The sequence below is a fragment of the Python bivittatus genome, unplaced genomic scaffold, assembly GCF_059951505.1.
Source record: "Python bivittatus isolate LINGU-HERP-01145 unplaced genomic scaffold, Pbiv_v1 ctg000980_np1212, whole genome shotgun sequence".
NCBI lineage: Eukaryota > Metazoa > Chordata > Lepidosauria > Squamata > Pythonidae > Python > Python bivittatus.
In genome coordinates, this window is record NW_028277125.1 from 58,083,691 (window position 1) to 58,205,456 (window position 121,766).

Below are 121,766 nucleotides of genomic sequence, written 5' to 3' on the forward strand. Positions count from 1 at the left end.
ACCTCCATACCTAAATTACAGCGCTGGTGTTTCTTGAAGGTCTCTAATCAAAGAACTCACTAGATCTGATCATAGTTAGCTCTATGGGATCAGCCAACAGTTGTAGCAAAATTACTCTCTCCTCCATCTTTCAAAAATTATACAGGACCCAGAGGAAAAATAGGGACACTTTCTGCTACATTAAAGATTCTGGTACAATGAAATTGTAGAAATAATCACTGAGATAAATTGTCAGTATTTGGAAAGCCATAGAAATAGATCCTTTAGCTCTCTTACCTCAAAAGATGCTAAGCATAGGTGCACATCTATAAGTACTAGAAAAATATTGGTCATACATTTAATGATGACAAAATATTTGCCCAAATAAAATAATAAGAAATTGACATGCTATTAAAGGACCTTTAACCACAAAGTCTAATAGAAAAAAAAAATCACCTTTGTGAGAATTATCTAGGGAAAATACTTAATTGAGTAGGAATGCTGAACTAAGACACATATTTATGCTTTGGAAATGCTGTATTTTAATGGAATAGAAAATGTTTAAAATTATAAATTTGTTAAAAGCTACAAATTTTCTTTCAATACAACTTCAAATAGCATGGGTATTTTTGCTGATGTCTAAATCATGGGAGATTAATGCATGTACTTTATGTATCCTGAGTAGCAGAATTTGGAGGTTGCATTTTGTATGTTTGATATGTAATTAAGATTTAATATGGTTTACCATTTATACCATTTTGAGTACTGGAAAGGTGAGAGAAGAGAAGAGATTTAGAAAGACAATGAAGCAAAATAGAACAGATTATCCTGCATTGTCATAGTCCAAATGTGGAAATAATTTAAACCAAAAATTTGTAATGTCATTAGCATTAAATGGGCTACTAATAATTCAACATGATAAAATCTAAAACGGGCCTATATACATATGCCTTGCATATGCCATAATTTTCTTTTGCATATTATTCATTTAATTAGGGCTTGCGAAAAATAAATTCTTGAAATTCTATACCTAATGTGCCTCATAGCTGTTTCACATCAGTGCCCATAGAGAGGACACACAGTTATGAATATCTAAGATTTTTCAAGTATATTACAATGGTCCAAGAATGAAAATATATGTGCTGATGCTATTTTTATATGAATATTATATTTAGTTTACTATATTATATTTTTTAACTGGACTTTGCCTCCTAAGGTAATATTTCTAGGCAAGAATATTGCATATTAATTCATGGAAAAAATGGCTTTAAGTACTTTAAATCATCACAACAAAATTACTATTTTTAAGGGTGAAAATTTAAATTATATGTAGTTTCATATTTCTTTCCATTTTTTCCAAGTTCAGCTGAGTTATTAGCTTTAGCCTAGAAGCATCATTCTGCTTAAAGTAACAGCTCCTTACAAGCAGGTTTTACCCCCAAAGAAAGAAGTATGTACTTGTGAATATCATTCCCCCATAGGGCTTTCATGAGATAAGAAAAAGCATTTTTACCAGAATTACTGTACAAATGGAAGCCATTCTTTTCTTTAAATTGAAGCTTTACTTTTTGTTTCATATAAACACCCTAGTTTGGGATGGTTATTTAATTATTAAAGTTATGATATTATCAAATGCTTAATAATTTACACTAGAATGTAAAATCCAAATTAAAAGAGATATTAAAAACAATTTAAAACAATTATTTAAGGGGACTTCCAGGGGAGTAATGGCAGATTGAAGATGGCTCCACTTTCACAGAGCTGACAACTGTGGTGGTTAAGAGAAGCTGGCAAAAAGTCCAGCTCTTTGCAACCATCTCTGCACAAAGGAGATGACCAGATCACCCACAAGTACTCCTTACAGAGGCTCCCTGTGAAGAGATTGCAGTTTGATCTGCAATTGGTTGAGAGCTCTGGGAGTCACGAGAAGCTGTGATTTGGAGCCCAAACTGTGGTTTGGAGCCTCCAAAGAGACACTAGATTTCCTTTTATTTCCTCTTTTAATTCACATCAGAAATTACTTATTAGCAATTTACTTGGAAATTAAAAACCTTTTGAAAGACAATTTGCTATACACCAGGATAATTTCCTTCTATCCTGGGAGAAAGAAGATTTAAGTAAGTTTAAAGATTAAAAAGAAAAATTTTAACTTTGGGAAAACAGCGAAAGGGAGTTAAGAATGTTGGCTGTGGACAGTTATGGTATCAACTCCACAGGAAGGCTGAAATTACTTTTACTGATATTGGCTATAATAACAGAATATTGCAAGTCAGATTGTGCTGTACCTCCACCCCTCCTTCTTATACTCCAGTGAATCAGGGAGATATTTGCCTGAGCCACTTCTGAATATTATCTCATTTCTCAGGACTTAAAAATGTTTTAGCCCCTTTTGCCTAGGTAATGGTTCTTGCATATTTCCATCAAGGTGATCTTCCTTACTCTCTACACAGATTGGCATCCATGCAATGGCTTTAATACAGATGTTTTTCTAGACTTTTTTAAGGGCGATTTGGCTGCTGTAATTTCTGTACCAACAGAAATTTCCACAATAGAGACAAGGCAGGCCCCTGTGTAACAAGTTTCAGCAGCCAACCCAAACTTACTACACTGGGTTCTTGTGAAGATGAAGTAGGCCAAATTAATCACTATGAGCTCCATGGAAGAAGAATGGCATCATCATCCTCATTATCATAGCCATGAACTCAGATACTGCATGCTAACAGGGTTAACAGGACTAAAGCAAAATTTGCCAACTGCTACAAAAGAAACACCCCCAAAGTATGCATGATTACAATTTAAAAAAGAAGAAGAAGTTGGTAACCCAAATGAGGAATGAACATATTTAATGGACTCCAGGAGCTTTAGATATTTGACCTTTAGAATGTAAGAAAAACAAATGAAAGGAGAAGAACAGAATCAAACCTGGCAATCAGTGGGTTGACAGATGCCACAGCCAGTTTGCATTCACATTTCAGGAGGGTAGAATGAAATAATTAATTGAATAATATGCTTCTCTCTCCTTAACTCACTGGCAACCCTGCAGGGAGGAAAGCAGAGTCTGTAAATTGCAAGAGAACTGGAAAAGACCACATATCCAGTCTTTTCTTCCTTTCAGTCTATTGATTGTGGTTTGTGTCAGCTGAAAAGTCCATGATGACACAAACTGATTTGCAGTGATGTTCCTTAGAAACAATTTTCAAAGATGGATGAGGAAGATGGGATATTTAAAAATGCTGACTTCTTTCAGAGGATACATTTCTAGATGTTTATGACACTTATGATAGTTTTTAGGCAGACTTCAGTATTATTTTTTGCTGAACTAGTACATGAATTTATTCTTCAGGAAAAGCTCAAAATGTGCTCTTTGGAAAAAATTATGACTCCTTTTCCTTGGCAATATTTTAGAGGAAACTTTTAGACACTGAGATGTCAATTAGAGATTAAGTTATGAGGTCATAACAATTGCTCTTCTGAAGTTTTTAAAAATAGAATGATGGGTAGAGTACTACGCAGCATAGTAGTTCCGTTTGGTAGTAATTGGCAACTGTTGTTTCCTGGCCACTAATTAAAGTTTAACTGTCTATTACGCTTATAAGACATTCGTCTATAGCAAATGTGGTTTTAGTCTGCTGCAGGAATGAAGTCTATAGATGTACATTGCATATTCTATCTCATGTCTGTAATATCTCTACTTTCAAAAAGATAAATTACATGAAATTTGATTACCATCATTTTGAGCACATAAATTGTACTTAAAGTATCATATTTTAAAGAAAGAACATCTATTTCCTTTTTTCATCCCATGATATAGATTTCCATGATATAGATTTCCAAAGAGTAGGATAAAATGTAACCCATTCAACAACATATTGTGGATTCTCTCACATGGCCAAACTGTGTTTTAAAAATGCACAAATTCTTGCCATTTTCCCATAGCCATGAAAAATAAAATTTGGCTGGGGATGTGTTTTGCATATAGTTTTTACATACAGTCTGTTTTTCATCTTCTCTCCAAATCCCATTACTTTAAATCTGGAATGCCACAACAGCTATTCACTTCAATAGGACTTGACACAGCCAAGTTATGTGATGAACACACTTCTTACACACAGAAAATGTGGTCCTAGGAACTGTATGAATGATTAAATTGGTAAAAGGAAAAATATTCTGCTTATTAACAACTATAAATATAGAATGCCATATACTCTGAACCATAAATGCTAGCCCTAGGCCCTTTCTGATTTCTTTATACTCTATCCAGCAAGCTATCAAAAACTAATACACAAACAAACAAACATGTTTTATTTATGCCTTTCCATGAGTAGTAATACGGTAATAATACAGACAACCCTATACTAACAAATATAAGTTATTCTATTTTTGCAGTTTTATTAGGAATATATAATATACTATCATGTTTTCCGGGAATTAAAAATAAGGACTGCATGTTAATTGATTTTTAAAACAACTATAATGTGGTTAAGTCCATTAGGAAGTAAATAAAGTCTCCTTTTTCAGAACATGAAGATTTTAGAAAGATTTTTAAAATAATTTTAATTATCACTACAAAGGCTGTAAGCACATTACTGTTGTAAATACTGCTAATTCTCCAAATCTTTCAAATTTCTGAATTCAGGATCCCTATAGTAAGGGCAATGACTATAAAGCAAGATGTTTCCTCTGGGCAGAGATATTAACCTACTGATAGCATAACTTATATTTATTCTTGGAGTCTTAACCTCAAACCTTTCTGTAAATTTCCTGGTGCGATGGTGAGAGGTAAGGACATGCCTGGATGTTACTAATGTATTTTTCAAGTCCAGACTCTACTGAATGGATGAAATGACTTCATGAGTTAGAAGAGGCTGGGATTTTGATGGATCATTCCACTCTCCTTCTTCAATAGAACAGTGAAGAGTTGTATCAGTGAGAGGTACAGGACTGGAGCCAGGAAAGCTTTGAGGCGCTTCCACTGACAACTCAGCCTCTAAATGGCTTGGTTCAGCAACCCATGTCATCATTCTCCCTCACTCTCTTCATGATAGGCAGGTTCAAAAATCTGCAGTCTAAGAAAAGCATGAAATGCTGAGGTACATGCAGGATTATTCCACAGATGCTGTTTAAACAAACAGTGTGTAAAAGCCAAACCAAGCCAGGAGGGAGATAGTCGGCAAACTAGGGGATGGGATGAAATGGGATGAAATCAGCAAAACTTGGAGTAATTAAAGAGAGAGTGGGAAAAAGAAGATGTGACAACTTTCCTCCAGTGAGTTGGCCTCAAGTAGAAACTTGTTTCTCTGGGGGTTGTGTGCAAGCAGGCATGAAAATCTCCTTGCTGCTTTGTCAGTTGTCAAGAAGATCACTTAATGAGGCCTTAGTATCCCTCCCAGGTTTTGTTTTCTTTTCTTCTTGCTCACCCACCTACTCTGTTAAGTAGAAGACTAGTGCTGCAGAGGAAAAACCAGTAGGCAGAGTCTTATATTTATAGCTTGTGTGTTCTCACAACACATACATGGGGCTCACCAAAGGCCATCTTCTCTTACTTTTTTTTTTTCCTACTTCATTCTTTTGCCAGTGGAAGCACTGATAGAGGAGCAAGAGAGACAAACATGGCCCACAAATGTTTTCCCACAAACTTTACCCTCTTGAGGATGCTAATTCTATTGTGAATATTAATGCCAGCAAAACAATGAAGGGGGAATCTCAAACACAACCTTATAGAGCCAAGTAATCATGTTGGCTACTCCCTGGGATCACACAAGGACTTTCAACAAACCTGCTGCCTGTTGCCCTGGTGACATCTTTATCACAGGGCAGTTCTGGGCACCACTCTTAAACTACTTGGGATGCGCTACATGTTTAACCAAAGATAGACCAAGAGTTTCATTTGATCACTTTGGTATCCTGCTTAAACTAGATCAATTCCTGGGTTTCAGTCAAATGCTCCAGCACAGGGTGGAGCCTTCTGCTGGTTTAGTGTGATGCACACACCTTTGCTGTACATATTACCAAATATATTTGATAGGTAGCAACAGAGAATATTTGCAGGGCAATTATATGAAAAGCAAGAATTCTTATGAGCAGCACTCATAAGCTTTTTTTCAAAAAGAAAAACATCTTTAAAAAACCTGCTGCCGTTTTTTTATACCAAAAAAGAAAATTTCAGGGTTCTGGCACTTAACCTTAGTCACAAAGGAGTCAAGGGGATCTGCAGTCTCCCTAACCCAAAACATTTCAATTTCATCCCAAGGACAGATTTAACAAATGAATCCCTCCTGCAGAGTTTTTTTTAGATCAGTGGAATTAAAAATATTCCAATAATTACTCATGTTCTACTTAGCAGTGACAGTAGCACTACCATGGAAGATGGTCTCCCTCTCCTTCTCTTGGGATTTAACTAAAACAAGGATAGCCAGGGAGCCACAGACCACAGCACATGACTGCACATTCACACAGACATTTTTATCTAAGTTAGTGCAGACATCCCACGTGCCACCCATAAGAATTTCTCTGAAATTCATCACTGTTTTGAAATAATTTCTAAAATAATTTCTCTTTCAAAAAATTGGACATTAATTATGTTTCCTGAATGCAGGATGCAAGCTATTCTGGCTAGAAAACCTGGAGAATATAACCATAAACCAAGCCAAAGCAAGTCATGCTCTTTTTCTGGTAAGTTATGAGTGGTTATAGCCAGTGTCCTATATTCAGACAATGTGGTTACTGCTAAACAAACCAGCATCACTCAGATAGTAGCTACTGATTGCAGGTAGACACATTCAAAGCTAACCCAGCCTTAAGATGTAAAATAATGTGTAAAATGGTTTATGGGACATAAGGAAAGCATTACTGTAGGTTTAGAAAATTATGCTCTAGCTTTGGAACTGGCGTCTTTTCCTTATTTATAGATTTTACCTTTGCATTTCCCAAACTTTCAAGAGAACAGATGTCAGGGACAAGATTTTTAGTGCAAGAAACCTGGGACTGTTGAAGGAAGAAATGGGATGGGGGCGGGGGTAGAGAGAGAGCATTGTAGGGAGAATAAAAAATAATGGACGTGATTTTAAGAAAAGTCTGCTGGGCCAGAATGAAGATGAGAGAGAAAAAATAAGTTAATCCTATAATTTTTGGCTTTGAAACCTAAGGTGTAAAATCATTGCAATGTATTCTCCTATTCTCCCCCTTCCCTTAATTTATAGTTCCAACCTGAAACCACAATAAATATTGATACAAAGCCATCAGTGGATCCCATGTTTTCTTAACAGGCTTAGGAATTTATTGGATTGACTTCTTTTTGGACAGTGCTTTGAATTGGGCTTGGTTATTTTGGCACGAGGGACATGCTGCAAACATTTCACATTGTGCTTTCACTTACTCTTTGGCTTGGCAGAAACAGGTACGCTCTCTGCCCTGGGGCCTAATCTTTCATTAGTATGTAATCCAAGGTGCTTTGGAGTTCTTCTCTATCATAGTCAAAACTGGAGTTAGAAAGAAGTTAGACGATAGAGGATCGAGCTCTATCAACGGACAGCCTGCAGAGCTCTGCAGATGAAAGTAAAGTTGCACTTGGCCCAATGAGATAGCAGGGTGAGCTCTCTAAAGATAAGTAGGGTGCATGCCAAACAACGTATGTGCAGATACATAGAGGAAAAGTTCTCAGCATACATAAACAGAGGGTTAGATGCTATTGTGCAAAACTATACAGAGCACTATAATACATTGCATAACAAACTTAGCCTTGGTTAGGCATTAAGCTTATAATATATATTTAATTCCATATATGAATTGGAAGCAAGGAACTCTTCATATCAAGTAGCCTTTCCTACTTGATAGGCAGACATCATGTAATACCCTACCCTCACCATGTGTAAGTTGCATTAATATCTGTTGAAAGGGGGCTGCTTACATTCAATGCAGATATGAAGGCCCCCTCCCTTCAGGCATTTGTGTTGCACCTATAGACACCAAAGGGATACCCAGGCTACTTGACACACCTGACTTCAGAAGACAATTTACTCCACAGAGCTCTTCTTTCTAGCTTGCATGTTCAATTAAGAAGTAAATGTAGTATTTAATCAGATACCTTGTGCCACTCCCTGGTGCCTTAGGTTTTGTAAAGCTGTTAGCCACGGTTTGGATCCAGGCTAGGGCACATTCAGAGACAATTTTATATCCATTTTCTATAGTCCATGATGCAGCACCAAAGTATGCTGCATAATTTGCTCTGTCCCAGCAGCCTATTTCTATTCTACTTCAGTAATGAGGCCAACAACTGGTGCTGTCCTGCCAGTTTTAATGACAAATTAAGAAAAGGGACTGGTTGATTCCCTGCCATCAGGAAAAAACATCCACCAATCAATCTCCTAATGTGGACGGTGGGGCTAAGGCTGGGGGTGGGGGGAGATGAGTTTTGACTCAGGGTTTTAGCTGTCTGTCAAAATGTGATAGGAGAGGTGGATAGGGATCTTCTTATTTTCTTAGCAGACCCCTACCAACCTCAGAGATCAGGCCCAGTAGCTTCCAAAGACCCCACATATGTTCATTCTGTTTTTGGTCTATGATGTATATTTTAAGAAATGTGAAACCTTTACCACACAAACAGACTGTCAAGGCATTTACCTACACATGTAGATAAGGATCCCATGTAATGTTTGGCACTTCACATTAGGTACCCAGTGCCTGATCACTCCTACTGACCTAGCCAAAATGGCCATGGAAGGAAGTCAGCAACAATTAGAGAAGAGGTGGCATGTTCCGAGTAGCCAGAAGTAGCAATAGGTGCTGGGGCCTGACCCTGCCAAATCATCAAGAGCCAATCCAACATGTTTAAACAGATAATTTGTCACCAGTATCATTTTATTTATATATCATCATAAGATGTAGTTTTAATACATTTGTATACTAGTTAAGGAATATATTCTCTTCTTAATGTACAAAGGTAAGGCTACTAGACCTGGCCCACACAAGATGCTAGCAATGACATACGGAAACCTAACTCTTAGCTGTCATCTACTGGACCCTTTTCAGCCTGGGTTCAGGACATGGTACAATACTGAGACAGCACTGGTCACACTTGCAGATGAGCTTTGGAGGGATTGGGATTGGGGTGGTGCAACTGTTTTGGCCCTCCTGGATCTCTCAGTGGCTTTCAATACCATTGAACATGGTATCCTTCTGAATCGGCTTTGGACTGGGAGTGGGAGACATTGTTTTGTGATGGTTCTCCTCCTTTCTCCAGGGCCAGTTTCAGTCAGTGTTGGTGGAGGGAGAGAGGCCAAGAGATACCTCGGGGCTCGGGGCTCTATCCTTCCTCTTTAGCATTTACATGAAACTGCTGGGTGAGGTCATTCACCAGCATGGGGTGCAGTATCAATCAGTATGTTGATGATACCCAGTTATACTTCTCCACCCCGGCTGGGCAGGTGATGCTGTCACAGTGCTGACTGAGTGCCTGGAGGCTGTGAGAGTCTGGATGGAGAGGAACCAACTTCAACTCAACCATGGCAAGACAGAGTGGTTTTCGGGTTTTGGCCCCCCAGGACCTGGTGATATGCCATCTTTGACTCTGGATGGAGCTACACCTCCTGAACAGAGCTGGTGTGCAATTTGGGGGTCCTCCTGGACTCAAAGCTACTGCTCAATGAGCATGCAGCAGCTGTGGCTGGAGTTGGGAGCTTTGCACAGATCTGTTTTGTATGCCAATTGTGCCCTTTTCTGCACCTGCCTTATGGAACAACCTTTCCCCCGAGATCCGACAGACCCCTACCCTTTTATCCTTCTGGAGAACACTGGTCTCTTCCCACAGGCACTAGGATAGGATGAGGTCAGGATGAGATGAGAATGTGGGTTGCATCAGGAAAGTACAGCTGTGGCACCAGCTTTTTTCTGTTTTTTCTGTTTTTTAGTTTTATTGTTTTTTGTTTTATGATTGTATTTTTTGTTTTATTGATTATAAGCCATCCAGAGTTGGTTATAAGATGGGCAGCTTGTACAGGTTTCTGTACCTGTGTTAAAGGTTCATTAAGGCTGGTCCTCCAAAGCTGCCATTAGAAAGAAAGGGCTGTGCAAAAAGAAATTGCTCTCTCCTCCAAATAAGAGGGAACATTTTGATAACAGCCAAATGCACATTACATGTGTTCTTTGTTTACAAAAGTAAACACACCAGTGGAATCATTTGGCTTTAATTTAATGACTAGCCTAGAGAACTTCTCCAAGGGGGGATATGGAAAGCAGCCCATAAATATCAACAAACTCTTCATGGTTTTAGCTGTATCTCTCTGTATGAAGTACTGCTCAGCTATAATTTCAACTGTGTGTCCTATAAAAAGATAACATAAACTTTGGCAGCTTTGTGCACTATTTCAGTAAAAAGACTCAAAAGGTAGACCTACTGGATTTGGTCTGCTTATATTTAGATCTATAGATTGTCTAATATGCTCATCTGTTTTCAGAAAAAGGAGTCACATCTTACATAGGTAGCAAGAGGTTTACAGGACTTAATTCTGACGATACTTCATAAATTCTAACAAATACTCTTATCTGGATGGAACATAGTCTTTGTATGAACTTTACCAGAAAAAACATTACTACTGAAAACTTACAAAGAAAGTCTTGGAACAAAGTGGAAAATGTCAGAATAAGACATGTTCACATCCCATATAGAAAAGGAATTTTCTCTAAAGTGTTTTAGTTGTGAGCAATTCAAGGTTCTGCTGGTAAAGACCACTTTGCCGTTGTGATAGTAACTAAAAATTAGGATTCATTGCCTGTCATACCTCATGGAATCCATAATATCTTACACAATTAATTACATAGACAGTGTTATTTTATCTCTGCTGCAAATGACTGCTAAAAATTACACGGTTTCTTCTTTCCAGGCAAGTAGGTCTGAGCATTGGTATAATAACTGCCAACATAATGAAGCACAGATAGCTCCTTGAAATAGCAGAAAACTGGTGTTAGCCATAGTTTCTAAAACGGAACTATTGATCTCATAAAACTCATCTATAAGATTACTAGATATCATAAATAAGGAGAAGGGAAAGATGAATGATCCCAACAAGAATTGTATCTGCCCATCCAGAAATCACACTTTTAAAAAAATCTTAAGCAAAGTATAGGCACTGCACTTCCCAATCTGACTTCCAGATTCAAGCAAAGACTTCTCTATTGCCAAATCGTAGATGTGGGAACAGTGTGCTATCTTATTAAATCCAAACATTAAAATATGACAATTTGATTGTGTTTATGTTTGGCTCCCTCTCCCTACACCAGAGAAATTGATACACCTTATTTATAGAGATACATGAGAGGTTTCTGTGTCTTGATGAAGTATCTATTATATTTACCTTTAATCTTTAGTTGTACAATAGGAAGTTTAGGTGCTATGTAAGGTGTTCTACCAAGTTTTTACCGATAGCTATGGCTTGCAGAAATCAATTGGTACCCTCTTCATTACTGTTTTGGGTTTGGTTTTTCTGTATTTTAAAATTTTATAACTGTGATTTATGGTCTGGGACTATAAATAGAGAAAAAGAAGGCTATCTGTTTTGCAGATAAGACCAGCTAGGCAGGAAATACTAAGAAATACCATTGCATGAATAATTTGGTCCTGTAGATGGAAAGATTTAGGTTCCAATAGCTTATTTTTAAGTAACAAAATTTACTTTTACTGAATCTCCAGAGACAGTCTCTCCATTTCAGATATTTGCTTCATATGGAAAATAAGCAACAAGAATGGGGATCGAAGGGTGGATGGAAAATGCTTGTTCTTATCCTGGAATGTCCTTTTCCCCCAATAATTACCTTTTACCTTTTGAATGCCTGAAAAAGTCTTCCACCCCTGATGACACAGAATTGCAGAATGCAAGATATCCAAGACAGCAGAATGGAGGGTGGTTATTCTTTTTTCATTATATTACAGGGATCATTCATCTTTCTTAGTATGAATTCTGATCAGGAAAAGATTCTTAATTATAAGATATGACAGATCAGTTGACTCTAAAGCATAAGCATTAAAAAACAACAGCACCAGATGCCTCATTTTTCAACTGGCACAAATGAGACAATCTCCTCTTGTTCTTAAATAATCGACACAGTGTCCTTTCACTTCTAACAAATTCCCTACAAGCTTCAGTATCTACTGCAACATACATTTGTTCATACTCACTTCTCTGCTTTTTCTTCCATCTATTATCTCATCCAGTGATGAGACTTATATTGCAATAATTTCAAAACAGGAATCAGTTTTGCTGCCTACATTACTCTGTCAAATGTCATAAAACTTAATAATGTTCACACTATTGTTTTAATATACCTGGCCCCAGATATTCCAATCTTCCATCATGTGAAACTGTACATTATTTATTCCTGAGCATCAGAGTAATCCACAGAAGGGTCCTCTTATTTTAGGAAGTTTAGGATTCATAATATCACATAGCAAAGTACCCCCATTTCTTAAACTTTTTGATTCAGTATCACAGAAGGTTCTTATATTGAGAATTCTTTCCGAATTTTCCTGCAAGAGCATCACTTCTTAATTTTTTATTTTAAAGGTGCTTGATTTTTGTAATCATGACACATGCAAATGGTGCTTTCAGGAACTATTGCAGCATTATTTCTTGCAGGCCTATCATAATTGTTAGCATTTGCTCAATTCTCACTGAGCTGTTTGAGGTTTTTCTTTTTGATTTCTTGTTTTGCTCTATTAATATGTAAAGCACGTTGTATTATTGAATAATCCTTGCTTTACACTCACAGTTCTTCGAACAAATAGGAAGTTTCAGGAAAAATATGAAGAAAAAAATGTAAAGCAGATGTATGTATTTGGTTTCAAAAATTGGGGATATGATGTACTCTACTTTCTTTTCAGTCACAGTTATGAGAAAAGTCCTACCCTGCACAAGGCATAAGAAAACCATGTGATAGGACCGGGCAAAGCATTCAAAGGTGCTCTGTGCATTGAAGGGAGGGAAGCACCCCTCTTTAAAATATTGAGGCATCCAAATCACTAGGGAATTCTGGGAGTTGAAGTCCCCCTATCTTAAAGTTGCCAAGGTTGAGAAACATTACACTAGATCATTACAGATGTATGAGAATAATCTGCAGCATATATTTGCGAATACTGTGGGATGGAGGGAGAACCAAAGCATCCTTTGTTGAAACATTTCCTTTTGATATGCATTTTTCACAAAAATTCTGTTTAAAATCCATTATATGTTAAATTATTTCTGATTAGTAAATTATTTGACAAATGCTTTACATCGGGTGTGAGTACTGACTATATATTTTGAGTTTTATATTTGAGATATGAGATTTGGTGATTAGAAACATTATGTTATCCAAGGTTATATTGGCTGGTTGATGTGTGCAATTTTGACTAGAATTAGTGGACAGCTTTTGGCATTCAACATCTGCCCACATTAAAATGTTTATGTCAAATCTCAAATTCTGATGGCCTTTTAATATTTGGAATTTCACCAAAATACTCAGTATACTGGAAAGTTTTCTGGTTAAGGCAAGAGTGGACAAAGGTCACATGGCAAATTGAGCAACAGCTTTGATGAATGGGTAATGTGTAACCTAGCTTGTTTCAAAAACATTAATGGAAATGACAAAACACAAATGATATTTCCACTTCTCCACCTTTCAGAGTCTTTTTGGAAAGTAAAATTTATTGGTGGCCTTACATATTAAATTACTACTTATCTGACATTTCTCATCTTTCTGTTCAAGTGAAGTAAAATTAAATAATAACTTCTATTTAAGTGTCTTGACAGGTCCGGTATCTTTTCCTAAAGTTTGATAAAAATGGATTTTCTGTCTAAGCTAGCCCTCAACGCACACACCCATTCTCTCCACATACACACACACACGCTCACACACTTTAAATAATACCATAAACTTAAACCAAAATAAAACTTTCATTAAAGCAGGGAACAATAATAAAGTACATCCCCAACTAAGAAAAATCTGACTTTGGGGGAGGGGGCAAAGCTACACGTGTACAACATGTTGGAAAAGGAAGTCTGGCCTTTTTCTTGGGAGTTTCATAGTAGCAGAATCATAATCTTGTGTTATATACATTACAAACAGGCTCGTACAGGAATTAGCCGCCTTTCAGATATCCTGGCCCCAAGCCAACATACTCCTGTTTATTAAGTAGTTCTGTATTTCATTTTAGTTTCCAAATAGTACAAGATGGAAATGTATGTGCTGTCAGCAGCTTAGTAGTGGAAATAATCCCTCAGGTGTATTTATTTGGGGATTGGAACAGAACAATTTTGCTCTATATTATGGCTTTGTAACCAGCCTCCATCACTCCCAGCTGGCATGAACCCTTCATATTAGTAAGTGGCAGCTTTTTAAATCATCACCCCTGTTTACAGAAGCAATCCCTGTTTGCCAACGATGACTTGAAATACTACATTAAAGTGTAAACTCAGTTGATAAAGATACGAGAATTTGATCATTTTACTGTTTTATTGTTTTACGGTTGTTTTATAGTTATTGGTTTTACTGTTGTTGCAAGCCACCCAGAGTTGTTTAAGATGGGCGACCATATCAATAAGTATGTAAGTACATTCTCTTATTCCGTTTAAGTATTACTGCTCTAATAGCAGAAGAGAAAAGTCACAACTGAATGAGCAGTTTTCCTTTTTATCAATGGGAACCACTGCAGCACAAAATTCAAATACTTGGATAGGCATGCATTTTCTTTTGATCGTAAGAAACAGTGAACAAGCACGTGCACAGGAGAACGGGAGTACTATATTCAATTAATCCTGGATACATTGACATGATTCATTCAGTGTTCTTTTGGTGACTCAAATTCTTTGTTTTGTTTTAAACAAAATAATATTTAGCTTTTATATCAATTGCTTAATTTTTTACACTACTGACTTCCCACCGTTTTATGACTGCTCATGTTGACTCCAGTAATGAATGGTAGGTATGGCATCTCTATCAGGATTTCCAAAATTTTAAAAAAAGTGGAGGGAAACCAGATGTAGCATAATAAAGAATATTCAAACAGCCAACGGTTCATTACTGGTTTTCAAGTTGTAATGTGCCCCCTAGTGGTAATCAAATAGGTGGTTAATTATTTTTATCTAATAGAGCAGCACAATTTATTAAAAAATACCAGCCAGTAACATACCAGATAATTTCATCTTATTACCCTTTAGAGATTTTGTATTTTGTTTCTCTATTTTCAGCCTGGCAATTGCTTTTCCCATCCAAGTGCCATCCAGGTGGGTTAGACTCTACCTTCAATAATTCCCCTGCTGGCCTGATTTTGCTGAGAGAACATCTCAGGGAAACGTGGGAAGACCTGCTTCCTCAGCCAAGCATTTCTCTGTGAAATCTGAAACTTTATCTACTGCATTCCCTGAACTAGATGGTACTTTGATTTCTGAATAAGGCATGGGTTCTTCAGTTGTGCCGGGGGAAATCAAGCCGCAAAATCAATCCAGAAATTCTGAATATGAAATCCATGCAAGATTAACCCAGGCGAGGTTGCAAGTTACTACAAGGGCTCAATAGTACATATTTTGCTGCCTGAATTTTTCATTTAGGTACGTTATTTAAACTCTATATGCTAGGTCAGATATTAGCAGATTGTATTCTGTGATCTGTAAATAAAACTGCAGTGGGACTAACTTTGCACTGATTTCAGTGAATTTACTCTACATATAGTCTGACCCAACTTCAAAATGTTATTTTAGCCACAGCTGACAAGCTTTCACATACAGTAATTACAAGAAACACTGCTTAGAAATATCATTCTGAGACCGTAAGGAATTCCTTCTAGGTAAAATCTGCATGTGTAAAAAGAACTGCGTAGGAAAAAAAAAGTTGCTTCCAATGGCAAGAACTGATTGTATGGGGCATCTATACTTCCAGGGATCACCCTGTTACTGGTTGGTACTATGTTCAATGGTCATGCCAAACATGTTTGGGAGCAGGAATAAAATTAGGAAAACATATTATTCCCTCCGCCCCATTACAAAGGCTGATAATGTCAAAAATATAACACTGACAGCATATCAGCATATGTAACTAAGCATGTATGCATTTCAATGAACATACAGTATGCACTACTGCACGCATGCAGGAATCTCTGGATCAAGGCTATGTTTCCATGCACACTATTATTTCACCCCAAACTACAGGCAAATTCTAGGTGCATAACTGGATTATTATGTCCTGAAGTCCTGCTGAATCAGATAAAGAGACAAAGACTGTCTATGAAAAAATCAGCTGACCACAGAATTATGTTGCATTTCATAGCCTTTTATTTTACAGCTTAAAATACAGAATTGGTGAAATCTTACAGAGTAAAATTCTGACACCTAATGGATAACATCAACAGTTCTGAATATTCATTTAAAACAAAAGTACTCAGTAACAAATGAAGGATTTTTTAATGGCGTGTTGCCATTGATTTTCTGAATATTGCAATCAATATAAACATTAAGAATAAAAAAACAAAAGAGAAAATGGGATGTACCTCAATATACAGTTTCAATCTACCTTATTTAAATTAATTTCTTTGGTAATTTGATAAACAAAACTATCTTTCAATTCCAATATTTCCCAAAGTATCAATTTAATTACAAAAAACCTAAATCACTAAACCTCCTGGTTATTTCAATACAATTATATAAATGTTATTTAAAGCAAACATTTAAATGACTGCAGTGAATAATTTGAAAGATACAGTGCATAGATATACATTAGATGGCTTTATATTATATCATATAATAGCAATCTTATACACCAATTTTACTAGTCAGAGGTTGGGTTCTGTCAGTGAAGCATAGTGCAAAACATTGGCTTACTTCCAAGTACTTGACTTTAACTGAATTCTGAAATAATATTAGAACAAAATACTTATTTGATTATTTCATAGTAGTCAAAGAAAATATAAAATTTCTGAAATATTTATACATTTCACAACAGCTTGATCACCCAGATGTTTTTAAATATTCTTAGTAAATACCTACAAATTGCTACTCCCCCCACTCCACAAAATCTTCCACTCACTTTTATACTCACTCCATGCACGTACTTCAGAATCTAAGAAGGCATTAATATAATGAAGTCAGTCATTGCAATATTCTGCCAAACCCTTAATATAAAGACTCAAAAACCATGTTTTATATTAAAGTTTGTCAACATGTTCATTTCTATGTGGAAAAAGCTACAGAGTATGCATGTCTGTTTTCAATAGGCATAACAACAGAAAACTGTAGATATACGTAATCTTGCAGTGGTATGATAAAACATCATTCTGGAACATCTACAGAATGAATATTCAGCTTCTAAAAAGCAACATCCTCTCCGAACATGCCTGTCCCACTAGAGTTGCATACTGCTGTACAGTTTCTTCATCGCTTGGTCCCTTCCGATTTCTCTTATACACCCTGTAAGGCATAACTGTTCTCTTATGGAGAATCTGAACTTGATCAAGTTCCTTCACCATCCCTTCATCAGCTGAAAAAGGAAACAGAAATATTATCTTTTTTGAGGTGACATCAAACTGCATAGGGCAGCAGTATTATGTTTAGAAAGTGCAGCCTATGGAAGAAATTTAAAAGACTGGACTGTGTGTGGATTTACCATGGTTTTCAGCTTCAAGCCTGATTTTCATAAGCAGGATTATCATAGCCTTATGGCAGGGTTCCTCAACCTTGGCGACTTGAAGATGTGTGGACTTCAACTCCCAGAATTCTGGAAGTTGAAGTCCATACATCTTCAAGTCACCAAGGTTGAGGAACCCTGCCTTATGGACTTCTCTGACTTAGTTCTATCTACGTTTCAGGTACAGGAAACCATACTTATGTAACAGAGAATCTATTTGTTCCCTACTATTATTATCAAGTGTGCAGGCTATGTTTAACATAAATATCAGGAAACAAACCAGTTTTCTAAGGAAGCGGCTTAAAATAATTATTTAATGTTTAACATGTTTAATTTTGCTTGGGGCAGTTGAAAGAGTAAAAAGTGCTATATACTTTTTGAGAACTTTATTATTATAAGCTTAGAGTAGGCATGGAAAAAAATCTGAGTTACGAAAATATGTACGAAATACACTAAAAATGCTTGACTAAAATGCTCACTTGGAGTGAGGATTACATCCCATTACCCTGTTACATAAAACCTTCCCATTTGAAGTTAATCTTATTTTAACTTTCCTATAAGACCATAGTAAGTTTGCAAGTTTTTATGGCTGTATTTTTATGTATGTGCAAGTCATTCTCTATTATTACTGAATAAAGTAATTCAAGTATTGCACTAGTGCCATTCTTCAAATACCCTGTTATTTGTAGTTTTGGTCAAAATGGAGAACAAATTTAAATAGTTGGATAAGAGACTATATACAAGAAACAAACAATAACTGAAACCATTATGTTTTCCATTGTTAAATTTAACAGTAAACATCTGTTACTGAGATATATTTATATATCCAATTAAGAAAAAAAAACAGATTTTTTTTTTAAAAAAATTGTAACTAGGATTTTAAGACCTTTAAAACTCATTTCACAATTTATCTGAATATGGACACATTTTTATAAAATATGCTGAATGTATGCAAAAATATAAAGCATGAATGGAAAGGCCTCCTGCTTTTAAGCCACGTTTTTGTAGAAGCATACAAATCAACAGAAAGTGGAATGAGCCAAACAGTTGATAATTCCAAGTTACTATATAAGTTTGCCAGCAATGGGACTCTGGCAGCATATATCAGTAGGAAGAGTTTTGTCTCAAAACAATGCCAACTTTCTCTAGTCTCTTGATGATTAGAGTAGAATATTACAAAGACTTGAAAATCCTTTCTCCTTGAGAATGTTTCCAAATATCATGTAGATATGGATATCTGTGTGCTAAGCACACAGCATCCCTGAATCACTGCTTACTCATTTTGTTTCAAACACTTTATGAAACCTAAGGCCCCCTGTTTTGTGTTGTGCAGCAAGCTCAAATTTACTTTTCCTTTAACAAGGACAGGCACTTGCAATCACCAACACTGACTCAACTTGTTAGCGGCTTTTTGAAACCATTAGCCATTTGAGGTGTAGACAATATTTTTCTGACAGTCTATCAGGTTTACGTATTTCTACCCACTTGATTGGCCATTTCCATTTTTTGGGACATTTTGCAAAGAATACTATTATCAAGTTCAATTCCAGGATAGGAGATCATCATAAAATGAGTTTAACTTCTTAAAAAGAAACAGAAGAGTTATATTAGCTTTAGGTAAAATATGAGCTGCAACCTGAATATTTGTGGCACCAAGTCATATCTTTAAACAAACACCCACAAAGAGACCCTATTTCAGGACTCTCACTACTTAGGATTTCTTTTACTAAACACTGAAATTTGAGACTGGAGAAGCATTCTTTCTGACTTGTACAGCTCCTAGATCCAGATTTTATTGACTTTACTGGAGGCTGCTGTACTGTAGAACTACTTTTTAAATTTCCCTATGTTCTTCATACTTTCATGTCACTTACTGAACATGAAACGTACACGTCCCCCTTTCATCAGAAGCAAAAGAAATCATACGTGTGCTGCAATAAAATCTGGTTTAACAATGGTCTGTACGTCATACAATTTTCATATGGGTAACCAAGCCATGGAATTGTCATTAGTTGAATTCTGGGTACCTCTCTGAATAATAAGTAGAAATCTTTTACATAGGTATTAGCAAGTAAATTAAAAAAACAAACAAAAACCACTGAAATGAACAAAGATGATATAAACTGATGCTGAATGCTGAAACCACATCTAGCCACTTGCAGAAAGTGCCACAGAGGCTCAAAAATCTCTGCCCCACTTCCACCTGCCTATTGTTTTACTGTTTTAGTTGCCACCATTTTCTAGTGTAAATGCATAAACTCAGTTGAGATCAATATGAACTGACTTGACAAGCAAAGGTGTTTCTACATTTTTCTGTATTTCAGACCATACTTTCCCCAATCCCTAAGAATTTTTTTTTTTGGATGCAGATGTGTGCATGTGTTACAATCTCTAAGGAACAGACTGATTATAGTTTATAGTTTATAGATTATAGTTTCAATTCAGGTGTCTTAGTTATTTATGAATCACGATACAAGGCAACTACAAATACACAGTCATCGCATGAAGGAAACATACTTATTTAAATTTGTCCATGCAAGACTTTGCCAGGAAATGCTTTTCTGAATGTAATTAAGTGTAGCCTCAATACTGCGTCACCAGGATTTATATGGCAAACAGACAAAGAGAAAAATAGGAGTATAAACACCAGCTAGTAGGCTTATATCAGGTGAGCAATACAGCTGTAGAGAAGAGCAAGGAACTCAAAGCTGGATCAATCTCTCTCTACTTACCCACCCACCCACCCACCCACCTGTCCTCTGGATGTATCTACTTTAGTTTTTTGCACTTACCTAGTGCTTATGGATTTATATGTGCAATACTGTAATATATATTTTTGTATGGCAAAATTTTCCCCCCAAAAAGTGGCTCCTATGAATCCAATTTTTTCAAATTCACAAAGAATTTCAGAAAATGTGATTACTGTAGTTTCATCATAACAATATTCAATACATGTGTGAATTTAAAACCTGTTTAGAATAAAAGTAATCAAATTGTAGACCTTTACATATACTAAAAGATAAAGAAAGCTGAACATTCAGGAAAATGATATAGATGCTTTTTAAAAAAATCTAAGCTGTAATCTAAAATCCAAACATTTCAAACATTGAAATGTTTGATTTGGTTTTTAAAACTTTTGGCCATGAAGTCCAAATCTAAATCTATCTAGCTGTATGGCTGTTTCCTTGACCAGATGGTCCCACATTAGCCATACTTAAACAACTACCTAATCATCAGTGATAAAACAGGTTTGCTACTGAATAAGAAATTACCAGAGAAGTGGGGCAGAATATCCACCACCCAGAGGGTTGCATGAGACTTTGCACAGCATGTCAAGAGTCATACTCTAAAAGTTTATTCATTTTTGAGTCTCTATAGTTTCTCCAGTGATGCCATCTTAATCTTAGAGTCAGATCAAGCTAGATCAACGTTAAGGCAAAGGATGTTAGATATAAAATCCCAAACATAAACTGCTACATTTGCTTATCATATATTTGCTAATAACCAAATCTTAGTGCCTAAACCAGCTTTGTATTTATATATTACAGTCCCCAAATTCAGGAGAACCTTATCTCTAGCCTGATTTAATGTCCTCCCCACAGCTGACTTGGAAGGGAAATATAGGAAAAACCCGTATGAAACCCGATATTCCCCCTGTGACATGGGAACATAGAAACCACAGCCCATGTTCTTTTGTATTGTCAGTTCTACAGGGACATTTGTCACCAGTTGATTACCCCCCTTTTATTGAAATTTCCAGGGCACTCTGATAATTTTTATTTGCATTATCTGTTAAACAACCAAGATAAATTTATTTCTCTAAAAGTAGCAAAATTCTGCTACATTATGTGTAAGCTTTGCCCACAAATAGTTGCCAACATTTATTGATGTTAGGGGATAATTTTGCTTTGTTTGTTTCATAGAAAGATCATTTTTATTGGTCAGTGACTGAAATAAAGTCTCTGTCATTTCTGTGTGCTTTTCACAAGTAAAATACCCATTAACATCCAATCCAAAAATACAGGAACACACATTCTGCACGGGGGAGCTCTAGTAATCACACAATGGGTACTGGCAGGCTATGTATGCCCACAGGATACACTTTTTGAACTCAGAACTGGAATGCAGTGTCCATTCAAGCTGAGACTGGCTGACTACACAAGGAGTCAGTATTATAACACAGACCAGGCTTCTACATGATGTAATTTATTAGGGTTTGGTGTATATACTGGATTAGCTCCCCATTACATGTACACTACTAACATTAGTAGTTTGTTCCAGCAACCACAGTTTAAAGGATTATGTCAGCATTATTGGTAAATGCAGCCACTTTCTGAGTACAATACCATTGCTTATTGAGGATCATATAGATAGTAGGTAAGACCACAAATGGTTCAGACTAGAATTTCCTCAGGGATAGCTTCTCACCTCATTTTATGCTACCCTCACAAACAAGTTTTCTAAAGATAACTGACAATAAATTAAAGCCACAATAATAATAGTTGAATAATAGTTCAAATACTAAAATAAATATATTAACTAAAAATAGAGATGTACAAAACATTCTATGTTGGAACTATTTAGTGCCAGGTCATTCTGTTCTTCTCTAAGTGTTCCAGCAGTGATTTGTGTATTTCTAAAAGTGGTTTGTGGGGTTCTGCACTCAACACACCTAGTCCAACATTAATTTTATTTATTTACTTCATTTATATAGCTTATAGCTTCATTTATATATTTATATAGCTGCCCATCTCACTTTTACGTGACTCTAGTCTAGGTGGCTTACAATAAAACAAATAAAAACACAAAATACATAATCTAAAACAAAAATAAAAACACATATAAAGCAAAAATAAAAGCAAAAATAAAAACAGCTGGGTATGATCTAACCTATCATCCATACAACCAGGAAACTGATAGTTTGCTTCTCCCTAGTTAAAAGGTAACTTAAAGGCTATAGGATGTTCCAAGTCACTTAATGACAGATCCAGACTTTTTTTCTCTATTTGCTAGATCATGTGCATCACAGGTTGATTTTCCTGAGATTCAGGTTTATGCTAAACAAAGTACTATAGAAAACTAAAAGAAACATGATCATGTCATCCAAGGTACCAATGGTCACTTTGAATTTCCATCCTTTGATCTACTCCTGCTCCTTAGAAAATCTCCTATTGAGAATATTTATTTCATCTTCATATAGCTGATGAAAAATAATGAAGTCCCAGGGAATTGCCCTATCACTATCTTCACAAGTTAAGGTTTCTGGTAAGTTTGGATAACTCATAAGTTTAGTTATATCTTGTTGTAATTTAAACAACACCTGACTATTTCTCATTTCTCTTTTGATACTTTAAAACATGTATCAGATTGGAACTAGAGTTGAATATACTTACATTTAACTTATTTTTCAAACTTATTGGACTATATTGCATTTGTATACAAAAGAATAAGACAGTGTTTAATATTTTCAGAGGTCCATTTTCTTACATGAAAATTGACAGATGAAGAATGGAAATACATTCTCAGTACCTCTCTTATTGTTCAGAGACTTTGTCCTTCAACTTTGGAAAGGTAATGCATGGTCCCAATTACTCAAATGATTAAAGAGGTGATATTATTTGTGACTTAAGACTGAGATGTTTATAATGGAATGTGTGGGAAGCCCTTGTATATATTATTTTTGCTGCTTTGGTTTCTTTTTCTTTTATTCTATTGTTTTATTTCCTTTTTTTTTCCTGTTATGTTTAAAGACACCCCAACCCTGCACCACTCAAGACTGAATTTCACGGGAGCACAAAACACATATAGAAAACTCTTAGAGTAGCACAGGAATCTTGGCTTATTCTATATTCAGAGAATAACATATCAAAGATAAATATATGTAATTGTTTCTAATGCTGAAAATTATATTTGAAAAATAAACAGTTCAGGTTTATGCAGGCAAATGCCCTACCCTACTTTGCCACATTCTTTATTTTTAGTGAGAGTTTCTAGAACTAGTTTTGTACAGACAAGATTCAGCACACCCAGATTCTTAAGTCTCAGCTCTCTGAGGCTTCATTTGAAATTTGCTTATTGGATCTTGAAATTCCAGTAAAAGAACCAAGTAGATCCATAACAGCAAAAAAATGAGAGAAATAAAAGTTGTATTGATAAAGGGTTTAGAAGCAAGTTAATAGACATACATACATACACAAAGTCATACACAAAAGTAGTAATTATAGTCCAGTACTTTAACCAATTATTCACTTTTTAAAAGATTGCTACCTAGCTCCAGTCCTTACAAAACTGTAAATTTCAGAATAAAATGTGATCAAAAGATACCAACTCCCCCAAAGTTAAATTAATGCTACCAATCCTCCCCACACTCTTTTAATGTAGCTTTATGTATACACGAAAGTAATCTCAAAGAAGCAAGTAAGGGTCCTTGTCATAGCAACAGTACTAGTTATTTAGTCAGTTTGAATTCAGCTATTGTTCTAATGCCAAAAACCAGTCAGAAGAGAAAACTTCACTTTGTTCATTGTAACCCTTAAACAGAATGGCTTTAACTAAATATAACGAAACCTAAAAACCAAACGGGCTCTACAGCTGCTAAAGAATGGCACATAAAAATGATATAATTCTTGACTACGATATAAATGGAGTCCGCAGTTCCAGTCTACTGATCTGCCAGTATCAATTTTACAAGTATATGCAGAAGAACACATATATGGCATACCATGTTACTTTAATTCAGATGAATTTATCACACAAGTATCAAGGCATGGATGAATCTCTGTCCAAGAAAGAAGGGTGAGAGCAGGGAAAGAGTAAGGAATCTGAAGATTCAGTGGCACGAGGGCCTAACACTGAGATATCAGTAGAATCATCTTCCACTGTCCTCATCTCTCCAGTCCTGGACTCCATTGATGTCCAAGGTTACAGACTTGGGGCAGTAAAGGACAGTTTCCCAAATTTGGGGGAACCTTGACACTAGTGTATGAACAGCCAAAGGGCAGAAACAAAGGAGTGCTTAACTGCTCGGAAGAGCACCTTTGGTTTCAAGATAGGACATAACTTCTGAATAGTCCAATATTTGTTGTTAGCTCTGATCACCAGAAGTTGAGGTATTTAAGTTCTGTCTGGGGGCAGTCAAATCCTGAAACAATCTTATTCCTTGATTCCAAACCTTAAGTTTTTTGGAAACTCTGAGCCTTAACTGGGCCTGACCAGTTTGTATTGCTGACACTGCACCTTGCTGACTGAACTCTGGACTATGCTGTTGTCTGCTTTTAACTATTCTCTGCTGATTTTTAACCTGGGTTGTTTGTTCATCCCTGTTGCCACACTGTGTGAATTCAGGATAGGATACTGTGTTTCAGAGCCAGCATTATTGTCATAATGCAAGAGACCTGCTGGCTGCTAAGTGACTTAAAAGATTTGTGACTATTTTGAAAGGAGATTGGATGGAGAAGAGTATGCTTGCTGTTGTTAAGTTCTGTCTAGTTATAATCAACTTCTGGTGACTCTATGGATAAAATCTCTCCAAATTGTCCTGTCTCTCACTGCATTGCACAATTCTTGCAGGTACATTCCAGTTGTTTCCAGTCCTCTGTTCCACTTCAAGCACTATCAGCTTCTTTTCCTCCTTCTGTCCACCTTGCCCAGCATATTTTCCACAGATGCATCAGTCCACATGTCCAAACTATGATAGTGCTTGCTTCATGATCCTTGCTTCCAATGAGCATTCAGTCTTGATTTCCTCTAATACTGAACAGTTGGTCCTCTTGACTGTCCAAAGAATGTGAAGCAGCTTTCTATAGCATCATATTTAAAGGAGTCAAACTTTTATCGTTCTCATCCATACATGCACAAGGAAAAATCTGTGCATGTGAGGGAACCACTCTAACTTTTGTCTTAATTGTCACAATCTTTCATGAAATTATACAGCTTCCCTCACAATGCCTTTTTGCCTGTAGTTACTCGTCTCTGAAAATCTTTTGAACACCCACTATCTTTATCAATTCTGAAGCCTAAAAAAAATCAAAACTGTTAACCACTTATATCATCTCACTGACTCCTTTTCTGATGATAATCCATTCAGCCTTACCAAATTCCATGGCTTCCCAGTTATTGTAGAGATTGCTTAACAGAAGAATCAGATGCTTCAGTATACCAATTGCTTTGAGAGACTTGAAAATCTTGAATGGTCAACCCAATCAAAAACCTTGGAGTCTCTGATACTGAAACAGAGCTCCTTTTGGTATTTTCTTGCTGTTACTATATGCACCTAATGCTAGCTATATGGGCTTGTGTTCCCCTGTTGCTTCTGAAGCCTACCTTTTGAATTATTACTTTTTTCTCCATATAATATTCTAATCTCTTCTGAAAGGTTTTCAACTGTATCAGTATGCTGGCATGTGGTATTAGGGCTATTGTCCCCTGTAGTTAGAATATTGTTTTCAATCTCCCTTTTTAGAGATTGGGACATAGATAGACCTTTTCCAATCATTTCCATATTTGTTGGCAGAGTATGCTGCATGTATACAATTTTGAAGACATAACCTGCTTTCCTCTGCAGATGGAAAAACAGCAATTACTGGCCTCAATAATTGTAGTGCTTTTCTTTATCACCTACAAAACATAAGAAAAAGGGCTATTCTCCAAAATATTTTCTTTAAATGAAAGGGTTTACGATCTCTGTATGAATTGTGGATCATGAATTACATTTATGCTTCTACAACTGCTCACACAAACACTGAGTCTCTAAAATTATTATCTTCTTGCAAATTTATTTGAATCATAAGGTTCTTCCAACCTGTTCTGAGTGCCACCCAAGGCAACCTAGCAAGGTTGAGGTGCTCTTGCCTAGTCCTACCTTTCCCCTCTTCCAAGGGTGACTCTTGCTGGGCTTATTTTCCTGGACATCACAGTGGGTCCTGGCACTAAGCCTGCACAATTATTTTAGAATGAGCACTGGGCCTCTTCTGCTTCTTGCAAATGGATGCGGCCTCATACTTCCACTCCAGCTGCATGGAGCAGGCAGAAATACAAATTCATGTTATGGATTTCGCATGACTGTGTATTATCATTCCCCTAGTCAGAGAAAGGTTAATTAAAAAAGGAGGTTTAGTCTGGGAAATTATAGGACAAGTGTTTAAAAAACGGATTCTTAGAAAGAAGAATCATATAAGAATGTACAACTCTTTCTAATTCAGAGCCAGACAGAATGTGAAAGTAAAACAGAATGTTAGTTCTAAAAGGCTTTGATATTTTCATAATTTCTCTTTCACATTTATTCTGGCTGTCAACCATACCAGCCAAATGCCAGTTTTTTAAGTGTGATGGCTACAGAATTTTACAGATTAAAAAACAGCAAGTAGAAAATGTGACTGCATTTGTAGCAACTGCATAATCCTTTCTAGTTAAATATGGCTGGAGGTAAAGGGAAACTGATAAATGTAGACATATAACATGTATTGCGTTGTTGGACATAGCCTCCTGATAGCAGATTACCAGGTTCATGACAAGTCAGCACTGAGTAAAATATAGAATACTGCTGGGAAACCCATCCTGCAGGATCATAAGTATATGAAAAACACAATACAGGTATTTCCAATGTCACTTCTGTGTAAGAGTGACTTTAAACAATCCCTTTTCAGGCATACACATTAGAAGCATTAGGCTGAAATCAGTCATCTATCATCCCCATGGAACGTACAGCTCTGTAATGTTAAAGTGATCTTTAGACCTTTCCACATATTTTGTTTCCTGAGAAATGGTTTTAGACTGATTCCTATGAAAGCGTGCACAGTAAATGTTACTCTAATACTAATTCCATTTTTTTTTTCTTCTAGGAGAGACCCTGGAAAAGAAGCTGACATGAAACTAAAATCTTACAAAGTTATAATCATCTTATAAACATGCTTCCATTTATTTGGAGAACAATTATTTTTAGCCAACATTAACATATTTCTGCTTAAATAACAAACATTCGTCGTTCAGATAACAATGTACTCTTAATCTCATAGCATAGCTAGAATTATTTAACAAGGTCAGTCATTCAAAATTTCATCTATTTATTAGGGTTTCCTTGCATATACTAAAATGCAGTTGACAAACTTGGATACAGCTCATTAGCACTATCTCTACTGTTTAAACATATTTTATGATCAAGGATCATGTTGGATTGTGAACTTCGATTGCCTTCAAGTGTTTATAAAGTTAATTAAGAACAGATGCAAGATCTAAAATGTAAGAAGCTAAAGCAGTTCCAGGGAATAAATCAGTGCATTTTCCCTTTTCTGTAACCCATGGAACAATAACCTTCTAAGTTCTGCTAAGAACTGTGAGAAAATAAAACAGTTTCACAACTTTCAAAATGTTGCTTTTTAAACCTACCCATCACAAAGATAGTATCAATATACATTAAAATTATTCATCTATCCAACCATCCCTTTTGTATATCAAAAATAAATTTACTGCTGCCCTTAGTTCCAATATATTCATAAATAATTTGGGATATGAGCTTCCTTCATTAGAAGGCATGTAAAATTTTGCTGGTTATTTCAATTCATATGGGCATATGTGTTTTATTATTTGGCAATAATTACAACAATAACAATAATAATATGATAATGCAGCAATAATAATAATGCAGCATATATAGGCTTTTCAATGGACAAATGTAATTTGCTTCTTTATAAAAGGGAAGCAGGTAAGACAATGCTAGAATACAAATCTTTTACCAGCATACAGAACAGTTTGTTCACTAGATCATATCTGCATCACAGTCGCATAAGCTTCAATAGGTTAAGTACCACTATATGATCATTCTCTTCATCTTGAAAGTCTGAGGAACGTTGCATGGCTGTTCAGTGATAGCTGAGACTACAGTTATTTTACTTTATTTGGCTTCTATGCCGCTCCATTTGGGAAGATTCTGGAAATCCAGAGTATAATTTTCTTATATAAAATTAATAGTTCAATAAAATTGGAAGACTAGAATGCTGCTGCATCAGAACAATGCTCCATTCAGTTCAGCATATTAACAGTCACAGTGACTAGCCAGGGGTTCCCAAATAACTTCAAAGAAACCGAGCTTTAAGGCAATAGCTCCCTCCTACTCATTTTCTCCAGTAAATGCTATTTGGTCATAAATTGTCTCTATACTTAGGGATCACCTAGCACTCTTTATGAGTCAGCATTTTGTAGCCAATGAATTTGTACTGAAGAGGAAGAAATTATCTTCTGAGACATTTCTTCCTCTTCAGTCTTTCCTCTAAAGCAGTGTTGTCCAAACTTGGCCACTTTAAGATGAGTGGACTTCAACTCCCAGAATTCCCTAGCCAGCCAGAATTCCTTTTTTTTATTGAAACTGTGCTGGTGTTTGTGAATCTCAATGGCTTCCTGGTAAAAAAAAAAGAAAAGAGGAGAGTCTAAAAATCAACAAAACCTGGCTACCAATCCTGAAAAATACAGCCTGCAAAAGGTCAACGGACTCAGCTCAACCACCAGGACATGTGAACAGTTCACACAATGAACTTGCTAATCACCCCCAGCAGCCCCCTTGTTAACAATTCAATAGAAGAAAAACCCCTGCCTAATCCCCAGGAAGATACACACAGATGCTGACACCAAAAGAAGCAGCCACTCAGTAACCCAACCCCCCCACACACACCCAATCCCCCTTCCCCCCCGATCTCTATAAATACCCAAAAAAAGGGTCACAACACCCTGGGCACAGAGAGAACTACTCCTGTCTGTGCTCCTGCACTCTGAAGATGCCGGTCACAGGTGCTGGTGAAACGTTAGGAAACAAAACTTCAAGAACATGGCCACACAGCCCAGAAGACCCACACCAGCCATCGTATGCCAGCCGTGAAAGCCTTCGACACTCCTGGTAGTCATTATAGTTATAGGTGTTCATCACTTATCACTATAGTGATACACACCCATTAAGCCAAGATTTGGCATGAGAAACTATGGTGTAGCTTGAAGAAATGACCAAAATAAATGAATGTCACTAAAGAATTTTTCCAAAGATAGCTAACAAGTATCACTGTTAGAATAAATAGTATTTTTATCTCACTAGGTTCAGTGAAAGATATATTATTTTTGAAACAAAGTAAGCTGGAGACTTCTGGTAGTCATTGACAGCTATTAATAATGGGAAAATACAAACTCTCCCCTCTTGTTGCTCAACTCTGGCAACTATTTTATGAACTGGGAGGTCTATCAAACTCTGTTATGAACTCAACAGCATAACAACATGCATTGTTATAGCAAACTACTGCATGTGAAACAGAGCGTACCACTGTCTGTCTAACCTGATACTCATATTCACTGAATTGTAACTAAGAGCCCCATTTTAACTGACAACTGTAAAAGGAGGTGTTCTGCAGGAGACAAGCTCTGGAATGGCGAACTGCTTCCTTCATGCCAGTAGTTGCACAAACCTCAAATGACTCTCATTCACAGCAGGCATTATGTTTTAATTTCCTTAAGCCACAGGACCCAAGCTTGAATTCAGATTGTGTCTGGACTTACGCGTTCAGTATGGATAAAGAGGCAGACTTTTATATTTATTATTTCAAAGTGGAATTGATACAAACCTTCATATTTTTTATGCTAAGATCACTGTTGTCATTCGGCATTAGTTCCTTCATCTTAGCAGTCTTTTCTAGACCACTTATTCAAAGCAGCATTTTGTCTGTCTCATAAGCAGATTGTTTAGTTTGAATTCAATTTATAATGCAATGTAATCTTCTTGTAACATGCAATGTATGTTCTGGCATTGTTTTAATTTCAGAATCAATTCAGGCTTTATAGGTCAGCCAAAGTCAGAAAGCTCCTCATTACATCATGATGAACAACTCTGACCAACTGTAAATTGATCTATTTTCTTCTGGACAAAGTATTCAGAAACAAGCAAGCACTTTCATCTTTATATGAAGAACCGTTTGCTTTTGTAACAAAATAATCTAGAAAACAATAGGTTTTACCTAAAGGTCAATGCCAGGAAAAGTCTCAAATTTTAAAGAAGCATCCAAAAATATTGTATAGGATACAAACAGCCTATTCTTGTTCAGATCTATAATACTGTATTATGTGAGACTGTGCCATAACTCATACATTTCTCAGGAATAGATAATGAAATAGTGCAATGCTGGAAAGTATAAGTTCTTCCCATCTACTCATAGTACCTCCTACAAGTATTTACCTTTTCACAAGGCAATTTGCAGGATACAAATATTTCAAAAGGCATTTCTATGGACGGGTTTGCTCAATGAAGGCTATGTGTACATGTATGTGTGTTTCTATTACTCCATCACCATCATATTATTTTAGCACTTGACTCTGGTGAATGTATGAAATGGAGCACAGGATACCTTCTTAGCTAACATAATAGCTTGTGAAACATACTTTCTAATGAAATGGAGTCACCTTATACATTATAAACTAATAACAGACATTGTAAAGGTGATCTATCTAATTAAAAACACTTTTAAAAATGCAAAGGGACCAATAAACTAAAGTTATGTACCTACCTACTTTTAAGTCTTGATTGAGGCGAGAATATTTTGAACGATCAAGAGAAGGCAGACACTGCTCAAGGGGTATCCAAGTATATGTCTCTGGACATAGTAAATCAGAAGGTCTATACTGTCCCTGAAAAAAATAAGGAAAATAACAGCATGCCATTTATTAATCAAATCCAAACAATTCCAAATATCTCTATCTCCAAAATGTCTCCTGCAGTAACATAGATATGAAAACTTAATAAAACAATCCTGCCATAGCACGTGTAGACAAATATAAATTTCTCTACATATATAACTTTTCTGTTGGGATGTCCAACCTTGGCCAGTCTTAAAAAAGCTCAGAAAGACAATACCTGGTCTGTACTTGAATGTGAAAGCACCAGGAACCTCCCCCCCCCCCAGGAAATTAGACTGGGAAGTTGAGAAGACAACTTAGAAGAAGGCAATGGCAATCCAGATGTGCACTGGAAAGGAAACAAAATGGGCCTATCTACATGAACACTGGAGGGTCTCTTTACCTTTTACTGCATCCCCTTATTTTGGGGATTGCACTGGTAACATTAATTACAAATTATTTGGCTGACTGCTATAAACAAAGACACACTGCGCATTAGGAACAATTTGTTCAACAGCTTATTGTTTTGAGAAGGTACTTCATAATCTTTAAAACAGAATTAACTTAATATTAAGTAAAATATACATTGAGCTGCCACTTTGAAGCTACAAGTCCCAGAATTTCCACCAGTTCCACCATATTTGCTGGGAATCCTAGGAACTGCAACACCAATACAACTGGAGGGTACCAAGTTGGGGAAAGCTGATCTGGAGAATGAACCATCAAGTCTGTTCCTTCACTTCACCTGGCTTAACCAAATGGGAACTAATTCTAGCTGAAAGGCTTTGAAAAGAAACCAAAAAAGATATCAAGGTATTTACATACAGTAAAAACATCTATCACTTATATCAGCGTGTACTTCAACTGTTTAGCCGATGTACAGAATTAGTAACGATAATGAAGCTAATAAGACTGGGCACTGGTTTGGATTCAAAGGCAAAAGGTGTTTCAGAGTGCACATAGGTGCACGCTTAGCACCCGTCAGCAAGTTCTTAAACCCACTGCATCTTTTCTGAGGATCATGGTGCCAGAGTGGAGGACAACCATGTGATCCCAGGAAGAGATGCAGCTGCTTTAAGGAGCTGCTGAGAGGTGCTACATCTGGACCACTACTTGTTGCAAAACCACTTTGTCCCTTCAAAACCGAAGCCCTGAATTTCTCTAGAAACCAGCATCCTCACTGATATATAAGCTGTTCATGAAAGTAAATGTTAAAGCAAATATTAAAGTAAATCTTCTTTAAAATTAAATCTTTTCTGACATGTCTATTTCATCACAGATATTCCTACTTCAATCAAAAGGAGGCTGGAAGCACCTTTTCTGATTAATACATTTTATTAAAAGGCATTAGTCATTCTATGTATTTTTTGCTACCATAGACTAGCATGGCTCTCTTTCTACAATGCCACCTCAATGTTAACCATTTGGAGTATTTTCATTTGTATAGAGTAAAATCTGAAATAGCCCTTTTTTCAGTAATCAGGTTAGTCATCCAAATCTGCAGGAGGAAATTTCTGAGCCAAATAAATATCTGCAGGATAATCATTTATACAGAATGTATGAAAAAAAATGCATTTTGAAAGAAAAGCAAACTACCCATAACAATGCCAAATTTTAGGTAATATATATCCTTCCAGCACAGAAAAGTCCAACTTTACACCGACAAGTCTGACCAATATTGAGATAAGGCAAATCAAGGCAAGCAAACTTAACTGCAACAAGAAGAACTAAATATTGAATAAATGTCAAGCTCATTATTGTGTAGTGAATTAAAGACAACTCTTATTTGTTTTCTAGTAGTTTTCATTTACGTTTGGCCATGGAGAACTGGATACTTTTACACACAGATGCAATCAGATATCAACCAATAAAATAAAATAAAAGTATTATTTTAATCCCATATCCACATACCCAATGGGGGAGAAAGGGAACAACAAAAAGAATTAATGGAAATTATCACCTGCCAATTATCGCATTTTCATATTAAAGATCATTTTCATATTAAGATACACCAGATCTTATACATGAAATATTTTAAGACCCATTAAACTGTTAAATTATTTCCTCCAAAAAAAATCAGCAACATTTTTAGCATTTTTAATCCAATCAATGAAAACTTCACTTTCTACATTTTAGGAAATTTCTTTCAGGTGGTTTCACACTGGGTGACACATGCTGGCTAACATTTAAACAATGTTTACCATTAAAAGAACAAGCTATATTCATCCCCTCCACAAGACCGTAATGAGTGTGGAAATTTTCATTTATGCTTTCGATTAACCACAGGTCTTTGTTACATCCGACTATGATGTAACAAAGTATAGTTAGTATAAAATGCAGTTTATAAAAGTGGATTACTTCAACAAACTGGTTAGTACAAAACTGTCTAGGTCGTTCATCAGTAATGAGCTGTGATTATTGGAAACAAAGGTATATAAGTATTCAACCCCCTCCTCTGAACCAAGTTGGAGGAAGAGGCTGGAGTAGAAGCCTAGCTGACCACAGCTCAGCCACATAATGCTATTCTTTTCCCTCATGACAGAAAATAAAGCAGTGTATCATTCAGGGCCCACTGACATGGTTTCAGTATGTGAGGACAGTCATAAAACTCCTCTTTATGTGCCACTCAGTCCATATGTATTCACTTAGAGAAAATCATAGTGGTGCACCAAATCACAACTCTGTTCTTGGCAGAAGGCACAGCTTATCATGTGGCCAAACAGCAGAATGGAAACAGAACACCATGTCTCCATAATTATCTGGCATAATGTGTGCATCTTACTGTTTATGAGATATACTCTAGCTATAAAGTTGTCTCTTTCTAAATGGCCCTTTTGATGTATGCAGAGTATTTGCACAATTATTTCTTGTTTCATCCCACTCATTCACGATGAGGGGACAAAGACAACAAAATATTCCTGATGAAGAGGAAGAATATCTCATCTTCCTGTTGGAAACTGAACTGATTTGCAGTTTGGACTATATCCAACATGAGCCTGACAGAGGCTACAAACACTAGTCACGACACTAGTCCATCACAGATTTATTCTAGACACAAATTTCAACTATAGTAATTATTTTGTCTCTCCTTTGTTTCTCTTTCTTAGTCTCCTGCCAAAAGACATTCAACCAACCTCTCTTGTCACTAGTTTCCCCTTGTAAAAGATACACTGAAAGAAAAGAAAATCTTACATATGACATTCATTCAAGCATGGCTGGATATTTAATTGGAAACTTCTGGAGGCAAGCTTGGCAATTCTGCCTTAAGGAGTCTTTAATTGAAGTATTCTCACTTTGCCTGCCTTTGTATTCTAGTTTCTGTGCTAAAAGCATCTTGGAACTTCTGTTCCAAACAAGGCCAAAGATTTTAATGAAACTTAAATCTGAAGATTTACTCTTAAAATATTTTGGAAAATCTAAGGGATTTGGTGAGTATTTGAGATGAGGGTATGTTAGAGGGGTTTGTTTTTACAGACTAACCCAAATATGAAAAGTAAAAGCTCCAAAGAAAGATAATAGTTACAAAAAAACAAAGAGGGCCAAGTACCAGTAGCACAGAACAAACAGAAAAGGTTAAACACACATTTAATTCTTTTATCAGGTACAGTGTACATCTGTGTTCTATTTTTCCACAATAAACCCATTGATCTTTTATTAAAAGTGAATTAAGGCCTTCATCTCAGTTTCCAGCCAGCTGCTTTAAAGAGGAATCTTAACATTACATAAACAAAATAGCCTCAAATTATCAACAGCAATGCATTAAGGCAAAGGCATGAGAAAAAGTGAGCCAATCCAAAGGTTTATTAAATTCAGCCTTTTCCTTGAAAGAGGACACCAGCAGAATCCCATCAGCACAATACTACAGCAGACCCTTGCTCCCTGATTTAATTACATAAACAGAGATACGCATTATCCACCCCAAGAGAGTGCTTTGCATCCAAGTGCAGCTACTCTGTTTTCACAAACCCTGTTTAGATGGCATCACCCAGAGTAAGGCACTGTTGAACTAGGAAGAAAAAAATCCAACTATTTTATTCATATCTTGGGCTGCTGTATGATTAAGGTTCCAGAATGCAGGGAGAGTCTGCATGCACTGGACCCTCTTTGTGGATGTCCATACATAGTGCAGAGATACTAGGAGTCAGTGGAAACAGGGCTAGGCAGTCTTAGGGTCAAGGCTCAGTATGACTGTAGCCTCATTTTACATAAAATTTATTTTCACATAATGGATATGTCAAAGGGCAAAAGAGCTATAGCATCTGGCCTCACATTCAACATTCCAGAACTTACATTTTTGGAAAGCCCAGGCATGCTTAAACTTGGGCCTGGAATAGAAAAACAAAACTGTCTAATATTTCTATTTTGATGGTTTAGGATATTTTTATTGCCTCAAAATATCAGGAACAAGAACATTTTTGCTGATCATTCATGATTTGGGAAGCTAGCACTACATTCATTCTAGTGAAGTATTTCAGTATAGACTTCTATACAAATACATATGCATATATGTATAAAAACCAAGGCATATACTGGCAATGGTTTTGGCTTGCTTACTAACTTCACAAAAGATTTATCTGAGCACCATGCAGGAACGCTAAGATTATTGTGGCACTGGGCACCATTTTGTCAATCTCTGTTAGAAGAAAGAGTATGTGTAAACATTGTCTTTATTTTGAAACATGTAATGCTCATAGGACCAACTAGTTCCATCTGTTGCAATTCTTCAAAACAATTAGATGTGACATAACAAGCTTTCATGCTCCCTATTATGAGATCTTACTGATACACATTTGTTAAAAACGGTAGGTGAAATCTACAGGAAGCCTTTTTCCTCCTCCCTCATGTGCTTGTGTTCCTTCTCAGTCCCATCTTTGGTTAACATTAATGTCTGAATTCATGTAATCAGCTAGAGAAGAAAAGGAGAAACTGTGCAGGGGAGGAGAAGAAAGTCCTTGATATAGTTCCAAATAGCCAACTTGGACCATATTCCTACTTCATCAACATACAAATCAGATTTCTGGTGCATTCTGGTATTTTCCAAGCTCCTGTTTCAAGAACCTCAAATATTTTAAGTGGCACTTTCTTTTTAAAGCCTGAATAATTCAAGTTGTCAGATGGCTCCTAGTTCAGAGTTTACACTAGCGAGGGGAAGCTTGAAACTGGCAGAGAAAAACATTCAGCACATTCTCTTCTAGCCTATCTCCTTGCTTAAGTTTTCTTTCACACTTCTAGTATGCCATGCAGTGAATACAAGGGCTCAGAATGTGGTTCTGGTAAATTATCAGCTGTGATCTGTTGGAAATCCATGTAGCTGTACAATGATCTGACTATTGTTAAAAGTGATTTCACATATAATATATAGTTTAATGTGAAATTTATCACAATTAATATGGGCTTTTTTTTCAGTATTACATTACAATCTTACCTTACTCAGATCATTCTGAGAAGCATTTTCCTCAATTAATCAGTGTCATGTTATTGATTTATCCACAGAAAAGCATTAAAAAAAAAAACTATTTCCCTGTCCTTCCATCCCTTGTATTTCTTTAATGTTATCTTGAATTATATTCCAAAATTGTGAAATCTGAGAGTTTTTGAGGAATATTGAGAAAAGGATTATAGCATATAACCCTGGATATCAAAGTCTAGATTCAAGAAATGCGTACATTTATCAATTTTTGAAAGGGCATTTTTTAAACTGATCAAAAAATGACACATACCTTTCCCTTTGGCATAGATTTCTTAATATTTTACAAGAGACATTTCTATATGTAATTAGATACAATATTATTAAATTATTATATGAATATGTGATATATTTAGATGATTTATGTTAATTTAGAAACCTAATTTTTTAGGATTTTTTTCTGTTTGTCTATGTTTTATTTTCTTTCTTTTGGTATTTTAACTTCATTGCTAATTACTTTGTTGGATGAATGCATATTACTTTTTAATACTTTTTAAAAATGTTTAACATCTTGTGTTTTCTATATCATTAAGATGTTTTACTGCCTCTTCCCTTCTATCCCTGGTTCCTCTTTTCTACTTTCTACTTCCCATTGAGACTGAATACCTTTTCCCTGTTCCTTTTCCCACTGAATATACTGTAGTTATAATGTTTAAGACTGAATTATTCAGAGTCTCAAATGGCCTAAGCAGGTGGTAAAAAAACATAGTGATTTGACCAGTTTTGGTGAATCCAGACAAGATCTGTAAAACTAAAGTTTATGGCTTGCTTTGTTGTGTAGACTAGCCAAATTGGGCTTATGCAATAACCCATCATTAAGCAAACCATTTCTTAGTGCAAAATGCTAACCCAGCTTATATTTTAATACAGCTAAGAAGATGAGAATGCAGACATAAGAGTGCATGGTGAAATTCTAAAAAATATACCCTTCAATTCCTTTAACTTTTGATGTGCTGTTCAATTCATATATACTAAGATGCCACGAATGTTTCTTTTAAAAATTCAATTTAACAGTGAAATCATTCAAGGATAGAAAACTGGAACTTTCCCAGACAACTCTAAACAGTCAACCACAGGTAAGACTGGTTAAAACCACTTTGGTGCTTGAGGTAAATAACAAAACCAGCAAGCCAAAGTAATTCAAAAGTCCTGAATGCCCACTTCTCACTCTTACATATAAATGGCAAAAGTCTGTACTGAAAAGTTCTACCTGTGAAGCTCATCTCTGTGCCCCTCAAGTAGAAGCAGATTGTCACCATTTTCAAGAATGTTTCAAAATAATTCTAATCTAGGCACAGTTTAGTCAGTAATTAGGATCAAAAATACATTATAATGTTCATAATTTTAAAAATCCATTCTACCTGCTATGCCACAAATGGGTCAAAAATATTTTAACAACTTTGTGACAGCAGCATTTTATTGATAAAAGATCTTTCTTTACAGATGCTGGAAGGGAGGTAGGGTAGACTGAAGAGAAGATATAATTACATTTTTTTTTAAAAAAAAGAAACAAAAATAGTATACTAAATACAATAGTTTAAATGTATTATGTTAGTGGAGATGCTATCTTTTGGGAACCAGAGAAAGCATTTTGCATCCTTGAATTCCTTTAACCTGCTTAAGGATGTGAATATACATTTTTTAAAAGGTACACCCACCCACCCCAGGACTGATTATCCATTATTTTGAAGAAGATGCTATTAATTCTGATTCTGTCAAACTGACCACTTCTTGACAAAAATGTGGTAATGATGAAACTCTCATTCTCTTTTCCCTATGGCACAGTATATACCACTGAGCTATTCAATTTTCACTAGGTCTTCAGAGAACCCTAACAAACCTGTGCCCAAGAAAAAGAAGGAAAACAGTTACGGCACATATTGACTTGAAGAGTCTGAACTACTCTCTAGAGATTAAAAAAAAAAAGGTTTTTAAAAGGTGTTTTAATGTGTACTACATACGTTGAATATTATATTAGCAATCTTGATTGTTAGCAAGATACATTGTTCTTTGACAAGCTTACAAGAAGTATCAGTGGCTGCCAAATGAACTTTTCATAAAAATAGTTTTAACAGAAACATAAAACAAGAGCTGGAAAAGACCAGTTAGGAAGGTCACTTTGTCCTGCTGGAGTAGGAAGTTAACAGAAAAAGACTCAGTTCTGTGACTGATCTACAGCTGTAAACAGCTCAAAAGAAACTTCTCCCAACAACTTCTATTCTTAGAAAGCATAGGAGTTTTTCTCTTTACCTTTCCAGTTCCAATCTACTAAACACAGCTTTATACTTTATATTATCCTGGTTTTTTAAAAGATTTTTTTTCATCCTGCCTTTATTATTTTTTATAAATAACTCAAGGCAGCGAATATACCTAAAACTCCTTCCTCCTCCTATTTTCCCCACAACAACTACCCTGTGAGGTGGGTTGGGCTGAGAGAGAGAGACTGGCCCAAAGTCACCCAGCCGGCTTTCATCCCTAATGCGGGACTAGAACTCTCAGTCTCCTGCTTTCTAGCCTGGAGCCTTCACCACTAGACCAAACTGGCTCTCCTGATTTTTAATAAATTGGCTTATAACACAAACTGTTTTTTCAATAAATTCCAAATAATTTACATGTTTTCATATCTTGGAGAGCTTATCGTTCTTATAATTTAGTTTTAGAATAAAGTGGTTCTTAAAGTATAATTAAACTAAACCTACCAGTGAGAAATTCTCTTCAAGTATGATACAGAAACCCTTAACCACATGGATTCCAGAGGAAAGCAGAGCTAAACTACTGTTTTGTGACCTATTACCTCTGAAAACAAAAACCAGTTCTAAAGGCAAATACTGTGTTTGCATACAAAAATATGCAAAATACAACATTCATTCAGATTTTTCAAAATTGGATTCTTAAATACTATAGTATTTAAGAGTCTTTACAATACTATCAAAATGCCAGAGCAAAATATGAGACAGAAATAAACCTTGGACAGAATAGTATTTTAATAACGTATTAAACTTGTATGCCGCCTGACTCCCAACAACTTTATCTGCTTACATCACCATGTATCTGCTTACATTACCATGTCTTTTTAAATTTATTTCATTTATTATTAAATTTATATGCCGCCCATCTCCCCCAGTGTCAACTGCAATACCTTCCAGGGTCAGTTTCAGGGCTAAGACAGATCATCTAATATACTCACTATATTGTAGGACTTCTATTAGAGAATCTTAGCAAATATAGTTTAGATTTCCAGAGAAGTACATTATAACTATAACAAAGTATTAATTAAAATTAGGTAAAAAAGATATTATACATGCAGACAATTAATGGCCAACATTATATCACTTTTTAAAGACCCTGATATGTCTTTTATACGTTTTCTTTAAGGAGCTAAAACGTTTTTTCTACTTCATTTTTTTTTTCAGTTGAGTTCCTTACTCAAAATCCTGAGGAAGCAGATTAAAACATGACAGATTAAAACATGATTTTTTATTGTCCATTCAATGACACTTGCACTGATTTGTACACTACTCATTTAACAATTTGTAAAAATCCTTGTTTTTAATTGAACAGTACAAGAATTACCACACTTAAATGGTGATTTTGTTGTTCCAAATGTCCTCTAATTTTGCACCATTTAAAACATCTTCTCCTCAGGCAAACTAAGAGACACTAGAAAATCAGCTACAAAAAAAAGGAGACACACAAAATCGGCTGCAGATTATTATATTATGTATAAAAATGAGTAATTCATTTGTAGCAGATGCATATTTAACAGCAGGAGTGCATTAATTAAATATAACTCTTCAAGATGGCGGCAGGGAGTGGACACCTAGTGCGTAGCTCCCAGCCATAACCATCATAAACCAGCTTTTTACCATAGCCAGTATGGGGCTGAGGAGAGTTGGAGGCGTGGGACCCACGTGTGAATGTGGGGTGAATGAAGAGAACCCCCAGCATTACCTCTGTCTGAGGCGGCCATCACGGCGGAGAGGAAAGTTGTGGTGGCAGCAGCTGGGATGAGGACACCAAGGACGGAGAGAAGAGGATGTGGGCAATGGGAGCGAGTGTGGCAGCAGGCAGTGCTTGGACCCAGGGGGTCGACGGAGGCTATAACAGCTGCGTCAGTGGCGGAGGGAGAGTGCTGGTGGTGGCTGCCGTGGCTGCACCGTTGAAGCTGAGAACGACACCCAGGCTTGAGGGGAGTGATGCTGGAGCCAAGAGTTGGTCCAGCTGGGCCGGGAATAACACTGCTGGTTTCGGCAGTAGTAGCACCAGCGATGATGGTGGGACAGCGGTGACGAGGGCGAGGCTGAGGAAGATCCAACGGTAACGGTGGAGCAGTGGCCAGAGCCTAAGGGCCCACAGTACTTGAAGCCCACAGAGACATTGGGACCTTGGGGGTTGTGGGTTCTAGCCCCTATGTGACAAGGGGCTTCCCCTACCCCTAGAGAAGAGGCTGGGGGGACTCAAGTGGTTGTGGGGTGTGTGGGTGGATTGTGTGTGCTTGTGAGATGAATGTGCTACTCTCTGCCCTGGTGGGAAATGGGGAGAGGGTAGGAGTGAATGTGGCCAGTGAGAGAAGTCTCCGGCCAGTGAGAGAAGTCGTGGAGAGTGAGTATTTGAGAAGGGGGAATTGGGGTGATTGAGCCCCTGTTGGCACTGAGAGCAGTTAGCTGAAGTGCCAGAGAGGCTGGTTTCCCCACCCCCCTTTTTCCCCCTCTTCCCTGTATGGTGCATGGTATGGCGGGCCCCTTAAATCTGAGGCCAGGAGGGCGGGGGGAGGAAAATCTTGGGTGGTTCAGGGTGGGTATTTAGGTGGTGATGGGCATGGGGCGGTATGACGGGAGCCAGAGGGCAGGCCATTTCAGGGGAAGACAACCCCGATGCGTTGTACCGGTGGCGTGTTCTGGCCCTCGGGGCTGAAGCCCAGACCCTGGTCAGCAGGCCTACAGAGGCCCAGGCTTTCGGCTGCTGAATGCCAGGTTGGTCAATAACAAGCCCCCCCCCCCTTATTTACAATCTTATTGGGGAGAAGCAGGCTGACCTGACATGCATTACTGAGACCTGGCTGGCACCAGAATGGGGGGTAGCCCTTTTGGAATTGTGTCCAGCCAGGTTTAGGGTTTGGCACCAGCTGAGACCCCAGGGCAGGGGAGGGGGTGTGGCAGTTGTCATCAGGAAATCTCTGCTGGCCTTCAGGGGCTCTGCTCCACAAATTATTGGATGTGAGATCCTGTTCCTGAGGTTGGGCACACGGGATCAATTGGGAGTGTTGCTACTGTACCAGTCTCCCTGCTGCATAGCATCCTCCCTGACTGAACTGCTGGAGGCCATCTCGGGGTTGGCAGTGGAGTTCCCCAGACTTATGGTCTTGAGGGACTTTAATCTTCTGTCCCTGGGGTTGGCCTCAGAGGAGGCCCGGGAGTTCATGGCTACCATGGTAGCCATGGGCCTATCCCAGGTCATCTGTGGCCTGACTCAGGACAGTGGTCACACTCCAGACATGGTTTTCTTGTTGGAGCAGTAGCAGCGTGATCTGGTGGGGGATTTTAAATTATCCCCTCTGTCATGGTCAGACCACTCCCTGGTGGCTGTGAGATTCTCCTATGCTGCCCCCCTCTGCAGGGAGGCAGGACCTATTTGAACCGTCCGGCCCCGGCAATTGATGGACCTGCATGGGTTCCAAAGGGAGCTGGGGGTTGTTCCTGAGGCCTTGCTGCACAGTCCAGCAGAGGCCCGGGCTGTACCCTGGAATAAGGAGGTAGCTGGAGCCTTGGACAGGATCGCGCCTCTGCAGCCTCCCTTGGCCCATCGCCCCCGGTACTCCCCATGGTTTATGGTGGAGAAGGGAGCTGAAAAGGGCTAAGAGACGTCTAGAGCGCCACTGGCGGAAAACTAAAGAGGAGGCCGACCGAACATGGGTTAGAGCCGCTATTAAGGCCTACCTAGTAGTGGTAAGGGCAGTGAAACACCAGTATTTCTCCACTCTTATTGCATCCTCAGAGTGTCACCCAGCAGCCCTGTTTAGGGTCACTCGGTCCTCCTTGGTAGGGAGGGCTCGGAGGACTATTTACAGGGCTGTGCAGAGGAATTTGCTGAACATCTGACAGATAAAATCACTCAGATCCGTTCTCAGTTGGAGGCCAAGTGTGGGGTGGGTCCAGTAGAGTTGCCCAGGGAACGTTCTTACCCAGTTATCTGGGAATGGTTTGATCCTGTTGGCCCTGAGGAAGTGGACAGGGTCCTCAGAGCTGTTAGTGCAGCTACCTGTATTTTAGATCCTTGTCCCTCCTGGTTGGTTAAAGCCATCAAGGAGCTGACCTTAGGGTGGATACTGGCAGTGGTTAATTCATCCTTGCAGGACGGGGTGTTCCGAAAGCCTTTCAAGGAGGCTTTGGTCTGCCCCCTCAAGAAACCATCTCTAGATCCCACCCTTCTGGACAATTTTCGTCCAGTCTCCCACCTTCCTTTTCTAGGAAAGGTGGCGGAAAAGGTGGTTGTGCAGCAGCTTCAGAGGATCCTGGAGGAAACGGATTATCTGGACCCCTATCAGTCAGGGTTCAGGCCCAGTTGTGGGACAGAAACAGCACTGGTCGCACTTTTTGATGATCTCTGATGAGAGCAGGATGGGGGTAGTGCATCCATCCTTGCTCTTCTTGACCTCTCGGAGGCTTTCAATACCATCGACCATGGTATCTTTTTGGGTCGCTGCAGGAATTGGGGCTGGGTAGCACAGTGTTGTGCTGGTTTAGCTCCTTTCTCCAAGGCTGAACCCAATCGATGTTGATAGGGAACAAGAGGTCCAACCCACGGCCCCTACTCTGTGGGCTGCCTCAGGGTTCGGTGCTTTCGCCACTCCTATTTAACATCTACATGAAACCGTTGGGTGAGATCATCTGGCACCATGGGATGATGGTGGGTAGGCTGATGATACCCAATTATACTTCTCCATCCCGGGTGATCTAAGTGATGCTGTGACTACCCTCTTGTGGTGCCTGGAGGCTGTAGGGGCCTGGATAAGGGACAACAGGCTTCAACTGAACCCTGGTAAGACGGAGTGGCTGTGGGTACGGGGAGCCTCAAGATCTAGGAGTTTATCATCTTTGGTTCTTGATTGGGTCACACTACCCCAGACAGACTCAGTGCATAATCTGGGGGTCCTCCTGGACTCATGACTCTTGTTCATAGAGCAGGTGGCTGTCGCGGCTAGGAGGGCCTTTGCACAACTTTGTGTTGTGAGGCAGTTACGCCCCTTCCTCGATCAGGAGGCCCTCTGCATGGTCACTCATGCCCTGGTCACCTCCTGGTTAGATTACTGTAACATGCTCTACATGGGGCTGCCCTTGAAGAGTATACAGAAGTTACAGCTGGTGCAGAATATGGCGATGTGGACAGTTCTGAATGCCCCTAGGAGGGCACATATAACACTGCTGTTATGCGAGCTGCATTGGTTGCCAGTTTGCTTCTGGGTCCAATTCAAGGTATTGGTCATCACCTTTAAAGCCCTTTATGGCACAGGACCAGGTTATCTGAGGAGCTGTCTCGCCCTGGTTACTTCAGCACTCCCCACTTGGTCCAGCAAAAGGGGCATGTTGCAGACCCCACCAGTCAAGGAATTTCTACTGGTGGGATCTAGGCAGAGATCTGCCCTCTGGAACAATCTGCCTCCCGAGCTGCTCAGAGTCACCTGCTGGGGGGAGATGGGCAGCATACAAATGTAATAATAAATAAATAAACTCCCATAAATTCTTGATAAGAATAAAACAAAGAACAAAATCCATAGCCAGGCAGTGCAGTTATTACAACCACAATTCATATGAACATTTTAGTTCTTTAATCCAAGTTCTGACCATTATCCTATACAGGCTGATTGGAAATAATTGACTAGAGTTACTTATGGTTCTCCTTTACTAACTGGGAACAAAAACTGAATGGGAAAGTCTAGGAGTTATAGGTTCATTCAATTCAGAACACACCTTTCAGCTACAAATCTGCTGTGGTATGACATGGAAAGGAATCCTGAACTATTGCTACATGAGCTTGTTTTCAGCTATCAAGACAATTCTCACTTTTTAGACAAGAATTTTCATTAATACTCCAAAGTTTTCTAATGTGAGAATTTATCAACATTGTTCAGGAACTTCACTGGGGAAGAATAATAAACAACACATCATATGATCATAAAGCATTACTGAATGAATTACAAGGCCCTGAAAAGGGTCAGAGCTCTCAGAAGACTCTAACATTTCATCCTATGCTAAAACAATGTAATAAAAAGATTATGTAATTAGCCTTTCACGACCAATAAATACTATTTAGTCTACAGCAGCTTTTGTACCTTGGCTCCAGACTGCTGATGACAGAAATACAATGTTTTATGGATTCTCTACTGAGGTAAGATCTCTGAATGTTTATTTAAAGCTGAAATAATAATATCACTGATTTCATGTATAGACACAATTCTAAAAAGCCAAATAGCAGAAATATGCATAATGAAATTTTTTAAAAAAATTAATCAACATTTTTCTAAAAATTTTGCATGTTTATTGCCTTTAACTGCTTTCGTTTGTCTATGGTTATCATCACTGCAAAACTGATCTAGTGACTCTGAAAGTGGAACTTTTAAAAACATTGGAGTACAATACATTTTATAGCAAAAAAAAATAAGCCACTCCTCCAAAAAAGTCTATGCATTTACAAAAATATTTACATGAAAGATAATATAAAATAATATAAAATACTATATTGATAATATAACATAGATAATTTAAAATACATATATACACACACATAATATGTTATTCGGGAAAGAGAAAAAAATCATAATTTTTTCTCAATTTAAAAAAATCAAAGATATATATTTTTCATAAAGATGTATAATTCAGTGTCAGCTTCAATTTCACTGTATGTTATCAGACCCAGAAAATATTTTTAAAAGTTTTATTTAAGAAACTTATATAAAGAAGCTTTCATTCATCTTTCTTGCCCAACTGCAAGTAGAAGCAGACATAAATACGCAAACTAGTACCAAGAATGAATCATGAATTTGGATTTAGGTTTTTAACCTTAGAGTCTTATTGGTAATGTGAAAGACTGAAACAAAAAGTGCCATAAATTTACAAAGAATGAATTGCATCATTGAGCCCTTCTGACGATAAATAATTGCATGTGAAGTAATAATAAGCCACTTGAAAGTTACAAATAACCCCTTTTTCAGAATTTCTCCTTACATTTATAAATTCTGTATGCTACACAATTTTCATATTATTTAAGATAATAAAATTAAAGTGTATTATATAACACTGACTTTTTTAAATATGAGTGATGAGAACCAAATTGTTGTTTTGAAAACTATAAAAGGGAAATGTGAATACAACAAGCTTTTTAGAATTTATAACACTACTCAAACTGTTAAGAACAAATTCTCTGTTTTACTTTGCCAGAATCGATATTCTTGGCTTACTATACATTCTCATTCCTTAACTACAGCTTTCCTCAAGATAAACTTCATACTTTTATCTTAAATTAAGATTACATTTTAGTAAATCAAAATGACAGTATCTTTTTCTTATTAAACACTTCGGCATATGGCCCAATTTAAATTGCCAAAACCAATTAAGTACAAAATACAGCAAAACAGCTGCCATTATCCTATTCTCCTATGTTGCTATGATTTCACTGAAATTCTCAGAGAAACAATAGGAAAACTGCTTATATTTATGACAAATTATTTTAATTTAAAAATTCAAATGTTGTAATGTTTGAAATTTAATATGTGAGGACTAGAAAGTATCAGAATTATCTTTCTTCCCATTTTCTATGTTATTTCAAAAAATTGTAATTTTTTTCATCTAATCTAAATGTTTAAACCCATGAACTGTTAGAATGTATTCTAAAGGATAATGCCTTCCTTTATATTTGGTATAGTCTGGCCAATATTAATGATGCATCAACGATAAGCAAATAACAAAACAGATCTCAGCTATCTGACTAGTGAGCTGCAAGGTTGGAGAACATGCTGAGACTGTATTCTACTTTAGGATGTCCCACAAATTCAAAACTAAATCTACAGGCTTCCTGTTAGTAAAACTCCACTTTTGCAAAAAAAAAAAAAAAAAAAAATCTAACACCATTTTCTCTGCAAAGAAAGGGCTGTGGGTTTTAGGTAGGACCAACTGTATTTTCATTATGGAACATTTTCCATCATGCACAATGATACAATAAGCACTCAATGCCAGGAAATTACTGATCCCAGTATTACTTCATAAAAGTAGGAGAAATATTTAGTTGAATAGATTTATAATGAAGTGCATTGCAGCTTTAATAAAAGCTTACTGTATACTAACTCCAAGATCATGGAACTAGAGAAATATTTATAGATATCTGAGAGCATGAAGAATTCATTCAGTTCTCAGCAAAAAACAGGACTGTATTTTTTGTTTTTTTGCATTTTCTTGTAAAATAGATTCTGAGATATAATGGGAGATGGATTCACACAGAATTGGTGTTCCAAAAAAGCTAAATCATATTACACAGTCTATATGACAAGTTTCCAGAAATCATCTCTCTTCATGTTTTAGTAATGTATATCATACCAATCATAAGCCATTATAGTAGGTCTTCAGTATTTTGACCAATTCGCAACTAATTTCTTTGTATTTTGCTATGATTAGCAAATGCATAGCTTAGTAAGGCATGAATTAGTCATGATAAAAGTCTCCCTAGTGTCTCATTCTAGAACAGTTTGTTTCTATCTTGTTATGTGAATCTGGAATTAATCTTTCTGGCAGCTCTATCTGACAGCAGTAGTCAAATTCCCCATAACAAGTCAGAGGCTGTTAACCTCCTTTGCTTTTCTCTCAATTGACCTGAAATTCAAACTTTTAAATAAACATTAAAAAAAAAATAAAAGGACAATTTATTATTTCTATGGTTTATGTTCTCTTATTAAGAAAATATTACACATTTGAAATAAGAGGTGTTTGTTAAATTATTTTAATGACAAAACTTGTATAAGAATGTGTCCAAACTGACCTAAACATATATTATCTGCAAAAAAATAGAAGCAGCATTTACATTCCTGAAGTTAATCAGAAGTGCACATTGACATGTTTCTATGGAAGACAAATACTTCTGTCTTCTTTATAGCCATCCCAAGATTGTGCAGATTCTACTCATAAATGTTAGAAAACTGAAGTTTTCATCCCATACTCCCAGGTCAACTAAACAAACCATCTTAAACCATCGTGACCTAATACTTTGTCTTATATTACGCAAAGCTGCCAAGAATTTGGTTCAGACATCCACAGACGAGAAATATTCATCATACAAGCACTCCCAATTAACTTTATCTTTCAGCTTAAGTGATACAGTGGTACCTCGGTTCACGAACTTAATTCGTTCTGCGACTGTGGTCGCGACCCAAATTGGTCGCAACCCAAATCAAATTTTCCCATAAGGTTCAATGTAAATACGGTTAATCCGTTCTGACCCCTCCGAATTTGGTCGCCAGCCGATTTTGGTTGCAACCCGAATCAAATTTTCCCATAAAGTTCAGTGTAATTACGGTTAATCCGTTCTGAACCATATGTTTGTTTGTTTTTAAACCACAAAAATACAGTACAAAGAGAGAGAACGCTAACCTTGCTTGAGGCGACTTCTGGCATGGAAGACAGGAAGGCGGGTGTGGAGGCGGTTATTGCTTGGAGGGAGAGTCCCCCTCCCTACAGGAAGCCACGACCACGTGTCACGGCAGGGAAAATGGCCACGGATCCTGTTCGTCACCCGATCCGGCGTTCGCGAACGGAAGCAAAATTTTGCGAACGGAGCTGTTCGTGACCCGAATTGGTCGTGAACAGAAGCGTTCGTGACCCAAGGTACCATTGTATTTCCTTCAGGATATGCACATATAAAACATGTATAATAGTATGCCCACAGATTTTTCATGCAAGCAAGATCAGATTTCATGATCTTTGCTCCTGCAGATATACATATTGCATGTGTATATCCCAGGGGCATTATACCAGAAACAATTGTGAGAGATAGGTTGGTCTAAAAGATAATGAAAGATCCAAAGTGACCCACTGGGGTTCCATGACCAAAAGTGGACATGAATCCAGGTCTCTCTAGTCCTAGCCCAATACCCTATCTATTATATTCTGTCCCCTCAACCCCATACACACTTACAAATACGATTATGGAAACTTATGTGGAGCACATAGAGAGCTCACTACAACAACCCAGAGGATATCTCATGTTTCAGGACAGGTGTAGTCAACCTAACCTCTTTTGAAGTTTTAGAATGCAAATCTCATAATCTATGACTACTGGCACACTTCTGAATTTTCTGGGAATTGTATGCCACAGTATCTGTAGAGCACAAGGTTTCCTGCCCTCATTTTTTAAATCTGCATGCTACTTTTCAAAATCAAGCTTTCACAGGACAGCTTACAATAGATCAAAATCAAAGGTATTTTTTTTAAAAAATTCAAATACACACACATACACACAAAACAATTAAGATAAGCAGCTGAATAAGTTAATGTAATCTATACAGCACATGCATTTAAATATGTATTTACTTGTTTATTTACGGCCTAAAAGGATACAGCAATCTTGCCTCATACTGAAAAGACAATGTCTTTTACATTCCTCCCAGCATACCTCACTAGGAGGGCATTCCAGAATCTGGAGGCTAACAGTGCAAAGGTCCACTCTTGGGATCCCACGTACACCTATAATGGAATAGTGCATACAGAAAACCCTCTGAAGCTTTTCTTAGGGCATTGGTTGGTCTGGTTAGGAGTCTACCAGGCTGTAAGGTAGATTGGGAAGCCAAAAAAAGATTCCAGAAGGCAGCAACCACTTCTAAGTGTTGCCAAGAAAACAATATGAATGTGTCCATGAAGTCACCAGGAGTCAACCTCAACTTGTAGAAGACTTTATCTTAGGGGAAGGAACATATAGGAAGAGACTACTGTGTTAGGATATCAGGTATTATATATTATATATACCTGAATCAAACAAGTCTTGCATGACCTTAATGGTAACATTTGATTTGTTTAACAAAGCAAACATTTTATTTTTTCAGATTAATAAACCCAGAAATTGTGCTAACTGTTCCACTTTATTATATTACATACAGTACTGCAATTTGTAACCCTTGCTCATTATCCATCAGTTATATTTTTATGTGGATAAAGAAAATAGTTGTATGATGTTCTCTTATGAGAACTTCTGTAGGAACTAATTTAAATACACTCAACTGGTTGGTGATGTTTCTACATCTGGATCTAATGGTCCTCATGAAGGTAGACCATAGCTTTGTTACATTCATCTTCTAGCTGAATAACCCATTTTCACATCTTGTAAGATGCTTGATTGCTCAGACTTTGTCATTCAGAACATTTTCTGGGTTGTTCATTCTGTGTGATTATAGTGGCTAAGCTTCTATTATGCACTGAGTAGATTTTGTTTAGCCATTGTGTTATGAGAGATGTTTGGGGGTTTAATTAAAAATATTTCCATATTATAGCACGAAATTTTATTAGGCATGGTTACAAAACAGTGGATTTTTCTAGATGTGATGTCCAGTTGCTATCTCTTATGGCCATATGGTAAAGGATACCATTATTATCCTCAAGGATTCAACAACAACGAGGCTTACATAAAATGTAATGTTTCCAATGTTGTAATTCTCCAATACAGGGCAGTACTATCATGCTAGAAGCTCTGTCACATACAGATAGTCCTCAGTTAATAACAGTAATTGGGACCAGAATTTCTGTTGCTAAGTGATGCAAGCATTAAGTGTGACATCATGTAACCACATCACTTAGCGACAGCAATCCCAGCAGTCCCTGTTGCCATTGTTAACTGAATCCCACCAGGTATTAGGCGAGGATCCACTCTGATCCAAGCCATTCCCAGCTTGGTCCCTCCCAGCCCTAAGCCTCGGTAAGGTAAGGGACTGCCTACTCTGCCTCCTTTTGAACTCCCCCCACCCGCCTATCTCCCCATCTCCGTACTTTTGGGCACCCTGCATAGTGGCACTCCTTGGTGGCGGTGGCAGTGGGGTTGAAGTAGAGGCCTGGGGTTTTCAGCAGTCTCAGCCAGCTGCTACTGCCCGAGCCTCTACTTCAGTCCCAGCACCACTGGTGCTGCCACTGCTGCCAAGGAGTACTGCCTCAAGCTCTGCGCCATGGCCACCCACTCCAGCACCACAGAGCAAACCCCAACTGCTCCCACCACCCTGCGCTCTGCCAACCCTGCTGTGTCCAGCTGACCTTTGCCATCTTCTTCCTCCCGCTGTTGACAAGGTGTGCCCAGCCTGGCCCTATGTGAAGCAGCTGCTGGCTGTGCCAGGCCTTCTTCCCGAGGCTGCACATGCTTCTCTCCAAATTGCATGCAACCTTCTCACAATGCTTTGGAAGGCTTCTGAGGCCTTCTGAAACCTCACGAGAAGGTCAAGCCCACCTTTCTCCAAATTGTGCGTGGCTTTCAGGTGCTGCCTCAGAAGCCTTCCAAAGCATTGTGAGAAGGCCATGCGTGATTTGGAGAATGGCATGTGTGGCCTCATTAAGGGTCAGGCAAAATTTTTACTGCACTGGATAAGGCAGGGACATGACTGAATATGTAAAATCCTATGATGTTTGCCAGACATTGGGGAACAGTAAGGGCAAGGTGAAGGGTCCTTTACAGTTGCTATAGTCAGATAAATCATAATTGTTAAACTAAAAATCCATGCCACAAATATTACAAAATATAGACTTTACTGTATGACCCAAACTATTTCCTGTTCGTAGCAATGACTTTTGGCAGACCACAGGGCCACACTCACTTTTCCCATGCCCAAATTTTCAGTTAGTGGAACACTGGGACATTGCTCCTTTGCTGTAATTAACGTTATATGACAGATAATTCTTAACTCTATAAGGTTTGTGTGGCATGACACAATAGTTGTATATGTGAGTGTTCTTGCCCACCCAATTGTGTGATTCCAGAAGGATTCCAAAACAATTATTGTAGCCTTTCATTAAAAAAAATGCTTGTCCAGTCCAGTTACAGGTCATCACTGCCACAGGACTCTGGCTCTGCTAATAAGTTTCAATGCATGAGCCAAACAGTTGATTTTCATCTTAAATCAGCTAAAATATAAAATACAATTACGCTGACCCAATAATCCATCAGGAACATACAAAGTGAAAGCTGCATTGTGTGAGGGCTTGCAAGAGATTTGCAATCTTTTCAATGTTACAATGGCAGGCTCACAAGAGATTGTAGTAAACAACATCCTGTAGGGATTCTGTTCTGCTGTGGTTTTCCATTTCTGCTTAGGCAGCAAAGCCAATTTACTGAAAAAGGTTAACTAAATTCCACACTCATGGAACTGTGAAAAAGCCAGAGCTCAAGAGATTAAAACTGCTAAAATTACTACAGTATGTACAATCTTTCAAGCTGCTGAATCTCCCAAAACCCAGTCACAGAAATTGGTTCTCAAACACAATAAAAAAATACACTCTGCTTATGACAACAGCCCATCTGAAGCATTTAACGTAATAATTAATCACAGATGAACTGGCCTTTTATTTCTTCTTTAACCTTTTGGAATCCATTCTCTCCATCTGATATCAAGCTATACCATGAGAATAATCTGGGTTTACCTGTTAAACTAATTACATTTCCTATGGTCTTTATGCAACTCTAAATTAAGCTCCCATTAAAACACCCTATTTTAAGTAAGATCTTTTTTTCTTGAGAATGCTGAAATACATTTTCAGCAACTATTAATTCTACTGTGTTCACATAAGCTATATAATTTGTTCTAAAAATGCAAACCTGCTGGAAAACTTTTCAAGAAGCCAAACAACTGGCTAAACAAAAGCAATGCTGGGGCTGAAACTGAAATGTATTTGTATGAAAATGTACATGCCAATAAATCCTGGGAAATACTATGACTGTAAAAATCCATAATCTGGTAGGTGCTATGCTAGATTATCATTATCTACAGACCTAATTTTAAGTGCTTAAAGTGGCTTTTAAAACTGTAAAAGAATTGGATCCAGGTTATAGATATGCACCCATGCTGATAACACAGGAAACCATTTATAAAAATCCTATTTGTAAAAACAAATAACACACATTGTAGTAGCCCCCTGCATGTGTAAGTGCAGTTATATCTGTGGCTGCCCCATCATTACACCTTCAAGTAATCTCTAAAGATTCACCAATTTACCTTGGCCTATAATTGAAATTAGAACTATAGTAGGGCTTTGGTATACATGTTCCTATTTGATTTATTTATCAATCTTCCACTTATACATTGCTTTATTTTTATTTTATTTTATTGCTTGTGTGGCTGTTTTGTTGAATGCCACTATAAGAGGTTTTTTTAATCTCCAAAAGACACTTTATAACTACTCTAAATAAATAAACAAAAATATAAGTTACTGTGGGCTGTTATCTGCCTGCTTCTCTATTACAGTGCTTTGGATTATTTCTATTCATACGAAATATTTATATTCCCAAAATTTGTTCCTAGGAAAGCCAAGGAAGTATTCATGTTTCATAAAATACTTTCAACAAATTAGATTATATTAAGAAAATAAAACTCAGAGGAAAAAAAAAGGACTAAAGAAAAGTCCCTATTCCTGAATTAGGTTGAGAACTGGCATGGTATGTCATAAATATGTTTAAAAAAACTTGAGGAAAAGTATTTATGAACATGTGAATTAAGGAACAGAGTAGGCAATGTGGGGCTAGATACACAAATAGTTTAATCTACTAAAAGTATCTTCTTACAGAGTAGGGAATCCAACAGAAATCCTTTGGACTTAACTAATGAGCTACATATTTCAATTCCTTACCAACATTTTATTGGTTTAAATACTTTCTGTAGACCCATGGAAATCAAAACTAGGAAGATTGCATTCCAACTAACAATATTTGCCAAAAACTGGATCAGCAGATCTTCACAACAATTACAGAAAAATATATTGTAGATGGAAAGTACAGGTAACCACTAAAAATGCATTTTGTCAGGGCAATATTCTGTCTTGCTCAGCAGATGGTAGCACATTTTTAAACAGCACTGCATTTTAGCAATTGAAGAAAAGCTCAGTTAAGACTGAAAGGATTTTTTTTTTTGAGCCAAACCAAAGAGCTCTCAAAGGACATTAACACTGGGATTTGCGAAAGGAAATAGAGTCTACATTAATACAAGAGTGGAACCATCATCCTTACTTCATTCAATATTCAAATGTTACTTAAAAAAACATGGCCATGTTAAATTAGGCTGAAGACCTATCAAATCCAGGATCCAAATAATTACTTTAGATATGCTCAAGTTGTAGATATATCTAGTAGTGTTCCTGATTTCTTTTTCTTTTTCCTTTGAACAGGATATCTTTACCTATTACCACAATCTGCTTTGAAAGTCTCCTCATTTTCAAAAAGAATCTGATAGGTGGCATGGGACAACTATTTGGGAAAGATAAGCCCTTATTCTTCAGTTACTGAATACCAGTCAACTTATAGACAACAGAGTAGAGAGCGGTTCTCCCTTTTTGATCAAGCAAGGCAGGAAAGTCTGAGAATATACACATATGTCATAATCGTATTGAAAAATCAAATATCAAACTGAATTCTAATAATGTTTTATCTTACCTTATATCGCATTTTAGGGCATGAATGAATATAAAACCCCATGTAATAATAGCTTAGATCAGAGGCCTTTTCATGAAGTTGCCTGGTAAAAGCAATTTCCCTGTAAAACAAAAATAAACCAAAATGGATAAAAATGTAATACCAGATAAATTGTGTTCACAGATACAAATAGATCAATAATGAGCATACATATAATAAAGTAAAATGACCTAAAATTTAGTTTATGTTAAGAACTTATTACATTTAAGTGAGGAATGAGAATAATAAATGCAGAGACAGTTCTACATAAAAGCCCCAAATCTTTTACTTAAAAAAACCAATTCTGCATTTTGTCCTGGCAAGATGCTGATCTGAAACTCAAATGTTAAATGAATGGGAAACTTTTACAAGCTTAAAAAATAATAAAATAATAATAAGAGTTACTTTTATTCATACAACTGTGGGTGTCTAATCCAGTCCTTGTATTCAGGGAGATTTAAATAGTGTATGCAGACTTGAGTTGATTTTAAAGGGAGAACTTTATAGTGAATTATAGCAATTTATCCAAATATCTACATATAAGCAGCAAATACTATTCTATTAACTGAGCGTTCATCCCATTTATTTGAAGGAAAAATGCAGTATTTCCTTTTTCTTATTCAGCCTTTGAGGCAATGAGAGCTGCCATTCTATAATTTTGCCAATTACATAGTCATTTGCAGAGGTGCTTTTATACCGCTTAGAAGGAAGAAAGATGCACAATTGCCAAATTCTGTTCTCTTTGTACTAGAATGCCCATTTAGCTTTCCAGCCCAACCTTTACCTAAATTGTTCAAACCAATCATAAGGACTGTTAAGAATCTGCAAATCCTCATACAGGCATTATAAAGAAATAGACAACTAAAGAGACTATGAAAGTAAGTTGATATTAGTGGAATCTCCTAAGGGAAAAAAGAATCAGCTGGCAAGATGTTAAACTTTTTACAGGGGTGTTATAAATATCACTGAATGTCAGATTGCAGGTTCACCCACATCCCCAGGAGTAAAATACAGCTCTTTATCACATACAGGCTTAGATTACCCAGCCTCACCTCCTGCTGGAGAGAGAAAAGGTTTGGTCTTTCTAAAACAAAAGGTAAAAAGCCTGGAACCTTCAAGAAGCTGGAGAAGTCCACAAACCCTGAAGGAAAAGGTCATTTGTTTCAGAAAGTCTAACATGCATAGCCAGGAATTTGTGCTAGGTTTTTTATTTCTGTTTTCAACATTATGCCAAGTCTTATTTAATTCTCTATATACTGTACATTAAGGAGTTGAGTATATCATTTCAGCTTCATCCACATTACAGGCAATGTGAAAGAAGATACAACTTTTTCTTAGAATCTTGTGTTCTGTAACATTATGAACTCTCTTCTATAATATTCTGGGTATACAGCTATACATTTGTAGCAGATCAGCCCTCTATCTTCTGTTCTTCTCTTGTCTCCACTATAATTTCTGAACTGCTATATACTGTGATCTGTTAAGCTCTGTAATTTATTTTCATTTCCACTGAATATTTGCATGTTTATAATCAAAGTTCTAAGGGGTGGGGGTAATTAAGTTTTTTTTAATAAGTTTGATGCTATATAGTCAGAAGGTAGCACATTAAAAAGCCAAAATAAAATGTTGAAATAATTTCAATCTCCTAAAAGGCAGCAGCAGGTGTGAGAACCTTTTTTTTTTTTTTTACACATTAGGATTAGGGGTGGACATCAGGTGAGGCCTCCTGAAAGATAAATGGTAGCAGCAGGAACTACCAGACTACAATCCCAAGGCAGAAGGCAGGATCAGTATGTAAGGTCCCAGAGGGCTGCTTGGAAAGGAGAGTGGGACCTCCTCCAACCTTTCATCCTGAGGGCCTTAGCAGTTCTTCACAGGGTTTTCAGACAAAAGTTTAGAAAGCTGCAGAGAACTAAAAAGGCAAAAGGAATAGCATTTCCCTTTCACAGATATGTCTTATTGGACAAAAAGAATGGGAAAAAGTGGAATTTCTCATATTGATTCCAAGTGACCACTTAAAACAGAAGACAGCTCTTTAATGCTTTCTGTTGTAGATTATTGTTCTTCACGTTTAAAAGTAAGGGAAATTTAAATACAGGTTTGGATAAATTCAGTCCAAGTCTCAAACTGAAATTCACAGCAAGGAATGAGTATGTGGACATATATTCTGAACAATCCATTAGGTACCAATACTGAATGTTACATACCAAAGTCACATAATAGCTTTTAACCATGCAGTCTCAGTTATTCTACTATTTATTGCTGATTATTCAAATGTAAGAAATCAATAGCTCCACTGATTGTATCATATCAGCACAACCATTCACTATAGATGATAATTATTTTTTATTGCTAGCAACACTCAGAAATGGGAACGAACCCAAAAAATAAGGCACTGTCATTCTAATTCCCCTTAGAAATATTCAAACACTGTGAAAAGTAAAGCAGTTGGGTCATTTCCTTGATAAAAAAAAATCTGACTGATGAATTCTAAACAATGTCACAGTTCTTTTGGCGAGTCAATCAAACGGTTGTGTAAAATAACATTAATTACTGATTCCCAAAGACAAATTATTTCTAATTCATTTCTCACTGGCCACAAAATAATGAACAAAGAGTAGTGTGCATTTTAGAGTGTCACAGAGCTAGTTAATCAGAGCAGTTTGCTATTTCTTTTGCCTTGTTTGCCTGAATTGAAAAAGAACCCTTAAATCCAAACTACTATTATAAATCAGACTATGTTTTCAAGCTAATTAGTACCAAGGGCAGGAGAAGCAAGCCACATGAAGTCACAGTAAACAGTAATGGCCTGGAGTGGAACATAATGAAAGTCAGCTTGATCAAACAAAAGGTCTATTAAATACAACATCCTGCAAAGGCATGGAGATAATAGCTTTTTCCTAGTGTTACCATATACAGATTGGGTTAGAAGAGTTTTACTCCTAATTACAAGACTTCAAACTCTGTTATAACATTTTGAAGAGGTTCTGTTGTTCTTCACTGGTGAAACATCCTTGATGTAGTCACTGAGCACAGCAATACAAGGAAGACTACTAATTGCATGTCCAACATTGCATGTAGATGTGGGAATAGGTTGAGAAGTTTTGGTAGACCTAACCATACTCTCTGAGTTTGATAGTTACATCAAAGGAAAAAACAGTAACAATGAAAATCTGTGAAGTGGTTGTGCAGTAGGTAAAATAACTACCCTTGAATCGAATACGTTCAGATATAAGCTTTCATGTATTCCTGCAAATGGAAATTATGTCATTTTGGTTTCCAAAAACACTGATCAGAAAATAAATGGTTAATTTAGCCCATATCATCTTCTATACACTGTCTATAGAAAAGGAAACTACACAAAGGCCATTCTCAGAGGCACATGAGGCTTTAAATCTAAGTATATAATTTAATATTTAATAAAGATTTGATTTAATTGAATTTAGTTTAATAAAGGAAGTAAGATCTGAATTGATTGTTCACCTGATTACTGTTCAAATTAGTCAAGAATCTGCTTATCAATCTTTGACAGACCCTATTAACTTTTAAAAGTTTAGTGACATTTTCATATAGTACTTTAAATGCTCAGCAAACAAAAATAATGCCACCATGTAGAATTAAGGCTCCTTCAAACCTCATGGACTAAAGCTGGTAACAGCTTGTATGTATCCAATTCCTTCACTGCTTCCTAAGAGTTTGCTAGTCCTAGCAACTTTAATTAGTTTGTGCATCTGTAGCAATTCTACATCAGAATTACTAATCTTCAAGTGAATTCACATTTATATCTTATGCATTAACAAGCTGATTTCTTAAATAAGTTACTCATAAAAACATACTGAGCTTACCTAAACTTTATAGTTTATTATATTAAACACAGAGAAAGAGAGAGATCAGATACTTCAAAACACTGCTTATCAACAAATAATACATTGTAATACAGTATTGTGCTTAACATTTATTTTATTTGTTGGATTCCTAAGTCCACCTAAGCATTACCTGACATGTCACAATTTGTTGTACTAATGATTAACCTGTGGTGTTATCTGTATGGATGAACAAGAAAGTCTGATTTCTTTTTAAATGAGAAACTTAGAGAATCAGAAGAGCATTTCTCGAGATAGAATCTGCAACCCTGCAGAACACTGCAGGAACATCTGTGGAAGGGGGCTGGTAAAAAAAGTTAAGATGATGGCCACAACTATGCAAATCAAAGTCCTAGTTCTTTTGTATATGTGTCGACATCACACACCTACAGAAAAGGGATTGTGCAGTCATGAACACCAACTTAACTTTTTCAAACCATTCCACCACCCCGCTTCCACACAGATATACTTGGAATTGTGTTAGTCTCTGCAGTGTAGCCAGTAGTAAAGGGCTGTGGGATTTGTAGCTCAAAATATCTGAAGGGCAACAAACTGCTTGCAACTTCAATAAAGCCTTGGAGTTGTCCCTCCTCCCTCACTGAAGGAACATCTTATTATCTCATATAGTCAGTCTCATATTTATCTGAACCTAATACTACTCTGAACCTATTCTTTGTGGAAATCGATCAGGGACTTAAATAAATGCTGCATTCAAATACATAATGTCTCACCTGGAAGCAGAAGCAGTGAGACATGCATGCAAAATGTTTGCTAGATTCTTCATATTACGCCATTTTTGAATAATTATGAAAGTGCACAAGAAACCTAGAATGCATTATTATAACAGCCCAGCGATTCCATTTTTCACTAGGCTATATTGTCTCAAATGTATACAAATACAAATACAATACAAAATACTTTAATGACCAAGTATAAAATATATACAAGGAATTTGTCTTTGGTGACGAACAGCAAGATCAACAGTGCATTTGGATAGCAACAGAAAAATAATAACAACACTACACAGTAAAATAACTTTTTCAAAGGGAGAAGCCACTGTCCAGCACATATTGAGTTGTGTAGTGTTTAACAGAGCAATGGCACAAGGGAAAAAACTATTCCGATGTCTAGATGTTTTAACAAATGGAGCTCTATAGCGCCGTCCCGAAGGAAGAAGTTGGAACAGGTTATATCCAGGATGAGAAGAGTCTGCAGATATCCTCTCTGCCCTCCTTTTGACCCTCACAGTATACAGTTCTTCTATAGAAGGCAGGCGGGTTGCAATTATCCTTTCTGCAGACTTAACTATCTGTTGGAGTCTGAGTCTGTCCTGTTTGGTTGCAGAATCAAACCAGACAGTTATAGAGGAACAGATAACAGACTCAATGATTCCCCTGTAAAACTGTACCAAGAGCTCCTGGGATAATTTAAACTTCCTAAGTTGCCGCAGGAAGAACATCTTTTGCTGTGCCTTTTTAATGATGGCTGTAACGTTAAGTGTCCATTTCAGGTCTTGGGAAAGTATAGAACCCAGGAACTTGAAGGACTCTACCACTGATACTGGGCTGTCGAGTATGGTAAGGGGAGGAGTATTAGAAGGATTCTTCCTAAAGTCCACAATCATCTCCATGGTTTTAAGTGTATTCAATTCCAAGTTGTTATGACCGCACCACAAGACCAGTTGTTGAACCTCCTGTCTATATGCTGACTCATTTCCATTTCGAATTAGACCAATGACAGTTGTATCATCTGCATATTTCAAGATTTTAACAGAAGAGTCTTTTGAAATGCACTCATTGGTATAAAGGGAGAAAAGCAGCGGGGAAAGCACACATCCCTGAGGGGCACCAGTACTGATTAACCGGGTACTGGATGTAGTTTTGCCTAACCTCACGTGTTGTTTCCTACCTGTTAGAAAACTGATTATCCACCTACAGGTACGGTCAGGCACAGTAAGCTGGATCAGTTTGTTGTAAAGAATTTCTGATATAATAGTATGAAATGCTGAGCTGAAGTCCACAAAAAGAACTTGTGCGTAAGACTCCGGAGATTCAAGGTGTTGCAGAATATAGTTCAAGGCCATATTAACAGCATCATCCACTGACCTGTTTCCACGATAAGCAAACTGCAGTGGGTCTAACAGGGGATCCATGATGGCTTTCAAGTGAGCCAACACTAACCTCTCAAAGGTCTTCATGACCACAGATGTCAGTGCAACAGGTCTGTAGCCATTCAGCTCACTAATGGAGGATTTCTTAGGAACTGGGATGATTGTAGAGCTCTTAAAACAAGAAGGGACATAACCCGTCTCCAGCGATTTATTAAAAATATACGTGAAAACGGGGGCCAGTTGTTCCACACAAGCTTTTAGACATGAGGTGGTCACACCGTCTGGACCTGGAGCTTTTCCAATCTTTTGCTTTTGAAACAGACCTTGCACTTCTTTTTCTAGGATCACCAGAGGTAAGGGACCCGGGGGATTGGGGACAGGTGTAGAGAAGTTTAATGCTGATGATGTATCTGAGATACATTTGGCAGCAGCAGATAACAATTGTTCATTCTCAAACCTGCAATAAAACCTGTTGAGATATATGTATGTTTTTGGTGGGCACACATATGCCCTCACAAAAGCTAATGTATGATGTCACAGCATCAGTGTACTCATCCAGATCTGCAGAGGCAGCTTCAAAAACATTCCAGTCTGTGCACTCTAAGCAGGCCTGTAGATATAATATATCTTATAATAGGAGAATGGCACTTTGATATATCCTCTTCTTTAGGAAAAACTACTGACTCAAACACAGCTTGAATATACCAAACTCATGTTGTGAAGAAAGTCTTTGCTTTTGCTTTGCATTTTTGCTTTGGCATGGAGCAATCTTCCAACATATAGGTAGTCCTCGACCTACGATCATTTGTTCAGTGACTGTTCAAAGTTACAATGGTGCTAAACGAAAGATGGTTATGACCGGTCCTCAGAGTTCTGGCCGTCCCAGCACCCATGCAGTCACATGATTGTGATCTGGGTGCTTGGTCATACTTACAACCAGTTCCAGCGCCCTGCGATCATGAGATTGCTATTTGCAACTTTCCCTGCGGGCTTCCCCAGAAACTCAATGGGGAAGTCAGCAGGGAAAATTGTAAGTCACTGGGGTTAAGTCCCACCTGTGTCCCCTCCCCCAAACCCTCTGCACTTGTGCCATGCCAGCCACTCACGCACCCCTCACACCCTCCCCAACCAACACTACATCCTTGCATCCTTTCCCTGACCCTACCTTGCACCCTCACGCCCACTCCCCAACCCACATCTCTTGCGCACCCCCTCACATCCTCCTTGTCCCATGCCATACCTCTCGCGACCTCCTCACACCCTCCCCGATCTGTGCCTCTCATGTACCCTCTCATACACTCTCCCCAAACAGTGCTGCACCTCTCGCACACCCCCATACATCCTCCCCAACCCTCCCCCAACTCTTGTGCATCCCCTTGCTCCCTCCCCCACCCAGCATCAGCCACTTACCTGGGACTTGCAACTTCCTGTTGGCTTCCCCACTGACTTTGGTTGTGGGAAACCAGCAGGAAGTTGCCTTGTCTAACGATTGTGAGATTCAGTTAGTGACGGCAACTGGATTTGCCGTTGCTAAGTGATGCAGCTGCACTTTACGACTGCTTCGCTTAGCAACAGAAATTCCAGTCCAAATTGCCATCATAAGCTGAGGACTACCTGTATTGCTTCTCAAATGTTATAACAACATACTTATTCTGTTTGTTTTGTATATAAATGGTGTCATATTTCAAAATAAACATTTAATTTATCAACGTTTATTAAAAACAACACTTCAGTTTCAATTTAGAACATATTTAATAAATGCTTTAATATAGGTAGACATCGTTTAGCAACTGCCTTGGCAGTGACCATGCACAGCTATGACAGTGATGAAAAAGTAACTTTGCAACCAATGCCTGCATTTACAACCTTCACAGCATCTCTCTTCTCAGTGACATTTTTGCCATTACAGTCAGTTAGTGTGCACTGTCCTGTGCCTGACCCATTTTTTTCTCCCTCCTCCCTCGCGGAAAGATTGCCTAAACAAGTGATCTCTTCCTGAGCTGCTTTTCTCCACAGCACAGCACATCTCTAAAATGAGCCAACTGCAAGTTAACAAGCTCAGCTCTGTGACCTTAATTAGCCAGGTGGCAGCTGCTACCTGTAACTAACAAGATTTTAATCAGTTTCACACCTTTGGCTTTTGTTTGCCCCCTAAGCTGCTCAGGGCTCAGAGCCGGGAGCCCGCTAGGCAAACAGCCAGTGCCAGTGCATTCCTTTTGATATGTATTCCCCACTGTGTGCCTGCTTACTCTCTTATAATCCCTTCCTCTCCAATGAATGTAAATGCAAACATTAATTCTCTTCTTGCTAATTATCCCAGCACTGAGTTGAGCATTCCAAAGGCCAGGGGAGTGGGGAAAAAGGACTATAAGATTTGCCCTTTTACCCAGTTTCCTTGTGAGTCAGGTTCCAGAAACCTTCCCTGCTGTTTGGACTCACCCAACTGTTTGTATTCTTCTGACACCGTAAAGCAAATGAAAGCTGAAGTAAAATTGTAAACATAGTCATAGTCACATGATTTTCCACTTAGTGACTGCATCACTTAGAGACCAAGTTGTTGGTCCCAATTGTGGTCACTAAACAAGGACTACCTGTATTAGAAATGTCTTTAATATAAGGATTAGACCTGAATACTTTTAAGTACAAAAATATGGCAAGGCTCTTGTACATTTAAAAATATCTCCTTACCTTAATGCAGAGTAGACACCCAAAGACAGAGAAGAAAAATCAGGATCATAGTAGAGATACACAGACGATACACACTTTGGAAGGATGTCAATTACACCCACAGCAATTATCTTGCCCTCTAACCAATATTGCTGGTGGAAAGAACCGTAGCCACAGTCTGGACCATTCGGTAAATGTTCTGCCTAGGAAGTAAAGATCAGGATAGAAGAATCATTTTTATTCAGTTTGACTTTTTAAATTAGTGTTAGCAAGAAGGAGAAAAAAAGATTTATCACACAACAAAACAATGATACTAAAAAGGCAAATACTTTGGAAAATACAACATTATTGAGAAAAAGGCTCCTAATCAATGAACAATAAACATAGTGAGTTCTTACAAATTAAGCAAAATGATAGAAATATGAAATAGTGAGATGGAGGCAGTATCCAACGTTACGCAAGTGGATTTACATTCACATGACAGGATTTTCTCAAGCTGTCCTAGCTCTCCTTTTCCGTACATCTGCTCTGGAGGGCTTTCAACTGTCCAGAAAAGATTTGAAGGGGAAATGGGGCCTGTGAAAGGAGAATGTGTTCTACCAGAGGTGACTATTCTCATGGCAAGTAACAACTGGATGCAACATTAAGTATTTTTAAGCAATTCCTATGGAAATAATTATACAGAAGATCACAATATATTCAGTAAGTTCATCAGCATGAACTCATTAATAACATTTTACTTTCTGTCCTGTCAATTTCTTCATAGCCAAGGGGTTAGCATCTTTTATGTATAGTGCTGAGGGATTCATATTTTGAAGTCCCATTTCTACACTAAATGGTGCATGGATTTTTTTTCCTTCTTCCCTTTGCATTCTGATTTCCTTATATGTCTTGTGTTTTAAATTTGCAGGGTTAGAGGAAGGATTATTCTTTATTTGCTGATACTGCATAAACCATCCTAGGAACCTTCTCTGACGACAATGAAAAGTGGAGTAGAAATGTTTAAATAAATGCTATTAAGTTGTTATGAGGATTATATGGGAATTGATTACCCATATATTTTTTGGGAACAAATAAGTAAAAAATGAGTACTCTTCACAAATTAATATGTTTGTTTAAAATATGGGAAACTAACTACAGCAGGGTTCCTCAACCTCAGCAACTTTAAGATGGGTGGACTTCAACTCCCAGAATTCCCCAGCCAGCATGGGGAGTCCACCCAAGTCCACCCATCTTAAAGTTGCTGAGGTTGAGGAACCCTGAACTACAGGATGCATGACAAAACTATGGTATCATAAGACCATGTGGACTCTCTTACTGTCTTGGGGAGTACAGCCCATAAATGAAACAAGATATGCAAGCAGCATAAGTATAAATATAAAATAAATAGAAATAGAAATAGAAACTACCCAAGAATTAAAGTCTCTTAAAAGCGAGTGCATTGTATAGTGGCTCCCCATTGTAATCTGGGGGGAAAAAACCCTTTCTCTTCACTAATCAAGTAACTTTTTCTTCATCAAATCAACATTTAGCACTTAGCAAAAATGTCCGAAAGGATGAAAAAAAATTATTCATTTTATGGTTGCACAAAGCAAAAACATTTGTACTCCAAATTTATTAAACAATGTCACATTCCTGCTATTGGTAAATTCAATATATACAGGACCTTTGAGGCTCCATAAGCAAGCTAACATTTAGATTAGAACTGTTTGTACGCTACCATCAAGTTGCATGGGGCAAGTAAAAAAGCAAGTCACTTCTCCAAGGATATTGTAATCTAAATTAAACAAAAAACCAAAGGATAACCTTGTCAATTGAAACGCTACCTTGCTTTCATCTTAACAAGGTATGGTATATTTCTTGAGAAATATAATGAAGCAACTGATACTTAATTCACTGCTTTATAATTATCAGAAAAGCCCCGTTCATGTTTTTTTTTTAAATGACAAGAATTCTGAACAATATAAACATTTTTTCTTCTAAATAGAATTTATCTTAAACTTGAATTGTCTTCAGATCAATTGTTCCAATATAACTTATGTGTACCATATTTTAAGCTGCTTCTCACTCACTAAATCTGAGAATGTTTTCAACTAGCTACAATAGAATTATTAAAAGTAGATTTAATCAAATATTTTGATATAGTAACTACTCCAAAAAATTAGTTTGAACTTGTTAACATATGTCAAAAAGTTAATGACATGGCCAAATGTCCTTTTCATTTATATTGTTCAGGACACAATTGTTTTTTAACTAATTAAACCATTGTTAAAAGGTATTACCATTAATCATAATTTCCCCAGGTTCCAATTAAAAGTTAAAAATAGGTGGAACTGATGTGAAACTAAACCAGTCCATTCTTCAACACAAATCAAACCTTGGAATACTATACCTCTGTGAATATTTATGTGACTATCCCATACAAATCTTGCTTATTGATACTGAGCCCACACAATAAACATGGCAAAACTGAGCAAGCTGCAACAAGGCTTAGTGCAATACGTGAATCAATTTCTGTCTTTTACTTTGCTACTTCTCCTGTTTAGTTTAAAACTTTTAACATTCGAGGCAATCACCTGCAGTTAGCAATGTGCATCTCTCAAATGTACTGAGGTTGGATCTGATGGCTTAAATGGACTTGATGATTCTAACACTATGAGTCCAATTTACATAACAATTATGCTTATGTAAACTGTTTTGAGTGTACAGTGATTGGGCCAATGTTGCAAAGTCAATAAGCTCATTTGATTTAATTAACCCAGACAAGTATGCTCAAGCAATTTGAATTTTGCTAGCTTCAAGCTGTCACCAAATAGTGATTAGCAGCTATTCAGGAACAGTACCTCAGGGGATATATGGGTTCACTTGTTGTACCTACTGGTTCTTCCTTAAAGAAGCATCCCAGGAAAATATGTGTTTTTGCTAAGGAGGCAGATGCAATCCCAGGAAAATGTGTTTACACAATAATATTTCAGTTTATTTAGCCAATTGAACCAGTTGAAGTAAAGAGATGCCTACACTAAACCATCAGACCACTCCTGGGAACTCACCCTCACCCCTCTCATGTTACACAGTTCTGGAGTATCTGGATGTGGCTCTTCTCCAGGTAAAATGTTTCACCTAGAGAGATAGTTATGAGAACCACCTGTTCTCATATAAGGAGATGCCCCTTTACCTGGAATCTGGATGTGGCACAACAGGACAATCTCCTTCCATACGAGCATACTTTTAAATAGTGTTCAGTCTTCCTCTTTTAACCAGGGTTACCAGGTCTAAGGGGAATTGGAATATATGGTGCTAACTACTGCACCCAATACTAGAGTAGTCAAGAAAAATGCTGCTTTTTTAAGAGGCAACACAGTAAGGATTGGAGAGTACAATTTAGCTGTAACAAGTTCCATGAGGTTGAGATCTGCACCAAAGGTAGCCCTCAGAAATCTGTAAGCAGTTTGAGGAAACAGAGATAAGAGTTGCAGAATTGGAACAGATAAAAAACACCCACCACTGAGCCAGCAGCACATAAAATAAATAAATGATCCCTCGCATGACTAAATGGAGCCTGACAACTTTACTAGTTCCTTAGGGAGTTTTAGGCACAGACACATGAGATCCTTTTCTCCTAGTTCTTGCTTCTTGCAGACACAACCAAGACACAATGAGAATAAAGAAAGTCAAGTTCCTTTCCCTTTGAATTCCATTCCTCTATCACTCATTGCAGATAGTCACTGCCTTTAGAGAGCCCTTAAGAATCATCAGCAGGCCAGCAAGCAATTCCAACTTAAAAAACAAAACAAAAACACTTAGGTACTATTCCACCCTAAATTAATAATTTTCTTACTTCATTAAATCAGGCAATATCTTTATCATTGCATATCTGATTAACTAAAGTTGCTAGGGGACAGCTAGGCCACTGAGTCCAATACTTAGCAAAGTAGTCCAGATTAAGGCATCTCCAACTAATGGGTGGTCAGAATTTGCTTGAATGCATCCAACTGTTGAGCAGCTCACCACTTTTCCTTGGGAACTGGTTCCACTGTCAAACTGCTTTTAGCATTAGAAAGTTTTCCCTAACGTTCATCCGAGATCTGGCTTTCTACATCCCTTAAGACCTGAGAAAATTGTTTGTTTCAGAATCTGGAGCAACCATTCAGGTCAGCCATGGTTTGGCAGAAACCAAAACTTGGAACACTCTGGTTGTTATAGGTTTCAGGTAAAATAAAATCTGGACAGGAGACATAGAGCCAGACTGGCATGTGTTGCCAGTGCAGCATATTCCAGCAGTTTACCCACCTCCAATCTTCCAGGCACCTTTCCCCCGCTTTCCTCAGCCACTGCCAACTGATTCAAACACAGAATATCCAACAGACCCCAAATCTTCCCAGCCTCTTTCCTCCCTACCCTCAGCCATTGACACAGGGCATATCCTACCAGTCCATTGTCCCCAATTCTCCCAGCACCTTCCTTTCTTCCACTAATCTTAGAAGGCTTCTGCCTTTCTTTGATATTTTCATTATCGTCCTTTGGTCTCCCATAAGTCTGTTTACATCTGGATCAGAGCAGCTGAAACTCTAGCCTGTCTTAACTAAAATCTTGCGAACCTTCCTGTGGAAGAAATTCCAAAGAGCTTACTCCCAAGGCTGTAATAGATAGCATTGGGCCACTTAATACATTTTTAAGAAGATAATGTGTGTTTGTTTAAAACTTTTTTTTGCCCAGCCTTTCAACTTAAAATTGGAGAGTGGGGCAGAAAAATACCCTTCAGTTAATTATACTTTGAACTTTTCCTATCCCATTTTATATCAAAGTTGACTGTAAATTTTTTTTACACAAGGAATGATGGTTTGATGAGCATGCTGAAATTCAAAAGGATTTTATCTAAGTTGGTTAGTAGATGCCCAAATCATGTGGCTTAACTTGTTCCTTTAATTCTGAATTATGCCATAATAGTTGGACTTTCAAATTTGGAAAAATGCCTGTCAGTTTGTGTTATATGTTGACCAAAGACAGAGAGAGATAACTATTCTAAGATTTGTAAAGGCTGTGTTTTGTGATATATTGCTATCCTTGTACTATGCTGAAGAGTAGTTTGTCTTCTGAAACAACAATTTACCTCTAATTCTGTTGGGCTAGACACAGTATCAAATTCTTCTATAACTGCAAAGTGGATTTCTTCAAGAATTTGGAGATTTGTGTCTACGACCCAATATTCCTTTGGACTTTCAGAAAAGCTGATTTGAAGAAAAAGTCTTTTGGCTCACAAAACAAAAACATACTCCCTGTTACTTAGATACAGCTGGAAAAGGAATATCCACCCACAGAGCTGAATGGCAATACTGAGTTACCAAAGAGCTGATACATACAGCTGAACAGAATACAGCAACTTTTCTCAATTGTGTGTTCCTTTCCTCTTCTACATGATGCTATCTTCTAGCAAAGGCCAGAGTCTCATACCGGGCCACCTGAATGGCCATTAATGTAACTCACTTTTAAGAATGTTTCTGGGTGGTAAGCAGCAGGTGATAGTGACCCAACATGTTATTGGTACAACTGTACATGTCAAACAATGCTAAGGTATGTGGAACTCACACGTGGAGAAGATCTGATCAAAATCAGAATGTGATCACACAAGTCAATGCTTTCTGTTAAAGGTGTAGGAAAACTAATCTGTTGAATCATAATTCTAAGAGTTATTTTAGTATTTTGGGTTTCCCCACAAAGTCCCAAAGTTTTCTGGGCTACTGACTATTGAAAACAATGACCCTAACAGGGAACATAGTAAGAAAAAAAGGATGTGTATAAGGGAAGCTCAAATTAGCATTTTAACTCTGTGACTCTCAAAGCCTTAAAATCTGCTTTTGTGTTTGGGCATATGCATGCATGTATTGAAAAAGAGGTAGATGTACCCTTTTTAACTAGCATATGGAGTTTGTTCAAAAGTTTTTATGGCCTTGGATATGCAACCCTTTTTATTTAGCTTCATCTAATCAGAAACATATGCAAGCAGTGCCACACAAAATTCAATTCAAGATTCATAAGTTAAAAAATACACACAGAGTAAAGTATAAATAAGCAACCACACAGCTATACAAAAGGAGGAAAATAATGGGGATCTGCTGTTTTACTTGATGAGGTGATAAAAGCTCTTTTCCCATTAAGTCTAATGATTCTGACTAGCCTTCATAGCTTGCAGGTTGGAGAATTTTTTTAAAAAGTAAGAGTAGATTCAGCAAAGGAAAACAACAAACTCTCCACACATGGCTTCATTCAAAGTGCAACATCTCAAATTACTGGTGCAATTACTATAACTTGACAATTTCATTACACTCATGTGGTAGTTAACCCTTTAAGATCTACAACAAAGTCATCTTAACCACTAAAAATTAAGTCATCAGAAGCCTTGACCTTAAACCAGCACTGGCTCTCCAGGTCAGGCATTCTGTTCTTAAGAAGCAAAATACAATGTTGAAAATGTTAGGCTTCTTTGATTTATATATTTGTATTCAAAAAAGCAAAGAGCTCAAGCATAAGATTCTGTTTAGACTGCAAAGCCAAAGCTCTGCTCTGTGAACTTCAGATTTATGTTTTGCAAAATAGAACAAAATAAATATGTTTATTCTTTGCTGGATAAATTCCTCCAAGTATTTTGATCACAATATGGTAAAAGCAGTTACAATGCCTTTTAAACAGAATCCACTACTTGCCCTTAAAGCAAAGACAGCCAGCCTTTTAATGCCTGGGGAACTGCACTATAGTATTTTCAGCTGCTCAGAGACTGGAGTAGAGTGATAACGTAGAATGGCTAAGCCAGGATTTTCAGGGTTTCTGGAGAACTTTTCTCTCCTTTTTCAGTGATGTGACCCTGTGGAACAAGGTCCCCCAATATCCATACAGCTCCCTTCCTGATGATATTCTGGAAAGCCATAAAGAATTAGTTATTTACCCAGGCGTTGGGCTAGGGGGGATGGGGCTCCCCTGTTTGTGATGTTTTATGTTTGTTTTGTTGATGGATTGACATCTTGTGATTATTTTGTAGTTATGTCTATACTTGTTTTTGGTTAATTTTCTATATTTTGCTCTTTTTATGCTATTTTATTGTTGTGAGCTGCCCAGAATTGGTTGGAGTCAGGCAGCATCCCAATGAAAATAAATAAATAAAGAATTTTTTTGGCAGAGGCAATGCATAAGGCAGTGTTGTCCAAACTTGGCCACTTTAAGATGAGTGGACTTCAACTCCCAGAATTCCCCAGCCAGCCATGGGAGTTGAAGTCCACTCATCTTAAAGTGGCCAAGTTTGGACAACGCTGGCATAGGGGAATCAAAAAAGTCAAGATGGAAGCTGCAACTTTGCAGTCATACCATTTCCCACTGTTTGCATATTTCTTGATACATGTATAAAATGGGTGGAGCTTCGATTACACAGATGCAACCAGCATCTTGAACCCCTCTTCCTGTAAACACCTCTGTACACATTTTTGAATATCTAGCACCTCAACATGGCAGGCAACAATGGTGCTAAAGGCCTCAAAGAAGTGACTTGAAGGTCATATTCAGTGCTAGATTACCACCTCTGCCCCAAGGAGATGCTTACTAATGAGGCAATACTCTTAATGTTCACAAAAACGGTTGTGCTATCTGAATATCTGAATATAAATAGTTAAGGGCTAAATCACTTTAATATGCAGGCAGTAAATCAGATGAAACCCCCCAAGCGTTCATCCATCTAACCATCCATCCGTCTGTCTGTCCGTCTATAAGAAACCTCAGCATAGCCATAAGCATTCTCATATTGCTTTACCCTTGTAAATTCTCTCCACTGTCAGTTATCACAAATAGCCATCTGTACCATTTATTCTACAGCAGTGAATCCCGGGAAGGATTAAACTGCCACTCAGTTCAATTCATTTATGGTCACTAACCAGTACAACGTATTCGGTTTTATCTGGCAAAGCAAATAATTAAAGGTCTTGAGGCTGAAACAATCTCAATTTATTCTCAAACTTTAAATTAGCCACTCATGGTCGTATAAGAATGTTGTGTAAATGAGAAGAGATCAGAAAACTGGCCCATCAATCGAAACCACTTTAGGGTTAATTATGGAGATTAAATTTGATCCAGAAGCCAAATGCTCTTTTAAAAAGAAAAGCAAGTAGGCAGCTCAAAAGGAAATGCATTTCAGAAGCCTCAGCCTTTGGTGAGGACAACTGATGACCTTTTTCTTCTTTTTCTTTGTTCCTATCCAGGTTTGTTTATCCTGTCATCTTTGTTCCTTTGTTTTGTGTTTCTTGTATTGTTGTTTTTAAATGAATTCTAAAACAAAATACAGCAAAATACTATTGTTTTTTATTGTTTTTAAAATTTGTAAACCACTCAGAGTCACTGGGAGTCAGTTAGCATATAAATTTAATAATACATTATTACTGTTGTCGTTGGTCACACAGTCAGCCAGTTGTTCAGGCTGGATTTGGCATTTTTATCCACCCTTCAAGTCCTTCCCAAGGACCTGGGATAGGCAGATGTTATTGTTTGATGGTTGTTGTTGTTATTATAACAATTTGTAACTCCAAGCGGATAAAATTTATTGAACATGCATTCTTCAGATTCCTCAGTTAGAGGAATCTGCAGAATCTGACAATATCACAATACAAGCTTCATCCCTTGTGTTTGTGATTTCATGATGCAAGTGCAAAGGGGGCAGCTTATATTGCACTGATGCAATGCTCATTTTGACATCCTTCCCTTGTCATAGAATTCTTCTGTTCACAGTTCCTAGAAATCACCTATTCATGGCATACTATATAAACAAAAAACAAAAAACCCACAAATGTTGCTTAACTGAAGTCAGATTAGCTGAACAGAATTCACCAGCTATCCCATGCGAGAAAATTAGACAGAATCACTGAAAATAGCTATGACTGATTTCTTTCTAAATACAGTGGTACCTCGGGATACGAACTGAATCCGTTCCGTGACTCTGGACGTATCCCGAGTTGGTCATAACCCGAAGCAAATTTTCCCATAGGGTTCAATATAAATCCGGTTAATCCGTTCCACCCTCCGAATTTGGTCGCAACCCGAGGCAAATTTCCCCATAAGGTTCAATGTAAATATGGTTAATCCGTTCCGCCCTCCGCCCGAATTTGGTCGCAACCCGAGGCAATTTCCCCATAAGGTTCAATGTAAAGTACAATCCGTTCTGAAACATATGCATTTTATTTTTACACCACAAAAACATGAAAAACAGTGCAACTGGCACAGCATGAAGAGGGAGAATGGGGTGGGGAGGCAGTTATTGGTTGGAGGGAGAGTCCCCTTCAGGGGTTTCCTCTCTTCTTTGCCTCTTAGCTGCAGGCTCAGTTCTGGGGAAAAACCTGTCTAAAGTCAGTTGTTTTTTCCTGCACTGCATAACCCTCCGGAAATGAGAGAACACATTATCGTTCATAAGACTCAGCACTCTGCTTGTCACAGTTCTGTTGGGGTGGTGCTTCTCAATGAAATCCTGGCACTCATTCCATTTCTCCATGATGGACTTTATTGCATCACAGCTCACCTTCTCCCCCTGCTCCTCGCCCAGCGCCTTCTGTTGCTCACTCTGGAGCTGAGCAAGTTCTTCTGTGGTCAGCTCCTCCTTATGGTCCTCAACAAGCTCCTCTATGTCTGCATCATCCACAACCAGACCCATGCTCTTGCCCATGGACACAATCTCCTCCACTACCTCTGCATCAGACCCTTCACACTCACGTCCGGCAACACATTCTGGCCACAGTTTCCTCCAGGCTGAGTTTAAGGTCCGGCAGGTGACATCTTCCCAGGCTTTGTCAATGAGGCTGATGCAGTGGAGGACATTGAAATGTTTTTTCCAAAACTCTTTGAGAGTCAAGGTTGTTTCTTCGGTGACATTGAAACACCTGGTGAAGAGCGCCTTTGTGTACAACTTCTTGAAGTTGCAGATCACTTGCTGGTCCATGGGCTGCAGAAGAGGTGTCGTGTTGGGGGGGAGGAACCTGACCTTTATGAAGTCGTACTCGGCGTCCATGTCATCCACCAAGGCTGGAGGGTGTGCCGGGGCATTGTCCATCAGGAGAAGGCACCTTTCAGGCAGCTGGTTCTCAGACAGGTATTTTTTAACGCTGGGTGCGAACACCTCGTGCAGCCATTCCATGAACAACTGCCTTGTGACCCACGCTCTCGCACTGGCCCTCCACATGACAGGCAGTCTGGCCTTGTTCACATTGTGCTCCCTGAATGCACGAGGGGTCTGGGAATGGTACACGAGTAGCGCCTTAATCTTCAGGTCGCCGCTTGCGTTTGCACACAGCAAAGGGGTCAATCTGTCCTTCATGGGCTTGTACCCTGGCAGTGCCTTTTCCTCCTGCGTGATGTAGGTTCTCTTTGGCATCTTCTTCCAGAAGAGCCCTGTCTCGTCGCAGTTGAACACTTGCTCAGCGACGTACCCTTCCGCCTTCATGAAGTCCTCAAATTCTTTCTTGTAGGCTTCTGCAGCAGCCTTGTCAGAACTGGAACCCTCACCAGGTCTTGCCACACTGTGGATGCCACTTCTCTTTCGGAATTTCTCAAACCAGCCTCTGCTGGCTTTAAATTCCTCACTTGCTGCGCTGGTAGAGGGGTTTGTCTGCAGAAAATCACTGTGCAACTTCCTGGCTTTCTCGCAGATCATAGCCTCACTCACGCTATCACCTGCCAGCTGTTTCTCATTCAGCCACACCAACAACAGCTTTTCCACCTCTTCCAGCACTGGTGTCCTCTGCCTCGTTAAGATCGACACTCCTTTTGCCACATCAGCTCCTCTGATGGCATCTTTATTCTTGAGAATAGTCGAGATGATCGACTTCGCCATCTTGTACTCCGAGGCCAGATCAGTCACACGAATGCCACGATTGTGCTTTTCTATAATTTCTTTCTTCAGCTCGATCGTCACTTTTCTCTTCAGAGCCTTACTCCCGCCAAGCCTGCTCTGCATTTTCTTTGGAGCCATGCTAACACGCACACCAAAAACCTTCGCAAAACACCGCAAAACACACCACAAGCCTCACCAAACGTCTCCTTGCTACCGCGACCTCGCCCACAGGAAGCCGCGACCACGTGGGAGCAGGGAAAATGGCCACGGATCCAGTTCGTAAGTTGAGGCGAGTTCGTAATTTTTCCTGCCGAAGCTGGTCATAACCCGAAATGTTCGTTAGTAGAGGCGTTCGTAACCCGAGGTACCACTGTATCTGTTATCTGCACCAAGCACTGAGATCAGGATATTTGTATGTGCAAACTGCCCTTTTCACTTCATAGAATGAAATTATTAGGAATTTGGTACTGACAGATGAAAGCAAAGAACATCTTCATACCACCTTCAAGGGCCTATTTGGATACTTGATATCCCACACTTTAAAAAAGTTTCTCCCACGGTATTACTAGTAAAATATATAGTTATTAATTATACCAAACAGAGGGACAGAATAAAGCTAATCACTCTTAGCCATGTAAGCTCACTCAGTGACTTTGGGCCAGCCACTTTTTCTTAATCCAGCCTGTCTCTCCAGGATTGTTGTAGGGAAAAACCAGTGAAGGGACTAGGAGTATGCTGCCTTAAGCTCCTGTATGAGAAGGGGATGTAAATCTAGCAATTAAGTAAATATAAACCAATCTTAACATTAATGTATCCAGATGTTTACCCTTGAATAATGTAACATATATTTATATATGAGCTTCTTTAAGGGTTCAGCTTAACTTCTACCAAAAAATTAATGAAATATTTCAATCGCTTGACCATTAATAAGATACAATTTTGCTGATTGATTATATTTTCATTCTGCCTTTCCTCCAAGAACCATAAAGTGGCACTTATGGTCCTTTTTATTTTATTCATTTATATTTCAAATTCGTTACATTTTCCCACTGCCCTGTTCTCATTCTATCCACACAACCACTCTATGGAGCAGACTGAGAGTGTATACCTGCTCTAGCTAAAAACTTCATGGATGAATATATAGTTGAACCTCTGTATTCAAAATGCATCTGTGTTATGGTCAGAAGTCATCTGCCTCATCATCAGCAGAATCTATGCTATTTTGATCTCAAAATCCACTGCTAGATTACTAAGAAGAAACATATCAGGAAGTAAATAAATAGCAATCCTTTTAGTTAAGAGATGTTGGTCAATAGATCTTCATAAAGCAAAAGCACCCCTATACCCACTTAGGTCAATCTATCAAGTACCAAAAAGTCCATCAATGATTTACAGAAAGGCAGTAACAAGCTAAAGAATGGGTACCTCGACCTTAAGTACCATATTCATAAAATAAACTAAAAATAAATTAAAACTCATCAAGTCTTTTCAAGTGAAGCTCAAAGAATTAAGTCAACTATAACAAAATCAATTCAATATTATATTAGTAGAATTGTGAACATTTTATTTTCTGAATTATAAATATAACAGCAAACATTAGGTAGTGAAAAGAAACTATACTTTGTATTTAAATAAAGTAAAGATTTAGAGTTAAAGATAATTTCATACCTCAAGTGGAGAATCACAGAGGAATCGCGTAAACTATATTTGGTGTATTTTTCAGAAGTCCAGATCACCAGAAAAGTCAGATCAACATGAAACAATGAAACACAGAGTAAAGTTAATAGATATTTTTTCACTGCATTATTATGCAATATTATTGAAAACAATGAATTCATGTCTAGTACTTTGCTATTAATAGTGCGAATTGATGGAATAAATCAACTATTTCAAAGTCTTCTATCACGAAACAGAATAGCAATAAGAGCAACAGTTTTTAGGTGGAATTGTCCTAATATCAACAACATAATTAGTTTTTTAAATTTAGCTCCGGGAAATCTATAACTGTTGCTATGCTATATGAAAACTGCTGCATATCTGACCCTTATATAATGAACTAGATTATGTTTTGGTATTTCTAATTTAACAAATACATCCAAAAGCATTCAGGTGGCTTCTATTTTATACAGGGATATTAGAACATTTTAATTATTACAAAATGAAAACTGCAGGGCAATCAGATGAACAAACTGGGACAATATGAAACCTATAAGAGCTATTGCCAAGATAGGATGGTTATTAGATATCCTACATCAAGTGATGTATGGGCTTCTATTACCAGCCCACTAATGTTGAAAATGAGCTTTAATATTTTGCTTGGAAGACACTGTTCTGGAATTACTAATTAAAATGCTCTTCCCTTGCTCTTAATAGCCTATTGGTCCTGCTTTCCTTGACCTTCATGTGTAGAGTAATTTGAAAAGAGAGCAGCAATGTAAGTCACCCAAAAGCATTTTTTTAAAAAATTATGGGGTTTCATATTTAACCTTAATGCAGAAATAGTTCTGAAGAACCCATATGAACACAAAGAAAACAAAGTCAGTCAAATATATATTTGTTACAACAAAATAATGTCCAATTCAAATGTAGTATTGTCTGTCTTTATAGAAAATGTTTTAAAAAATCTGAGGAATCTCATTTGTTCATTCACTTTCATTTATGGCAGTACTGTGAGCAGAAGGTAAAAACCACATGAAGCCAAGGTACACAACTTTTCATGCTACAGAAACTGTAACTAGATAAGAAAAAGGAAATTAGTTATCAATTTCATGGTGCTATCCAGCCAAAAGAAATGAAAAACAAAACAAAACAAAGGAAGCCTAACTATGCAGATGAGTAACACCAAATGACAGATATAAACATGACTGGTACCTCTCCACTTTTTCCCTAAGAAGCTCAATTCGCCATGAAATAAGTTGAAACTGACACGAGTATATGGCATCCACCATTCTTTAACCCACAGTCCATAGAGCGGACACTTTGCTTTTGATGAATGTTTTAACATATTCTTGTAAATAATAAAACAAATGAAAATGGTATGGACACAGAGATTGAGAGACAGATTTGAAAGAATCAAATCCTTCCAAGAGTATTTTTTTTCCTCATGCCACTTATTTTGTTCTTACTGCATTGCATTTGCAACCCAAAGAAAGTTTAATTAACCTACAAATGGATAGTAAATATTTACAAGCCATTTAGCAATTAAAAAGAAGACTTCTATAAACTTAAACAGGTTCTGAAGACAATGAAACAATGTGACATCCACAGATAGTCTTTTCAGTCATTCACAACCAAGCTGTTCCAAAGACTGAATAAACTGAAGCTCTGTGACAAACTTATGAGAAAACTGTTGGTTTCATTATTCTAATTATACTCCTGAATTTGAGAGTAGTTAACTTGCATTCAAATCTGAGAAACAGCTTATTGTAGTAGCGTCTGCTTTGCTTTGCTTTTATGTAAACTTGGTAGTTCCTTAATTATACCTAAAAAATAACTGGTAAATAAAGTTTAATTAAATAACATTTTTTTTCTACAGTATTGGAAATATTTTTGACACTGGAAGACCTTCCAAAATTTTTAATTCTAGCTTTCTGTTGATCAGTAAATGTTACAACATTATCTAAATATTTGCTCACATTCAAGGCCATGTAGTACAGTCTTTTATATAAAGGTATTTTCACTATTTATAGTTAACATAAACTATATGAAAGTTATGACATCTAGTCACTGTTCTGTGGTTCTTAAAAGTATACAAATTATTTAATATGATGATTAGACCTGCGTCCTGTCACAAATTCTCCTTTGTCTCCTGCACAGAGAAACCCCTTAACTACAACTACTTATCTAAGTATTTATTATTAATTTATTTTTACATCATTCATATGCTGCCTCCACTCAGGACTTATACAATACAATAAAAGTTTTCACAATACAATAAAAAACAATAAAATATAAATCATAGAAGTATTATATCATTATATCATAAAATCCCACCATAAAAAATGCCTTAGCCACCAACCAGCAGCAACCTAACATTAAAACCCAACACCCCATGGACCACTGTCTGCAAATTGTTTGGCTGAAGGTTCTCTGAAAGAAAGCCATCTTAATAGCCTTTCTAAATGTTAGTAGGCAGGAAGCCATTCTAACTGTGGAGGGCAATTTGTTCCAAAATGAGGGGCCACCACTGAAAATGCCTGCTTCCAGGCTTACTATCTCAGGAGGGAACCTGCAACATGTCCTCCCACTCAGCACATACTGGAGAGATTTTCCATAAAGCAAAGGATCCCAAATGTAGCCAGAGCCCAAGGCGTAAAGGGATTTATAAATAATGACCAGTATCTCTTCTTCCTATCACATTGGCCCGAAGAACAAAGTGAGCTTGTCTCTACAGTTCGGCTTTTGTCCGTTGTAGGAGACACCATCCTAAAGAGACACCATGGCACTTTTACTCACAGCTCCTGAACCAAGATACACTACATACACTTAAAAATGTTGGCAGTTACTTCAGGAGTGCCTTTTCTTCCTTTATGATTTCTCTCTCATCCCTGAAACATACATACTTGAACTCTTAGGGAGGAAGAGAAGGAAGCAAAGGGCCAAGGTTCTCTGCATCTGTCAACTGCAGACTGAGCAAAATAAATAAGTCTCTGTCTCCCAGGAAGGCCTTCCTCCAAGTGCTTCCTAAAATATACTAAAGATAAAACCAAGGCTCTGTAAGAGTGTGGCTCTGAGACTGAAATAGGACAGACTTGCGATGCTCCCTTTCCTTCCCAAATCTCTCTCATGCACACTGAGCTGCATACATAAACACGTACCTCAGAAGAGCAGGTAGGAAGCAAAGGCTCTCCTCACTTCACTCACATTTAGGATGTTTAGGGATGTGTTTGTATACCAACTGTTCTGTGTGGGGGAAAACTGTTTGGGAGTAGTTTGCATCCAAACTGAAACATACCGTATTTTTCCGACTATAAGGCGATAGTTTTTTCTAAAATCCTTACGCTAAAAATTGAATGGCGTCTTATTCAAGGAAGCAAGTCGAGGAGAGAACTGCGCCTGCAAACAGGCTTCCTCCTATTGCTAGCCTCCAATCACAAGTGAAATAGTTTGTCTCTGCAAACAGGCTTCCTCCAATCACGAGCCTCCAATCACGAGTGAAACTGCCCATACTGTCTCTGCAAACAGACTTCCTCCTATCACAAGCCTTATGTAACTGACGTCAGCTGATGCTGAACAAACCAATTGGAGGAAGTCTGCAGAGACACGCTATCGGCAGTTACACTCATGCTTGAATGTAATCAGTTAAGCAAAAGAGCCTGGAAATAGAGCTGCAGAGAGACAGTTTGGACCTCCTCCCACCGAGTGTATCAGGTAAATGTTACCTAATTACTAAATAAAAATGTGTTCTGCACTATCTTTAAAATATTGATTTCTTAATTTTGGGTTGGAAAAGTGGGGGTCGTCTTGTACATGGGGCGTCTTATTGATGGAAAAATACAGTACATATTTGGCCTGAAAACAGATCAAAACAGGACTATTTTGTTCTGCATATGGGCCAAAACCCAGTGGTTCTGGGCAGAAGTATTTGAGAAGAGGAGTGGGAAAAAGCCAAGGACAGCGAAGCAGAGGCAGGGAAGAGAAGGCGGTGGGCAGGGTGGTGGAACATGCTGCGTTTCTGAAGACAGGAGGGAAGAGGTGGTGATACACATAAGTGTTGTCCTTATCACCCAATAAAATCACTCCAGATCCCTGTGCTGTTGTGGTTTTCATTCTGTTTCTGCCAAACTGAGACTCATTCAGAATGGTTTGGCAGACCTTCCAGAGTACAGTGCATTAGCTTTTTGTTCATAATTAAGTACATTTTCCATTTCTTACATAGACCTATTTAAGTTAATAGGACAGGCTTTCATCTGTAATCCCATCCCATCTTTAGCAACAACCCTCAGTGTGCCTTTATTACCTCACAATCAAGGCAGCTTAGAAATCCAACCAAAGAAGATAAATACTCACAGGCACGCAGCCATATAACACCTTTTACAATGCTTTGTGGAGAGGAAGGAGCCATATTCATTTCAACATTCAACAGCTCACCAATTGAGCAGGAGCTCAATATCCAATCCAGAGCTTTCACTCTCGTGATACATTCCTGCAGAACCATGTACAGTACTTCAAGTAGAACCTACTCATGTCATCTGCACATCCTGTGGAGAAGTGCTGAGGATTCCTCTCTTGCATGAGATTTGGGGAGCAGCTAGAAATCAGGACTTTACACAGCTGTGGCACTAATCCTCTGGAATATTTTTTCTCCAAAAATCTGGATGGCACCTTCTCCCCTTGTATTTAGAAACAGATGGAATCACAGCTGTTTAGGAGAGCTTTCAACGGTTAATATCTTAGTCATGCAGAATGTCTGATAGTTATGAGAATGAGAATCTTAAGGTTTAATAATTTTATCAGTTTAATTTTCTTGATCTTTTTAATGGCTATTTATTCATTTATCAGATTTATATAGCTGCCCATCTCATGAATGTGACCCCGGACAGCAATCACTAAAACCACCAATTTTTAATGGTGTTGTGGTATCATTTTATCTTATATACCATCATTAACCGGCTATGAGCATAGCAGTATCAAAATACAGTAAATAAATATCTGGACAGATATCTGTTAATAGTTCACAAGGAAAGCACATTTTAAACTACTGATTTCTTTCAGGTATTTATATATTAAGGGGGAAGGCAAAAAAATCTGTTCTTGCACATATCAGCACACTGCCAACTGTTTTCTTTTCCTTTACCTTCCATTTCCTTCAGCTTCCAATTTTAAACACTCCACTGTACTTTGCGGGGGGTGGGGGGAGAGGGTAGCGAAGAAAGGAAAAGACTATTCATAACCGGTTCAGTCACACTGCTGCAGCTTTTTAGACAGTGAATATTTTGCAGGTCTTTAAATAAATTTCCTTCCAAAACAAATATTTCACTAAGCTCAAGGTAAGGAGCTTGTCCAGTTCTGCAGTGGAAACTGAGCTACGTGGTATTTTTTTTTCCTATAAACTTGTCATTATAAAATATACCAAAAGTAGTGGCAGAGAATGCTTGCTTCACTAAGCCTGTATTGCAATAAAATAGTTTGCTCTGGCTATTTAAGAGAATAGCCACCAACTTATGATCATGTATGGAAATGTTTCCTGACTGGTGTAATTGCCGTTTGGTTTGTTTTCATTACCCTGCAGATGTAAACTGTTTCTTCAGAAGACATGAAACACCATAAAGGGTTTTAATAACCAGGTATAGCTTTAACAAAAAAAACATTATAGAAACTGCGCCTGGTAGCCCCAAAATAGTAACACTATATTATCAAATGCAGTAAAAGAAAGCAGAAAGATATTTTGAGCATAAAAAATCTGTAATCTGATATAAGCTTGCACCAGGGGCACAACTTTCACCCTGTATTCAAAGTTTCATAAAAAACAGCACTACAATATAGCAATATGGATACTAAACGCATTCTGTTTATATGCACCAACTGAACCTTAGTTGTCTGAAGATGGAATTACGAACAGTTCGGTTGTAGCAAATTGCAAATTGTAAGTATTCTTTAATAAGGAATAGGGCTTTCTGGGAACAAATGTGGTTAGTGGTGTCAGAACTTTCAATTTACCTGACAGAATGAAGCAAACAACATTTAAGATTAAGGTCATACTAGCCAGCTGCAGGGGCATATTAATCCAAACTTGTAAAAAAATCCAAGCTTTTTCTGAAATTTCCAACATTTGCATAAAAATACCTTAAAAGCATTTGCCCTTTTGCAAGCCTACAATGAATTATCATGATCTAGAGGCACAACTGAGATGCTATGTTAGCAGTGCAACCTTAATGTTCTATGTAAATACTATCAAGGATCACTTTGGTATTAATGAACCATTAAAAGCTGTAAAGGTTCACCACAGAGCAATACACCTGCCTTTGGTAAAACAAACAATAACAAATAAGTACTGTAAATCCTTTCAAACATGTATAGTTAATGTAAATAACTGTAAAGGCACTGAGCACCTTCCATTAACTCTGGTTTACTTGCAGTACTATCTCAGAGGAAATCCCATCCCATTAAGGTTCTATAGCAAACAAGTTTCACCTGTGAGAAACTCTATGCCATTTGCAGATCTGTCCAAGGAGCCTGGACTGTATATGAAAGCTTTTGCTGATACTCACTTAGTATGTGAGCTCCAAGACCAATGAAGGGAAAGACTGGGGTCAACATGCATGTAGCTAAAACAGGCTTGTATTGTTTAAGAAAACAGGGAAGGTATTTGGATACGTGGCAATAGAACTATTTCAAAATTCTTATGCAGCTATTAATGTGTACTTTGTTAACGTTTCTTTACAATTAATTTTTAATAATGGTATGAAAATATTTGTGAAAATCAAGCCTGCCTTCAGTGGTCAGTTCCTTAAAATAACTGCATTACAGGTGGTTCTTGCTTAACAACCACTTGTTCAGCTACTGTTCAAACTTGCAATGGTGCTGAATGAGTGGTACTAATGACCAGTCTTCGGAGTTCTGGCTGTTGCAGCATCCTGCGGTCACGTGGTTGCCATCTGCAACCTTCCTTGCTGGCTTCCAACAAGCAAATTCAATAGTGAAGCCAGCAGGAGGTCGCAAATGGAGACCATGCGACATCCTCACTTAATGACCCACAGTGATTCGCTTAACAATGGCAACCGGGAGTGCCAGAATTTTTGTCACTAAGCAGCACAGTCATATGACATCGTGCTTCATGACATCGCTTAACAACAGGAATTCCAGTCTCAATTGCCATCATTAACTGAGGACAACCTGTATATGCATGGAACAATTTTGGTCCAGGATACCAGGGATTCAGGGTCACATTAATTGGCCAATTATCCTTTCTAAGAGAATTTAAGTCAAGTTCACCCATCTGGTAGAAATATCTTAAAAATTAATTTATTTTCAGACTGTTTCAGCTAAACTTGAAATCTACATAGGATTATCATGTCCATACAGCTTACTTTTCCAGATCTCACCTTACTAAAAAGCTGTATATCTTTTCTCCCTCCAAACACCATAACCAGACTAAGTTAGTTGCATTTAAGTTCCATTTAAATTAATACAAAAAATTAGCCATAACTTAAATTGCATAAATTCTAATGAAATCTCAGGGGATCTCATTTAATTTGAATCCAACCCTAGAGCATAGGGGTCCCCATTCTACTTCTTTCAATTAAACTACTGTTATTCCAAGTTACCTGCCTGTGTTAACCTTCTGTGCCAGTACACTCTTTTTTTACAGTTTAATTCTCTGTATGTCTATTAAGAAATAATTTCTATTAATTCCATGGGACCACAGGGTATCTCCTGAATAAATCTACCCCAGCTGCAGTGTGAATATTTGTTTTATTTCCTTCTTTAGGGTCACGAACATGCAGATTCAGGGCTGCATGTTGTCTGATTTAACTGATTTCAACATTTACAGATGTTAATGTATGACCTGCATTGTTTTTGTTAAAAAATAATAGAGCTGTTTTAATATTGTTTTAGGTAAAGAACACTCTTAAACTGAATTCAGCTCCTGATGATTACATGGAGACAACCATAAATTTTCTTCGTAACAGTAAGGGAAATAGTATGCCATTGTTTTCTTCTAAGTTATTTTTCTAGTCTACAGCCCTGGTATTCCCTGACAAGTTCCCATCTAGGTATTAACCAAAGCCATTCCGGATTAGCTCTGAAAAGTGGGACTGGGGCTATTACTTTTTGAGACTCTATGGATTCTTTTCTATGCTAGGATTTATTATTTTGTGCTCCTGTTTTTAGTTTAAACAAGACTGGGTTCAAGCTACCTTGGGAAAAATATTGCTTTGAAAGATAGCACATATATTCTTAAATAAATGTTTAAAAAATAGAATGTTAGGAATGAAATACTATAAAGCTGTGGCTTGTTTTCAAACACTTTTCCAGTTTAAGACAAAGTACAGTATCTGATTACTTGATTGTACTGATCACAATATAAAACTAAATGCTGATGAAAAAATAATGGAATGATAAAGATACAGCCCCTCTCCAGCGCCAGACTTCTGCCTAGACCAGCAAATATGAAAGTTGCATATATGAAGAAGATGGCAAATTAAAAATCTGAAAAACTCAGGTAAGTATTTAAACAAACCACATATTACATTCTTGCTAACCAGAAATATATTTGGCAAAATTAAGCTGTATTTTATATTAATAGTTGTTTCTGTACTGCAACATCAGCTGTAAATGTAAACAAAAATTTTTTTTTAAGTCTGCAGCAGCTATATCCTATGCTAAACACTGAACTATTTTTGACCACCATACAAACTGATTTCTAATATTCAGTGATTAAATATTCAAAATCAGAAATGTACAATAATGTTAAAGTGATGCTTTTTCAAAGACTAACCAAAATGTGATTTTATTTATATTTACACACACACACAGTGCGTTTGGAAACTATTCAGACCCCCTTCATTTTTTTCAGTTTTGTTATGTTGCAGCCTGATACTACAATCATTCACATTCATTTTTTTTCTCATTAATCTACACTCAGTACCCCATAATGACAAAGTGAAAACAGAAGTTTAGAAATGTCTGTAAATTTATTAAAAAGGAAAAACTGAAATCTCACATTGGCATAAGTATTCAGACCCTTTACTCAGTACTTTGTTGAAGCACCTTTGGCAGCAATTACAGCCTCGAGTCTTTTTCAGTATGACGTGACAAGCTTTGCACACCTGGATTGGGGGATTTTCTGCCATTCTTATTTGCAAATCCTCTCAAGCTCAATCAGGCTGGATGGGGATCATTGGTGGATAGCCATTGTCAGGTCTCTCCAGAGATGTTCAATAGGGTTCAAGTCAGGGATCTGGCTGGGCCACTCTAGGACATTCACAGAGTTGTCCCTAAACCACTCCTGTGTTGTCTTGGCTGCATGCTTAGGATCGTTGACATGTTGGAAGGTGAACCTTCGGTCCAGTCTGAGGTCCTGAGTGCTATGGAACAAGCTTTCATTGAGGATATCTCTGTACTTTGCTCCATTCAGCTTTCCCTCAACTCTGACCAGTCTCCCAGTCCCTGCTGCTGAAAAACACCCCCACAGCATGACGCTGCCACCACCATGCTTCATTGTTGGGATGGTATTGGGCAGGTGATAAGCGGTGCATGGTTTCCTCCAGACATAATGTTTAGACTTGAGGCCAAACAGTTCAATCTTGATTTCATCAGACCAGAGAATCTTGTTCCTCACAGCCTGAGAGTCCTTCAGGTGCTTTTTTACAAACTCCAAGCGGGCTTTCATGTGTTTTGCACTGAGGAGAGGCTTCTGTTTAGCCACTTTGTCATAAAGTCCAGATCGGTGGAGGGCTGCAGTGATGGTTGTCCTTCTGGAACTTTGTCCCATCTCCACACAGGATCTCTGGAGCTCAGTCAGAGTGACCATCGGTTCTTGGTCACCTCTCTTACTATGGGTCTTCTCCCCCGATTGCTCAGTTTGGCTGGGCGACCAGCTCTTGGAAGAGTCCTGGTTACGCCAAACTTCTTCCATTTGAGAATTATGGAGGCCACTGTGCTCTTGGGAACCTTCAATGCAGCAGAAATTTTTTTGTAGCCTTCCCCAGATCTGTGCCTTGCAATAATTCTGTCTCTGAGCTCTGCAGGCAGTTCCCTTGACCTCATGGCTTTTGCTCTGATACAGTATACATTGTCAGCTGGGAGGCCTTCTATAGAGAGGTGTGTGCCTTTCCAGATCACGTCCAGTCAATTTAATTTACCACAGGTGGACTCCAATCAAGGTGTAGAAACAGCTTAGCAATGATCAAGAGGAATGGTAGGCACCTGAGCTAAATTTCAAGTGTTGTTGCAAAGGGTCTGAATACTTATGCCAATGTGATATTTCAGTTTTTCTTTAATAAATTTACAGACATTTCTAAACTTCTGTTTTCACTTTGTCATTACAATTTATGCATACTTTCCTGGGAGAATGTATTCCTTATTGCACATAATAAGGGTTTGCATTGTAAGAAGATTAAAACAACTATTTATGAATGCCAGGTAATCCATCAAATTAATAATATATTATTTATATTTTCTCATTTACTAAATATTATCTACAAATTCATATGTTACATAAACTGCATAATTCCTAAAATATGTAAGAACCAAACACAAAGATGTAAGCACCCATTTAACAGAAACAATGATTCTTATGACCATTGTTTTAGAAGATTTCTTTTTTAAAAAATCTGGAGAAAGAAGCATCCAGAGATGTACAAACCAGTTCTTATGTTTAGGATAACCAGACACTGAAAGTGGATTTATAGGTAAGTTGCAGTTACCAAGAGCAGGGGGGGGGGGGGGCGGGGGAATTAATTTATTAGCCATTGTAGAAATAAAGCCAAGTACTACAAAATTGAAGAGATGATTTCTCACTTTTCAACTGTTATTTCCGAAGTTATGAATTTTAGGATTTCATGTAGAAATCTTTTTTGACACGGCAAAATATAGTAGTCTCATTTCCAGATTCAGCTATTTACAGGACACTGCAATTGTAAATTAAGGCTGAATGGTGACTATATCTAAATTATATAAAAATCTTAGTAAAACACAATAAACATTCTCATCATTTTTCTATCTAAAGCACTTTTATAATCATCAAGTATCTTTCTTTAATTTCTTTCTTATCCAAAACTCTTTAGCCAGAAAGGCTACTAGAATAGTTTACATGAAAGCATGAAAAGAAATTACAATTGAGTTAAAAATACCTGCAAGATAATCAGCAGTACTGCAGATAATAATTCAAGTACCACAACAAATGTATATGAAAACATGGGAAAATAACAGTGTAATGTGAAGTAATTTAAGCGATTCAGGGAGACATCTCCACACTAAGCCATAATTTATGGTTTCCAACTAGGCCATTTCAAACCAAAATGGATGGATTGATAGAGCACCCTAAACCAATACCAAACAAACTACTTTGGTTGTGCAAACAACTAATTCATTTTGTCTTCTCAGATCATGCCTAAATGAAGCTAATTTTCTTAACACAAGGTTAAATTGGAAAACATCTATAGTTCCCCAATCACACAAGAAAATAAATGAAGATTTTGATTGTAACACACAAAAATGCACATAAGCAAGGGCTTCGAAGATCAATCCCCACCAGGGATCCTTTTAGGTAAATGACTACATAAAGCATCATTCTCAATACTGCACGCTAAGAATTTTTTTTACTATGTATTTGTGCCACTCTCTTCATTTTTGTAAAGCCTTCTCAGATAAGTCAGAGGAAAGTGGCCATGGTAAATGCTATATTTAAATATATATTAAATGCTATATTTAAATATATATTAAATATTTATTTAAGTAAGTAAGTAAATTTATATGGCCACCCATCTCACAAATGAGACTCTGGGCAGTTAACAGGGATTAAAAATACAATATAAATATCATATATTAAAAATACACATATAACATATACACATGACAATGCGATTATTCTTGTAGTTTAAAAATGTATTTCTTCTTCCTTGAAACTTTAGCCATCCTTTTAACACTGTAACATTTATGAGTTATATTTGAAGAAACAGATCTTGGCAACAGGAAGGAATGTATTTATTTACTTATTTACATCCATCTCCAACCTTGGTTACAGCAACACTTGTCTCTCCTAAATTGTCTGCCTCTCGTTCTATATTCTCCATGAATGTAAAACATCTCTCTCATTTCATTTTGGATGTTATTAACCTCTATGACTCAGCACATTTTGAAAAATGATTCAGAAGCAGTGCTTTGGACTTGTGTGAAAGACTGGCTGCTTTAACAAACAGCAGGCAGGTGTTGTGATCAGGCAAGGTCAGAAGCCATTCTTCCAAAACATTTTTGAGACATGTATAACTATACTAATCACAGATAGAAAAGAATATGTGTAGCTCAGGGTTAACTGTGGAGTCCTTGGGGTTCTCTGAGCTTGGCTGTTTTCTTGCAAATGTTTTGTTACCCAGCTAGGTAACATCTTCCATGCTAGAATGGAGCGGACTTTGCTCTCTGTTTATATACAGTGGCTTGCCCTGCGTGTGTTGGTTTTGCTTTTTTTTCCTGGTAGTTCCTTGATTAGGATATTGTTTACTGCTTGATTGTATGTCTGGTGATAATCTTGGTGTTAATCTCTGCTTATCTGGGTAATAACTGCTGATGAGGAGATGTTCTGGTCTTTTGTTTCCTTTTTATTATCTCTTTTGAATAGCGTATAGATGTTGTTTATCTCTATGTGCCTATTGATGGCTGCCTTGTCTGAATACCAAGCTTCCAGGAATTCCCTTGCATTTTTGGATTTAGCTTGGTCTAAGATCCTGACAGTTTCCCAGTTGAAACTATGGTTATGTCTATCCACGTGTTGTGAGATTGAGTTTTCATCATGTCTTCTGACTGCTAGTTGGTGTTCATGGATGCGCTCTGCTAGCCTTCTGCCTGTCTGTCCTACATAATGGTTGTTGCAGTCCTTACACTGTATGTTGTAGATGACTCCTGTTTTTTCTTCTTGGGCTACTGGGTCTTTTTGTTTACTTAAGATGTTTTGGAGGGCTTTAGTTGGTTTATGTGCTACAGAGAGAATTTATCTGATGTATGGCAGTATTATCCTTTTCATAGCTTGAAAAGCTTTCATAGCTTACATTGGTTGTGTTGCAATTGGTTGAGTGGTCACGCCTGACCACTCAACCAACTACAGCACAACCAACACAAGCTATGAAAAGGATAACACTGCCATACATCAGAGACGTCTCAGAAACTACCAACAGACGATTACAACCACATGGCCCGTCCTACCAGATCCAGCAGAGAAGACACATTACGGGATCCATCGCCCAGGGAAATACATTTGGCAGGCCCCAAGCGGCGGGCCTTTTCTGCTGTGGCACCTGCACTGTGGAATCTTCTCTCCCCTGAGGTGAGACTGGCCTCGTCACTGTTGAATTTCTGGAAGTCTCTTAAGACTTGGTTATGCCAGCAGGCCTGGAGACTCCAGGGGACAGGGGAATTAGTGAGGTGGCTCCCTTATTTTTAACTTCCTTTTATTCTGTTTTATTTTGTTTTATATATTTTTAATATATTTTACTGTTTTTAGCTTTGTTGTGTGCTGCCCAGAGTTGCCTGTGATGAGATGGGCGGCTATATAAATTGATTAAATAAATAAATAAATAAATCATATCCAAAATCTAAACTGTTTTCTCCAAGACACATTAAAAATGTCAATCTTGTTATGTCTTCCTTTGAGAATTTAGAATGTCATCATTACACTGAATACAGCTTCATTTGAAGTGACGTCTTGTATATAAGTCTATTTTCCTCAATGAACTAATAATTAGATCAACTTGAATGACTGAAAATAAGTCCATTCATGTTTATTGATAACACCATTAATAATATGGACAAAAAATACATGCAGTAAACTGTACCTGGTCCTCGTCACATTCAAGAGGAGTGTCCTTGTGTATGGTCATCTGATACTTGGCAAATAAAGTGGCAGATTGGGTGAAAGATGAACTGAACTGTGGGTCCTCAAAAGAAACTGGTACTAACCTCACCTTCAGAGCAAGGGAAAACACAATATTTTATTTAAATTTGTCCTAACACTCCTGAAGGGTAGACTAGGGTATCATCTCCTCCGATCCATTTCAAAGCCTCTGCCAAGGAGACACACAAGGAACCTCAAACAACCACAAAAAGCAACACCACCTTTCCAAATGCTAACTTGCTTCTACCATGTTAATAGACTCTATGCCTAGAAACCACAGAATAGGCAGCATACAAATATCTGTATAAACGTAAATAAATACTATACAGAAATGATAAAATACAATTTGTATATAGATGAAACTGTAACGCTTAGTGCCATGTCTTAATTTAACTATTTAGTAATCTACATTGCTTCTCCATACTAACTCTGAAGATGACACCAACATTCTGAGGAAGCTAAGGGTTTAACTTTCTCATGTTCTAGAAGATACACTTCAGTTTTCAAGTTGTGTTCTGAATTCACTGAGATCAGTATTCTCTACCTGCCAATGAGTGTTGAATAAGTTCTAAGGACTATCCTCTGTTCATACAAGGAAACAACATCTACGAAAGGCTACTTACTCCATGTAAACTGATTCTGCCTTTAGGGACTCTGCTACTATTGGGATACTGAGATCATCTAAAATTTTCCATTAATCAAAGCTGCTATCATAAGAGCTAATTCTCAAGAGATTTTCCATTTCCAATCATGAATATTTTAACTGAGTAGAACAAAAGACATAATCGTTATCTCTTAACTTATAGAGCTATACTGTATGAACAAACTATAGGCAGAAATATAGTTTGCTGCTGGGGCAGCAACTCAAATTATAATTACTAGGGCCAATTTCTAGTGATTTTTGAACCTCTACCATTATTCTATGTATTTGCCAAATCACAGTCAAAGTAAGAGCTGATAACTAATGCTCTTAATGCCAAAGGAGTTATCCATAAACTGTGACACATCTTCAGTGACTAGTCATTCTAGCAAATCCTCACCTATCACACAATTAACACAATACCAATCATTGCCTTAAAAGGGTTTAATTAAACTATTATTAAAAAGCACTTAGATCTTCCCAAATAATTTCCACACATTATAAAATGTTTACTATTGATCACGTTTATTTTTTTTAATAAGTATGCTTTTTTTTCTGTGCTGAATTTACATATTCTGCCACGGAAGATAGACAGCATAGTGTGTGATGAAAATGGGCTGAGAACTGACAAGTGATGGGGAAAAAAGACTGAAAGTTTCATCAAGAAGAAGAAATAGTTAAGAATCAAAGAAAGCACAATAGTAAACTGCATTATGGGCAAAAGTAGCATCAATTACAATAGACAGCATTCTTAAGAAGGAATACTGAATACTAACTATAGATACCATGCTTTGCCTGGCTCAATATGTGAGCTCCAGGAAACATTTACAGCATCCTCCAAAGACCAGCACAGTAGCATCTGAATGGAACATCCAAGCAGGAAACCAGAAAAATCAACTGTGTACCAACTGCACCCTTTCCTAGACCAGGAGGCTCTGCTAATGGTCACTCACACCTCAGTCATCTCTTGGATGGACTACTGCAATGCACTGTACATGAGGCTGCCCTCAAACAACATCTAGAAGCTGCAGTTGGTACAAAATGCAGCAGGGTAGATAGTTATGGGTGATTCTCTGCAAGCTACCTTGTTGCCAATATGTTTCTGGGTTAAATTCAACATGCTGGTGGTTATCTATAAAGCTCTCCATGACGTGGGACCAAATTATTTGCAGGACTGCTTCTCCTCAATCATGATTACCCATCCCAAAAGATCTGGCAGAAGAGGTGTCTTATGGGTCCTGTCCATGAAAGAGTGCCACTTGCCAGGATCCAGGAAGAAAGCCTTTCCTTTCACAGTACTTGCCCTGAGGAACATCATCTCCCTGGGAATCAGATTGTCCCTGATTCTTTTATCCTTTCACAAGACCTTGAAGACATAGCTGTGTTCCTGGGCTGGTCGAAGTGTCTGTTGGCACCTGTGAATTGGTTTTATTGAAATATTTGTATTCTTTTTGTACTGGTGGAGGTGGTGGTTATCACAGCTGCCGACTGTCTATTTATTTTGCATTTTGTGGGTTTTTTTGTTGTTTTCTGAATTGTTGTTAGCCACCCAGTGTCAATTCTTTGAGATGGCCACGTAAATTGATTAAATAAATAAATAAATGAAGAGCAGGCAATAATAGGACAAATTGGCCTAGGAAATATTTCAGACATTCTTTCCCCACTTTAACTAATGCCTTCCTTCTCCATCTCATTCCACTGTGAAATATGGATAGGACCTTTATCACAAGTTCAGTCCAAAGAAACCATTTTCAATGACAGCATTCCTCGTTTGTATTAATGTTAATGAAATACAATTCCAACTCACAGTAGTGACATAAATACTGTATAGAAAATCTTAGGCACCCTGCTGATCAGAAAACTTACAGTGTACTACACTTGAGTTCCTCTTTAGGTAGCATCACTAATACTTATGACAAATTAATTATTGCTTCTCTTTTTCCTTCTAAATGTATTTTGTGGCACTCATGAATTGAAAAGGTTGCTTGTATTTTCAGGATATTCAGTTTAATATAATTGATGCAATTTTAAAAATGTCTATGATTAAGATCTTTTTAAAACAAAAACAGCTTTTGATTTCCAGAGAGTAGACTAAAGCAATACGCTGCCTGACCTGACTGGTGGTTGGTTTACCAGGAGGGTCCTTGTGAATAATCATCTGGTAACGCTTATAAACCTGGTAAGACTCCTGAAAGGTGGCTTTGAACTGGGAACTCGGTGGAGATGATCGCACCAGCCTCACCTTCCAAAGAATTAAAGACAAGTGTTGCAATAAAAATATACATCAGAAATTTAAATGTTTGAAAGCAATACAGACCAACATTTAAACAATTATTCTTGTTCATATTTTTAACCCAACATTATGTAGATATTTTTCACAAAGAGAACATTTAGCTTTGTTTCATTTCACTATTCAAAGTGCAAGTTCTAGCCACATTGCCCTTCATTTAAATGCTTTCAAAAGTCTGTAGACAAGATCCGATTTGAAGCAGTCATGTAATCATGTTGGGAGGGTATTCAAATGTAAAGTAAATGTAAATGTTACATACGTATATGCACGTAGAGAGACGCATACACACACTGTTATTAGCACTGGTTCAGGCCTTGGTGGTCTATTAACTTTTACATACTATTTTGAAACAATAGGAATTTTTTTTTTTAAGTTTTCTTAAATCTAATTGTATACAGTATGTTAGATTTATGATTTTTTTTTTAAGGATACCTGCTCAAGTTTGAATGTACTAAAATACAGTATTAATGAATTCCTTAACATGTTTAATCTGAAGTCTCACCAAGTTCAGCGGTGAGTGCACATAAATTTATTTAGGTCTACATTAGCTAATTAATGTGCTTAGGTTTGGTTTACCCTAGAACCACAAAAAACTTATGCTTAGAATCTGCTGTTTCTAAAATATTATTTTTTATTTTTAAAATTTGTTTTTAATTTAACCAATGTGCCCTTTGGTTTAACTTCCCTCTACCAAAAGTAATGTTTAGTGAACAGAGACTTCAAATGGGGTACTGGCTATGGATTATGAAATGTCAAAAGACCAAACAAACACATTGTTGTCCCCATGTGCTACAGTGAACAGAGTGAGTCACAATGCCGTGGTAGATAGAAATCAACACAGCAAGGGAGTCAGAGGTCACATTAATGCTTGGCAGCAATCAAGGAGCTCAAGTTAAGTGTACTTCTGGGTCAGAGACAAGCGTAAACAGTAGCAAGAATAGGTTAAATTCAGGAAGCAACACATGGTAATAGAATTGTGTCAGAAAACAGTGTGGCAAGAGAGGTTCCTGGAAGGAGTAGAAGATTAGAAATGGAATAAAGCACAGTCAACATGGTCGAGGTGCCATGACTTTTGGTAGAGTCTGAGAATTTTAATTGCTTTTATCTTTGGGGGGGGGTCAGTTGGTTTTACTATTTTGTATACCACCCAGGGTTGTTATTACAATATGGGTGGCTATATAAGTCTTTTAAAATAAAATAAAATAAAAATTAAACTAAATAGAGACTGAGAGCCAACAGGATACCCTCTTTAAGCCAGGGTCTTAAAAAACCCTGTTCTTTGAACATTTAGTACTTTGGCATAAATGCTAAGGAAACTTCACTTAAAATAGTTGTTTACATAAAGTATATTTAATATTAATGATAATATATGAATGTCTATCACAGTAGTAAAAATGGATAATTTCCATGATTAAAAAGTACCGGTCACATTCCTTTCTTTACAATTTTGATAACTCCATGAAATATGGCAGTATTTTTATTTTTACCATCAAGTTTTAAAGAAGTATTTATGCTTGGTTATGATGACTAATTTGAGTACCAAAGTCCATTTCCCACAAATATTGTTTTCCTATCAGATGCTCAAAGAAGTAACCAAAACGACTACCTTCTAAATATAGCATGGCACATCACCCAAGATTAATAAATAGGATGATTAACAATTGCTCCAAAAGTGATGGACACATAATACACAGAATTTTATATTTATTTAGGTGAGCTAGAACATCACCTTAAAAAAATGCCTATATTTATACAAAAATGTTTGATTCTAGACTTCATCAAATGGTTCAAAATATATTTCTATTCCTTTTCTTCAGCTGTCTAAAAATCTAAACATCTATAGTCATTTTTATAATTTTGTTCCAAAGATGCTACATTTTTAGGTTCTCATTAAAATTATACAAGTCAGTATTTTTGTTTTTGCAGCATTTCGTTCATTTAGATGGAGCCACAGCACCCTCTTGTGTTTCTGCAAAGAACATGAAACTTTTCAAGTATCAGTAACACTTACCTGTTTTTCTAATTCAAGAAAACTTTGCAATGTTCCCCACTTTTGTACTTAAAACATATTTTATATTTGACTTATTACTAAACATTAACAAATAATGCAAGATTACTTTGCTATAAGCAATATAAATATCTCAGTACCTCTATCTGGTGCAGAGCTTCAGGAGGTAAGGTAACAAAAATGAAGTCTTCAATTGATTTTGGCTGGTTTGTTTTAGGACGACAGTTCTCACTGGTCAAACTCTGAGCCCCTGCTTGAAGTGGAACAGGCCATGTCTGGCGCTGAAGTTTTTTCTGCAACTTTTGTTCCTTCCGTATGACTTTTGCTTTACGACATGGTGGTTTACTCAAGTCAGCTCCTCTGCCTAGAATATTATTCAATGGGAAAAGCATATGTGGAAGGAAGCCACAATCATTTACTTTTATACTTTTAATATGGCTGTCTATAAAGAAAGCAATTTTTTAAATGCTTTAATTCTTTAAAAAGTTAAGCCTTCTATAACAGTTTGATAGTTGTGATTCCACCTATCACTTAAAATGTTAAGCTTCAAGTATTGTCTCACTCAGTATTGTACCCATAAGCTATTATAAGCAATCTAACTGTGCAGAAAAATGGACTATACAGATAGTCCTCAACTTATGACCATTGATTTAGCAACTGTTTGAAGTTACAGTGGTGCTGAAAAAAGTGACTTATGACCAGTCCTTACACTTATGACCATCGCAGCATCCCTGCAGTCACATGATCAAAGTTCAGACACTTGGCAACCAGCACATATTACAGTTGCAGCATCCCGGGGTCATGTGATCACCATTTGCAACCGTCCCAGCTGGCTTCCAACAAGCAAAATCAACGAGGAACCACGTAATTCATTTAATGACCACATGATTCACTTAACCATGGTGATTCGTTTAACTACCGCTGCAAAAAAGTCATAAAATTGGGTGCGGTCATGTGATGCCTCATTTAACAACCGCACCACTTAATGATAAATTTTCCAGTCCCTATTGTGGTCGTTAAGTCGAGGATTACCTGTATAATGATTATGACTTAGATACAACAGGAAGTTTATCTTCCACCATGAGAGAAAAAAAAAGGGCCCTTGTGAACCAGGTTATATTGGAGGGTCTTGATGGAGGATGAGAAATTTTCCTTCTCAAAGGTAATTCATTAAATAGCCAGGCTTATGTTCCAAAACACATGTACAAGATTAAATTAACTATATAACTGTTGAATAACAAAAACCATATTCCTAAAAGAAAGGAATTGAAAGAAGCAACACCACAGCCATCAGAGGAACTAAAAGAGACATCAGTGTTATTCTGTGATGCCTGGAAAAAATAAGCAGCTCCGGGGCACATTTTGAAGGGCTCAAGGATTACTTGGCAAATGAAAACTTCCTTCTTCTAGTACAATGTTTCTCAACCTTGGCAGCTTGAAGATGTGTGGAATTCCCAGCCAGCACTACGGTTGAAGTCCACACATCTTCAAGCTGCCGAGGTTGAGAAACACTGCTCTAGCAGAACTCCTGCTGAACACAGGTAAAAAACACTGAGTTTACTTGCTGAACCCAGGCAAAAATGCTAATCTATGTATGAAATATAGTCAGATAAATCTGAGAATTGTGAATTACAAATTTACAGGCACCTTTACCATGAAGGAGCTAGTGAAATGAAAAAGACATTTGCAACATTTTTTTTCACTCTTAGTTATCAAGATTCTCGACAAACAAGAGGCACAACACAGTTTGTTAATGTTAGAACTCAGTTAAGTAGAGCTTAAGTTAGTTTAAACAGCTACAGTTAAGACCGGTGTCTTTTTCTCTGGCAAAAAGGAAAACTTGTGCCAGAGAAAAAACGAATAAAAGGATGAAATACATTTTCTTATGTTTGGTTGAGAGGGAGCTAGCCTAAGTTCTGTCCTATCAAACTTAATTAATACCGAATAAAAATTGATGTAAAATAACAATGCCAATACAGCCTTGTAGAAAGGAATGGCAACAGATCCTTAGAATGAAAGAGTTCATCATGCAATTATTAGAATTTGTTTCTCCCAGGTGGCTCTCACAATCATGAGACAGATACAATACAACATAAAAGAACAGGCAGATGTAAATCTAGTTGGCTGTATTAAAACAAAACAAAATGAAAGCATTACCTGGCTTAGGAGTAACGTGTCCAATACGAGCTATCTGTAATGGCTTACTGGAATCGGCATTTGATTTCTCATTACACAATTCAGAATTTTTCGAGTCCACTTCATTTATGTTTGTTTCTTCTGTCATTTCTTCCTCTTCTGTAGGGACAGTGTCGAGGGGTCGCAGTTCAGATTGGCTTCTGACAGGTGGGCTTTTTAGTGAAAAACTACAGCCATCAGCCTCTTTGGTGAGAGACTCCATGGGATCTACTATAAATAATAATACACACATACAAAACAGGAAGAATGCAAATTTCACTGTCAGTAAAAGGTCACTATTTCTACATTAACATAAACAAATTTCATTTTTTTAACTACAGTTCCAGCATACATAGGTGATCCCCCAATATTTATATAACTGAGCTTTCAAAATAAATTATTATTTAATTAAATTTGTATATCACCTGACTCCCAAGACTCTAAGTAGAATACACTGTTGTCAAGAGAAATTGTACAATCCTTTCACCTATGCTCTATACATACACAATGGATTTAGGTGACACCTCATACATTTCATTAGCAGCCTGAACAACAACCTGACGTAACAACCAAAGGAGCTAACTTCAGAGTGGAATTCCACAACCACATTAAATGCCTTCTTAATATAGCAACTTTTTGAATACAGCAACTGAAAAAGCAAAGACCACCCCCAAAATTAAAAACAAAAACCAGGAAGTGGCAAACAGCTCTTTTGAAGTCCATACTGTAAAAATAAGGTGACTTCTTAATTTCTACATTGTGAAGTCTTTGTGTTATGAAAGAAAAAAAATAGTTGATACAGAAATACAGTGTATCAGTGGGTGGACAGAGGAATTAGCAAGATTGTATGGTTGGTACTCGATATATTGATGAAGAGAAATTAACCATATAAACAAAGTACATTAAATTATTTTAACAATGTGAAAAAAGATTTGAATTGCTGGCCCCAGTATTATTTAATAATAAATACCTCCAATATAAATAAATAATATTCAACAGATTAGGGATAGATCGTCATGGAGAAAATCTATGTGGTTGCTAGGAGTTGAAAATGACTTGATGACACATAATAAATCAATCAGGGTGTATATATAAACTGTTACTCAGATATGACACGGAGACAGAACAACAAAAAAATTGAAAATGGATTCAATACTTTAAAGAAATAGTCACAACACAACAATGGGAAGAATTATGGAACAAATCTATAAAATTTCCCCCTAGTTATAACTTAAGAGAAAACTGATATAAAACATTGTATAGTAGTTTATATTAAGTGATTGCTGTCTGCTTTTTCAAAAATTTCCAGAATATACCAGCAACTAATTCTTAAAGGACACCTAAGCAATTACCTTCAATATCTGCTTTAGAATGTTCTCCTTTTATTAAAAATTTCAACATTTTCTTTAAAACTTTTTTATGTGATTTGGAAGGTTGGAAATGTAATGCTTGGCACCTAAAAGAAAAAAAGCAGAAATGCAGTCAAGGTATGTCCTAACTAATATAGTAATTAAGCATGGTTTTGATTTGTATTAATTAATCATTTAGTCCAGAATCTAAAAAGCTATGTAGGTATAGCTATTAGTAACATCATATGTCATATAAGCAGTAGCTTCAAAACTTGTGATTATTTTGGGCATACTTTGGGATTATGGATCCTGCTTAAATATCTGCATTCCTTATCTGGAAATTAAAATCCAGTGAAATATCCATAGTATTTCAAGAAGTCTTTTTAATGTATAATATGATCAATAGTTATATAGCACTTTTCAACAAAGGGCTACTTAAGTACATTATTAAAAACACTGTACATACAGAACAATCTGGCGTAAATGTATCTGTCTGATATCTGTAGACGGAAAGAAGCTACAAGCAGGAGTAAGTGAACTAGTAAACGAGGTGCAGCGCATTCCAACCCTATCCTAGGCTTAGTATAGAAACCACGTCCACTTCAAGACAATGGACAACCCTCCTCTGCTCTTAGCATCAAAATGCAATGAACTGTTGGAAGAGGAGCAGAGTGCTGCATCTTCCAGCAGACCAGTAAAATATAAGAAAAGTTACTAGTTTGAAAAAATTACAAGGCTAGAAAAGGGAATTCAACCCAGCAGCCAGAAAATGCTGTTTTTCTGAAACAGCTTCCCTATATCTAGACTGGTTCCCTCAAGGAGGGCCTATGGAAAGCAGTAAAGATCATACTGTTCCAGAGAACCTTTGGGGACTGACTAAGCACCATCTGGAACCAGATTTTATTTCTTAATTTTTAAATTAACTTATTAGTATAATGTTTTATTTTTGTTTATTTTGTAGTGGTTGTGTTTAATTTTCTGTAAGTCACCCTGAGTCAGTTACAATTCAGAGGCATGTAAGTTTAATAAATAATTAAAAAAAATTTTTTTACCAACTAGGTCAGCAGTTCCTAATCTTTCCCTTTATGAAGATTTTAATGCAAACTTTCATTGTACAGTAAGCCTTTGATAATCATCTTATAGCCTAACATAGCACACATGTCCCTCCCATGAAATCTGTGGAACCCCGATATTAAATTAAAATTATTTATAATTAAAATGGCTATAGCTTCACAAGATCACCAAATCTCACAATACTGAGATAGTCCTTTCTGAAATCTTGTAAGATTTTAGTCAAGAACACAAAAATTTGACAGAAATTTTGAGTGAAAATATTAAAATCTTGCAAGATTTGGACATATCTTGAGATTTGAGGCTTCTTAAAGCAGTTTCATGTAAGCATTTCCTACATAATGATTACTTGAATCACTCTTCCAAACCATCTATGGTATAATACTGGGAATTATTAATTAGGAACCACTCTGCTAAATAACTGCTATTTACTCTCATTTACAAAGCAAATTAGGCTGGGACATACTAAACACTTAATGCTAAAGAGACATTGGAATCTATCAGCTGTACAACAGCGGCACTGAATTAGAAGAAAATATTAATTATTGCACATAAGGGCTTACCTTATTGTATATTGAGGACAACATGTCCGATTCATAGTGGGCTTATAAACATATTTTCCACTCCTGTGAATTTTAAAAAAGATGAATATATTTTAATGAATTCTTAAAACGCTCTTACGCTAAAAAATATAATAAATACCATACCTTAGAGGCAAAAAAGTTTTATATAAGCAATTGTGACTATAATAATTTTATGAGCTTTACAGAAGCCATTCAAACGTTTGATGTGTTAAAATACAAATGTTTACATAACATAAATCTTCTGAGCTTTATGAATGTTAATGTAGTAAGAATCCCATCTTCCCTTTGATGGGATGATGCTGGTAAAAACAATTTATTCATCTTCATTTTCCTGATATTTTTACAACTAACATTATGGTATTTTGGATAGCTATATAAATATTGGCTAGTTATGCTAGCATCTTAGCAGTTTAGCTCCTCTAACTTTAATGGACAGTTTCCAAACTACAGAGAGAAGGATGCTGATGACATTTAGCATACTTAAGTTCTGCCTCCCTTTAACTTAAATTCCTTGGAATGTAAGACTTGCTCTCTGCCAAAGCAATAAATATTGGATTCAGAGTGGTAAGCTAGCCTAGATAGGATTCCCTTCCAAACTTCCATTCCATGATAACCAGAGATACAAAGTGCCAGTGTGCCATACAAAGTCCCCAAATTTTATTTGGTAGATTTATATCCCAGTGTTCCTTCAGGAGCTGAAGGCAGCTGTACACATTCTCTCCTCCAGCTTTAACCCAGCCACAATCTTGCGAGTTTGTGGACTGAGAGAGAATGTCCCATCTTCCATAGCTGAGGTGGACTTGAACCTGGGTCTTCCCAGTTCTGGTCAAATGTTGTAACCAGTAATTAAGAAGACCCTGAATTTGGAATATTCATGTCTGTGGAGGTGGGGCAAGCTGAGTCTATCAAGCACATCATCTTTCAATGTTCATTCTATAAGAACACACCACAAATAGTAACCAGTAGATTACATGTCAATCTATCCAGAATGTTGTTTATATTACTGTGAATACTTAAAAGGCATGTTGGTATAACCTCTTACCCTCTATTTTATACTGCACTACTAAAATTAATATTTTGGAGAATTACTTCATGTACCAAGATGACAACTGGTGTCATCACCTCTAGTTATGTCTAATTATATAGGAGATACTTAGTGGTTTTATGTATTTTATAGGACATGAATAGGTTTTTATTGGTTATGATCCCATATTATTTACACTGGTCTGTGACCAAAATAAAGATCTGAACTGGAATATTCAATTAATCACTTAGACTAGCAGCGCCCAGAGACATCTCTTACCTTCGCCATCCTCGGTCTATAAGATCTTGGTAGTCTTGAACAGCCAGTGAATGACTCCACATGCCTAGTACAAATATTCATATAGAAAATATTCATACAAAATATGGGAAGAACTTTGCTTTAAAAAAAAGGAAAAAATGCTGCCTCTGTGGAAACCTTCCCACTTGCATGTCTTAATAACACAAACTATGTTTAAAAATACTATTGAAACTCCTCAAAATCATAGTTAAAACACATAATTAACATTAAAACAATGTTTCCGTACATTCTGCTACACCCATATGAGGCTCCCTCAACATGCTGCACTTATTCTCATTCATTAAGCCACTTTATATTATGGCTGGCTTCATATAATACACCAGATGAAAATGCAACTGGCTGGCTTGTAGCTCAATATGTTCTATGATTCCAGCCAGTGAATTAATTTATAGTTCATCATGTTAGATGACCCAAGCAATTGGTTCTATTCAATAAACCATGGATTAGCATGTTGCAAAAATACAATCTACAAATAAGCCTTCCTGAATTTGGACACTCTCCAGATGTGACAGTTTTAACTTCCAGAATTTGCCAACCAGCATGGACATGGCTATGAAATCTGTGATGATATTCTTATCTGAAGAGCAATTATGTAGCAGAAGACTGCTGTAAGTGGATCCAGCAATGAGACAGCTCAGTGCAACCCTCCATCTAGTTGAACAGTATATCCCACAAGACCTCCTTTAACTCCTTTAAATTTAAAACAATTACATTGTTTTAAATATCTTTTCATTGATTTATTTGCTGTATTCTGTTATCTCCTATTCTCCTGCTATCTTGACTCCACCCAACAAATCTCTATTTCCTTTCTTTAAAGTCTTTGATTCTCAGTGTTTATGTCTGCATGACATACTTATCCACATGTAATTTAATAACTGAAGGCTGCATAAAACAATGAAGCATAAAGTAAATACAGCCTAGTCAGATGCCTATAAAACACTAGCCTAGTAACTGTCTAGTTTATGATTCCATGTATTGTGGGAATGCCACCCATTTCTAACAATTTGCACTGATTACTTGCCCATCCCTATGATATATATATATATATATATATATATGGATAAAAATGTAATAGTAACAATAACAACAACAAATCTTTAACCCATATGCCCAAGCCTATGCCCAATTCTACATTTGTTCCCAGGCTTCTGATGAAATGTGCTGTGGCTTACAAAAGCTTATGGCTTTTCATAAAATGTGTTAGTTGTAAAAGGTGCTATTATACTTCCTCTGAGTTTTGACTCCCCACCTCTGTGATTCTTATTGTGCAAGCCAGTTCCTTCAAACATAGGAGGCCCAAAGAGACAAGGATAACTGGAGACAGGGATTTGTCCTTCCGTAGCCAAGAAAGACACGGGAGTGTATTGGTGGGACGGGGCAAAAATTAAGACAGAAAAGCATCAGATAACGTGGACTCTGCACCCTGAAAACGGGCACCATAGTACTTTCAGAAGTAAACAGGTGTTTCATTTTCCTGTTTCTGTTTTTAATTCCAACTCTGATGACTTAAATTGCAGAGAAGGGCCAGACGGGACGCGGCTCCTTTGCGCGTTGCGACACAGCTCCGTTAAGTGCTTTTTAAAGATAACTTCGAGAGGCGCCCGGAAACGGGCTATGGGATGGCACCAAGCGCCGCCTGGCCTTTGCCCTCGGCTGGAGCCCAGCATGCCCCGAAGCCGTCCCAGCCCGACTCCTTCCAGGGGCTTGCCTTCACCCTAAGCACGGCCCAACGTTTAAAAGGAGTATCTCTGGTTTCTGCTCTGTTCAGCTCCGCCTCCGCTCCCATGCCCGCCTCGTACCGTGGGAGCAGTTGCCGGTGTCGTTCTTGCAGTAGCCGCACCGGTAGCCGCCGTCTCCCCCCAAGTACTCCACGATGCTCAAGGAACTTCCTCCCATCATCGCCATCTTAGCCGCCCAGCCGGCTGGCTGCCTCCGCCTTCAAACAGCCCCGTGTCCGCCGTCCAGCCAGAGACCTCTCGGGCGCCCTAAGCGGCGGCGGAGGCGGAGGCGGAGGCGGCCGCCATTTTAACCAAGGGCAGAATGCGGCTGGGTCGAGCAACGGAGCACCTCCAGTTGCGAGCGCATCTTCCGGTTGCCAAAGGCAGGGCACGGAGCTTCCATTTGCGGGGCCAAAGAGGACTTCGTGAAAGCCGGAAAGGGGGGACTTATTAAGGCTTACTTTTATCCCTGTGCTTTAGGGTGACAGCCTCCAGGGGACTCGAAGCCTTGTTCAAGATAATTAGACAGATGAAGCTATAATAATTTGTGTTAGCATTTAACAGCCTGCAACAGATTGATATGGCTCCCTTACTGGACTTCGGCTTTAAAAAAACGTTGTGGTAGGCGGGGTTCCACAGAGACAACTATAGGTTATTTAAAAAATGCGCCGTCTGAAAAAAATATATATTTATTTTTAGAAGCTCAGGAACCGCCAGTTCCTCCTCCTCCTGCAGTGTTTTGGAAACAACAGGGTCCCGCTATTCAAAACTGCAAAGTACAGTAAGCTGCAGCAGGGTTGGGGTACGTCAACTCTATCTGTAGGCAAGTAAGTACTTCGAAAGTGAATGTTACTGTTATACTTCTACTGCTAAAGACCAGGAAGGAGGTGAGGATTTTTCTCCTTCAGGTGCCAAGATGCTCTGAAGGGGTGCTGTTTGTTGCTCTTCCTTGGGCACAAAAAAATGTTAGGCTGTCCAAAAAGAAGACATTAAAAGTAAACATCGGGAAACGCCTGAGAATCATTTTAGGAAGGCACCCTAGGTCCTCTAAGTAAAAGTCTAATTGTATATTGTTAAAGCCAGTGCATATTGCAATAATGTCTGGGTTTTTGTAGTGTTAAATCCTCTACTCTGTTCTTGCATCTGTAGCACACATCTGTCAACTCCCTCTTTATCGATAAGGCTAAGCGTCTCACCGAGCATTGGGTGGCTCTTTTAATGAAGTCATGAGGGCAGAGCTTGGGTAGCAGATGGGCAATTAACGTACCTTTCACCATCTTTCTTTTGGACTACATAAGCTAACTAAGAAAATTGCAAGTATGTGGTGAAGCAGTCACTATATGTAAGAACCAACAATGGCCATTTGGGGGTTCTTTTTTGCACCCTCATAAATAGATCCAATGTGAACCTTTCCCCATCTCCAGGAAATAGACATCCAACTGCCTAGTTCTCTTAGTCTTTGGAAGAACTACTTTTGGACAGCTTACTCTACAATACAATACAGTACCGGTTGCTCCATCTGTATTTTCAATAGATCCATGAAAGTAAATGTGCTTCTGTCCCCGCAACCTTCATCCTGCTTCAGCTCACAGTCAAGAGTTCATTGCCTGGTTGTATTTTTTCTGCTTTGGAAGATCATCATCCAGCACTCAATACATTCCTTAAGAACTTTTCAGGACAACAAATTATCTTTGACAAAACACATGGGGCTGCTGCTGTTTTAAAATTGACAATATTGTTATCAATTTCAGTATAGCAATAATGAATCAGAGTAAACAGCACTGTCTGGTTTGTTTCCACTAATTTTTTTTTTCATCCGTGCAGAACTGAGAGCTGTTCATATAAAGTAATGAAGAATACCAGAAAGTTTTGCATGCATGAGTCTGTTTTTTTTTAATCTGGAGTTGCATATTTTCCCCAAATATGTTCATTCTTTCTTTCTTGGTATGTATATATATATGTGTGCATAGATAGATTATAAGCTGATTCTTTGCATGTTCAGTCTATTCTCTTCTGACTGCAGAAGTATTCATATAGTTTGAACCTCACACTTGGACACCTAAGTGTTCCAACTGTTAGCTTTTATTAAGCATAACAATAGTGATGGTACATATTCTCATTTGTCACAGAATACAGTTGGTTAAGCCATGATGGCCATATAGTCACAAGGATGATGAGATATAGTCCTTGCATACCATTCATTCAGCAACTGTTTGAAGTTACAACAGCACTGAATAAGGGCCTTACAACCAGTAAGGATGTTCTGGTTGTTGCAGCGCTCCCACGGTCACATGAACAAAATTCAGCCCTGCCCATGTTTACGACCACCCCCCCAGCTGACCTTTGTGTCATCTTCTCCTGCCTCCTCTCCACTGGGCTCACCATCCCAGCCACGCGTATGGAAGGTGCCATGGAAATGTCTTGCAGGCCAGCGAGTGAGAATAATGGCAGGCAGGTGTGTGCCGTGCTGCATGCAATTACTGGCCAGGGCCTCCTTTCACATGCTGGCCAGGGCCGCCTTTTGTGCAGCAGCTGGGTCCTCGTTTCATGCAAGAAGGTCCCAGCTGCATCAGCGCAAAAGGACCAGGCTGGCATGAGAAAGGAGGCCAGCATGAAAGAAGGCCCTAGCTGCACCAGCACAAAAGAAGGCCCTGGCTGGTAGTGGCGCACAGTGCAGCAGGCAGTGTGGCAGGCAGGGCTGGATGGCAGGGGCAGCTGGAAGGTAGGCAGGGGGCCAAAAGGGCAGAGATGGAGGAGGAGATAGGTGGTTGGGGGGAACTGAAGTGGAGACAGTCCTTACTTTCTTCCAAGAATGGCTTGGATCCGGGTGAGTCCTCACGTAACAACTGTGTGGGATTCGCTCAATGATAGCAACTGGGATTGCTGGAACTGCTGTTGCTATGCGGAACAGTCACATGATGTTTTACTTAACCACATCGCGTGGCATTAAGTGAGGACTACCTGTACCTCAATAATTCCAAGCACAAGAAAATAGGATTTATTTTGCTTTTTGATTATGTGCCATCAAGTTGGTGTTGACTCTTAGTGACCACATAGATTTTGCCTTTAGTTAATCCATTATTTAGTCCTACTAGGTAGAAACAATGGCAATCATTTAAAAAATGTAGTGTATTGTTCTAACCATTTCCATCATACTCATCAAAACAAAAAATATTTTTTTCACCTCTTTTCTTGGATGGAGAAAGTATGTGTATGCTCTATTTCTTAAAACTGTTCCACTTACAGGTGTGGAACACTTTTTAAAGTGTGAAGATAAGCTAATGTTGCAGATACAGAATAGGATATCTAAGAGATGTGTCCAACAGATACAAATGGTGATGAAAAATGCTGTGCAAGTTATTAGTATGATCACCATATTGTAATGGCTATACCAAAGACTGAGATGAAGAGTTATTTACAAATCTGTATACCACCCACTCCCAAATGGCCCTGGGCACATTGTTCTCTAAAAATCACACAATCAGAAGCATATAAATTCTAGGTCTAGCTAATAAGATTTCAAGCCCATTTCTAAACTGCAGTAAGAAGGTATCCTGCCTAAACCCCAACAACAGTTTGTTCCAGAAAAAAGCTCCCTCTTTACTGGAAAAAAATCCAGAATTTTACTGTTGCACATCTCACTGCAATTATGTCAAGAAGTACCCCACTAAAGTTCTGAGAGCATGGCTCAGTTTTGCAGATAAATTAGGATTAATCCATATAAGGCTTTGAGCATCAAAGGGAGCACTTTAAATTGGTTTCAAAAAGCAACTGGCAATCACTCTTCCAACACAGAAATGATATGGCACTTCTGAGGTTCCATTCACTACCAATACTGCCCCACTGTAGGCCATCCACAATTTCTGGACCATGTTTAAGGGTAGCTATACCATATTCTAGTAATCTATCCTTGAGGTAATCAGCCCACGTGCCACCAAAACTGAGGAGGGTGTATGTTCTTTATTAGCCAAACTTGATCCAGACCCTCACCTGCTATAGATAAAAGGGTTGTATGGTACCTGTGCAAGACTTTCATTTAATACTTTCAGCTTAAAGACATTAAACATAATGTATAATTTAAAAAATCAATCTAATTTTTTCAGAGACTATAATGGTTTTGCTATTCAAGTTGCTACAATATAATTTGAAAATAAGCATCATACACATTTGTTTTAATAGTAAAAGCATATATAGCTTATTTAGAAATCTAAAAGTGATATATAATGGTAATAAAATATACAATAACAAAACAAAAATCATCCATTAAAAACATATGGGCAATGACTAACAAGTGGGAAAGGACGGTAGAAAATGTTGCCTGAAACACATTAGCATTGGTACATATTCTATAGCTCTATCATTATTTTATTTGTACATCTGTATTTTTTTGTTGCAATGACCTTCAGATTTAACATAATTGCACTAGGCATAAGGGTACACATGGGCAAGCTAGGAGAGAGAATTCATATTTATCATATAATCCTACATTGTTGTCCTGTATACCTGAAATAACTTAGCTTCACAAGACTGCAAGTTCTTTGACATTTATTAATGCAGTCAGAATACAATTGTCTAAAATCTGCTCATCTGGGTTAAAAAAAATTAATCTTGATGCATTTATATTACGTACTGGTTTGTATAATGCCCATATGCATATCAGTGTTAGAAATCCAGTAAAGGAATAATACATGTTAGGAACTGAAGAACACCGTAGTATTTTCTAAGTTAACAACTAATCCAGTTCTACCTATTTTTTTGTCTCAGCTAGAATACCACTACACTTTGTTATTTTGCAAGATTCCAAGAAAATACTATCCCCTTTACTTATAAAGAGAAATTCATAAGATCCAGGGCATCTTCCCATGATTCATTAGACTGCACCTTTAGTTCTAAAATATAGTCTTTTCAAAGCTAAAGCTTCCATATTATCAATATGGAATATATTTAATATTTTACTTACTCTGTAAAGGTTAACAACTTTGCATTACTCAAAAACTGACTGCAGAAACATTTGAAATTATTAATCTGTAAACATACAGCACATTGCAAAACAATTTCATGGTTTCAAAAAGTATTTAATTCCAAATGGATGCTTCTTTCCAAGTTTCAATCATCTATAACACTGAACGACATCCACTATAGAAGTTTCTTTGTTCTTACAAGCCACTTCTCAGACATTCTACTTCATCCTTTTCACCATAAACGTGTTTATGTTAAAATGCAGAATTACACCAAAGTAGCATATTTTAATCAGCTGTGTACATTCTATAATGTAGAGAGCCTGATGTACCTTTCTTCTCAACCGTGCATTTCCACTCTCCCTTTTTCTTCCCTACACCTTCATACACAAATAATGAAGTTCAGAATCTAATTCTGCTATGCAGCTGTAAGATTTATAAAAGTGCATGTTCTCTTAAAATAAGATATGATTAACACATACTGCTGCAACACAAAGGAACTGGGAAAGGACCATTCTAATCCCTTAAAATCTACATTTTCAGGCATGACTATTTGAGAGACCGCCTCTATTAGTATGAATCTGCCTGGACATTAAAGATAAATAGAAAAGGCCCTTTTAAAAATGCCTGTGTCAGGAACATAAAGAAGCCATGTTCTGTGTCACTCCAAAAATATAGAGCAAACTCCCTTGGAAGCTGTGGCAAGCCCCCACTTACTCTCTGGAGAGTAATTAGTACCTTCCTCTGTTCTGAAATAATATTTCATATTTTGTTTTACTGTTAGCCAACTTTTTGCTTTGTGGAAAGCTGAAGTACAAACTGAGACAACATAAGGTTGACCAAATGAATGTGTAATAAGAGGAAATACGTTCAGAACATAAATGTGAGGAAAAAAGCCAGTTTGAGACTAATCTGCTGTTACATCAAAAAACCCATATATACTATATTGTATAATACAACACTGTTATCTAGAAAACCTGGAAGCACTACCTTATAAAAGCAAATATGCAATACTTAAACAGGAAGGTTTTACTAGTTTCCTCTGTGCTGTTCTCCTGCCAAGGTCATCTGGTCTGTGTAAGTGTTCTTATGGAATTATGGATACCTGCATAAAAAAACAAGATTGAAATTTGCAGAGGATAGATAGAACCCAAGCCAACACAAACTAACTTTTATTATGCTTAAATATAAACAACAAAAGCACTATCAGAGAAATTAAACAAAAAATAGTACCTTACATTCAGATCAGCTTCATCTCATGTCAGTGGCTGTGGAGCAGGTGGAATCATGTGCTGTGAAATTTCAAATGTCTTTACAATATTCTATTTGAAAAATAAAAATTTAATGTCTTTAATTCATATATAAAAATGTGCATTAATAAACATATCTACCTTTTTCAGCTACCATTAGCTAAAATATTAAGCTGTTAAATGCACAATTATGTACATCACAAGTTAACAGAACATCTGACTAGCATTTATTCAACTTTGCCATAATTTTATAAAGTAAATTCTGGATCTAGCTGAGTGCTTCAATTTTTAAGATGGGAGATTATACAAAATACATGAACTGAAATATGTTGTTACTCTGGTAAACCGCCAGTCCATCTTACTGTGATACACAAGTTGAAGGAAGAAAAGAAGGGATGGGGGGGAGATATTTTTCTTCCTCTTCCAAACTAAAAAAACAGGAACTTGGCTTTCCATATTTTTAAGACCTAAATAATATAGATATGCTATTCCTAGGCATAACATTTTAGGCATAGAAACACAGTTCAGGGATACTTAAACAGCTTCAGGAAATAAAAGAATATTTTCATTATACCTGCCATTCTTGATAGCTCATTGATATTACTGCTTGTTTCTGTGCCTGAGTATCCTCATCATTTTCTCCTCCTCTTGAATTTAAAGGTTCTAGTAAAATACCATATTTTAGGAAACAAATTTATTTTAAAGAAACAGAAGTGCCATTACACTAAAACAATATAAAAATCAAGTATATTAGTCAAATTAAAAGACATTTGTTTAAAACCATTTCTAATATTAGTTTTACCTATTACAGGAAGTTTATTGTGATCCAGTTTTATTCTTGCAAGTCCATCCTAGAAAAAACACAGCTCAATTTACCCTTAAGATAGCAAGACCTACCAAAAATAACTCATGAAATCTGAAATGCAGTATTTGTTGGACTGAATTCAACAGTGGTAAGAATGTTCACAAAGCAGATTTAGCCACATTATTTGTTTGGCTTTGATTAAGTGGATTGTATGAATATAACCAGTTGTGGTACATTAAATAAACCAGGATTAAATTATGATTTAGTACAAAAAGCAAACCCAGCCACTCAGAAATTAGTTTTCCAGTTTTAATCTTTTAAACAGCAGATAGATATAGGACTTAAAACCAATAATTATTTCCATTATGACAAAACAGAGAACCAGATTTCTTAACTAAAAAAACAAAAAAACAAATCAGCATGATCCATATTTCAAGTACCTAAATATCTGACCAAATTCTTTATTGTTATCAAGCTTGTTTCAAAATCAATTTATTGATTATCAGTGTTAAAGTAAAGTAGTCTGGTTTTTAAAAAGGGGGATAATAAATTATAAGCATACATCAAACTATTTTTATTACATGAATGATAAAGTAAGAATTAGCCAACTAGCAGCCCTCCAACATGAATGTTTCAAATCCCATGCTTGTTTACATCTGTGCCACAATACGTTTTGCTTTTTATAATTAAGGGATCAAATTGTTTCTCCTTACCCTGATTAAGAATGAGACATGAAACATGTTTTCCACAGTTCGTGCAAAAGAATTTGGGTCAGTCACAAACTCAAGGAAGGATATTGGTGTATCAGCTACAATATAAAAACATATTTTTGATACATTAATTTAGCTACCTTCCAGCCTATTTCTGGTTTACTTTTTGTGTTTGATTTTATCTAGCTATAATTTATCTATCAATGGAAAAATCTTTCCTAATCCCATATTTAATCTTTTTCATTATTCAATTTTTTATTTAAAGGACAGATCTAATCCATGGTCTGCAGAAGAATGAAAACTGGAAACTGAATTATTGTTACAGATCTTAAATATAAGTTGTCTGAATGGTTGTTCCTACAGAAAGGTATGATCACAACATCAGATTGAGAAGTATGTGTAGATGGAGTCAAATCAATGTAAGTGAACATTTCCAGCACAAATATCACCTTGAAAATTAAGCTAACTGCAGAAAAAATACAAGTAAATACCAAGTTTACTTGAAGCACAGAACCTCTTTGTAACTTCAACTGACCTTTTCTGCTCAAATATTTAAGTTTCTCCTTTTGTAACATTCGCAATACAGGTAGTCCTCAATTTACGACCACAAGGAAAGATAGAGGCAACTGTATGTATGTTAAATTTCATTAACTCACGGTCCTCCATGTAATAGGCATTTAAGAATCCCAAAATCCTTTCTACTTCCTTTTCAGTAGCTTCTTGATGAGATCCTTCCATTTTCTCTAACTAAAAGAAGAATTAATTTAACAAGCTCTCATTAATCAGCTATATTCTATGGCTATATTACAGCAGTCTTCCCTTTCCCATTATAGCCTTAGATTAGATTTGTTTAAAAAGGTTGTAGTTTTCTTAAAGCATACTTTATTATGGTGTCTCCTAACCTGCAAGACTTTCATCAATGTAAATTTGACTTCTGGGATAAATGAAATATATTTTTAAAAAGAGTAAACATCTGAAGCTGATGTGAAGGTTTTCCTACATGTTTAGTTATCTCATTTCCTAATAGGTATATGACGTATGCAAACATCTAACAGATATGAGAAAGTGCAAGAATACAGGGTTGACCTGAAGTAATTCTACTGATATGCAGAATAAGCTTTTAAAGTTGGCTTTAAAGTTTCATGCACCAATTTCAAATTACAATAAAGAATCAGCTGCTTCAATACACAAAATTGTCCATGTATTCATGTTAGAAGATTATTGTGACAAAATATTATACCCTGCTCCAGTACAGTAAGCAGAACCAAACTTCTGCATGAAAATCATTGTTCACCAGAGTCCTCTATTTGCATAAAGCTTTGTCATGACAAAGGATTTCTTTATGTATCTTCTTCTGTTGCTATAGTATGAATTTCAATTGGAAATATCCCATCTCAAAATTAATGTTTTAAGCTTAATATCTCTCTCACACGTAACTCACTTGTGCAGGCATTACTCTATTTCCATCTGAAGTGTTCTTCTTTCGTTGCCTTTCAATTCGTGGCCTCTCAGCAGGAGGATCAGGAGTAAATGTACCCAACCTAAGCCAATTGAAACATTGTAAATTCCTTATGTAACATCCCAAATAATCTGAAAATGTAATATTGCAATTCTTTTTGCAAGCAGGGCTGACAGTACAAACATACAGCAACATAAGCCTTAAAAAAAGCAGTTTTTTGACTGCTGGGAGATTAGAATTTCTTTCAGCTTCATGCCTTCAGATCTAATAAAGTTTTGATTTGATTTCATGTCAAATCATGTCAGTTTCATGTCAGATTAATGCATATGAATGCAAAGTCCTGGTCTGGTTGCTCTCAACTACACATATTTCTCACTCTTATTTCAAACTTTAAAATATTATTACCTAAGAGCAACAAAAGGAAACATTAATAAAAGGTCTCTAAAGCAAGGTTGGAAAGAGTATCTTCTTCCATTTATGGAATAAATTAGGGGCAAAGGCATTTTCTGCCCAGAAATCTCCTTGCCCCAAACCCAGCTGACGTATGTCACACGGAAGCAAGCTAGGAATGACAACATAATGAAAGATCTCTGGTTCCTTTATCTACAGAAATCTTAAAGTCTTGTCAAACATAACACAGAAGCCAGATATTTGGCTCACTTCAAAATCCTAATGGTCATTTGAACTTGCAGTAGTATGAAACTTCCAGAAAATACATGTGAGGCTTCTCAAAGTCCATGAAGTGCTAGCAACAAGGCTTGATTAGGGAACAGAGAGGACAGTAGACAAACACATCTCAAATAATTTGCGAACTGCCTTAACTGTGCAATTCAACTCCCAAACTACAATGAACTTATAGCATAATTCCTGTGAAACATATCACACCAGACTGAATGGAAGGATACCACAAAGAAACTCACATGAAATGGAAAACTGGTGCCCTCCTAAAGTATGTTTTTGCTTCTTCACCAAGTTTATGCCAAGCATTATTAGGTAAGAATCCACTAGCAGCTTGTTCTTCTTCACTATCACTTTCTTGTCTTTCCAAACGATTTAGACCCATAAGTGATAACTGCAGAAGAAACATATTATGGTATCAATTTGCATTTTTAGCAAAAGTTTATGACATTATGAAATTAGAATTCAATTTAAGAAGAAATATAACATTAAGATGCATGATATTTTAAAGATATTTGTAATATCATGCTCACGGAATTACATTCATGTCTAAATCTATTTTGAATGATGCTATATGCATGTGTAAATAATTCAAAATATATTGCAACTTTTATCTGAAATTACAACACCCTAATCTTTGGGGGAAAAGGAAGGTCAGCAATTTATCTTTTTTTTTCCTTAACAGGAAATTCACTTTAAAATATATGGTGTAAGTTATCTCTTTGCACACAGAAGACAAATCTCTCCCCTCTTACCACTACCTCCTCCAAAAATGCAGAACTAGTCACATAACTTAAATTGAGGAGGCATCCAATTCTCTCCTTGCAGTGGTACAAGGAGCTGTGCCTTAGCTACTATAACGTGATTCTTACTATAACGTGAAGCAGACAAATACCTGTTTTTCCCAAACCCAGACTACCAACTGCCCCAATTTCAACAACTCTGGTCTGTGACCCCAACTAAAAAAAAAGTAAATCTAAAGAAATCTGAGCCATAAAAATATAGAAGATATTGTTCACATTTTCATGTATTCTACATATAATTTTCTTTGGCTCTGTTATATCATGATTGGTGATGGAGCAGAAATGAATATTAACTGTGACACATGGCTTACAATTCTGTCAACTACCCAATGAAGCAAAATAATTCCACAAGATCAAACATCTTCAGATCACTATATTTTTTATACTGAATAGTTTAATTTTCAATACTGCAAGAATTCAATAATTTGAAGTTAGTGTGGAAAAACCAGGGAATACATTTAACCAGCTTACATTTAAAATAAGCAACAGGGTTCTAACTCCTGTTAAAATATATGATTAATGCAACAGCAGTTTTATTCAGCTAACAGACTGGCTTCCATGAATTCAAGGACCTTGAATGCACTGTATACTTTCTTGTTTTCATCTTCACAATCAATGAAAAAGGGAAAAATCACAATCCAAACTTGTGCCATTTAGAGAGATTGGATAAAATTTAGAGTTCATGTTTCTTTTATATAGTTAAGGGTATGCTGGTGAAGAATTTTAATTTGTAGATAATCTTAAACATAAAAGCTAATATCAGACTATGATCTGCATTAATTAGTTAAGAACTAATAGTACAATTTGTGCTATGATGATGCAACCTTTTGAGCAAAGCAATGGCTCTTAACTGTGAATTGAGACTTAGAAACAAAACAGCCACAGCTGTTATGTTTTAAAAATTTTAAAATGTAATGTTAGACCTTGGGTTGTCTATCCCAAGCAAGTTATAGTGTGTGGGCCATATGCTTCACACATTTTAAAATTCTATAATTTTGCATTACAACTGAATCAAAATATGCCCTAAGAGCACTCTAAATCTGATATTTCAGTTTATATGACTGAGATATTTAAGTATACTTCTAAATACTGCTACTAGCTTTGCAAAAAAAGTTATTTTTTTTCACATTCACATTATGAATACATGAGTTACTATAGTGAATGTTGCTAGAGATCATAAAAAAAAGATTTATACAATCAAGTTCTATTTAATAAAACAGAAAAACTTTATATTATTATACAACTCATCGCTGCAAACTTACTAAATCTTCAGCAAATGCAGATGGATCAAATACTATCATATCTGAATGCAACCGGTTTGCTTTTTCTTTTCCTAGATTTGATGCCAAAACTAGAAACTGGGCATCCAAAGCAGCCTCCCTTGCACAGGATACTGTTTTGAAAGAAGAAAAATATTTTGCTGCAGTCAAAGGCAACTGAAGACAAGAATGTAATTTTCATTAATATCCAATTTCTGATGAATGCCTGTTTCCAAGAGACCCAAGTTAACTAAATAAGAGTTAATTAACCATTCAATGTGATATGCTAGAAGAAAAAAATGTATTTTTCTGAGATAATTCTAAGCCAGGATATGCATTCCAATTATTTGCTGTATGATCTGCTTGAAGAACAGGGAAGATCTACTGTAATTGGCAATATTTAATAATTATAATCTGTAAAAAATGCTGATTTAGTATAGGTCACATTAGTTTCATATTTTTTCTTTGTGACTATTTTAATAATTCTGTTAACAGCCTGACAATATAACAAGACTGGACATTACTGGCAGTGACTCCCTACCAAGATTTGTTTAGAAAATCTTGGACAAGACTAGAATCAGACTTCAGATTCAAACACTAAGCTCTATATTTTTTGACAGGTGAAAGCTTAGGAAATTTCTTAAACTTCAGAGATTCAATTTTTTAACTACAGAATCTGAACAACATGGGACACGCATAACTAAGTACCACCATCTTATTAATAATATCCCTACTGGTATTATTAATAAGCTTGCTCACTAAGAGAGAGGATGGGTGCTTGGAGAGGGAGATAGAAAAAAAATGAACCCTTATCTATTATCAACCTCTCAAGATAACAAGGTGAATCAATTAAGAGCTGTGTCAAGAACGACAATCACATTTCACAATCACGTTTACAGTATTTTATCAGCAACTCAGTGTAATCCACTGGCTAAAAAGAACAACATGCAGGTGTACTAGAAGCTGCCATTTTTCTCCAAATGAAATAAAAGTTAGAGATAGAGCCATCAGGGCCTCAACAGTGAAATAAAGATGTGATTTATTAAAACAGTTTGAAAAATTACAGATTTGTGTCTCTGACAATTGATCTCCAAACACTAATGGGGCTAACTACTTCTCAGCATTGGATTTCATCCAGAAATAAGATTACATTCCCTTACCCTCATCTTTTTCTGGAAAAACAGAAAGTAATAAAAAAAGTTCTTCCTTGAAGCTTAAACTCTGAGGCTTGACAATCAAAGGCTGTCTCCAAAGTACACTAAAACTTCATTACAAGAGAGACCAAAACAAAAGAAAACCACTATCACTCAGAACTAGATAGCCATTTGTAACTGAAAAGGCAAACAAAGAGATTATTTCTTTGTTAATATTACCTTGTAACGTTCTTTAGACATGATCTATGCTACATGAAATGCATTCCCCATCAGTAAGATATGCTTATTTGTTTACCTAGCTCATTTGCAGTTGGTCTGGAAATGTGGGGCTCTAAGACCAGTTAGAAAATCTGCTGCTGAAAGTACTTAAAGACAGTCTGAACACACAGCTAGTCTTGCATTCTGTATTTCATTTTACCTTCCCTGGGAAGTTTCTGAATTCAGTTACAAAGGCTACCAATTAATAAATCAGAACAACATTGCTATGTCAATATTGGTTATATGCTTGGCAGTGTTCATAGCTGCATCTGATGCATCATTTAATTAATTAATATTTGATAGTTGTGTATCAGTTTTATCATTTACTTATATTATTCTATATATGTTCACTATGTTCATTATTACACTATTGTTTTGTAAAAACGTGCTATGGGTTTCTGTTAATACTTAAAATAAGAACTGCTCTTACGGCTGATTTTCATATCTTATCATTTTATGTTTCATATTATATCACTTGGTATAACATGTCCTGGCCCACGGAACATGAAAACAGTCTACTAATAAATAAAAATGATACCAATACCTATAAACCAAAAAGAAAGTGGCATATCATTAAGACAGAAACAACTAGTGAGGAAAAAAGATGAGACTGCATTTTGGATTGCCTTTAATTATAAAGGGAAATAGTCATTTTCCTCTCTGCTTTCCTCCTCTAGTTCCTTCAGGCCTCTAGAAAGTTACTCCTCTTCATGCTTTCTGAAGAATACAGAAGGCTACTATTAGTAAACAAAGCAACTTACATTTTTCCTTGCTAGAATAAGTTGAATGTATTAAATAAAAGTGGCAATGTCTCTTTGTTTGACACATGTTCTTTCCTGTTTTTATTTCAAGCCATTTCTAAAAGGAAATCAAGCACTGAAGAAATAATATTCTGGGTAATTCTCATCTTACCTCCCTTAAACAGGTTATTAGCATCTTCTAGAGCCTCTGTCAATTTATCATTATTGGTGCTCAGCATCAGCTCATGGTTCTCTAGAAAATCAGGAGGGGAAAACACCATATTTTACGGCTGAGATACCTAAACCAAAAAAGTCACCCTGTTAAAACCAGTATTTGCACCAATTTGCAAAGTAGATTTCCATTCCTTGAAGCTCCAACCACAACATGCTCAAAGATTCCAGAAAGACTGAGAACATATTTTGATATACCTTTTTTCATAAAAAAAAGAAAGATTGTGACAACCCAACGAGGAACTTGAGGCATTTAGACTTCATTCATTTAGAAGGCACCAAGTTTGGGAAAGAAATCTCAGAAAGACGTGAGTTCTCAAGAGCTTGTCTTCAACCAACTCGAGATCGCAAAAAACTGGGGAGGGAAAAGGTGCAAGACTGGATGGATCTCACTCATGTTTCCCACGGGCAGGAAAATGATCCCAAACCAGGAGGTGAGCAGATATTTATATATTGCGCCGCTATCTTGCACGCTCCTCAGAGAGCCTGAAGCGCCACACTCGGGAGTTTCCCCTCTTTTATCCCCACACCACACCGTCCCCGCCAAGCAGACGGGCCTGAGCAGCAGCGACCGATCCAAGGCCACCCAGCGCGTTTCCCGGACCGCCGGAGGCCTGATCCCGGATTAGCCCGCGCCATTTCCCTCCGGTCCGAGGGGAGGCACCTACGCTGAACGGTAGAGATGAGCTCTCGGTACTGCTGGCGGATCAAGCGCCGCGTCGGCATGTCTTCAGAATCCTCCCTGGCAATGTCCTCCTTGGGGAGGCCCCGGCCGGCCCCTCTCCTCCCTGCCTGTTCTTCGCCGTCCGAGTCGGACGCCATTTCGGGCGCAGTCACCGGCCTCTGGAACGTGGCACAGAATCTCCGCGGCAGCCGGTACAGCCTCAATCGCGGTGGGCGCCGAGATGAGCCACCCTTCGAGGTCCCGGCCTAGCCTCCCGCCGAACGCCGCTCTCGCACAGCTCTTCCTTCCCGCGCAGTTGAACCCCGGGAAAAGGGGTCGGGAAGAGGCGGTGCGAAGTCCGACGTAGAGATAAAAATGAAGAGGGAACCTTCGATGCGAAAAAGAAACTCGCTGTTGTCCCAATAGACTTTGGAACGGTCGGAGTCACTTTAAGCCGTTTACCGTTCTTTAATTTGTAACAAAGTGTCGCTGCAGGGCGGGTTCTCCCCGCGATAGGAATAAAAGTTAGGGGACGTTGACAACACAACGTTGGGTCTGTCGTTGTAAAATTGTGTAGGCCGCGGGTCCTCGGAAGCTTTCTGAAAATGGTGACGGCACGTCGGCGGGTTCAAATCAGAACCCGAACGTTGCACTTCCCAAATGTTTCCCCCATCACCTAGAACAGCGTTTCTCGAATCGGCCACTTTAAGATGTATGGCCTTCAACATGCTGGCTGGGGAATTCTGGAAGTTGAAGTCCACACATCTTAAAGTACCTGCTATAGTTGATTTTGAGACTTGCTGACCTGGAAGAATAAATGAGGAGGTGTTGGGCGTATGTTTTAGGAAGGCGCCACGGGGGGGGGGGGAGGAGGAGGGGGGGGATCGTTATGCGTTTTTCCTGCATGTGCCAATTTTGGGCTGTAGTCTCCATAAATACTGGTGGATGATACAGAGAGTCACTGGAAATCTAAATAAACTATTTCTTCAGGTTTATGGTGCTCAGTCGGTTCCATGCCCATCCTTCAAGACGAACATAATTAGTAGTGGGGTTAGCTCGCAGAACCACATAGCAATAGATTTTTAGATCACATCCTTTTCAACAAGAAATAATATTGTAGAAATGACCTCATTGAGTTTATGTTGTTGGAGATACAGGGAAATCAATGCTTTATTTAACCATATTGTTCCATTTCAGTAAGAAGCAATTACATGGACTGACTCAACTTCGAGATTCGGTATTCTCGGATGTTTATGTTCTTTCGAAGTTTATCTCTTACCACATGGCAGTTGACTTTCGGACAAAGAAATGGACTCACAGTCGAAAGACTCACTGTTCAGCATGGGAAAGAAACATGCTTCAAATTATTCAGTGGTTTATAGATGAGCTACAGATGACTAATGAATCATGGCATCAGTTTATTGATATATGTATGTTTGTAAATACATATGCTTTTGTCTTTTATCAGCTTTTCTCTTTTATAATTTTGTGTAATCTTTATATTTTATTTAGTGTGTGTGTGATATATCCATAAACTAAAAAGTAATAAAACATGCAGTAGAAAATCAAGTAAGGATGTCTAGTGAAGAAACGTGCTCGTTTTCCTAATCTAGTTCTGAGTTGCAGGGAAAGCTACTGAGTGAAAGTACACAGATACCCGAGTTCTGTTGTTATTCCATTTTGTTTTGTTTGGATTTTTAAGTAAGAACTGATTTTTTTATTACAGTGAAAAAAACTTGGGTTACCTCCAGCAGTGGCAACTTACAGTCATCCAACATGGTGCAACTGGCATTTTAAGGATTTTGATTTAACTAAGGTACTTTAGTCAGAAAATTATGCAAAAGAATAAAACCAAACAGAGGTGAGAAGAACAGAGTGTGACCAGCTATCTAGCTGTGTTGTGTTTTGCTTTGTTTCTACACTAAGATACAAACCTTTAGTCACAAAAATGAATTTGACAAAAAATCAAAATAATGGAAGGATGAACCATTATTGTATGTTTAGTATATTTCCCCTAGTGAACAGAAATATGTTTATTTGGACATTGTAGGAGGAATGTTAGTCTATGGTGGCAAAAATTCAGGAGTCTGGTAGCATCAGTCTAGCCCTTCTCTTAATCTGATGAAGTGAACTGCAGCTCCTGAAAGCTTATGCCCATTCATAAAATTTGTTAGTCAGAAAAGAATCCTGATGTTTATTTGCAGTCATTCTTTAGCATGATTTACAGACTTTATGGGAGTCTTATACAAAAATATGGGAGACTTTAAACCCATATTTTTTTCAAGCTTTATGATGGTCAATTGCATTTTAAACTGCATAAAATAGTATTCCCTTATTTTAAAATGTATTGAATTGCATCCATGTATTAAAAACTGTTCACACGTTTTTGTAATAAGCCTTTTCATAACTTCTATAAGTTCTGGTCCACCATCGGTACCACTAGACTCTCTATAAGGACATTTAATATTTAGAAGTCACTATAAAAATACTGTTTTCAGATGGCAGTAACAATCAAGCCACACATAACTTAGAGATACGCTGCAGGTTTTGTGGGTGAACTTTATTGGGGTGAATTAGCACATTGGGTGTGTTTGCATTGATGTGCTTATCCATGTTTTACTGAGCTCTTGTGATGCACGGAACCCTAATCTAACCATCTGGTTTTGCCCAACAAGCCAGGCTAAATACAGTATATAGTGATTGACTAAGTGTTTGTTCCTGTTTATTTATTAATTATTTATCACAGGTGACTTTATGCAACTTCAGTCAAAAGAATCTGAGCAACTCACAAAAGCCAGCATCAATTATAATAATAATAACCAACACCAAACCACATACTCCATTAACTCCTCAATCTCCATCTAAACAGCCCAAGCTTAAGCTCTTTGAATTAACAGTGTTGAGCTAGTATAATAATTTTGAGCTAGTATATTTCTGGGAGCAATCAGTTCCACCGGAGGGGACCTCTGGCAAAGGATATTTGCCTTTAACTGCCTTCCCTGCCGCACTTCAGACAAAAGAAGAAACACTCAATATACACTCTGCTGGCACCCTTTGGAGGTCAGATTCTACTTGAAATAAGCAGTCTCACAGATGCCCAAGTCCCAAGCCATGTAGGATTTTATAAATTATCACCTACTCCTTCAGTTGCACTGGAAGCAAATTGGCATCAGTACGGCTCCTGTAGTACTGGAAGTTGTATGATAATATTGCAATGCTTCTCAGCCTTAGCAAATTCAAGATCTGTGGACTTCAACTCCCAGAATTCCCCAGCCAGCATGCTTTATGGTTTTGATGATTAGACAGGATAGGTTATAGAAAGAAGAAAGTTATGTTGTAACCATAGAGTAAGAGGTAAATTTATAATTGTTCTTATAATTGCTGTAAATAAAGTTGGTAGCTACTTCTTTGTATCTTTTTTCTCTCTTTTCTATTTTTCTTTTACTTTTTTTCCTTTCTTGTACTTTTCTCTTTGATTTCTTTCTTTTTCTTTTCTTTTTCTTGCCTTATATTAGTTTGTATTAGTTTTTAATCTTCCTTTTTAAAAATCTTTAATAAAAATGATATAGATATATAGATACATATATACACTCAGATTGAATCACCATTGCTAACTGGAGGAGCAAACTACTCTATTACAAATAATGAGCCTCCAGATGGATTAGTTTTTTTATTTTGGGTTGCAGTTAAAAGCCTTACAGTGCAGATACAAAGTGTATCTGGAGGAATATTTTGTAATGGTGTTTTTCCTGCACTAGTAGTGCCATATCTCCTTCCCTGCACCCCCAGGCTTACCCATCTCTATAGAATAGTGTTTCTCAACCTTGGCGACTTTAAGATATGTGGACTTCAACTCCCAGAATTCCCTAGCCAGGCTGGGGAATTCTGGGAGTTGAAGTCCACATATCTTAAAGTCGCCAAGGTTGAGAAACACTGCTATAGACAGTGACTTTCTCATTCTACAGTTATGTTTGTACAGTTGCCAAAGTACCAGGGCTGGAGATGAGCTAATAATATTGAAGCATTAAGACAGAAGCTGCTCTCATTATTCAGAAATATTCTGTTTACAGGCCACAAGAGTTTCAACAACTCTGAAGAAAAAATGGGTTTGACCAGACAATAGAGGGCTACAATTACATACTAGAATCACATGTATTATGACCACAATGATT

The 121,766-nt window shown here is 37.3% G+C and overlaps 2 protein-coding genes and 1 long non-coding RNA gene across 9 annotated transcripts; 1 reads left to right on the forward strand and 2 right to left on the reverse strand.

Moving 5' to 3' along the window:
- Positions 1-16,257: 16,257 nt before the first annotated feature.
- On the reverse strand, positions 16,258-102,839 carry ATE1 (arginyltransferase 1). Of its 5 annotated transcripts, none has more exons than XM_088132354.1 (13): positions 102,707-102,839; positions 100,869-100,932; positions 99,545-99,607; positions 97,914-98,017; positions 96,544-96,789; positions 94,527-94,750; positions 92,202-92,330; positions 89,390-89,518; positions 75,567-75,599; positions 63,065-63,246; positions 54,386-54,485; positions 31,155-31,275; positions 16,258-17,475 (listed from the first exon to the last, which is right to left on the reverse strand). In XM_088132354.1, exons 1-13 carry the CDS (start codon positions 102,810-102,812, stop codon positions 17,297-17,299), a joined length of 1,680 nt encoding a protein of 559 aa, XP_087988480.1. In that variant the 5' UTR covers positions 102,813-102,839; the 3' UTR covers positions 16,258-17,296. The 5 variants fall into 5 exon arrangements, with proteins under 5 accessions (XP_087988480.1, XP_087988479.1, XP_087988483.1 ...); XM_088132353.1 differs by having other exon boundaries at positions 96,544-96,792; XM_088132358.1 differs by having other exon boundaries at positions 17,310-17,475; positions 31,159-31,275; positions 96,544-96,792.
- A 251-nt stretch (positions 102,840-103,090) lies between these two features.
- LOC148213597 (uncharacterized) lies at positions 103,091-110,761 on the forward strand. Its single transcript, XR_015794464.1, has 3 exons — positions 103,091-103,452; positions 104,450-104,569; positions 110,614-110,761. It is a non-coding gene; the product is annotated as an uncharacterized LOC148213597 (long non-coding RNA).
- Positions 106,570-118,194, reverse strand: NSMCE4A (NSE4A component of SMC5/6 complex). 3 transcript variants are annotated; one of them, XM_007430086.3, is made up of 11 exons: positions 117,599-118,194; positions 116,872-116,952; positions 114,551-114,681; positions 112,728-112,879; positions 111,790-111,889; positions 111,005-111,095; positions 110,352-110,446; positions 109,636-109,684; positions 109,408-109,496; positions 108,822-108,905; positions 106,570-108,688 (listed from the first exon to the last, which is right to left on the reverse strand). In XM_007430086.3, the coding sequence occupies exons 1-10, from the start codon at positions 117,750-117,752 to the stop codon at positions 108,840-108,842; spliced, it is 1,008 nt and encodes a 335-aa protein (XP_007430148.2). In that variant the 5' UTR covers positions 117,753-118,194; the 3' UTR covers positions 106,570-108,688; positions 108,822-108,839. The 3 variants fall into 3 exon arrangements, with proteins under 3 accessions (XP_007430148.2, XP_007430147.2, XP_025023624.1); XM_007430085.3 differs by having other exon boundaries at positions 108,817-108,905; positions 117,599-118,189; XM_025167856.2 differs by having other exon boundaries at positions 108,817-108,905; positions 116,872-116,998; positions 117,599-117,725.
- Positions 118,195-121,766: the final 3,572 nt, after the last annotated feature.

Coding starts and splice junctions, on each gene's coding strand:
- ATE1 (XM_088132353.1), bottom strand. CDS start 102,812: ATGGCGATGATGGGAGGAAGTTCCTTGAGCATCGTGGAGTACTTGGGG. Junction 94,751..96,543: donor ACACGTTACTCCTAAGCCAG/GTAATGCTTTCA, acceptor ATAATATTCTAG/GCAGAGGAGCTGACTTGAGT. Junction 92,331..94,526: donor AAGCTCTGCACCAGATAGAG/GTACTGAGATAT, acceptor ATTCTTTGGAAG/GTGAGGCTGGTGCGATCATC.
- NSMCE4A (XM_007430086.3), bottom strand. CDS start 117,752: ATGGCGTCCGACTCGGACGGCGAAGAACAGGCAGGGAGGAGAGGGGCC. Junction 109,497..109,635: donor CAATAAACTTCCTGTAATAG/GTAAAACTAATA, acceptor GTATTTTACTAG/AACCTTTAAATTCAAGAGGA. Junction 108,906..109,407: donor TGAGCTATCAAGAATGGCAG/GTATAATGAAAA, acceptor TTTTTCAAATAG/AATATTGTAAAGACATTTGA.